This window comes from Salmo trutta, chromosome 15 (genome assembly GCF_901001165.1).
Source record: "Salmo trutta chromosome 15, fSalTru1.1, whole genome shotgun sequence".
In the NCBI taxonomy this organism is placed as follows: domain Eukaryota; kingdom Metazoa; phylum Chordata; class Actinopteri; order Salmoniformes; family Salmonidae; genus Salmo; species Salmo trutta.
In genome coordinates this window covers 38711543-38835679 of record NC_042971.1, presented here as the reverse complement: position 1 = coordinate 38835679, position 124137 = coordinate 38711543, and the positions used below count along the sequence as shown (strand labels likewise).

Below are 124137 nucleotides of genomic sequence, written 5' to 3'. Positions count from 1 at the left end.
AAGTCTGGCATTCTCTGGATTTATGGTGCTTTCAAGACAACTGGGAACTTGGAATAAAGCAAGGTCGAATCATGACGTTAGTGATCTTCAGATCTGAGCTCTAGAAAGAGATTTCCCAGTCCCGAGTTTCCAGTTTTGAAAGTGGCAGAAGTCATGATTGAATGACAGCATGGCCAATGTTGAATGTTTATCCTTTTAAGATTGGAAAAGAGACCCATAAACCCAGACTTGGACCACACATCCACTCTACTGAATAGCATGTTAGTGATTGCTTTGCAATGCTTGCAGTTAGCCAATGATTCCTTCGTAACAACTCATTGTTGAATTTGCGATTTCCAACTTGTGTAATGTTTATGGCCGATGAGCACTGATACGTTTTATCTATAATTTCTCTTCATTTGAAAAGGATTTGCCAGTAGATTGTCGACTTGTTTCAAGATGACTGCTAGCTTGCTAGTTAAGATTTTGAACGTATGATATTGACATGATCAGTCCAATCAAACCTACTGTAGATATGTCAAAAAGCACTGCGGTAGGCTGAAACGCATGCGTTTTGTAGTTGCCTTACTCAACAAAAAAGACCATGTTTATATGCAGCTTTATTAACTCAATATTTTTTGCACTATTTGCAAACTGATATGTGACATGTATTAATGCCAAAATAACATGTGAAACAGGTAACAAGAAAATAAAGTGAATTTTAATTATTATTTATTACTTTAGCTAAACAGGTGGGGCTCTGCCCTGAATGACGGGTCGCCACTGCAGTAGTTAAGCAATACCAGTACATAGGCACAAGGTGACTTTTGTACTTGATTGGCATTGCATTAGGAAGATGGGGCTTCTTTCACTCTGGATCTTCTAATCCAGAAGTGTTATAGTGAGTGTTGGGCCCAATCCCAAATGAACCCCTACACCCTATGCACTTGTGGAGATCTGATACTTTTATTGGTTTTAGAAATGTAGTGGGAAAATTCTTACACCGGGACACTCAAAGTCAGTCGTAAATGAATAATTGTCAGCCGGCTGGAGAGGTTCCAACCAACTCAATGCACCATAGTACATGTCTGTCAGAAGCTCTTCCTGGGTAGACCCAGCAGTTGTCTTATATACGGCTATAAACAGACAAGTTATATTTGCATGTGATGGGTTCGGATTTCTGAACTTTAAATATTATTAATCATTAGTTATGTTAGATACATGAGCGGTGCCATAGTCTAGGGTTTACACCAGAAGTTAATGGTTATCTGTAGGAGGAATGTATATGGTGGGTGCAATTAAGCTTGGAATGTGCTGAGTGCAGGGAAAAGGATCACGTGGCAGCACTGATAAGGGGAGAGAGCTGTGGATTAGTGAGGAAGGGGGTAGAGGTCAGGTCGCCTTAAGGGAGAAGGAACAGTTTATTGCCTGTATAATAATTTCCTGCCTAGTAATAAAGATGTAACGTTTAAAGAGGAGACCACTCAAATTGGGGTATATATATTACCACTGGTGGAGATATGTCTTTGTCTGTTCAGCTGTTCGATCCTTTGGGGTGAATAAACTTGGTTTAAGCTTTCATAGTGTCTGTAGAGTTCTTACTCTGATATTTAGAACCTAACACATGATTTAGCATAATTAATTCATCATTAACGCTTTGTTTCATTCATGCGACCGACCAATACTGTTTCATAACGTGAGTTTGTTCTCAAAACAAGGTCTGGGCGTACTACCAAATTGCAGCTACTGATAAGAGGGGGATTTGTTCAGTCAACCACTTACATGAACACAGAAATTGGTTTATAGAACAGCACTTAAATAGAACACAGAAATTAGTTATAAGAAAAGCACAAACATTGAAATATGGCAAAACTTCCACCTAGAATATCGGAGGGCAAGTTGGCGCTATTACTATATTGCTTACACTAGTCAAATCCTCTGATCTTCACAAGTGGTTAGGGATCCATTTGGGATTGGGCATTAATTTCTATGACAAACCCCTAACAAAGGTATTCAAATAATTTTATCAAGCACATGTATTTTTTTATGTTTAAATGCAGTTTAAACTGCTTAGCAAAAGTAAACAGTGAAACCACTTCAAAACAAATATTAAATTAAAAAAATATACAACTGGACCTGAGAGACCAATGCAGCAATAAAGATAAACATGGATTAAGTAGATAATGGCTAAGACAACGATGCACCCTAGGGAAAAGCCAAGAATTGTGTGAGACATCCTACAAGTGGGACTCAACAGAATGTACAGATGGCGGCATCTCCTAGAAATGTATTGTAAGATGTCCTATTGGTTGGAAAGGATGTATGCATCCGCATATGAAGGCCTACAATAATTCAATACATAGTAGTGCAAGTGCTGATCAAATCTAGTGAGGGTCTAGATGTTTAGCTAGAGCTCTGTGATGGGAACATTGGGATGATATCACCCCATTGCTGATGCTACATCAGCCTACTGTGCCACTGGGAGCTAAAGGCCAGGTGGGTTTTTTTCCACAGTGGAGGAACTCTGGTGTGTGAAGCCTGGGGACAGGAGGGAATGTGATGCTCCAGGTGATGAATTAATGAGCTGCTGCGGAAGCCTCTGGGGAGAGGAAGGTGTTCTGCAAGCTGAGACCTGCGCATAGCAACATAAAGATACAAACAGACTAACACAGCCTGATGAGGGGGCAAGGGGGACGGAGGAAAGATTAATCATCTTTACCAACAGGGAAGAGACTGTCAGAGCTGTATACAGCTCCCTTGACCTTTTCCACATTTTGTTTCGTTCCAGCCTTATTCTAAAATTGATTGAATCATTTTCCCCTCAAACATAACACAATACCTCATAATGACAAAGCAAAAACTGTTTTTTAGAGATGAAAAAAAATAACTGAAATATCACATTTACATAAGTATTCCAACCTTTTACTCGGTACTCAGCACCTTTGGCAGCAATTACAGCCTTGAGTCTTCTTGTATATGACATTACATGCTTGGCACACCTGTATTTGAGGAGTTTCTCCCATTCTTCTCTGCAGGTTGTTAGGGGAGTAGTGCTGCACAGCCATCTCTCCAGAGATGTTTGATCGGGTTCAAGTCCGGGCTCTGGCTGGGACACTCAAGGACATTCAGAGACTTGTCCTGAAGCCACTCCTGTGTTGTGTTGGCTGTGTGCTTAAGGTCGTTGTCCTGTTGGAAGGTGAACCTTTGCCCCAGTCTGAGGTCCTGAGCGCTCTGGAGTAGGTTTTCATCAAGGATCTCTCTGTACTTTGCTCCGTTCATCTTTCCCTCGATCCTGACTTACTTACTTTATTGTCCTCATGGGGAAATTTTGTTGCAGTGTCATGTACACGTTTAAAATGTCGTTTAAATACAAAACAAAATTGACAATACAATTTACTGACTAGTCTTCCAGTCCCTGCCACTGAAAACATCCCCACAGCATGATGCTGCCACTACCATGCTTCACCGTAGGGATGGCGCCAGGTTTTCTCCAGATGTGATGGTTGGCAGTCTGGCCACTCTCCATAAAGGCCTGATTGGTGGAGTGCTGCAGAGATGGTTGTCTTTCTGGAAGGTTCTGCCATCTCCACAGAGGAGCTCTGTCAGAGTGACCATTGGGTTCTTGGTCACCTCCCTGACCAAGACCATTCTCCCCGGATTGCTCAGTTTGGTCGGGCGGCCAGCTCTAGGTAGAGTTGGTGTTTCCAACCTTCCATTTAAGGATGATGGAGGCCATTGTGTTCTTGGGGACATTCAATGCTGCAGACATTTTTTGGTACCCTTCCCCAGATCTGTGCCTCGACACAATCCTGTCTCGGGCACTCTGTGGTTAATTCCTTCGACCTCATGGCTTGGTTTTTGATCTGACATGCACTGTCAACTGTGGGATCTTACATAGACAGGTGTGTGCCTTTCAAAATGATGTCCAATCAATTGAATTTACCACAGGTGGACTCCAATCAAGTTGAAGAAACATCTCAAGGGTGATCAATGGAAACAGGATGCACCTGAGCTCAATTTCGAGTCTCATAGCAAAGGGTCTGAATACTTATGTAAATAAGGTATTTCTGTTTTTATTTATAATACATTTGCAAAAATTTCTAAAACCCTATTATGGTGTGTTGTGTGTAGATAACGTAACAATGTGTTAAAAGTCAAGGGTCTGAAAACTTTCCGAATGCACTGTAACCAGTCTTCCTGAAATAATTTACTTTATATAATGAACACACAAGGACACAATGTATATTTTCGGTATTTTAATATTGATTTGAAAAGTTGTATTTAAAGTGAGATAGCTTTTTGTAATATATACTGAACAAAAATCTAAACGCAACATGCAACTATTTCAAAGATTTTACTGAGTTACAGTTCATATAAGAAAATCAGTCAAATGAAATAAATTCATTAGGCCCTAATCTATGGATTTCACATGACTGGGCTGGGCGCAGCCATAGGTGGGCCTGGAAGGGCATGAGCCCACCCACTTGGGAGCCAGGCCAACCCACTGGGGAGCCAAGCACAGCCAAACAGAATGCGTTTTCCCCCTCAAAAGGGCTTTATTACAGACAGAAATCCTCCTCAGTTTCATCAGTTGTCCGGGTGGCTGGTCTCAGACCATCCCGCAGGTGAAGAAGCCAGATGTGGAGGTCCTGAGCTGGTGTGGTTAAACATGGTCTGCGGTTGTGACGCCGGTTGGACACACTGCCAAATTCTGTAAAACGACGTTGGAGGTGGCTTATGGTAGAGAAATTAACATTCAACACTTTACATGTTGCGTTTATGTTTTTGTTCAGTATACATGCCTTCGAATGGTTTGTACCTCCTTTTACAGCGAAATGTTCCTATGCTACCAACTGCAAGTGTATATTGCTGCGTTGATGTAAAACATCTCCTGTGGTCAACCAATTACTGTACTATGGATTTGACTGAAACAATGCTAACTGGCTGACACCTCTAATCTGGAGATGATGCACTCAGATATGCGGGTCTCATTGGCCCTCCATTGATGGACCCCTCCCCTTCCTGTGAGCCGAAGCCAGTGTCCTGTGAGCTGCTGCTGCCGGTCGGGGAAGGAACCACCTTCTCCCCCAGGATATTCTCCCCAGCCCTGGCAGTATTCTCCACCACCACCATGCCAGCCTTGGCAGCCTTCTTTTCAATCACATTCTCCTCCACTGCCCTCCCCTCCCCCATATTCCACCTCTCTGCCACGTTGATCTTCCCCACCACTCTTTTCTCCTTTAGTTCCATCGCTTTGACCTTCCTCTCTACCTCTTTCACATCTTCCAGTCCCAGGTCTATTTTACCTTCATTCCCACATCCTCCCATTTCATTAACTGTTTTGTCACCTCCTACAACTCCTTTGTCCTTTGTATTATTCACACTGCTATCTACCTTTTTCCCTTTGTCTTTCACTTCCATCCTTACTTCTGCCTTACCTGGACTGGCCTCTCCCTCCACCCTTTTCTCCACCGTCTCATTGGTGCGTGTCTTATTTATCCCCTTCTCCCCCTTCCCGTCACTGTCTCCTCTCCTTTCCATCTTGTGCTCTGTCTCCTTTACCATTTCTTCCACTCTTACCTCTCCCTTTTCTCCATTTTCCATGTTCTGCTCCGACTCCTTCACTACCTCCTCCGCCCTTCTCTCTCCCTTCCTTCCATCAGCTCTCCCCTCCTCCATCTTCACAACATCCATGTCTCCTACCTGCTTCGTCCCCTCTGCTCCATCTAGCCCCACATCCACCTTTACTTCCTGTTTGACCACCATCCCTCCATCCTTAGCCTCCTTTTCCATCTCCACTTTTTTGTCTAGTCCCATTGCTGTCCTTCCATCCTTTCCTATCTCCACCTTTCTGTCGTGTTCCACCTCCATCCCTTCGTCATTTAGCATCACCACTGCTCCAGCCTTCTCTTCCGCCACTTTTCCCTCTTGTCCCATCTCCACAGTCACCCGTAGAGGTGTGTGTTTGTTGTCCAACCTGTTGTCGAACCCCCTGAAGTTGTTCTTGGCTCCCATTATGTATTTCCCCAGGATGGAGGAGCCATCAGTGTTGGGGATGTCTCCTGCAGCCTGGCCAGAGTCCACCAGAACCTGCATGATGGCCTTCATCTCAGCATGCAGCCTGCCCACCACCTTGTTTAGCTCTGTGATCCGATTACCCACATCTGAGGAGGTAAGAACAGACCAAACCAATGACACTGAATGCACCACAATGCTATTTACATACATACAGTGAGGGAAAAAAGTATTTGATCCCCTGCTGATTTTGTACGTTTGCCCACTGACAAAGAAATTATCAGTCTATAATTTTAATGGTAGGTTTATTGAGAGAGTGAGAGACAGAATAATAACAAAATAATCCAAAATTTATAAAATGATTTGTATTTTAATGAGGGAAATAAGTATTTGACCCCTCTGCAAAACATGACTTACTACTTGGTGGCAAAACCCTTGTTGGCAATCACAGAAGTCAGACGTTTCTTGTAGTTGGCCACCAGGTTTGCACACACAGCATGGTGACATCTTTGCAGATCTTCTCCAAGTCATTAAGGTTTCGAGGCTGACGTTTGGCAACTTGAACCTTCATCTCCCTCCACAGATTTTCTATGGGATTAAGGTCTGGAGACTGGCTAGGCCACTCCAGGACCTTAATGTGCTTCTTCTTGAGCCACTCCTTTGTTGCCTTGGCCGTGTGTTTTGGGTCATTGTCATGCTGGAATATCCATCCACGACCCATTTTCAATGCCCTGGCTGAGGGAAGGAGGTTCTCACCCAAGATTTGACGGTACATGGCCCCGTCCATCGTCCCTTTGATGCAGTGAAGTTGTCCTGTCCCCTTAGCAGAAAAACACCCCCAAAGCATAATGTTTTCACCTCCATGTTTGACGGTGGGGATGTTGTTCTTGGGGTCATAGGCAGCATTCCTCCTCCTCCAAACACGGCGAGTTGATGCCAAAGCGCTCCATTTTGGTCTCATCTGACAACAACAATTTCACCCAGTTGTCCTCTGAATCATTCAGATGTTCATTGGCAAACTTCCGACGGGCATGTATATGTGCTTTCTTGAGCAGGGGTACCTTGCGGGCGCTGCAGGATTTCAGTCCTTCATGGCGTAGTGTGTTACCAATTGTTTTCTTGGTGACTATGGTCCCAGCTGCCTTGAGATCATTGACAAGATCCTCCCGTGTAGTTCTGGGCTGATTCCTCACCATTCTCATGATCATTGCAACTCCACGAGGTGAGATCTTGCGTGGAGTCCCAGGCTGAGGGAGACTGACAGTTCTTTTGTGTTTCTTCCATTTGCGAATAATCGCACCAACTGTTGTCACCTTCTCACCAAGCTGCTTGGCGATGGTCTTGTCGCCCATTCCAGCCTTGTGTAGGTCTACAATCTTGTCCCTGACATCCTTGGAGAGCTCTTTGGTCTTGGCCATGGTGGAGAATTTGGAATCTGATTGATTGATTGCTTCTGTGGTCAGGTGTCTTTTATACAGGTAACAAACTGAGATTAGGAGCACTCCCTTTAAGAGTGTGCTCCTAATCTCAGCTCGTCACCTGTATAAAAGACACCTGGGAGCCAGAAATCTTTCTGATTGAGAGGGGGTCAAATACTTATTTCCCTCATTAAAATGCAAACCAATTTATAACATTTTTGACATGCGTTTTTCTGGATTTTTTTGTTGTTATTCTGTCTCTCACTGTTCAAATAAACCTACCATTAAAATTATAGACTGATCATTTCTTTGTCAGTGGGCAAACGTACAAAATCAGCAGGGGATCAAATACTTTTTTTCCCTCACTGTACAGTACTAAACAGAGTATGCGTGTGTGAGGCCAAGTCAGTAGTTCCTCTCTGTTTAACTGACCTTTAACACATAAACATGTCTTAACTGAAGACTTGAAGGCCCTAAGGCTGGGTCGGGAAACATGATGGGTTACCTTTTCTCTTGGTCTCCTCAAACTTCCGACGTTCAGACTCAATGTAGCGCTGCACCAGAGCCCGTATCACCTGCTGGCGATAAGGTATCTGGTTCTCCCCCGACCCTCCACCATCCATCTCCTTCCCGTTCAACTGGACAACGAAGGGAACAGACACATTCTCATTGGTCTGCATTCTGTATGTCAAGGCCATGTCAAATGAGCTGAGGTGGAGTTCTTACCATGGAGGTTATGGGGGGATAGTCTGGTGTCGAGTTCAAAGTACAACAGCAGCAGATCTTACGAAAAATACCCCTGGGATAAACATTAAAAACAGGAAATATGAGACGAAACTGACGTTTGAGATAGAGGTTGTTTTATTGTAGGTAGAGGAAGTTGGCTGTATAACAGTATAACCTACCGTAGGGCTCTCCAACCCTGTTCCTGGAGAGCTACCGTTCTGTAAGTTTTCACTCCAACTCTAATCTAGCACACCTGATTCTAATAATTATCTGGTTGATAAGCTAAACCAGGTTAGTTATAACTGGGGTTGGAGCGAACACTTACAGAAGGGTAGCTCTCTAGGAACTGGGTTGGAGACCCCTGACCTACCGTATGAGGTAGAAAAAGGCCTTAGGTGAGGGGATGATGTTGAAGGGGACAGGCATAGTGAGACCTTCTCGGAAGTAACTCAGATAGAGCTTGGATCGGGCAAATTTCCACTCAACGTCAGCATCATCCTGAGAGAGGACAGGTACAGAAAGCAGCAGTCAGGGCACATTCTAGAATCGCTTCTAAACTTTACTGTGTAATCATAAAGGTCTAGAGTTTGAGCTTTGAAACACTTTAATCTGCTGCAGTGGAATGCAGTTTCTTCCATTCAAAGGCATCTGTCCTGCCCTTGAGGTGGACCAACTGAGAGCCAAGTTTCCTGAGTGCAATCTTTTTCACCTCAATCTTCTGGAAGGAGTTGGTGATCATTGCAATGAGCATGTTGAGCAGCACGATCACAATCACCAGGGTGAAGATGCCGTAAAGGATTCTGCCCACAAACTCTGCAACCACAAACTCAGGCATGTCCACATAGTCCTGGTTGGCCACCCCAAACATGGTCCAGAACAGGAAACGAAAAGTCTCGTTAAACCTAAGGAATGGAGTTAGAGTTGGGAGGTTTATGATTGTCATAATGATTTAATAAGATAAGTATGGAGCTATGTAGTTAAGTATAGTTTACTTTAAAATATTCTTTACCTTCCAAGATATGGTTGGGTGACATAAGGAACATAGATGTTATTGATACCACAGAGGAAAGCAGTTCCAATAATCATCAATATGAACATGAACCTAGGGAGAGAAAAGAGACTCGTATCTATCAACCAACCAATATTGGTTTGTTTTGTGAGGAAAGCAGCACAATCACAAACAGACAGTACCTCACAGTATATATTGCACAACATCTCAGTGGACAGCATAGCCTGAGCATTTCATCCTACCTCATCATGTCATCGATCATCTTCCCTATGGAGATCTGGAGTGTACCCAGGGACTCCTGTGCAGGCAGGATGTAGGCCAAGCGGGTGAAGCTCAGCATACTGGTCACTGCAAACAGTACCTCAGCTATGAGCTGGGGGTCCTCCTGATGCCAGTCCTGGCGCACTACAGGGCAGTGGCAAACAATATTAGCCAGTTTACCCCAGGAAACATGAACATGTATTGCAGGATTGGGGTCAATTCCATTTCAATTCAGTCAATTCTGGAACAGGAAGTAAACTGAAATTCCTCTGTTTACTTCCTGAATTGAAATGGAATGGACCCCCATCCTGGTAAAACATCAACTTCAAATCTAACACCATGATAATGACCCAAATCCATGTCTCTGGTTGAATAAAGCCTCTTTCTCTCACCAGTCTGGGTGAAGTAGGCACACTCCTCAGTCCCGTCAGGGGCCTGGCACAGGAAGTGACCTTTGAGCATGATGAGGACGCGCAGAGTGAAGGAGGCCAGGTACATGCTGAGCACCATCATGTCCATGCAGTTCCACCAGTCCAGGAAGTAGCTCCGCAGACCTTCAATCCACACCTCCTTACATTCATACCAGAAGAACCCTGTAGATGATAGATAGTAATATATGGAGGACTTGTCACTCGACTGATAACTGCTGTATGCCCAATTGTCAATTTCCCCATTCGACCATAAAGGAAAAACTGTATTTATGGTATTTCAATATTCATAGTAATAACAGAGTCTGTGTTATGGGAGAAATAGCTAACCCACCGACCACCCACACCATGTGGAATGAGCTGTGTAGAATATTCTGCTGACGCGAAGCAAACTGATCTCTGTACAACTCCATGGTGATGGACTCTCCCAACAATGTGATGAGGAACCACATGTAGGAGGCAGAGTGAAGAAGGAACTTTATCACCGGAATCTTCAGTATCTTTCCCACCTGAGAGAAACACAGTAGAGTACATACAAAGCCAAAATCAAATACATGAGAAAATGTACCCATACATCTGCAGGGCCAAGACAGACCCACACAGAGTCACACAAGGCCCATACAACATCACTACTTTACAGAACTTGAGGCCATCTGACCTTGGACTTGGGTGCAATCCAGTAGACGAGGCAGAGGAGGGGCATGGTGAAGAAGATCCCCACAGACACCAGCAGCTTCCAGGTCGTCTTGCTGCCTCTCCAGCCAGACAGGTTCCCACACCAAATAGAGGACAGCACCTGCTGGCAGATGGGGTGGGCTACAAACTAGAAAGAGAGAAAGAGCAGCCACAACTCACAAACAGGACATATGGAGAGGAATGCACCTTTCATCTCACTGAACATGTTCAGCAACCCAAATAACACCACTCAAAATCTAGGTCTATGTACTGAAAAAAAAATACCCAGGGATGGTCTTGTCTATTAGCTCCGTATATTACTGTGGCTCTACCTGTTTTTGATTGCAGTTGACGGCAAGCCTCAGGCGGGTCAGGTTGGGGATGCCCTCCTCGAAGGCCTGCTGGTCAAGGGCGTCCTGGCTTTCATCTCCACAGCTGTTCAGGATGGTGGTGACCTCACTCTGGTTACGGCACATCCCCAGCAGCTCCACCGCAAACTCCTGGCACAGCTCCTCCAGACCCAAGTACTGAGGCTGGGGGAGAGAGAGAACACAAACAATCACGCAGATAAACAATCTAATAGCACTTCATATTACAGCACCGAATAAAATGGTAATGGTATGGTAACAAGTTATAGTTACTCACAATGGAAAAATGTATTTCCCAGGATAGTTATATTCCTGTTCCAGGGTAATCTCAGAGAACCCAGAACTACATTTGTGCGTCATTTATGTTTACGTAGTCTGTCCACGTGAGATTTGTTCCAGGGTAATACACCACATACTTTGTGCAGAGGGACTATATGGGCATAAGCACAAACAGGATCTAACCTTGAACTCGGGTTCCTTCTTGGAGAGTTTGCGTAGCTCCCTGCTGAGGCCGAAGGCACTGAGCATGGCGTCCTCTGAGGTGATGGACAGGTAGGCCCGGCTGGCAATGCCACGGTAGGTGTTGATGCGAGACAGGGAGAACTTAAGCAGGTCATACTGCCGCCCATTCCTACACTCTAGACAGGCACAGGAGATCTTGTGTGGCCGTGGAATGATGTGGCCCTTCTGGGTCAGCATGGTGACAATCTCATACAGGTCCTTCTGACAGGCCAGGGTCAGCGGGGTCACACCTGGGGCGAACTGCGAGTCATCGATAGAGTGGTCGAAGATGGCCAGGGAGAAGGATCGCACATCCATCTTGTTGCCCTTCTCCTGGTCCAGGCGGTCGAGGAGCCTCTTCACCACGCGGGGCTGGTTGGTGTCCACGGCAACCAGCAGAGCCTCATGGATCTGGCGAAAGTCAAACTTGATGCCCTGGAGGAGGGCGTCCATGGTATCCTCATTGCCCAGGCGGATGGACAGGTTCAGGGCCTCTCTCCACAGCCGGTCCTCGGAGTCGTCCAGCTGGCGGATGATACCGTCACCAGTATTCAGCAGGCCACACACCATCACTATGTTCCCCTCCTGGATGGCACTGATCAGCTCCAGAGGGAAGCGCATCTTCTTGTTCACTATCTCCCGCCATTGCTCCGGCTAAAACCACAAGGAGACACAGAGACAGCTTATTGCTTTAATGTCTCCAAATCTAAACATTAATCCAAACTAGAATCCTTAGTTGCTCCATCCATGTTTTTGACATATAAATTAATGATATATACCCATTGATTCTGGAAGAAAATTACTTATAAATGCCTCATGAGCTTAGTTCAACTATCGAACCCCATCAGAACCCTAAATATGAGCTTGTTTTACTCCTATGTTTGTAAACAAACGTAAATGTAAACAATCACTGTATATCTTCAAAACATAGTAAAAACTATACATTTGATATCATGGGTGGTCAGTCCTTGCGTGCATAGCTCCGTCTATACATTTGGGGGTGGTTACATTTCTCCATCCAAATCCCTTAACTTTTTTGCAAAACAGGGGTGTGGAAAATGCTTTGTTATTGATTCCAATTAAGGATTCTAGCTTTAATTAATACAAATGTTTATTATACAATAGGACACAAATCACTAATAATTTGTCTGCCCTGGGTAGCCTAAATAAGAACATTGACATTCATAAATGGGATTACCAAGCAGGTACTATACAGTAGGACAATAGCATTATAATGCAATTAATCATTTAGCGCCTTGGGTGTGAAAAAAGCACTTTACAAATTAAATGTATTATTATTATCTGAGCATTTAACAGGAATAATACTATGAGAACACAAGTAGAAAACATATAATAATATTATTATGAGGCCCATCCCGAGATAAAATGGAAATATATCGCCAAGATCATCAGTGATAATGGTTTCTATTCTAGTACGTCTGGTCATATTAATTCCTAATGCCCTTTTCTTTCATTCTTTGCATACGACAAATATTCACATCTTTTTAATCGTTTGTAGATCACTTTGGGTTGCAAAGTACAAATAATGTAAGAAAGGAGCTTTACAATTGAAGTTTATTAGAGTATTATAAACAAACAAATTCTATTACATAATTGTTTTTATTATGTTAGAATACAGACACATATTTCAATCAATTGCTTAACATCTTTCTTTTCTATGAAAAGTTTATTTCAAATACACTCACTGTGAGGTTTTCCATGTTTCTTCAGTAAAATTGACAGATAATGGAGTAATTGTCCCTAGTGTGAAGATGACCTCACATTATCGGTGGAAATCCAAGCTCCCTGGTTATTCTTGAGGCTGAGAAGGGTAGACGAGAACGGCAGTGGGGTCCGCTGACTGCTGTTTTGGGCTCCGTCAGTGTGCAGAAAATGGATCACTGTGGTCATGTGCTCTCGGCTGACTACACAGAGCTTGGTTAGAATGACTCCCCACAAACCAAATAACACATCTCTACTCCCCTGCGACAGGACCAATTAAAAAGCAACCATTTCACTGTGTTTCACGCCTGGCTAGGCCCAAACCAGGCAGTGGCCCTTGCCTTCCTTACCAAGCCTCTATTCAAATGAACACTGCAGTGCTCCCCAGTGGAAACGCTGCAGGTGAGATGGCTGTTAACTAACAGGTAGCAGCAGTCATTAATGTTCCCTGTGGGACAAGTTCAGAGTGGTGAAAAAAAACAAGGAGCAGCCAACAAGACAAGATAAATCAACAATCAATTGAATTGATCATTACGATTATGATTGATTACTTCCGAAATAAATGTACTGAACACAGTCTATTGTTGTTGTTTATACTATACAATATGTAATTGATAATAATCATTAGCAGACATATGTAAACAGTGCAAACAAGAACAAACTGAGCCTTCAATGAGCTCAGGAGAGAACCAAACACTCAGAGCAGAGTGGGGAATAAAGGCAGGCAGAGAGAGTATATAGCTACAGAACTAGTCAGTAAAATACTAATGTACATACAGTATATTAAAAACGATAGCGTATCCACGTTTGCAGCACTGCCCACAAGATAAAAGCAGAAACGTGTAAATATACAATGCAGTCATTCCTAGTCCACCCATATGACATGGGAGTCCACGTGGTCTCCATCTGGATGTGGGACAGAGGGAACCTGAAGGAGCAGAAAGGGCAGTAGTGTTGTCATGATACCAACATTTTTACAAACGATACCGAGTAGTATCGCAAATACCACAGTGGAAGAAAAAAAATTGGCCTAGTATCTTGTTCGCCCCGGCCGCTTGTTCACGTTTTCTAAACGTTCTCTAAACACCTGGTCACTGAAATGTACACTTCTCCTCAATACAACACATTGAATTTAACTTCATACTGTTCAGTAAATATGATACTGCATAGAATGGGTGATTTGCTCATTTCTGCAAAGTCCTACGTGTGATTTGGCTGGAGGAATGGGAGGAAGGAATATACAAGCATAATGATCTGCATGTCACTGTGTCAGTAAGGGGAAAACACTGAATGAAAGCTTTACGCTTCAGTTAACACAGACACTCTCCCTCCTCCCTTCATCACACACTCCCTCTGTCTACCTCACTTTCATAAACACACACACACCTCTCTGTCTCTCGTTAGGCACCAATCAGAATTGAAGGAGCGCAATAAATAAATCAAGTTTTTATATAGTTTAGGCTTATATTAGGCCTATATGAATCCTACCTTTGAATCACATCTCTTGAGTAGCAGATGCTCTGTCTTTCTTCCTGTGCCAATCAAATTTGCCTAAACCTACTGTCAAGTTACCAAGTTGTTAGATAGCTAGGTAACATGACTAAACAACGTTTTGTTATCAAATCAATAATTAGCGACTCAGGATTAGTTTAAAATGGCCCGAAGCATGGTTTAGGCTAGAGAAAAGCCATTCTTTGCTGTAAAGCTGCAAGCGTCCCTGTCGTAAATCGGTGCTCCATTTTCACTCTCTGACACTCAGAGGCTGCTTGACAGTGAACTTACAAAGTCCACTCAGACTGGTCTGTGCTCTTGGTTATACTAGGCGATGAAATGATATAATATATCAACATTGCTCACTTTGCTCGTTTCTCCAATGTAGCACGTACAAATCTAACGACTCATCAGGGCCATTCAAGAAATAGTCTGAACACTCACCTTTCCAAATCCACTAGGCAAGAAATAGTCTGAACACTCACTTTTCCAAATCCACTAGGCAAGAAATAGTCTGAACACTCACTTTTCCAAATCCACTAGGCAAGAAATAGTCTGAACACTCACTTTTCCAAATCCACTAGGCAAAACAAACACACACACTATAGCTTTTCCAACCCCCTGTTGACTCATGAGATTAAAAAAGAAATGCAAAAAAAACCTTGACAAATATTTCTTGAGTCTGCATCGGCACTCGCCATCATGGCTAAATTATATTTATACTGAACAAAAACATAAACGCAACTTGCAACAATTTCAAAGATTTTTCTGAGTTACAGTTCATAAAAGGAGATCAGTCAATTTAAATAAATGCATTAGGCCCTAATCTATGGACTTCACATGACTGGGCAGGGGTGCAGTTCTTCCCTCGGCTGGGGCTCGTAGGAGGAGGAGGACCAGACACTGGTCTATACAATGAAAACTGTTGACATAGCAGATGCTGTCTGCTATGTATTATAGATATCTTTCATACAAATCTTAACCTTGTGACCATTCTATGTATCTGTTGTTCGTCATGTAGGTTGAGAGGGGTGTATCTTGGATATAAAAGATCTTTGTACTTGTGTTGTCACTCTCAACGGTTCATTAGAAATAGGGAATCGTTGAAAGTCATTGCTATTGCAAAGCTCTTACTATTAAAGATGTAGTTTAAGTATAACTCTGACTGGTGTGTGAAGTTTGTCTCTCCTCATTTGGTAATACAGAAATTAACCACCACACGCTCCACCAATGTTCCGTCAAAAATGTATCTAACATAAATAGTGTAGCAGATATAGGATATGGTAGAAAGAGTATGTGGCCTTTTCTGTAGCCTACAGGCTGGAGATAAAATGAATGACAATGCAATGAAACTGAAACTTTTTCCATCATGTTGCTCAATCAAATAAAAAAAATAGCTGTCATGTTAACAAACAACAAATCCTAAAAACTGGACAGGTCAAAGTAAAATGGAAAATCACAACTGTTGTCCAGGAGTTTCACCCCATTGTCATGATCAGTGGTTTTGAGTTTGTATCTGTACATTTTTGACAAGCTGATCATAGCGAAAAACAAAATACTGTGTAAAAGTATTGTTAATAAAATCTAATTTTATTTGTCACATGCGCCAAATATAACCGGTGTAGACATTACAGTGAAATGCTTACTTACAATAATGCAGTTAAGAAAAATAAGTGTTAAGTAAAATAGATAAATAAAAAATAAAAAAGTTACAAATAATTAAAGAGCAGCAGTAAAATAACAATAGCGAGGCTATATACAGGGGGTACTGGTACAACGATAACTCCTAAGAAAGTTGGTTAGCTACTAGCTGATATTCAGAGCTTAAATGGCCAAATTGATTAGTCACAGGAATCAGGACTAATAAAGCCAATGCAATGGCCTGTTTTACAAATGGTGGGCCTACCACATGGATGGGCATTCATGTGGTGGGGGGGTAGATTGTTTTTATCCACAAGAGGGCTTTATTACAGAAAGAAATACTCCTGAGCACCCTCCACCCTCACCTCAAACAATCCCGCAGGTGTAGAAGCCAGATGTGAAGGTCCTGGGCTGGCGTGGTTACACGGTTGTGAGGCCGGTTGGACGTACTGCCAAATTCTCTACAACGGCTTATGGTAGAGAAATGAACATTGAATTCTCTGGCAACAGCTCTGGTAGACATTCCTGCAGTCAGCATGCCAATTGCACCCTCCCCCAAAACTTGAGACATCTGTGGCATTGTGTTGTGTGACGAAACTACACATTTTAATGTGGCCTTTTATAGTCCCCAGCACTAGGCGCACCTGTTTAATGATCATGCTGTTTAATGATCATGCTGTGCACCTGTTTAATGATCAACCTCTTGATATGCCACACCTGTCACGTGGATGGATTATCTTGGCAAAGGAGAAACGCTCACAAACAGGGATCTAAACAAATTTGTGCACAAAATTTGAGAGAAATAAGCTTTTTGTGCATCTCGAAATTTTCTGGGATTTTTTATTTCAGCTCATGAAACACGGGACCAACACTTTACATGTTGCGTTGATATTTTTGTTCAGTGTAAAAAGACTGACGGCGGAATAGACCCGCATGAAGAGCGGACAGAGAGAAGCAGGTGAGTAAAAGCCCATTTATGCTTGATCCGAAAATGTGGTCGGAAGGTGTGAATCGCCATAAGCCTCTCAAATGTTGTAACAATGTGCAGGGCTCCATATAGACCCCTTTCTGTCTTAGCAAACATTGATGCACGAGGGCAATGCACACAAGTTGGTGACAGAATATGGGGAGTTCTTATAGAATGCCAGGAAAAATGCCTCAATTTACTTGTTGCTTATGAGTGCATTTCACATTACTTTTGAATTATAATTGGATTTTAAGGCTTGTATAAATATCCTGTTTAATATAATGTTTGTGTCATCATCACAAATCAACTGCATTATACTTAAACACTTCAACCAGTAAAATGGCTCTTTGGCTAGCTTTTGCTACAGCCTATATTAATGAGTGTTAGCATTCAAGCTAACAACGTCTGCATCCAAAATAGTTATTTTGCAGAGATCACAGCCAAATATAATCTTAGCGACTGTTAAAGTGAGAATCAACACATCATTGTAAGCATATGAGAACCCCAAAAAGTGATTTTGTTTAGAAGTAATAAAAACATAAATCTAGGCTATGTTGAATGGGCACAGATGGCGATAGCTTTCTTACTGCAGCCAAGAGTCGTGCACATCTGTGGGTGATGTCAGTGTGTTGTGTACTGGAAAGGGGTCTCTAACTCCGCATTGACATGATTGGTTGACATTAGGTGGGGGCGGGAGGTCCAGTATAAACACAAACTCACTTCCTTGACAACTTCCTTCACAACAGCTCTGCCCTGCTCTGCTAAGTGCAAGAAGTATGAAAGCCCTGGCATCTGCAGTAAATGCTGTACGGCCACTTCAGACATTGGATTGACCATGCAGCGCCTTTAAAAGCCAGTGTATGCTTGATCCGAAAATGTGGTCAGAGTCTCCGTATGGAGGGTGTGACGTAATTGTGGAACCTCTGGAGGCATGCAGAGACCAAAACAAGCTCCGTACAGCATTGCTGTGCAGAGGGCTCCGTATAACTCCGCATTGACATGATTGATGATGATTGGGTCCGGGTGTCTGGGCCGGAGCTACCTGGGAGGCCTCAGCAGGTGGGTTCGACGGATTCCCGTGCCTCGACCGAGGCAACTGGGGAGGTCTCAGCCGGCTCGTCAGGCTCTCACGCCTCAGCCGGTTCATTAGGTTTCTGCGCCTCAGCAGAGGCGACCGATCCGCTCCTGTTCCCCGGGATCGTCCCTGTGGTTGGCGTCCTGCAGCTGGAGCCGAACGCGCTGGGGAGGGGGTACTGTCACATATGCTCTCTCTCTGGTGCTCTAGGTGTCCTTACTATTTGTCCTATACCTTGATTTTGACGTATTTTTGGAGCTAAAGGCTCCAGGGATACGGCAAATAGGAGGCTGGACGTTGGACAGCCTTGGCGAGTTCATCAGGAATCAAGGTAAGACCCAGATGAAGACACGTCGACTTAACAATGTTTTAATATTCCAACAGGGGCAGGCAATAGACAGGTCAAGGCAGGCAGGGGTCAGTAAACTAGAGGTGGGGCAACGGTACCGGACAGCAGGCGGACTCAGGGTAGGCAGAGGTCAAGAATCCAGAGGTGGGGCAAAGGTACAGGTTGGCAAGCAGGCTCAGGGTCAGGGGCAGGCAGAGTGGTCAGGCAGGCGGCTCAGAGTCAGGACAGGCAAGGGTCAAAACCAGGAGGGTGAGAAAAAGAGACTGGGAAAAGCAGGAGCTGAGAACAAAAATGCTGGTTGACTTGACAAACAAGATGAACTGGCAACGGACAAACAGAGAACAGAGGTATAAATACAAAGGGGAAGATGGGCGACACCTGGAGGTGGGTGGAGACAATCACATGGACAGGTGAAACAGATCAGGGTGTGACAGACTTCCCAGTTTCCACTGCTCCAGAATCCAATGGTGGCGAGCTTTACACCATTTGAGCCGACGCATGGCATTGTGCATGGTGATCTTAGGCTTGTGGCTGCTCAGCCATGGAAACTCATTTCATGAAGCTCCCGACAAACAATTATTGTGCTGACGTTGCTTCCAGAGGCAGTTTGGAACTTGGTAGTGAGTGTTGCAACCGAAGACAGACGATTTTTACGTGCTACGCCTTTCAGCACTCGGCGGTCCCGTTCTGTGAGCTTGTGTGGCCTACCACTTTGCAGCTTAGCCGTTGTTGCTCCTAGACGTTTCAACTTCACAGCACTTACAGTTTTCCGGGGCAGCTCTAGCAGGGCAGAAACTTGATGAACTGATTTGATGGAAAGGTGGCATCCTATGACGGTGCCAAGTCACTGAGCTCTTCATTAAGGCCATTCCACTGCCAATGTTTGTCTATGGAGTTTGCATGGTTGTGTTTTGGATTTTATAAACCTGTCAGCAACTATTTTAGCAGAATCCACTAATTTGAAGGGGTGTCCACATACTTTTGAATATATAATTTAGGGAGGAGACGTCTCAGATTGTCTGACGCCAATCTACAGTATGTTTGACAAAACCTGTTTGATCAGGGTTAACTATTTTGGATAAAAAATGTTCAAGACGTTTGGCTAGAATCTGAGGAAGAGAGGCCTATGACTTGAACAGAGAGTTGGGTCTTTTATTTAACAGAGATAATTGCACTATTAATATCTATTGAAAACCCCCATTTTAATAGATGTTTGTACCATTTCTAATAATATCGGGCAAAGTTCAGACCAAAAGGTTAAATAGAATTCCTGTAGGATGCCATCCCATCCAGTGGATTTACCTTGGTTCTTGTCTTTTAATGCATCGTGCAGTTCATTGAGCATTATAGGTGCATCATTGGAGGAGAGTTGCAGTAGATTCAAGCCCTTGAAAAAGGTATTTTGTACATCAGAACTGTATTATTTTTCATATAAATCTTTTTTTTATTGTAAATTGATTGATGGTGAATCTTGAAAGAGAACACCATCATCAGACTGAATGGAAATAATGTCAGCAAAACTATCATTATTGCGTAATTTACTAGCTAAGAGGAGGCTAGGTTTATCACCGTCCAGATAATCAGTTTGGCTGACTCTATGAATTAGAAATTCATAGAGGAATGTAACATTTATCTGATAATTAATAATTCTGTCTCCTTCTCGGCGGAGAAACATTTATGCTGTTGACAAATTAGTAAGGATAAAGTGGACTCCAGTTTGGTAATATTTTTTTTAGTTAAGACTGTTGAGGAGGATAAATGAATGTAAATCAGACCTGAATTGCTTACAGAAATAAACATTAACTTCTTCAGGATTGGTGGGTCCCCTGCGAGAAGGTTGAGCTAACATAGGCTAATGCGATTAGCATGAGGTTGTAAGTAACAAGAACATTTCCCAGAACATAGACATATCTGATATTGGCAGAAAGCTTAAATTCTTGTTAATCCAACTGCACTGTCCAATTTACAATAGCTATTACAGTGAAAGAATACCATGCTATTGTTTGAGGAGAGTGCACAGTTTTGAACATGAAAAGTTATTAATAAACAAATTAGCCACATTTGGGCAGTCTTGATAAAACATTTTGAACAGAAATGCAATGGTTCATCGGATCAGTCTAAACATTGCACATACACTGCTGCCATCTAGTGGCCAAATCGAAATTGCACCTGGGCTGGAATAATACATTATGGCCTTTCTCTTGCATTTCAAAGATGATGGTACAAAAAAAATACAAAAAAACTGTTGGTTTTTTCTTTGTATTATCTTTTACCAGATCTAGTGTGTTATATTTTCCTACAGTCATTTCACATTTCCACAAACGTCAAAGCGTTTTCTTTCAAATGGTACCAAGAATATGCATATCCTTGCTTCGGGGCCTGAGCTACAGGCAGTTAGATTTGGGTCATTTTAGGCAAAATTGAAAAAAAGGGGCTGATCCTTAAAAGAGTGAGATTAAATCTCCACTTTATGGCATGATTTGGAACATTAGTTATACTTTTATGATTTGGAACATTAGTTATACATTTTGATAATTTGTATAAATTGCATGATGATCAGACATAGACATATACAACTTTCACCTTCTGAATTAAATGCACTAACTGTGATGAAAGTAATATGTAATTTATTTTTGAAAATAATTGGTGCATAGTGGAGTAAAAATTATATTCTTTCAGCTGTGGATTATGCACTCTCCATATATCTGCTAGTGCAAAATCAGAGACCATATTTCACAACGCTAAATGCCTACTGCTTGCAAAATGTAAAAAAAATACTTTAAAAATGATTTTTCTTTGCAGGACAAGGATTGTTCTGACTTTCAAGAATGCCTGAATTGCTTCGCCTTGCTTTTCTGGTTGGCTGGCAAGTTTCACCATCCAATTTTTTCAGATCTACAGGAGTGCAAGTTTCACCATGGCGATATGTTTTCTGGAGAGACCTGAAAATAGCTGTGCAGCGACACTCCCCATCCAACCTGACAGAACTTGAGAGGATCTGCAGAGAAGAATGGGAGAAACTCCCCAAATACAGGTGTGCCAAGCTTGTAGCGTCATACCCAAGAAAACTCGTCTGTAATCGCTGCCAAAGGTGCTTCAACAAAGTACTGAGTAAAGGGTCTGAATACTTATGTAAATGTAATATTGCAGTTTTATATTTTTTATACATTTGCAAAAATTTCAAAAAAACTGTTTTTGCTTACTCGTTATGGGGTATTGTGTGTAGATTGATGAGGAAAGAAATACATGTAATACATTTTTGAATAAGGCTGTAACGTTCCAAAATATGGAAAAAGTCTAGGGGTCTGAATACTTTCCAAGTGCACTGTAGGTGGGAGTGCACACAGGCTGTCGCAATTTGCCTAAATGGGTAATGGAAACACTTCAACCACTACATTTTTATTAGACACTGACGTCATTACGTCCATCTGTTTTTATCGACACAAGATACTTAAATGGAAACGTACTCTAGCAGACAATTGTCACATCTATCTTCTAGGCGAACATTCTAAATATAAAAAATGTTTCATCACTTGGTAAGTTCATGAAAACAACTATGCTGAACAAAAACATAAACACAACGATTTCTAAGATTTTACTGAGTTGCAGTCCATATTAGGAAATCAGTCAATTGAAATAAATTCATTAGGCCCTAATATATGGATTTCACATGACTGGGAATACAGATATGCATCTGTTGGTCACAAGATACCTTAAAAAAAGAAAGTAGGTGCATGGATCAGAAAACCATTCAGTTTCTGGTGTGACCACCATTTGCCTCATGCAGTGCAACATCTCCTTCGCATAGAGTTGATCAGGCTGTTGATTGTGGCCTGTGGAATGTTGTCCCACTCCTCTTCAATGGCTGTGCGAAGTTCCTGGATATTGACAGGAACTGGAACACGCTGTCGTATATGTCAATCCAGAGCATCCCAAACATGCTCAATGGGTGACATGTCTGGTGAGTATGCAGGCCATGGAAGAACTGGGACATTTTCAGCTTCCAGGAACTGTGTTCAGATCCTTGCGACATGGGGCTGCGCATTATCATGCTGAAACATGAGGTGATGGCGGCGGATGAATGACACGACAACGAGCCTCAGGATCTCGTCACTGTATCTCTGTGCATTCAAATTGCTATTGATAAAATGCAATTGTGTTCATTGTGCGTAGCTTATGCCTGCCCATACCATAACCCCATCTCAACCATTGGGCATTCTGTTCACAACGTTGACATCTGCAAACCGCTCGCCCACAGGATGCCATACACGTGGTCTGCGGTTGTGAGGCCGGTTGGAGGTACTGCCAAATTCTGGATAGAGAAATGCTTATGGTAGAGAAATGCACATTAAATTATCTTGCAACAGCTCTGGTGGACATTCCTGCAGTTAGCATGCCAGTGAGCAAATGTACAAAATCAGCAGGGGATCAAATACTTTTTTCCCTCACTGTAATTCATTTGACCTTACTATGGCCCAAGTGAAAATTAAACATCTTGTTTCATTCACTTCACAGGGGATCAGGGGATCAAATACTTTTTTCCCTCACTGTAGCTGTCTGTTTATCTAAAATGTCAGACACCTTTAGCTGAACAGTTTCATACTTGTACAGTTTTCCCTCCACCTGAAAACAAATACATACCACAGAGTCTTCTGGTTGGTTGTTTAGCAACAAAACCGAGGCCTGTACAACTATGGGGCAAAAACAGGGTTGCCATGATCACGGTTTTCCTGAAAATTGGGTTACTTTGAAATTGATGTCGTGGGTGAAAATGTGTTGGTCATGGGTTGTGGGTTTTTGGCCTACTTCTACAGTAAGTTGCACTGTGGCCACCATGGCATTTATCTTAAAAAAATTATATATTTCACTGTGACCTGCTGCTGTTGACTATCAGGCAGTGAGGCAGGCTGTTAATGGCCATGTTTAGTTAATTCAATTGGAAGTTATCAAAGCTCTGTCGCAATTGCCGATCAGTTGTTAGAAAGTATTAGATTGACGCTAACAGTCAGTCAGATTAGGCTTTAGGTAAACAAAAATAAATAAACACTGGCTGTTGTTGACAAGCATATTCAGTATATATACATATTAATATTTAATTCAGTGATTAAAATTACGACCCCATCCTCAGTAGCCTATTCCAGCAGGCTATTGGGAAACATAAGCACTTTTTACCTTGAAATCGCCAAACTATTCATGTTGAGTCTGTTGAGTCTGTTAATTTCCAAATTAGTCTGTTAATTTGAACTAAGCAAGCTGCTAAATCATCTTACATACATTTTGCCTAGGCTACTGTAGACTAACTGAAGATGTACAGTAGGCCTATAAGAGGCTATAAGCTACCTGCATCTATCTAAGCAAACCATGGCAAAGTTGAATTACAATCAGAAACCCAGATAGTCTGTAGTCTGCTTATGCCTATTGAAATGACAAGCCAACCTCGGGAAATGGGCCATTTTATAACTGTTTGTAGTCTTAACATCTGGCACATAATAACGGCACAATTGCCAGAAAATGGCCTAACATTTAAAAAAAAAAAGTTTATCCAAGTGTTTCTTGCTCAGAGATTTTGAGATCCTCTCTCCAACTTTCATGACTCAAAGTCTCCTGTCGGATTTATCTATAGTTATGCACATGCGCAAAAGGGATTTATTTAAGCAATAAGGCATGAGGAGGTGTGGTATATGGCCAATATACCACGGCTAAGGGCTGTTCTTATGCACGACACATCATGGAGTGCCTGGACACAGCCCTTAGCCGTGGTATATTGGCCATATAGCACAAACCCACAAGGTGCCTTACTGCTATTATTATTATTATTATTATTTATTTTTAAATGTTTTATTGAACCTTTATTTAACTAGGCAAATTCTAAACTGGTTACCAATGTAATTAGAGCAGTAAAAGTGGTATACAGTCTGATAGACCACGGCTGTCAGCCAATCAGCATTCAGGGCTCGAACCACCGCAATGCGTCATGCCTAAGAACAGCCCTTAGCCGTAGTATATTTGCCATATACCACACCCCCTCATGCCTTATTGCTTAATTAAAAACCGGGTTCAAGCCATGAATGCTGATTGACTGAAAGCTGTGGTATATCAGACCATTTATCATAGGTATGACAAAAAATTACTTTTACGTTGTTTTTACGTTGTTTATAATAGCAATAAGGCACCCTGGGGGTTTGTGATATATGGCCAATATACCACAGCTAACGGACTCCGCTTTGCTTCATGCTTAAGAACAGCCGTTAGCCGTGGTATATTGGCTATATACAATATCCCCTCATGTCTTAGTCCTTAATCAGCAGTCAAACAAGTTAAATCGACATCCATTGATGGAAAATGATCTGGTGAGTAAGTTATATTTAGTCTCCAATGTTTATTGAAAACATAAATACATTTGCGTAATGAGTACTTGTTGTCTCTCAAATACATCCTTACAGTTGTTGGCTAGCTAGTTAGCCATATTAGCAATTGACATGAAATCGGTCAAACTAGACGGGGATGAAGAACATGATGAAACGAGTTTAAACCAGCCACTTACGATTCCCCACATTCTTGTCATTCTTGCTAGCAATCTGGCTATCCAGAATCACAACAACAGTTTTGCATTCATTTTGGCATTGTAAAGAAATTATGGAAAGATATTCATAGTTTTATCATTGTTAATATTCTTGATGACTTTTTTTTTATGGGAGAATGCGCTGCTTGGTTTCCTTAACTACAGTAAGGATAACAAAAAAAAATTACCTCATAAATCTATTTGTGCTAATGGAAAAATGTCATATTCATAAATGTAAATTCACTAATAAAAAAACACTCTTCCATGTTTTCTATGAGGAATTTGATCAGTACATTAAGACTATTCTACATTCTTCCAATAAGAAAGCCGTTAAAACAATCAATATGCGTGTATCTTTTAAGGTCTTTGAATAATGTGTCATTTGTTGTACCCCCTAGCATATGTTATCATTGTCTGTTTGTATACTTCTTGTGTGGTTTTTCTCCAAAATATAAATAAAAGAACAATGAGACAGATATTTCACCAGATGTATACATGTGAAGCATCCGGTTGGTGTTTCCACTCACTTCCAAATATGGTAATATGGTGATGAGCTGAAGCCCAGTGGCCGGCAGTTGAAGATGAAGCGAGATGGATTTTTGCCGACATTTTGCACATTTTTTCATCAATGAAAGATTTGATCTCCATGCAGTTTTCTGTTTCCAAAACTAGAATCTGTAACAGAATAGACTGCATTTTGTAGACTTTTACAGTTTCTAAAAATTGCAATTTTTACAAGGAGTGCAAGGGCGAATTGAGTTATTCCCAGTGGTGGAAAAAGTACCCAATACACATACTTGAGTAAAAATACTTAAATAGAAAATGACTCAAGTAAAAGTCAACCACTAAAATACTCCTTTAGTAAAAGTCTAAAAGTTTTTGGTTTTAAATATACTTAAGTATCAAAAGTAAAAGTACAAATAATAAATTTAAAAAATCCTTATATTAAGCAAACCAGACAGCACAACTGTCTTGTTTTTTTAAAATGTATGGATAGCCCGGGTCACACTCAGACATTATTTACAAACAAAGCATTTGTGTTTAGTGAGTCCACCAGATCAGTGTCAGTAGGGATGACCAGGGGCCTGTTGCACAAAAGTAGAATTAAGACATCCGGGATAAATGACTCAGCTGAGCTCAATGAAGCCAAAACATGTGCGTCCAGGCTTAATTGGTTGCACAAAGACCAAGCCAGGATGAGCAGACACGGATTCATTAAGCCAGGTGAAACCAATCCTGGATAGGTGCGCGCTCACGGCTCACTCAAATAGACCCCGCCACAGATCACAGATTAACTGATTTACCATGGCAACTAGAGCCGCGTACTTTTCCCCGTCGGAAGCACAAATCCTCATGGAGGCATACGAGGAGGTAAAAGATATAATTAAGAAGAAAGGCAACACCGCCACAGTGATAAAGCAAAGAGAAAAAGCGTGGCAAAGTATTGCAGACCGCCTGAATGCGTAAGTAGTGCACAATTACACAGTCACCGCTCCGCTGAAACATCACAATTACAATTCAAATATTTAATTCACATCTCCAAAAATGCAGTTGTACTGTAATTATGAAACGGTTAAATTTTTAATTGAAATGCACTGCAGATATGAGTGAAATTGTGTAAAGTAACTCCATCACACTGTATAAAGCTATGATAGATTTTTTGATATTTTTACTGAAAACAAGACAAAAATACCAAGTAATTTTTTGCAGTGTGACTCCATTAAATGTGTGTGTATGTGTGTGTGTGTGTGTGTGTGTGTGTGTGTGTGTGTGTGTGTGTGTAGATTAAACATGAACGGGCCAAAACGGACATGGCAGCAGGTCAAAATCAAATACAAGAACATTCTGCAGAATGGTATGGTCCCTGACTAATATTTAACAAAGCACAAGCATATATTGTACCCAGAAGGTGCCTGCTCACACATTGTCTGTACTGTTTTAGCAGTGAAAAAGAATACCCACAGACAAGGCACGGGTGGTGGGTCACCAAAGGCTGACCTTACCCCAGCAGAGGACATGGCCTTGGAGCTAAATAAAGGCAGGCCCGTCTTAGAGGGGATCCCTGGGGGGAAAGAGACGAGCATAGGTTCCTCCCAAGATGCCACCCGCTTCATTCAAGGTATGTCCTTCCATCTCTACATGGGATACAACCACATTCATATTGAATCAATTTGGACTGTCTGACTTTGGTTTACCTATTGCCTTGCAGTGTCTGGCAGCACTGTGTTCCTGTTAGAGCCACCAGCACAAGCACCAGACGATGCTGATCCAGTGAGTACTCCATCAAAGGCATACTGTAGGCCTGGCATGTCTTGTCTACTAGCTTCAATATGAATCCAATTAAATGTGATAGGGTGAAGGCCCCAGTGCAGCAGCAACAGCACATGATGGAGACGATGATGAGGAGGAGACCATCTCTCTGGATTCCAGAAGGCATGAGGTATCATGTTAAGACTGTGAAAGTACTATTTACTCTACAATGGTGAGGAGTCCTCATCAAAATCAAAAAATCTAATTTCTTTTACAGGACCCAGATGCTATACAGTGGGAAAACCAGCCTGGCAACATAGTGCGTATTAATAAAAGGACACCACATCCTGCCAAATTCCAGCTGCGCTAATTGTATTGTGTTCACAGAGCTCACAAGCTATCAGAAAGTTGTATGGCAACCACCTCCGGCGCCAAATAGAACTGGCAGACATAGACATTCAGTACAAGAAGAAAAAGATGGAAAATCTTGCACTGGAGTCCGAAATAAAAAAGAGGACAATTAGGAAACTGGACCTTGAAATAAAAAAACTTGAGAGGGAGGTGAGATATGCCTTCAATGTACACTGTATGCTAACTGTAACACAAATGTATTAATCATTATTTTTCTTTCCTCCCCCAGCTCCAAGAAGATGACACAGCTCAAAATAAAAATTAGGTATATTCTCGTAAAGTCAAGTGAGCCATGACATATGAGCTCTTATTGTGAGCACACAGGACGGTGGCATCTTTCTAAGGTTTTTTTTATTTTCCCAGCAATCAGTACAACCAAGTCATCGTTATAAGGCATCGCCCTCTTTTGCCCACCCCCCCAGCACCAGGTGTGGCCACTAGCCTATATGAAGGCCCAAAATTGTGTGTTCCTTTCTGCTCTGACAATGGCATGCCCATTCGTGCGAGATGTGGTGGATGAAGAAGCACTTGTGCTGAGGAGAGCCTTCAGGCGAGAAAGGGTCTTCAGGGACCGGTTGGACCCACTGGCCTTCCCTGATGACCATCTATATGAAAGATACAGGTTTTCTGCAGATGGCATCAGGTATCTATGCAGACTACTGGGTCCCAGGATTAAGCACCGCACTGCACGGAGCCATGCACTGAGTGTGGAGCAAATGGTTTGTGTGGCCTTGCGCTTTTTTTCTAGTGGAGCCTTCCTGTACTCAGTGGGGGATGCAGAACAGCTGAACAAGGCCACAATTTGCCGCACAATAAGGAGTGTGTGTCTGGCTATCAAAGCATTAGCAGATGTCTTCATCTCCTTCCCTGGCCACAGAAGACTCTGTGACATCAAAGAGGAGTTCTATAGGATTGCAGGTAAGAGGATCTACAAATTACAGGACAACTGTTAACACATAGTAGGATACTCATTACTTTGTGTGACAGGTTTCCCCAATGTCATTGGTGCAGTGGACTGCACACACATAAGGATAAAAGCCCCCTCAGGTGCCCATGAGGCCGATTTTGTGAATAGGAAATCCTTTCACAGCATTAATGTTCAGGTGAACATAACTTTTTGATATTGTCCATTGACGAACACTCTGCATTGCCAGTGATGTGCATTGATTGGTGTAATATTCCTCATCTCATGATTTCAGATGGTCTGCAATGCTGACTGTGTGATCAGCAATGTTGTGGCAAAATGGCCTGGCTCAGTCCATGACTCCAGAATCTTTCGGGCCTCTGAAATCTATCAGTGCCTATCACAAGGTAAGCCACACAACCCCTATTTATAACCATCATGGCTGTGTCAAGAATATCACTGTGTTTATGAGGTAGTAATGATGAGATTTTGTGTTGACAGGTGAATTCTCTGGTGTGTTGCTGGGAGACAGGGGGTATGGCTGCCAGCCTTTTCTCCTGACACCTTTCACAGACCCCCAGGAAGCACAGCAGGCCTACAACCATGCCCATGCCAGGACCAGGGCCAGAGTTGAAATGACCTTTGGCCTCCTGAAGGCACGCTTTCACTGCCTTCACAAATTAAGGGTCAGCCCTGTTAGGGCATGTGATATTACTGTGGCTTGTGCTGTCCTCCACAATGTGGCCTGCCTGAGGAAGGAGAGGGCCCCCAGAGTGCCACCAGCCATGGACTGGGACAATCCGGCAATCTTCCCTGATGACGACAGTGGTCGGCTGCTGAGGGACCAATATGTGTTGAATTATTTTAGTTAGTATGTGTGCTTTCAATTTTGGTTAAATATGTCCTGCGGTGGCAGAGGAATTGGGGTTTTTTTGGGTTCGTTTTTTTACGAATTTGGCCTCTTATGATGTTTGTGCGGTATACTGTGTGTAATACAAGGCTGCAGGGAGGCTACTGCATCCATTCATTTGTATGTTCAGTTGATATGTATGGATTTGTCCTGCATTTATTTTAGTGTGCAGACATGCAGGGTGTGTTATATACAGACCTTTGAATGTGTATGTATCATTTTGTATAATATGCTTGGATTCTGTGCTTTCCATCTTGTAGTCACTGTGACTTCAGTTTCGAAAGGAGCTGATGGTTTACCTGCTTTGTTTTGTCCTTATTCAATAAAGGAACATAATGTTACACATTGTGTTTTTATATTCATATGGAATGTGTATTTGTTTATATGACAGAGTACTAGGGCCACACTGAAGAAAAAGGATAAAGTCATAAATTTATGAGGCTGGTTCTTTCTGCAGAAAAGCTACATATTGTTTTTACAGTTTTGATACTTATGACAATGTGATACTTAATATTCTGGCACATCAGCATGTCTTTGTTTATGAAACCATACTGAAGTACAATTTCACGAAATGCCCCACATCTGTCATTTTAACAACTGTCCTCCTTTAAAACAACCGGTTACAATATTATTACTTGTGTTTTTTTCCCCTCTGTGGCCCTAATATTCTATCATTTTATATATAGCCTTATAGTCTATGGGAAACTGTAAATTATCTAATGATAGCAACATAATCTAAAAATTATTTTTTATCCAAAATCATTGAAATGAATGATCACAAACGTTTAAATAATGACAGTGGGTCTAGTTATATGTGATAACAATGTATAGTGAGCAGTGAAATAACTATTGGTTTCCATTTGTGGTGACTGCTGACTGACATTAGGGATGAGATTAAATAGATCCTGGAATTTAGCCTGGTCTGGAGCAGGCTAGCTCCACAGAATAAATCTCCATGGTAATTTATACCATAACATATCCTCCTGCCCCCTATCCATCTTTAGTGCAACCGGATTACGGATCAATTGAGCCAGGATCACCAAGATATCCTGGCTTAATCCCTTATCCTAGTTTTGTGCAACAGGCCCCAGGGATGTTAAGTACTTTACGCCACTGGTTATTCCACACACGCGCCTCTCAGAGTAGGCGTTCCCTAACGGAAATATGCAAACAAATGCTACAACACGCCAATAGGATCTGACTAGCTCGTGCTTGGCTCTGCCCATCTCCAGTCTCGTTTATTCCCACTATGATTCATTCATCTTGGGTTAGTTTGAAAAATCTTTAGAAAAAGAACTCGCGTGCAGTGTTTTGATTGGCCCTCATGTTTTCCAAACCGGAAATGGCATCCGTTCGGAATTGACAGCACTCCCGAAGATGGCGGGGGTGTTTGAGGTGGAGGTTGATGGTATAGAACACGATCATGGACTCGGACATCACGATGAACGAAATCAGGTTAGGGTACCACATGTGTTACCGTTGTAGAATCTGAAAACAACAAATAGCGTGAATTGTAAAGTGCTCACATTGCGTTGCAGCCAATATGGACAAGACCTGCCTCTTGCACCGGCTAGTAAACGTCACACGATGTTAGCTTTGCTAGTTAACTTCCCAGTTCTCTTCCCTTTTAGCTAGACAGGTAGGAGGATATCATTGAGTGCATTTCTCTATTGAGTGCATTAGGAAACCAAGTATATTATAGTGCAGTCAGGTAAAACACAAACGTACAACTTCAAGGGCCATCATCATCACGCCCTTGTATTGTACGTGGTAGCTGATAGCTAACGTTAGCAAACTATTTAGCTAGGTTGCTATATATATAAGTAGCCACAGATAGCTAACTAAATTGATCATTCTGGTTTAGCTGCCAATTTGCTGCCTTTGCTTGACAATCCGTTTCCTATTTCAATAGCATCAATGATGTAGCAGTAGCTAATACTCATTAGATGTCACGCCATGTAATGGCTGATGTGGCAAACAGAGTCAAAGGTCATCTAGTTGACGCATAATCCATCCTCTGTCCAGGTAGCGCGAGCTCTCTAAAAACTGTTTTGGACCAAAGGCTAGTGTTCTCACCATTTAGCAATAATGGACAGAAACTGTGCCTATGCTCTTTGTTGGCCAGCAGGGTTCAGCCCTTTTAGTATTCACATGTCTGTCCACTACCAACAGCCTCCCAACCCACATGATCAGAATACAGACTGATTTAAAATTAACATTTTTGTTGCAATAATTGTCGTTTGTAGATATATTGTGACTGTTTAATTCAGAGGTTCTATGTAAATGCATTTATATGTAGATTTCTTACTAATTGATTTAGAAGCATTTGGAATAATTGTGAATGTCTGTTTTTTTTTCTTCACTTTAGGTCGACTTGTCCCATCTGTCACCAGAGGAGAAGTGGAGGTCAGTCTCTTCACAATTATTCATTCTGACTGCAAGTTAGTCGGAAGTTTACATACACCTTAGCCAAATACATTTAAACTCTGTTTTTCACAATTCCTGACATTTAATCCTAGTAAAAATTCCCTGTTTTAGGTCAGTTAGGATCACCACTTAATTTTAAGAATGTGAAATGTCAGAATAATAGTAGAGTGATTTATTTCAGCTTTTATTTAATTCATCACATTCCCAGTGGGTCAGAAGTTTACATACACTTAATTAGTATTTGGTAGCATTGCCTTTAAATTGTTTAACTTGGGTCAAACATTTCGGTGTAGCCTTCCACAAGCTTCCCACAATAAGTTGGGTGAATTTTGGCCCATTCCTCCTGACAGAGCTGGTGTAACTGAGTCAGGTTTGTAGGCCTCCTTTTTCACACATGCTTTTTCAGTTCTGCATCACAAATTTTATATAGGATTGAGGTCAGGTGTTTGTGATGGCCACTCCAATACCGTGACTTTGTTGTCCTTAAGCCATTTTGCCACAACTTTGGAAGTATGCTTGGGGTCATTGTCTATTTGGAAGACCCATTTGTGACTAAGCTTTAACTTCCTGACTGATGTCTTGAGATGTTGCTTCAATATATCCACATAATTTTCCTCCCTCATGATACTATCTATTTTGGGAAGTGCACCAGTCCCTCCTGCAGCAAAGCACCCCCACAACATTATGCTGCCACCCCCGTGCTTCGCGGTTGGGATGATGATCTTCGAATTGCAAGCCTCTCCCTTTTTCCTCCAAACATAACAATGGTCATTATGGCCAAACAGTTCTATTTTTGTTTCATCAGACCAGAGGACATTTCTCCAAGAAGTACGATCTTTGTCCCCATGTGCAGTTGTAAACCATAGTCTGGCTTTTTTAAGGCGATTTTGGAGCAGTGGCTTCTTCCTTGCTGAGCGGCCTTTCAGGTTATGTCGATATAGGACTCGTTTTACTGTGGATATAGATACTTTTGTACCTGTTTCCTCCAGCATCTTCACAAGGTCCTTTTGTGTTGTTCTGGGATTGATTTGCACATTTGGCACCAAAGTATGTTCATCTCTAGGAAGGAGACGCGTTCTGTCTCCTGAGCAGTATGACGGCTGCGTGGTCCAATGGTGTTTATACTTGCGTACTATTGTTTGTAAAGATGAACGTGGTACCTTCAGACATTTGGAAATTTCTCGCAAGGATGAACCAGACTTGTGGAGGTCTACAATTTATTTTTCTGAGGTCTTGGGTGATTTCTTTTGATTTTCCCATTATGTCAAGCAAAGAGGCACTGAGTTTGAAGGTAGGCCTTGAAATACATCCACAGGTACACCTCCAATTGACTCAAATGATGTCAATTAGCCTATCAGAAGCTTCTAAAGACATGACATAAATTCCAGAAAATGTCCAAGCTGTTTAAAGGCACAGTCAACTTAATGTATGTAAACTTCTGACCCACTGGAATTGTATACAGTGAGTTATAAGTGAAATAATCTGTCTGTAAACAATTGGAAACATTACTTGTCATGCACAAAGTAGATGTCCTAACCAACTTTCCAAAACTATAGTTTGTTAACAAGAAATGTGTGAAGTGGTTGAAAAACAAGTTTTAATGACTCCAACCTAAGTGTATGTAAACTTCCGACTTCAACTGTTCGTCACAAAAGTTAAGTCAGGTTCAACATGATCTTATTTTGATGTAGTTTGATTATTGATATACTGTAGAGCCCTTAGGTTATCAATGTTTCCTACCATTGGAAACTAGTATGAATGTAACTATTATAAGAATCTATCCAGATACTTAGTGATTGATCATATTGGATACCCAGGCCTGAGCACTAGGTTGTTTGTAGTATATATATATGTGTGTGTGTGTCTTCATAGGTTGGAGCATGCCAAGATGCATGCAAAACACAAGGGCCATGAGGCCATGCACGCTGAGATGGTGCTGATCCTCATTGTCACCCTGGTCATCGCCCAGCTGGTCCTTGTGCAATGGAAACAGAGGCACCCCAAGTCCTACAATGTAAGACACACAGACAATCTCTCCCACACACTGCACAGTCATGCTCACTCAGACACACAAACACACGCTGACCTGCGTGCAGAAGACGAAATAGACAGCATGCCCTGCAAATACCTGTTGGCAAATCATACAAATCACAGTTCACGTACTGTACAGACAAAACGTCCACAGACCAGCTTCTTCAACTGTACACAGTCTGGTTCTCGGGGTTATTCAGCCTCAAATTGAACTGAGTGTCTGTGTGCGTCGGTACTTTAAAATGTGTGTTCTCTTCTAGCTGGTGACTCTGTTCCAGATGTGGGTGGTTCCTCTGTACTTCACCACCAAGCTTCACTGGTGGAGGTTCCTTGTCACGTGGTTCATCTTCTCTGTGGTCACTGCATACGTTACCTACCGGGCCACACGTAAGCCACTGGAGTGCACTACGCCTAGGTAAGGTCCCATACACAAGGCCAGGTAGTGTCTACACACACCCATATGACCTGCCAACATGCACGCATTTTGCGTACCAACTACGCAATTCTCTGTCCATGTACGAGATCCGAGTTAAAAGTATGCAGAAATGAATAGGGCCTTATTTTTTAAAACATTTTAAAATCCACTGAGTAAATCTAACATCCCGATTCCCGAGCTGCAACACACAGACATGTACGGAGTTTGTGTCAACGGACATGGAGATGAATACATTATTGGACGTAGCTACATCGTGTCTGCCCCTCCTCCTGTTTGTTGTGATGCTGAGTTTGCCGACTGTCAACTGTACGTAAACACATGGACAAATCCATTTTCGACTGCGTGTTGTGGAAAGGTGAACACTAATCACATTTGCTAGTGAAAGAAATTAAATACAAATACGAAAAATAACTGGTCGCATTTGTGCCAGTGTGATATACATTTAATTCTGCGTCCCGTTCGTTGTATTTTCCACATAACATTACGAGGATCACGCAACCTGATAGACTAACTGTAATTATGATCCATGTCACAAAAAACATTACAAAAGTATAATCCAAAATAAATATAAGCATCTTGACATTAGATGGAGTCTGGAGTTTAGAAGATGAAGAATGAATGAGTGTCCGGTATCAGCTATAGAGGCAATGATTCTAAAATGCCTTTCCACTAGGTTTGAGATTTTATACATTTCTAAAATCTGAAATGATGTATGCGCTGCAAAGAAATCCAATAGGCACCTTTACATAGGCTGAAACAGCAGACTCTTCTAGCGAACAGCGTTCAGATTCTCTTTGCGCTAGCCTACTTAAGCTTTGTGTAGCCAGTTTGCGGTCTGTGTCGATGCGATCGTTTGTTTTTGTTTTTATGTTTTCAAATGATTTTGCTTTTAGTGTGGATTAGGAGCTGTGTCTAAAAAGCCAGTACTTGTGAGCTGGCCCTGGTGATTGGCCCTGTGGGGGAGGTGACAAGCATTCCTCTACTTTAGAGACTAAACTTGGGGGCATGTGCTAAGAAAAACGTTATAGATAATTATCTCCATTCTACACTGTACATGTGATCTCCAAGAATAAAGCCCCTTTGTGATTAGATCATGTTACTGACTTTTACCATGTGTGTAAATGGAATGCTGTCGAGAAAGAAAGTATTCCAACCTTTTATAGACTTGATTTGGTACAAATCGTGCAGGGGAAAGAAAACCCCAATTCGGCGAGGGCTTTGCGCGCGAGTTGAATCTCCAATTTGCCAATTGCATCTAGTACTCTAAAAAGTTGGACAGGGTTGGAAGGTCTGGATACCTCCATAATATACAGAATGCCTAGGTGATGCATGATGAAATGGTCATGGTAAGAGGTCAAAAGCCTCAAACCCAACCTGTCTTGCAGTAAGTGCTACTTTAGTCAAAGAACGGATCTATGTTTCTTCACATTCACCTCAGTTAGCTGAAATATGTCTGAATGTTCACTTGTTTCTGTGGACAGGCTGGTCTACAAATGGTTCCTTCTCCTCTACAAGATCAGCTATGCCACAGGGATAGTGGGCTACTCTGTTGTCATGTTTACACTGTTTGGCATTAACTTGATATTTAGGTAAGTTCTAGTTATTTCTTGGAACAATTGTGTATTTATGGACAATACCAGTGGTTAACAAGGATCATCCTTGTGTAGTTAGTCATTTTATTTCAGAATCCTTTAAATACCTTTTGATTTATAGAAGTGGCGCCGGAGCTTTCTTTGAGAAGCTGTAACGTTTTAATCATGTTGATATTGATGTTTATTTTCAGAATAAAGCCAGAGGACGCAATGGATTTTGGCGTGTCCTTGCTGTTCTATGGTCTGTACTATGGTGTCCTGGGTAGGGACTTTGCTGAAATGTGTGCAGACGTCATGGCATCGACAGTGGGGGTAAGTATCCAGGGCCTGTCAAGTTGCTAGTTGTACAACATTATTTGTTGTAAAAGCTGTGAATTTGTCCAGCAACATTACATTGTATCTCTGTCTCTGTCTTCTCTAGTACTACAGTGCGTCTGGAATGCCCACCAAGCACCTCTCTGACAGTATCTGCGCTGTGTGTGGCCAGCCCATTCTGGTCGACGTCAGCGAGGAGGGAATCATCGAGAACACCTACAGACTATCCTGCAACCATGTGTATCCTTTATCATCTAAGAAATATTCTCTAGATAAATATGCATGTTGGAGCGTGATGTTGTGGTAGAACTGGTTTGTCTGTTGCATAAAAGCTGTAACTGTCAGTGTGTCATGGAAGACGTGGTGTACGAACACAAAAGAAAAAGGGAAATTGACCGAATAAACATGCGCATGAGATGTGACTGTTGAACATCAGTAACACTGTACCATGTGCCCATCTCACTTCCTGTTTCTATAAATAATGGTGCCCTATGTCGTTTCCTGTAATGACTCCCTGTACTAGTCTTCCATGAGGTGAATTGTCACATGTTTTATGGCATTTGGGGTTTCTATGTTCACATTGAGGACATCATATTTTAATAGCTTACTGGTCTGAGCTTACTGATATGGTTATTACAGTGTGCCACAGGGAAGTAGGAAAAAAACCCATCCAGTATTCTGTATTTTACCAAGCAGTGAGCTATGCCTACAGCATTTGACCAGATTTTACCTAAAGTTTCATATTTGGCCATATTTTGCAGTTATTCTCATGTTTTTTTTTTAGGTTGAATGCACACACATGTAACACCACCCCTCCACCTTCTACCTGGCTCCTTAACTCTCTGCCTCAGATTCCATGAGTTCTGCATACGAGGATGGTGCATCGTGGGAAAGAAGCAGACATGCCCGTACTGTAAAGAGAAGGTGGACCTGAAGAGAATGTTCAGTAACCCGTATCCTTTACTCTTCTGCTCTCATGAGAGTTTGATGTCTAATATGTTCCTCTTTCATATTGTGTATGTCTCTGTCTTTTGCTTTCATATTGCAATTTGTCTCAGTCATTGACTCATTATTTCTGTTGGTTAGCACAACAGTACAGAGGGTTACACAGTACAGAGGTCGTTAGTTTCACTCTGCTTGTCCATGATGGGAATAGGTTGTGTTACCTATAAATGCTGCAGTATAAGTTATAAGCAGTAAGTTTACGCTGATGTTGTTCATGGGAACTTTGACCTACATTTACATGTAAACACAAACTGGAACAGGACATTATGGGAAGGGTGGCTTTATGGGACAGATGTGGCTTTGTCTCCATGGAGACGCATTGAGTTATATAACCTAGTTCCTGTTAGCGACTGTAGAAACTGTCAACGTTAGTAGCTGCTGCCTCTTTTGCTTTAGAGGTGACGCATCGTGTTACCATGGAGAACTAATCAATACACCTCCCAAATCCTTTCTTGACAACATAGCATACATATTTAATTTCACACACTTTTAATTAAAACAACACCCTAGGGCGAAGAGATGTTCCTATGGTTTTAAAAAGGGTAGGATATAGTTATTGGAAGATGTTATTGTCCATTCTCCACTATCAAGCCTGATTCTAGTAAGGTCCTGAAAGATATCACAATATATTATCACAGACTGGATATGTGAATTGGTTTGTAAGGGTTTGGTTTGGGGGTGGGGTCGTCACTTGTTTATATCTCCTTGACCCATAATATGAAGCTGGGAGAAGCCACATGTCATGTATGGACAACTCCTGGACTGGCTCCGCTACCTTGTTGCTTGGCAACCCGTAATCATTGGACTTGTGCAAGGCATCAACTATATCCTGGGCCTGGAGTGATCTGGGAAAGTGGAGGAGAGGGACACACAAGCCGTATGGAGATGGAAGATACTGCACTGGTCTGTCTGAGGGAGACTTGGAGGCCTCACCATGGACTCTATGAACATCTATTATAAACTGTGTCTACACCTGTACTATTTGTATAGATTTATAGGCACATAGTATCTGTATTTAAGATTTATTTGAATTTTACAAGTAATCTGGGTTTAGATGTCGGTTTCATTTTTGTTTAGTCAGTCACAACTAAAACAAATGCAGTGTACATTTCATAGCTTAGTAAAATGGTTCTCTGTTTTTTCATGGAGATGCTTTTTCCCAAAATAATTTGTCTTAACTTGTTGATATTTGTTGGATTCTATGGCAATGAGTAGTTAACACTGCTCAGATGAATGAGTGGAGCATTGCAGAGTGACAGTCGTTTTGTGTGTTAAATCTGCGCCTTTTGTTAGTGAAGGTCCTGGTTGAATGTGGCTGCTGGGGGGAGTTTCTGGTTCCTCAGGAGCACTAGCCTCAGACAGTCTATCCTATCCTACTACAGTCGTATTTTTAAGAAGGGCACTGCTTTCTCCAATATGCCCTCCTTATACCTCCCTCAGATGGCCTCTCCTGTCTGTATTCAGCCCAGATGGCTCTCCAGGAACAGATACTGTAAAAGACAGTGTGTGCAAGAAGGTGAATAACATTAGATCATTTCGGTTGTGTTTACTTTCTTGTCATGTTTTTGTTCTGTTAATAAACGTGACACAGTCAAGATCAGGTATAGACATTTACTTAATTTAAACCCGATTTACTAGAATAGAATAGCTCATGACCTGGGGGATTTTGAATATGCCTTTTTGTATATACCTTCCTGTATGTCTATTTCTGGGAAAGAAACTTACCAGACGGAAACCACCGGATCAGGATTGGGGGTCGCCCACTGAAATATTGTGTTGTCAGTTCTGAGAAAATACAGCATGTTAAAAAAAATATTCATCTGTATTCAACCCCAGTATTTTACATTTGTTAAATGATTCATGTTCATGTGTTAAATGAATCACACTTCATTTTATGCTTTGTAGATATAGGATGCATGATAAACATGACTTCATTGTGTCAAAAGCCACCCTATTGAGTCTCCCATAAATAAGCACATGAACTTGCGCACAGGGAATTCCCTCTGTGTGTGTGCTAGTGTGCATGTTTATTTAGGGTGGGTGGTTGAAGAGGAAGTGATTGTGTATATATAGTAAGTATATGAGGTAGTGTTGTTAGAACCAGCATTTGTTGACCATCTCACAGCAGTCAGACAGAAGTCCAGTATGAAGTTAACAATTTCTCTCACAGGTAAGCGATCGAACATTCTCACACACACCTTCGCTGATGTATGTTGACTATGGGTATATGATTACTTTCTGCTGCATATGTATCTACATTTCTATGTGTCTGTGTGCCTGTTACGCAATGGCTTAGGGTGTGTTCTGTCTCTTCACTACAGCTTTTCTGGGATTTTTCTGGGTCCTGCACTCAGAGGTCTCTACAGGTGTGTGTGTGTGTGTCTGTATCTGCCTGCCTACATGATTTTTCAACATTTCAAAATGTCTCTAACGTCAATTGTTATTGTCTAGATAACACAGAGGTGCCATCTCCCAGAATTATCCAGCCCATAAGGTCCAGAATAGGAGCTGTTCTAGGTAAGGAATTCTGCTATCTCACAGTTTTTATTAAAATGGTAATATCAATCATGGCCATGGATACTCTGAGGTGTTTATCATCACAGAACCCCTAGTCTTCACTGTGATTTAGAACTTGGGTTCTGGGTGTATGGTCTGATAATTCTATTCTGGTGTAGATAAGGACCAGTTTTTGGCAAACAGGATGTGCTTGTCATACACAGGAAAGCGGTTGGTTATTGAATGTAAGGCAGACCCAGGCCTTCCTGATGACTTTGCCCTTGTCTACTGGCTGGTCAATGGCACATTCCCAGAGGTAGCCTACACTGATGGCAGAGTATCAGAAACAGAAGAGTAAGTACTGGGGTTTGCATCACATGTAGACATTATTGGAAGCTTTGAAACCTTTGCCAAACCATGACTCTTACGCGCGTAGAGTAGGCAAAGTGTTCTGTTCAGCTCTTGTACTATATAATATGTGGAAGGAGTGTTGGCTAAGTGTTATAAATGTGTTGGTTTCAGATCAGTTTCAGAGGATGGCAGGGTGATCCAGAGGAGTCTGGTGTTTAAGAGCGTGACTGCAGAGGACTTCAGGTCCACCTTTACCTGTGTGATAAACAGCCCGGCTGGGCTTGACCAAAGGACTGTCACACTGATGGCCAATCACAAGGCTATATTTCCCCCTCTTTCACCCACTCCCAACACCAAACCGAGGAGAGAACAATGAGAAAAGACATAGGAAAAAGGACCAAAGAAAAAAAACACTAGCAAGAAATGAGATGACGGATGGACTTAGTCCACTCATGTATCATCCATAGTTCAGTGAAAAAGACAATGAACACTTACTGACAAAAAGCCCTTCTATTGCTCTATCTAGTGGCAATAGTCAAGTATGGATTCTAATGCAATAATCTTGAAGACTCAAAAGAAACTGATGACTAAGAAAGCATGGATGAAAAAGAATACATTCAAATTGTGACCATACACATGTGTTTAATGAACTGACTTTCACAACTGTAACCTAGGTTAAAGACAATTTAGTTCAAGGGAACTTCTCTTCATCTGCCGTTATTCTTTCACATCTCTTAGAAATGGATTAAGTTGTGTTTTATCATGACAAAGCAACACCATACATGTCCTGGAAGTAGGCAGCCATTGCAAATAAGATTGCATCATGTCATTTGTGTAAACCTTGTAAACACATACCAAGCATTGATAAGAGTACATTAGCTCACTATTTATGTAAAGCATCATAATGACAATGTTATATTTTGTGTATAGTCAATACATGTGTAATGGCCTATAAATATACATTTTCAATGGCTTAATTGGTTTCACACATCCCTTTGACTCTTATTTTGAAAACCCCTCACTTGTAGCCCAGTGACCTCACTGCCTCTCTTAGTAGTACTGCCACCTTGTGGCTACTTTTCACATTACAGATTTGTACTTTTCCACAGATATTACTTTTTTGTTACAAAGCAACCCTGAAGTATCCATATGTTTCTTCCCCAATTCCCTTAACCTAACAACACTCTCTTTGTCTTTATAAATACTGTCGTCAGAGTATTACCAGTCAGTGGTTATTCACAAAGTTAGAGTGGCTGTGGCTGCGAGCTTCAGCACCAACCCCTAGCAATTTTAGACAGCACTGCAGGTTGGCGTTCCTGTCAGGGTGGTGGTTTTCTTTGATCTTCTTCTTGATGATGGAGGCTCTTAGAGACAGACGAGCACTTGCTCTTATTGGGTAGGAAGCGTTGCAACAGCTCCTGATTGGCATTCTGGGCCATGCTCAAGAGGAAGCGCAGGTAGACGTCCAGGTTTCCATCGGGGCTCTGCAGACTGGGGTTCTTGAACATGAGTGAGAACTTGCTTTTCAGCGGCTGCTCCAGGATGTTCTTCCCTGTGCACCTCCAGATGAGGAACACGTAGAGGGCAGCCAGGTATTCCTGGATGGTGGGGTGGATGAAGGTCTGGACCTTCTCCTGGTACATGACAAACTACTCAATCAGGAACTCAATGCACAGGCCACTCTTAGTGACAGCCTCAGCGACCTCCACCCCACAGTCTTTCCAGGTGGCCTTGCCAATGACTATTTGGTTCTTCTCGAGCATTGTAAAGGCCAGCTTGCCCAGCTTCATCAGAAAGTTCCTCTCCTCTTCTGGGGTGTGAGAGGCCTAGCCCCTGGCGCCACGCACACGCAGGTGCACAAAGAGCATGTGGGTGTACATCAGGGTCAGCCCCTTGGGCAGCTCCACATCCGACCCCTTCTCCCTGAACGTGCGCTGGAACAGTCCGCACACCACCCAGCAGAACATGGACAGATGGCACATGATGTGGAGGGTCTTGCAGGAGGTCAGGTGGGCGATCACCTTATCGGCCTGCGCCGGGTCCTCAAATCTACTCCTGAAGTACTCCTTCTGTTCGTCAGTGAAGCCGCGCACCTCCAACACCTGGTACACAGCTTCTGGGGCAGTCGACTGGAGATGAGCAGGTTGCCCCTGATCAGGTTGGTCAGCACCACATGCATCATGGCCAGCTCGGTGCTATCACACCAAGTCTCTGTGCGGTGAAAGTCCAGGGGACATGCATACTCGTCCAGCCCGTCAGACGAACATGACCTTGCCGTCGCCGCACTTGAAGGTGGGCAGCACCTTGGTCTCAGGATAGAGGGCATGGATGATCTCCAGGAGGCAGGTCTTTAGGTCCAGCATGAGGTTGAGCTCTTTGAAGGGCAGTGGGAACAGGAAGTAGACATGCTTGTGCTTCCGCTCCTCAGCCCAGTCTATAATGAACTTCTGTACAGCCACAGACTTCCCCACCCCGGCGATACCGTTGGTGACTATAGATAGACCTGACATGCTTCTCTTGTCAATCTTTCTGACCTCGTGCTGGATATTGGGCCAGCGTTGCCTTCGTCTGTTATGTAGAGATCATTAAAGATACTGTCAAAGGCCTTATGCTCTCCCTGCTGGGCAAAGCACTCGTGCATACTGCTATACTTCCTCAGCAGAGTGCGTCTCAGCTCATAACGCACCTCATCTGCACAGAGAAAATAGGGGAAAAGGAGACATTAAACGCACAATCTAATATATTTCCTCCTTTTCAATGGGCATTTCAAATACAGATATGCATGCATCTGTTGGTCAGATACCTTAAAAAAAGGTAGAGGCGTGGATCAGAAAACCAGTCAGTATCTGGTGTGACCACCATTTTCCTCATGCAGCGCAACACATCTCCTTTGCATAGAGTTGATCAGGCTGTTGATTGTGGCCTGTGGAATGTTGTCCCTCTCCTCTTCGATGGCTGTGCGAAGTTGCTGGATATTAGCGGGAACTGGAACACACTGTCGTACATGTCAATCCAGAGCATCCCAAACATGCTCAATAGGTGACATGTCTGGTGAGTATGCAGGCCATGGAAGAACTGGGACATTTTCTCCATGGGACTTTTTCAGCTTCCAGGAATTGTGTACAGATCCTTATGACATGGGGCCGTGCATTATCATGCTCAAACATGAGGTGATGGCGGCGGATGAATGGCACAACAATGGGCTTCAGGATCTCATCACGGTATCTCTGCGCATTCAAATTGCCATCGATAAAATGTAATTGTGTTCGTTGTCCATAGCTTATGCCTGCCCATACCACAACCCCACTGCCACCATGGGGCATTCTGTTCAGAATGTTGACATCCACAAACCGCTCGCCCACAGGATGCCATACAAGGTGTCTGCGGTTGTGAGGCCGGTTGGACGTACAGCCAAATTCTCTAAAATGACGTTGGAGGCGGTTTATGGTAGATAGATAAACATTAAATTCTCTGGCAACAGCTCTGGTGGATATTTCTGCAGTCAGCATGCCTATTGCCGCTCCCTCAAAACTTGAGACATCTGTGGCATTATGTTGTGCCTTTTATGGTCCACAGCACAAAGTGCACCTGTGTAATGATCATGCTGTTCATTCAGCTTCTTGATATGCCACACCTGTCAGGTGGATGGATTATCTTGGCAAAGGCAAAATGCTCACTGACAGGGATGTAAACCAATTTGTGTACAATATTTGAGAGAAAGAAGCTTTTTCTTTGCGTATGGAACATTTCTGGGATCTTTTACTTCAGCTTATGAAACATGACACCAACACTTTACATGTTGCGTTGATATTTTTGCTCAGTGTATATTACATTCATCAAATGAAATAAAGATGTGCATACCTCTTTTGCAAATGTCCCTGAGGAAGTCAGCCAGGCGCTTGAGGCCCATGTCCTTCGACAGGGCCTTGGTTAGCTGCAGGGCCACCTCTAGGTCATAACACTCCAGCAGCCTGTCCACCAAGTCACCATGTCCATGCCCTGGGGAGGAGCACTGAACGACTCTGGGTAACGCTTCCACAGCATGATCTTAAACTTCCTCAGATCATCCTTCCCCAGCTTCTCCAGTGTCTTCCTGATGGCCTGGGAACCACAGAATGAAATAAAAAGAAGAGCAATTCTCTAACTCATCAACCCAACTCTGGGAACATGTTGACATTTGTGGTAGAACATACAGTACATCAGCCCACCTTGAAGGTGAAGTCTACAGTCAGGGCAGGGTGCCTCTTCTCATCTGGGTTTTTGATCAGCTCTGGTCTTGGAGGAAGTTCCACTGCAGGAAACTTTGAGACCTGGAGAGGTGGTGGGAGATGAAACTACTACACATACTGGTGCATGAGCCTAAACACATATGACCATTTTGTAAACAAATGGACATATATCCACAAACACCCACATTATATTCCCACTAAACCCAGGAACAAATACTCACATAAACATTTGTAATTACACCATAAAAACACACTTGAACATAGTTTGCATCCTGTCTGTGACTGATCAAACATGGAGGACTGTTCTTACTTCCTGGTTCTGGTCTCACAGTCATCACTGTCCACAGAGTAGCAGCTGGAGTAAGACTGTTCTTTGCTGCTGGACTCTGTACATAGAACATCACATGGACAATGATCGAGCCTTTTTCACATCATGCCTACTAAACACACACCAAATATCAATGATTGAGGATGGATGATGAAAGGATCAAGACTTGGACAAACAGGAAACATTATTGTGGGCAATAATATGCGCCGTGTACATGGGTCTCAGGCCATTGTCCAGGGAGGGTCTCATTTCAGGCACATAGAAAGCCTCCTCTCCCTCATCAGACACAGAGATACTACTTCTTCCTCCACCAGACACCCCCTCTCCAAATGGAAAACTGACATCTGATATTGTGTCCCCTCCATCATGAACCATTGTGTCAGCCCCTCACCCTGCCATCCTGGAGAACCTCAGGAGTACAGGTTCAGGGTCACAGTTCAAAGTCTGAAGTCAATGGCTACTTGACCAGTGCCAGACAGCACACACCTATGGATGTAATAAAAAATAAACACACACCTGTGGATGAAGGTTAAATATTGACGATAGATGAAATGCATGTAAATGACAGACTTGTTGCCACTTGCGAGTAGGCCTCTCTTACCATGAAGAAATTCATAAATACCGACATTTTCTGTTTCAGGTGAGCTTGTTTGGAAACCTCTCTGCTACTAAATGCACTTTTTGTCTCACTTCAATTTACTAAAACATCATATTTATTCATTCAAAATACACATAACACAACACTAGGGACAAAAATAATAACTCAAATGTCACAGCTCAAATTCTACATATTTGTCAAGACTAGAGACAAGGCCGTACAAAGATTTAGGTCCGACAAAGACGAAACTGCAATAGGTTACCTTCACTTTCAAAGGTACCTCCTACTCAGGGTTGCCAGGTCTAGTTGAAATTTCTAGCCCAATGATCTATCAAAACCTGCTCACGAGGCCTGAAAACTAGCCCAACATTTTGTTTTTGCAGCAAGAGAGGAGCTGCCACATTTATTTGATGAACCCTTTTCCCATAAGGTTGTCAAGCATTTTAAGAAGGAAATCGAAGTAATTTGTAACGACGTAGGCTAAGAAGCAAAATTCGGTTTTCCATCAAAATAGTAATGATTGCGAGCTTAAAAATATGTTACAAGAGAAAATATAATTTGCCCTTAACTCACCAGATAATTTTCCGTCAATGGATGTCGAGTTAACTTGTTTTGACTGCTATGATTAAGCAACAAGGTCTGAGGAGGTGTGGTATATGGCCAATATACCATGGCTAAGTGTTGTTCTTAGGACACAGCCCTTAGCCGTGGTACAGTGCATTCGGAAAGTATTCAGACTCCTTCCCTTTTCCCACATTTTGCTACGTTACAGAGCAAAAACCAAGCCACGAGGTCGAAGAAATTGAGCCCCGAGACAGGATTGTGTAGAGGCCCAGATCTGGGAAAGGGTACCAAAAATGTCTGCAGCATTGAAGTTCCCCAAGAACACACTGGCCTCCATCATACCTAAATGGAAGAAGGTTGGAACCACCAAGACTCTTCCTAGAGCTGGCCGCCTGGCAAAACTGAGCAATCGGGGGAGAAGGGCCTTGCTCAGGGAGGTGACCAAGAGCCCGATGGTCACTCTCACAGAGCTCCAGAGTTCCTCTGTGGAGATGGGAGAAACTTCCAGAAGGACAACCATCTCTGCAGCACTCCACCAATCAGGCCTTTATGGTAGAATGGCCAGACGGAAGCCACTCCTCAGTAAAAAGCATGACAGCACCTAAAGGATTCAGACCATGAGAAACAAGATTATCTGGTCAGATGAAGCCAAGATTGAACTCTTTGGCCTGAATGCCAAGCGTCACATCTGGAGGAAACCTGGCACCATCCTTACGGTGAAGCATGGTGGTGGCAGCATCATGCTGTGGAGATGTTTTTCAGCGCCAGGGACTGGGAGACTAGTCAGGATCGAGGGAAAGATGAACAGAGCAAAGTACAGAGAGATCCTTGATGAAAACCTGCTCCAGTGTTCAGGACCTCAAACTGGGGCAAAGGTTCACCTTCCAACAGGACAACGACCCCAAGACAAGAGTGGCCCAACCAGAGCCCGGAATTGAACCCGATCGAACATCTCTGGAGAGACCTGATAATAGTTGTGCAGTGACGCTCCCCATCCAACCTGACAGAGCTTGAGAGGACCTGCAGAGAAGAATGGGAGAAACGCCCTAAATACAGGTGTGCCAAGCTTGTAGCGTCATACCCAAGAAGACTCAAGGCTGTAATCGCTGCCAAAGATGCTTCAACAAAGTACTGAGTAAAAGATCTGAATACTTATGTAAATATAATATTTTAGTGAAAAAAAATATATACATTTGCAAACATTTCTAAAAACCTGTTTTTGCTTTGTCATTATGGGGTATTGTGTGTAGATAGATGAGGGATTTTTTAAAAATATTTTTTTGAATAAGGCTGTAACGTAACAAAATGTGGAAAAATACAAGAGGTCTGAATATATTCTGAATGCACTATATATTGACCATATAGGCCTACCACAAACTCCTGAGGTGCCTAATTGATATTATAAATGGGTTACCAAAGTAATTAGAGCAGTAAAAATACATGTTTTGAAAGTTGGACAGAGAATCTCGAAATCTCTGTGCAAGAAACACTTCAAAAAACAAATGTTAAGCTATTTTCTGGCAATTGTGCCATTATGTGCCAGATGTTCATTTTTTACTTCTTCGGGATCAGTGTCCCTTCCACGGGACAGTTGAGCTAACGTAGCCTAATGCGATTTGCATGAGGTTGTAAGTAGCAAGAACATTTCCCAGGACATAGACATTTCTGATATTGGCAGAAAGCTTAAATTCTTGTTAATCTAACTGCACTGTCCAATTTACAGTAGCTATTACGGTGAAAGAATACCATGCTATTGTTTGAGGAAAGTGCACAATTGTGAACAGGAAAAGTTATTAATAAACAAATTAGGCACATTTGGGCAGTCTTGATTCAAAATATTGAACAGAATTACAATGGTTCATTGGATCAGTCTAAAACTTTGCACATACACTGCTGCCACCTAGAGGCCAAAATCTAAATTGCACCTGGGCTGGACTAATACATTCTGGCCTTTCTCTTGCATTTCAAAATGATGGTACAAAAAAATACAAAGAACAGTTGTTTTTTTTCTTTGTATTATCTTTTACCATATCTATTGTGTTATATTGTCCTACATTCCTTATACATTTCCACAAACTTAAAAGTGTTTCCTTTTAAATGGTACCAAGAATATGCATATCCTTGCTTCAGGGCTTGAGCTACAGGCAGTCAGATTTTGGTATGTCATTTTAGGCGAAAATTGAAAAAAAGGGGCGGATCCTTAAGAGTACAAACCGTTATAAATGGCTTATTTGCGAGATTGACTTGTTATGTCAATAGGCAAGTCGACAGACTGCAGTTTACTTTATTAAGCTACCTCTGAGCGAAAGTATTTGAAAGCGCTCTAGTGTGGCGAATGACGTTTTCCAGTGCTTTGTCGCCTTTATATCAGTTCTAGCACGTTAATATGTTATAAAGAAAAAGAGTTGGAAATATGTGTCTCCATAATGAACAATATAAATAGCCTACATACAACTGCCAAAAAATTGTCACGACTTGTGCGCTGGCTGCTCTCTCTCTGTGACTCAGCTGCCTGCTGCAGTGCTCTCTCAACACACACGCACAAACTCCAGGCCCTCCCCCTTCCCACCACTCCCTCGGTAACAGCCTGCTCACTGCCTGATAGTCAGCAGCAGCAGGTCACAGTGAATAACTTATATATTTTTTAAGAGAAATGCCATGCTGGCCGTGGTGCAACGTAAAGGCGCTACATGGTCAATCTGCCGTCTGCATTGGCCGTGCAGCATTTACGGTGATACGGCCTCTGTAGAAGGCAGGGCTTCATACTTCCCGCTCTTAAAGGAGTAGTGCAGAGCTGTTGTGAAGGAAGTTGTTAAGGAAGTCACTTTGTTTTCATACGGGACCTCCCGACCCCTCCTACCGTCAACCAATCATGCCAACGTAGAGCCCTCCACAGTTTTACAAAATTTGGGCTAAGCATGGTGATGCAGTACTGAGCGCAATTTGGCCTCTCGCATGACTCAGGAGGCTCCGAAATTACGTCACACTATCCATACGGCGCCTTCGACCACATTTTCGGATCAAGCATAAGTTGGCTAAGTAGCCCAAAAACCAGCAACCCGCGACAAATGTTTTCTAAGTAGCCCAATTTCGGGAAAATGGCAACCCTGCTTCTACTTCCATGATCTCACTGGTCGTAGCTAAACAGACCGCCGAAGGGTTAGACCACAGCGTTTCTAAACCCAGAGACGCAACATCGCGAGACTTCCGGGAACGCTTGCGAAACAGGCCGGGGTTTGGGGTTTGAGAAGTCAATGAGAAAAGTGAAAAAATATTCATTAGTTGTTAATCTAGATTCGAGTCAATGTCTTAAGCAGTTGAACATGCTATTACGCCAACCTTGTGAAAGTGACAAATTGACACGTTTTCATTTTCGTTAAAAACAACTTTATATCGAAGAAGTGCCTTTGATTTGACGGCATGCACATGCGCAGTTTGGCGCGAGACGACCCGATGACGTGTTTCTACGCATTAGCTTTCTAACCAACGTTGCCATGACGTCGCCGACAAGTATGATCTGGGATCTATTGGAGAAGCAGTTTTAGCCTATCTTCCTACTGTACTGTCTTTGGTTAGACCTTCGACATACAAAATGTAGTCTGAATCAATTTCATAGTTTACCAGCGAAGACTGGACCTATCCGAAGATAAAGGTGACACAATTGGTGTCCTGTCAACTGTAGCCTAGGGCCGTCACTAGTTACCACAGCCACAAAGTCATAAACCTAAACCTAACATAATCCCTTACCTTACCCACACTGCTAACCTAATGCCTAACCCTAACCTTAAATCAAGACCAAAAATAACATGTTTTTTTCATTATTTTTTACGATATAGCCAATGTTGACTTTGTGGCTGTGGTAACTAGTGTAAACCGTAGGCAAGGGGTTAACTTTATCTTGCAGAATGAGGGGTCAACACCTAGGGAGGTCCAGGGGCATGCCCCTGTGAGATTTTTTTATACAAAAAAAATGGGTGTGGAATGGTTGTTTCTGGTGAATTTTGAGGGGAAATACATCCAAAGCTTTCCTGATAATTTGGTTAATATATCCCAACCAACTGAAATACCAATAATTTCTGTATAAGGGCACAGGGCGAGACCCAGATGCAGTCCAGGAGGTACAGAGTGGCAGGCAGGCTCAAGGTCAGGGCAGGCAGAATGGTCAGGCAGGTGGGTTCAGAGTCAAGGCAGGCAAGGGTCAAAACCGGGAGGACTAGCAAAAGAGAGATAAGAAAAAGCAAGTGCACGGAAAAACACGCTGGTTGACTTGACAAGACAAACTGGCAACAGACAAACAGGGAACACCGGAATAAATACCCAGGGACTAATGGGGAAAACGGGTGACACCTGGAGGTGGGTGGAGACAATAACAAAGACAGGCGAAACAGATCGGGGCGTGACATTCTGTATTACTTCAGACTGTTTGTCAACTCTAACAGTTCACCAAAGCCCTGCTTTAACTAAAAATGTAAATGTCATAACCTTGTATGTGCTCGTTTTGTAGACTCTCATAAAGTCTGTTCTGGTGATTTTTCTACTTCCCAAAAATGTATACAAATTAATGAATGAAAATAAAAGAATGCTGACACCAGCTAAAATATTATTTCCCCCTCCAGACATGAGCCTGTAACAATGGTTAATGTAATAACACCAGTTTCTGTAATAACTTTTATTTTTGTATTAACCTTTAGATTTGTTATGTAATAAAACCGGTAGGGCAGCACACAATTGACCCAGCGTCATCCGGGTTAGGGTTTGGCCGGGGTAGGCCGTCGTTGTAAATCAGAATTTGTTCTTAACTGACTTGCCTAGTTAAATAAAGGTTAAATAAATAAAAAATGTAATAGCATGCCGGCTTAACGTAATAAAATGTTGAATGGTTAACGTAATAACGTTTTCTGCTAAATGTAATATTACATTAATGGGTGGTTATTACATGAACTTGTGAGTAACAACTTTTTTGATGAATATTGTTATAACTTCAACCAATCATGTAATAACATACCAAAATCAATATTTTGATGTACTACTTTCCTCAATTTGATGCACATACCACCACCCACTGCCAATTACAACACAAGCAAACTCACGCACATCATACAGGAATACTCACACGAGACACTCACAAGCACACATTGAAATGTACACACATCAGTGGCAACCCGTCATTCAGGGCAGGTGGGGGCTTACCTGTTTTGAATGTTATTTTGACATTAATACGTGTCACATCAGTTTGCAAACAATGTAAAAAAAAATTAAAAATCACTGAGTTAATAAAGCCGCATACAAACATGGCTTCTTTTTTGCTTCCTTGAGTAAGGCAGCTCCAAAATCTAGGTGTTTCAGCCTAGCTCAGTGCTTTCTGTGGTGGTGGGGTAGCCAGTGGAAAATACGAAGTGTAGGTGTTTGTAATGTTCTCTAGTTGCGCCATGATTAGCTCAGTGTTCAGTCACTCGTGGGGACAGTACGTCACGCCAAGTCTAAGGGTAGACCTAGAAAATTCAAGCCCCTTGGGTGCTGCCATAGAGTTACATTAGAAGTACCCATCCAAGAAGGCTCATGGTCATTGGCCACAGATAAAATGACATCAATTCACATTATATCTACAGTAGCTTTGATTGGACTGATCATGTCAACGTCATACTTTCAAAATTTTAGCTAGCAGTCATCATCATGAATCAAGTCGACAATCTACTGGCAAATCCCTTTTAACCCATGTCATATGAATAGAAATAATGAAGAGAAATGATAGATAAAATGTATCGGTGCTCATTGGCCATTGGACATAAACATTACACAACAAGTTGGAAATCGTAAATTCAACAATGAGTGGTTTGGAAGGAATCAGTGACAGTGGCTAACTGCAAGCATTGCAAAGCAATCACTAGCCTGCTATTCGGTGGAGTGGCTGTGTGGTCCCAAATCTGGTATTAAGTGTCTGTTTTCCAAGTTTAAAATGATAAACATTCAACATTAGCCATGCAGTCAATGAAGCATGATTTGTGCCGTGCACAAAACAACTGTTAACTCGGAACTGCGAAAACTTGACTTCAGTGAGTTCAAGACAACTGGGAATTCCGGAAAAAACGAGCTCCGACTGGGAAATACGTTTTGAACGGTCATCCAACTCGGAATTGTAAATCGGGAACTCTGGACTCTTTCTAGAGCTACGACTTGAAGATCAATTACATCATCATGATTCAACCTTGAGTACCCTGTTGTCTTGTTAGCACCATAAATCCAGAGAATGACAGACTTTGATGACAAAATTTGCCCACGAAGGACCACCGTGTCACCTTCCTATTCAAGTGAGCACAGCACAACAAGTGGAGTCCAAAAATGTCTTGTATGCTGCTGCATAAATGATGTAATATGCCAGGGAGATATGTATACTGTAGCTACGAAAGTAATACTAAGTGTATTTTGTGTAGTAAGCTGTTAGTAGCCCACGTGCCTCACCCTAATAATTTGGTCAATTTACCTCTCTTAATTTCGCCTACTGTTCTGACTTAGTGGTGCACATGTAGCCTATAACCTGTTTTAGAGCAATGTATCATAACATTTTGTAAGAGATTTCATTGTCTGCCCCCTTTATGTATCCTACGGTTCTGACTTGGTGTACAGGGAGAACACTGTAAGAACGGCCCATGTTATGTATTCTGTCACTGTACATTTCAAAAGTGCTGAACAAATAGTTATATTGACTACGTCCATCCTAGAAATTACGGATTGCCTCTTATCCACTTGTCGTCCCCTTATGCTACAGTTTGTACATCTCAATTGCCATTAGAAACCACATTTGTTTCAGCAAGTCAGCCATATCAGCTATGTTTTTGAAAACGGCAGTAAATGTGGCTGAATGAACTGTTTCGCTGCCAGACAAGGCTCCGCTGATAGCCAGGTGTAGCACTGGTAAGATGTTTGGACTGCTGTTGGGACAACTTTATGTTGGCCCTAACAATTTGTGGACACCGTTTGTCACCGTTATAGTGCAATTCATTTATTGTTTAGTGTTGTGTTGTGTAGTGGCTTTGATGGCATGCATACCATTTTTTTTTTTTTTCCCCACGAAGATTTAAATGCAAATTCCTGCATCTAGGCCCTCTCCCCTTCTATACACCAAGTCACTTGGCTCTGTCATATCCTCACATGGTCTCTCCATACATTGCTATGCAGATGACACTGAACTAGTTTTTTCCTTCCCGCCTTCTGACACCCAGTGGTGGCATGCATCTCTGCATGCCTGGCAGATATCTCAGCTTGGATGTCGGCCCACTACCTCAAGCTCAACCTCGACAAGACAGAGCTGCTCTGTCCCGGGGAAGCCCTGCCCGCTCCAAAACCTCTCCATTACGGTTGACAACTCCAAGGTGTCCCCTCCCAGAGTGCAACATTTTTGGGGGTGTCAACCTGGGTAACACCCTGTCATTCAAACATCAAAGCAATGACTCACTCCTGCAGGTTCATGCTTTAAAACATCCTTAGAGTACGACCCTACCTCAGACAGGGAGCGGTTCAGGTTCTAATCCAGGCACTTGTCATTGTCATCTCCCATTTGGCCTACTGCAACTCGCTACTGGCTGGGCTCACCGCTTGTTCCATCAAACCCCTGCAACTTATCCAGAATGCTGCAGCCCGCCTGGTATTCAACCATCCCAAGTTCTCCCATGTCACCCCTCTCCTCCGCACACTCCACTGGCTTCCAGTCGAAGCTCACATCTATTCAAAGACCATGGTACTTGCCTACGGAGCAGCAAGAGGAACTGCCCCTCTGTACCTTTAGGCTATGCTCAAACCCTACACCCCAACCCTAGCACTCCGTTCTACCACCTCTGGTCTCTTGGCCAGTCTAAGGACTTCTCTATTCTGGCACCCCAATGGTGGAATCAGTTTCCCCCTGAAGCTAGGTCAGCGGAGTCCCTGCCCATCTCTGAAAAACCTCTTAAACACTCTCACACCCCCCCCCCCAAATAATTAGTAGCTTTGACTTTGCTGATAGCTACTTTATTGAGGAAAAAGTACTTACTATGACTGTGATATGTGGTTGTCCCACCTAGCTATCTTAAGATGTATGCACTAACTGTAATTTGCTCTGGATAAGAGCGTCTGCTAAATTACTGAAATGTCAAATGTAAAAATGTACCAAACCACATTGAAATGTAGACACACACACACGCACACACACGCACGCACACACACACACACACACACACACACACACACACACACACACACACACACACACACACACACACACACACACACACACACACACACACACACACACACACACACACACACACACACTGTTCGCATTGTTCAACTGGAACTTGTTTATTTGCTATCACAATACCTAAACCCTGACATACCATACACACAACAGGATGTGTATGATGATGAGTAACCTTGCTTGAGACTTTGTGGTTGACTGGGTTAGAGACACCTGGGCTAGAATCCAGTCTGTGCCCAGATGGGTCTAGAAGTGTAACAGAGGTAGTTTGGTAGTTTGGTGAACCACACTTGAATGTTGAGTAACCCCAGCCCTAGGATTCAAACCGGTAACCTTCCAGTTACTGGCCTGCTACTTTATCTTCTTTAGGCAGGGCCGGCCCCAGGCAAAGCGACATAAAACATTTAAAAAAATAATAATGTTTAGAATTGCAGGAAAGTATCTGTAAAACAATTTTTTTCTCTCCATCATCAAGAGGGGGGGGGCGATAAAATGTTTTGCCCACAAGGTGGGGGGGTCTCCAACAAAATTTAGTTTAGGGCCCCCAAAAGGCAAGTCTTCAGGTATCAAAAAACCTTTAAACACACAAGCATGGTTTACAGAACTACATTTGTTACACTCCACCACCCATTTCACCTCCTCACAGATACTGTACCTATCCAAGTCACAGAACCAATGGGACAGAATGATGTCTAACCTAGGTCTCCTGCAGGCCACAAAACTGTGTTACCCTGCTAAGCTTAAGTGTAGGCATTAGCTCAGGGAGCTTACACAAATCTTTAGGTCTCAGACAAGTTTAATTACACCTACAATACTTTTCAGGTGCTATAGCTTACTGCCTTGGTGGCCATGAGTAAGGCACTTTGCCCCTAAACTGCTACAAGGGCAAGGCTGACCCTGTTCTGCTCCAATACTATTCTGTATTTAGTGTGTCATAGGGTTTGGTACAGTGACAACAAAAAACAGTTACCATTATACAATATACTTTTATTTTGAAATAAAATGTTGCCTGAGTGTGTGTGTGTGTGTGTGTGTTATTTTGTCACATGCCTATGTGTTCCTGTGAGTGTGTGTACATGCGTGTGTTTTGAATACATGTTAAGTTTGTATGTGTGGGGATATACCAGTATGTGTGTTTTGGCAACTCCAAAGGCGTAATGCATTCATAACACCTTTTTGAAATCATTAATAACACTTTCATGAGTGCTGCAGGATCATTCATAATAACCTTCATACCACATTAATACAACATCAATTATATGTCATCTTCAAAACAAAAGTTTTCATTACAGTATTACAAGTTATTTAAAAAAAAAAAATCTGGTGGGATTGAGCTGGATGGTTGCTGGTGTTACTGACTGCGTTACTTCTGTGCAGCACAAGACTGATCACCGATGCTGAGATTAACCCAAGGAGTTAGCTTGTGGAGCTAATGCAAGTCTTCAGGTTTCAGGCAAGGTTATTCAACATGTTAAAATGACACCAATTGCCCTGATGCCATTCAGATCTGGGTTCAAATAGTATTTGAAATCGTTCAAATACTTTGAGTGTTTGCTTGAGCCTGTCTGGAATGCCAGATTGATGAGTTTTGCACTTTTGGGACTATTCCATGTCCATCAAAACAAGGGAAATAATACATAAATACATTGATGGTATGTTATTACATGATTGGTTGAAGTTATTACGTTATTCATCAAAGAAGTGTCTACTCACCTGATAACGTAATAATCACCGGATAACCATCCGATGTGTGTGTGTGTGTGTGTGTGTGTGTGTGTATATATTTCAATATGTGCTTGTGAGTGTGTCTCTTATGTATGAGTATTCAGTTACTTTGTTGTGTGTGTGTGTGTCTGACTGTGCATGTTTGTACATTTCAATGTGTGCTTGTGAGTATCCATGTATGAGTATTCCTGTATGATGTAATAACCACCGGATAACCACTGGATGTGTGTGTGTGTGTGTGTGTGTGTGTGTGTGTGTGTGTGTGTGTGTGTGTGTGTGTGTGTGTGTGTGTGTGTGTGTGCGTGTCTGTGTGTATATTTCAATGTGTGCTGATTAGTGTGCCTCTATGTATGAGTAGTCAGTTATTTTGGTGTGTGTGTGTGTTTGTCTATTACTGCATGTGTGTGCATTTCAATGTGTGCCTGTATGTGTCTCCATGTATTCCTGTATGATGTGCATGAGTTTGTTTGTGTTGTAATTGGCAGTGGGTGGTGGTATGTGCATCAAATTGAGGGTAGTAGTACATCAACACATTGATGTTGGTATGTTATTACATGACTGGTTGAAGTTATTACATTATTCATAAAAAAAGTTATTGCGTAAACCATTCAACATTTTATTACGTTAACGGACAAGTTATTACATTAACTGGTTTTATTACATACAAAATCTAAAAGTTATTACAAATAGAAAAGTTTTTACATTTACCGGTGTTATTATATTAACCGTAGTTACAGTGCCTAACAACATATTGGTCCATATTATCAGGCTGGTGTGTTATTTAGCAATAACTGTTATAACCTGTAGCCAGGGCTCCAGACTAGCGTTTTCCCAACTTTTCATTTGGTTCGCACCAGCCCATGATTTGGTCGCACCAACATTTTGGTTGCGGCGTAATGCAATAGAATAAATTACTAATCATCTTATAAGGTCATTCAGTGCTTTATTGAGAAATCAAAGCACTTTCCTGAAGACGTAGACTACTGTTTGACCAAATCGTGGTTTTAGCCCACCCCAAAATTTGAATTTACAACACGCAATGACGCAACCAATTAAAAATGTAACTCGCTCAGCTAAGTCAAAGGGTCACAAAATGTGACTAAATGGTCGCAGTCTAGACCCCTGCCTGTAGGGCAACTGATGCAGCATAGTGGCAATAAAATGATAGGCTGAAGCCTGGAGTTGCCATATGTATTTGTGCTAATCATTAGCTAGATCAGTGCTTTTTTTCAGTCATGCCCCCCTTTCATCGTGGGGGACCATCCTATCCACCCCCATGCCCCCTCACCTCCCCCAATTGAATGAACTCTTACACATTTGTTACACAAAAATATAGTATAGGAATAACACAATTATTCAAATATAGTTAATAGATTTGCCTTTTACACATCGGGAAACAGCATTGGGGGCGGCAGGTAGCCTAGTGGTTAGAGCGCTGGGCCAGTAACCCGAAAGGTTGCTGGATCGAATCCCGAGCTGACATGGTAAAAATCTGTCATTCTGCCCACGAGCAAGGCAGTTAACCCACTGTTCCCCGGGCACCAAAGACATGGATGTCGATTAAGGCAGCCCCCCGCAACTCTCTGATTCAGAGGGGTTGGGTTAAATGCGGAAGACACATTTGAGTTGAAGGCATTCTGTTGTACAACTGTCTAGGTATACCCTTTTCCCATTGTCTTATATCAGATAGGGCAACAATTCTGCCTGCACTGACTCAGATGAGGGATGAGCATCGCATAGGAGTGACACCACCAGACATAAGACAATGAAGGAAACAGTATATACAAACACCAGTACCTGGTATCCCTTCCCTATTGAAATCAATAAGTAAAAATGTATAACAGAGATATAAACCAGCTTATTGCTGTGCAATGTCACATGCATCCCTATGAATGAAGACTGGGGTGGGCCAATTTCTATTGTAGATTTTCTCAAATTTAAATAAGAAATAAAGATGGTTCTGGAAGTATTCTAAGGGTGATTATTATAGGTTGCGTAAACATGATTAGTTCTTTGCCCCCACAATTGTGGCCTTCAAATCTGTTTTCTAAACATAAATAAGGAAGATAGGTTGCTGCTGGTGATCAGATTCTGGGAAATATGCATGCATCCTCTGACTAGTGAGAGAAACAGGTTTGCTTGAGCCTACTGCCTGAGGTTCATTGAAACAGCCCTTCTCTAATTCTGTAGCATACTAAAAAACAGATATTTTAAGATTTATAATACTACCAAAGCTGTCTTTGAACTAAAACAATTTAGCCAGTATATACTTGACCAATTATCATTTGTTTTGAGAAATAGTGCTCACACATCAAATAGAAACTTTCTCTATTTGAAAAAATATCATTGTCTATATCATTCTGATTCATGATTATGTACAGTATGTACCATGTTAAATTAGCCTGTACTATTTTATTTGTTCCAAGTTAGCTCACAAATTTGGGGGTTTGTTAGGGAGAGGAGAAAGAGAGAAAGACAGGATATAGTGCGTGAGGAATTGTCACGTCCTGACCATAGTAAGCTGTTATTTTCTATGGTAGAGTAGGTCAGGTCGTGACAGGGGGGTTTTCTAGTTTAGTTTTTTCTATGTTGTTATGTTCTAGTTTTTGTATTTCTATGTTTGGTTGTTCTAGTTTTGTATTTCTATGTTGGGCTTTGTTTGAGATGATCTCCAATTAGAGGCAGCTGGTCATCGTTGTCTCTAATTGGAGGTCATATTTAAGTTGGTGTTTGTCCCACCTGGGTTTGTGGGAGATTAATTTTGAGTAGTGTATGTTTCACCTCTGCGTCACGGTTTGTTGTTGTGTTTATTCAGGTTTATTTTGTATGTATTGCAGAGTTTCACAGTTTAATAAAGAATTATGTGGAACGAGAATCACGCTGCACTTTGGTCCGCTCCTTTCGACACCCGTGACAGGACTTGAGTAGCACTGTGTGGTGTAAGGCTGCCTGGTGCTTTATGCCCCAGTTTTTTCCCCTAGCTGCCACTACTCTTGCTCAAATACTGTATACATTTTATGTCTCATCTTCATTTTTTAAGTCACTCCAACAAAACAATTTTGAGGTAAATGTGTCTTATGTTTTGTCATTTACAAAAAGTTATATGATCTAGTGAAGTTCTAGTGAAGTTCTATCTATAAATGTTTTATATACATACCACGCAGGGAGCCTAAGGATAAATATTCCACTCGTTTAGAGATACATTTTTTAAATCCGTTTTTAATAGAGCAGTAAAATGTTAGGTGAGTCTCCCTAGGCTACGCCTATCGGCTACACAGTATTCCTAGGCAGACGGGTTACCTCCCACTAGGTCTGAGATTTCCGTGATTAGTATACCTACAGTATGTCGCTCACTCAGCTTCACAAACTTTGCAATGGTTAAATACGTCTGTGAAATGTATTCTTACATAGTCCCAAGGTGTAATAACATTTTCCAGTTGACAAAAGGACTGTAAGGCGCACAGCCACAGTGCTATCCTCATCAGAGATCGAGGAGCACCTGACCCCATGGCTGCCCCTCCTAGCCAGACTGAGTCTATGGGCAGCCATGATTGAGATAATTGGTCTCACCTGTCTGTCACACCCTGATCTGTTTCACCTGTCCTTGTGATTGTATCCACCCCCTCCAGGTGTCGTCCATTTTCCCTATTATCCCCTGTGTATTCATACCTGTGTTCTCTGTTTGTCTGTCACCAGTTCATGTTGTTTGTCAAGTCAACCAGCGGTTTTCTCAGCACCTGCTTTTCCCCAGTTGCTCTTTTTCTCGCCCTCCTGGTTTTAACCCTTGCCTGTCCGGACTCTGAGCCCGTCTGCCTGACCACTCTGCCTGCCACTGAGCCTGCCCTTCGTCCTGTACCATTGCCCTTACTCTGGATTACCGACCTCTGTCTGACCTGACCCTGAGCTTGCCTGCCATCCTGTACCTTTGCCCCACCACTCTGGATTATCGACCCCTGCCTGCCTTGACCTGTCGTTTCCCTGCCCCGGTTGCTGTAATAAACATTGTTACTTCAACATAGTCTGCACTTGGGTCTTACCTGAAACGTTATTTAATATATATATATATATATATATTTCACCTTTATTTAACCAGGTAGGCTAGTTGAGAACAAGTTCTCATTTACAACTGTGACCGGGCCAAGATAAAGCACAGCAGTTCGACACATACAACAACACAGAGTTACACATGGAATAAACAAAACATACAGTCAATCATCCAGTAGAAAAATAAATAAAAAAGTCTATGTACAGTGAGTGCAAATGAGGTAAGATTACATTTTTACATTTACATTTAAGTCATTTAGCAGACGCTCTTATCCAGAGCGACTTACAAATTGGTGCATTCACCTTATGATATCCAGTGGAACAACCACTTTACAATAGTGCATCTAAATCTTTTAAGGGGGGGGGTTAGAAGGATTACTTTATCCTATCCCAGGTATTCCTTAAAGAGGTGGGGTTTCAGGTGTCTCCGGAAGGTGGTGATTGACTCCGCTGTCCTGGCGTCGTGGGGGAGCTTGTTCCACCATTGGGGTGCCAGAGCAGCGAACAGTTTGGACTGGGCTGAGCGGGAACCGTGCTTCCTCAGAGGTAGGGGGGCCAGCAGGCCAGAGGTGGATGAACGCAGTGCCCTTGTTTGGGTGTAGGGCCTGATCAGAGCCTGAAGGTATGGAGGTGCCGTTCCCCTCACAGCTCCGTAGGCAAGCACCATGGTCTTGTAGCGGATGCGAGCTTCAACTGGAAGCCAGTGGAGAGAGCGGAGGAGCGGGGTGACGTGAGAGAACTTGGGAAGGTTGAACACCAGACGGGCTGCGGCGTTCTGGATGAGTTGTAGGGGTTTAATGGCACAGGCAGGGAGCCCAGCCAACAGCGAGTTGCAGTAATCCAGACGGGAGATGACAAGTGCCTGGATTAGGACCTGCGTCGCTTCCTGTGTGAGGCAGGGTCGTACTCTGCGAAAGTTGTAGAGCATGAACCTACAGGATCGGGTCACCGCCTTGATGTTAGTGGAGAACGACAGGGTGTTGTCCAGGATCACGCCAAGGTTCTTAGCACTCTGGGAGGAGGACACAAGGGAGTTGTCAACCGTGATGGCGAGATCATGGAACGGGCAGTCCTTCCCCGGGAGGAAGAGCAGTTCCGTCTTGCCGAGGTTCAGCTTGAGGTGGTGATCCGTCATCCACACTGATATGTCTGCCAGACATGCAGAGATGCGATTCGCCGCCTGGTTATCAGAAGGGGGAAAGGAGAAGATTAATTGTGTGTCGTCTGCATAGCAATGATAGGAGAGACCATGTGAGGATATGACAGAGCCAAGTGACTTGGTGTATAGCGAGAATAGGAGAGGGCCTAGAACAGAGCCCTGGGGGACACCAGTGGTGAGAGCGCGTGGTGCGGAGACAGATTCTCGCCACGCCACCTGGTAGGAGCGACCTGTCAGTGAGGACGCAATCCAAGCGTGGGCCGCGCCGGAGATGCCCACCTCGGAGGGGTGGAGAGGAGGATCTGATGGTTCACAGTATCAAAGGCAGCAGATAGGTCTAGAAGGATGAGAGCAGAGGAGAGAGAGTTAGCTTTAGCAGTGCGGAGAGCCTCCGTGACACAGAGAAGAGCAGTCTCAGTTGAATGCCCAGTCTTGAAACCTGACTGATTAGGATCAAGAAGGTCATTCTGAGAGAGATAGCAGGAGAGCTGGCCAAGGACGGCACGTTCAAGAGTTTTGGAGAGAAAAGAAAGAAGGGATACTGGTCTGTAGTTGTTGACATGGGAGGGATCGAGTATAGGTTTAAGATAAGGTTGGTAAGGAAATAAATAGGCCACGGGGGCGAAGTAATTACAATATAGCAATTAAACACTGTAATGGCAAATGTGCAGAAGATGAATGTGCAAATAGAGATACTGGGGTGCAAAGGAGCAAAAATAAATAAATACAGTATGGGGATGAGGTAGTTGGATGGGCTGTTTACAGATGGGCTATGTACAGGTGCAGGGATCTGTGAGCTGCTCTGACAGCTGGTGCTTAAAGCTAGTGAGGGAGATATGAGTCTCCAGTTTCAGTGATTTTTGCAGTCCGTTCCAGTCATTGGTTGCAGAGAACTGGAAGGAAAGGCAGCCAAAGGAGGAATTGGCTTTGGGGGTGACCAGAGAGATAAACCTGCTGGAGCGCGTGCTACGAATGGGTGCTGCTATGGTGACCAGTGAGCTGAGATAAGGCGGGGCTTTACCTAGCAGAGACTTGTAGACGACCTGGAGCCATTGGGTTTGGCAACGAGTATGAAGCGAGGGCCAACCAACAAGAGCCTACAGGTCGCAGTGGTGGGTAGTATATGGGGCTTTGGTGACAAAATGGATGGCACTGTGATAGATTGCATCCAATTTGTTGAGTAGGGTGTTGGAGGCTATTTTATAAATGACATCGCCGAAGTCGAGGATCGGTAGGATGGTCAGTTTTACGAGGGTATGTTTGGCAGCATGAGTGAAGGATGCTTTGTTGCGAAATAGGAAGCCGATTCTAGATTTAATTTTGGATTGGGGATACTTAATGTGAATCTGGAAAGAGAGTTTACAGTCTAACCAGACACCTAGGTATTTGTAGTTGTCTACATATCTAAGTCAGAACCGTCCAGAGTAGTGATGCTGGACGGGCGGGCAGGTGCGGGCAGTGATCGGTTGATGGTCCTGAAGCACCTGACTGTTGATGAACATCTGGATTTGAGTGCTATCATAACTCTGCTTTGCTCCTCCTCATTTTAGAAAATGTGAAATTAACTGCAATGTTTGATTAACTGAAACAAAGATAGACTATAGTCTACTGTGAAAAATGTGATCACTAGAATTTCTCTATGACTCAAAGTCAATTAATGGTCAATTGGCTTACTTTGTTTTAAAAGTGGCTCTATGATAGGCCTATACGTTCTCAAAACAGACCTACTCTATAATATTGTATACAACAGTTTATGGACATAATTCTTAAAATACTGGCAATATTATGAATTGCAACTTAATTCACAATTTCTTCTGAGAAACCAAACAGACTCTTTGGATGTAGACTCTGACCCATTAGCTGCTCACACACACACTCAGAGCACAGGGACAGATACGAGTCTACAAGGGTAGAGTGATAATAGCAGGAGAGAGGAGAGAGCTTCCCCAAAGATATCAATTATTCACAGATAATGGGGAAATGAATAGCGACATAAAAGTTCCATTCATAACTTGGTCCTGTGTGGCTCAGTTGGTAGAGCATGGTGTTTGCAACGCCAGGGTTGTGGGTTTGATTCCCAGGGGGGACCAGTACGGAGAAAAAAATGTATGAAATGTATGCACTCACTACTGTAAGTCGCTCTGAATAAGAGCGTCTGCTAAATGACTAAAATGTTAATGTAATAACTTGCAAGGAGAAAATTAACTGAACAGTTGTAACTTAAGGCTCTTGTATTTCACATGCCCGTCTTGCAAAGCAGATTACACATTCTTCTGTTTAAATTAGTCAGAGATGCTGACAACGATACCTCCACACAGAGCAAATGTATTCACATACCCGTGGGGCTGAGGGGCAAGAGCCATTGCTAATCTTACATAAATGAAACAAAGCACAAGCCAAGATGCTTTGATTTAACAAAGCAAGACTTGGTGGTTAACAGCTATTGTCCTATGAGATAGGCCTATATAATATATTCTTATCTTGTGTATCGCTTCCTGTATATCCTTAGACTTCAAATACAAATTTTTTGATATACATCTTGATTGATATCACTGAGAATTAGTCTTCGAGGCATTTTAGAAAATTAGTGGCTGACTCTTTGTTGTACCATGATTCTGGGAAGAACAACCATCCCTCTTACGTCGATAACATGATGGTGACTAATTTTACACAAAAAATGAACTGTGCAAAGCCTGAACATTATTGTTGCACAGGTCTGGGGTCATGGAAAAAGAGTGGTTCTTTGTTCTGATGACACATCTTTCTACACTCCATAGTCTCTTTTTCTATGCTCTATAGGCTCTCTCATAGAGGTATTGTGCATTCTGGGCTAGTGTGCAACAGCCTAACTGTCAATACTGAGGGGTTTGAAGCGGCTGTGTCCGTGCTTTAGGTTAGATTATTATTTACAGAATATGATTCAGAATAGTTCAGTGTGCAGATACATTACATCACATCTGGTTAAGGCCATGAAAGCCACATATGCACATTATGCCAATCCAGTAAAGCAAAATCACATCAATTCATCTGAGCTTGTTGTTTCCATGAGCCTACTTTATGAGGCAGCATGTCAGCTTATGGTGGGCCTATTCATGTTGCAGTAGTGGGATGCATTCATGCTAGTCTTCTATTGCTTTCACCTGAGTGAGTGGGACGTTTGTTATGTCGAAGAGATTCATTGTAGTCGTGACTGAGTCTTGAGTCTGTTGGTGGATTTATTTAATAGGGGGTGTAATTGATGTACCCAGGCTAGGTTTACAGGCAGCAACATCCCAAGGCCTTCAATTGATATGTGTGATTTAAAGTTAGAATCCTTAATTGCTACATTCATTTTTGGACTTGTAAATTAATGATATATTCTTCTACATCTGCATTGCTTGCTGTCTGGGGTTTTAGGCTGGGTTTCTGTATAGCACTTTGTGACATTGACTGATGTAAAAAGGGCTATATAAATACATTTGATTGATTGATTGATATATACCCATTGATTCTTGAAGAATATAACTTATAAATAAATGCCCCATGAGCTTATTTCATCTGTCATACCCCATCAGAACCCAAAATATAAGCTTGTTCTACTGTAAATGTAAACAACACTGTAATGCCTCAAAACATGGTTAAAACTATAATTTTGATATCATGGAAAGTCCGTTCTTCCATCCATAACTCTTTCTATGAATTTGAGAGTGGTTATATTTTTCCAGGCCTATCGCTCAGCTTTTTACCAAAACAGGCTTTGTAATTGTTTCAATTAAGGGTTTTTATCTTTAAGCAAGGCAAATTATTTTCTGTTAATGGAAAAAAGCGCCCACTCTTTCATAACCAGCTTAGTCCTGTAATGCATGGTGTTTGTGTAACCCTGATACAGTCATCTTTAATATAAATAGGCCTACAGTATCATATGCCTTCAATAGAAACTCATAATGCATAGTGAAACTATTGGGCATAAAACATTAGAAATTCTGAGTTACAAACGCGTAATGGATGATTGATCGGGTTATTTCAAAGAACAAAATATATATTGCAATGCCCTATGCCCATTCATTCTTCTCTTTCATACTCTCAGTTAGACAGATCAATTCATGTTATATGTTGAATCGGGCTACATCTCAACTTGCTTCGTAGAGGATGATAATAAGAGAGGGGGACATTACAGCATCCTCAGCCTCTGTTACGACCGTATTATCCGCTAGACAGCGCTTGTATGATGGAGGCGTGAACAGCGACAAAGAGGCGAGGGAGATACAGTGAACGTGCATCTGATGAGGATTAAAAAAGCCTGCAAGCGCTAGTGTGACTCAGTGGGTTGGTCTGAAGGAAAATACATGGACTGCACAGTGCGACTGGGAAATACACCCACAGATGCCAGTGAATGCGTCCTCTATTGGATGGTTGGGGGCTGGCTGCACTGATCAGTTGATACTAGGCTGGAGATGAATTGGCGAGAGGGTCGCAGACGGTTCCACCAGAATCATGCCGTGTTGGCAGCAGCCGACGTGAATGACAAATAAAGGAGATATTCGCGATATTCGCGCGAACAACGCAAGCACCAAGCGCCGAGGATTGTGTAGAAATCTATCGGACTTGAATCAAGCCACGCATAACGTCGCCTCGGATCCGATGGACCTCCCTCACCGTTGTTAGAAAACACGCAAACGGATTATAGAACAAACATTGGTGAATTTGGTGAATGTAATAGATTGAAGTGTTAAAGCGTTTATTTTGTCAGGCGAGACCTGAAAAACTTCCTCAATGGCTCTGGTCATGGAGCCTGTGAGCAAGTGGAGTTCGAGTCAAGTGGTGGACTGGATGAAAGGTACGCCACGGTTTGAAGATAGATGTACATTAGCTGTTGGCAACCAACCTGCACACAAAATGCAGTGAAATATATATTCTCTGGACTCAAGTATAACGGCACTAAATGCGCCCACTCCGATCAATAAACAGTGCGAGGCTAGAGCCATCACTGGTGATTGGGGGAAACGAAAACACCTGCTGAACCTCCGTATATGTAGGAAATTATATAATGGCAACATATTGATATTTTATCATATTCTATTATTCTATTCTATGTGGTATCTCTTTACCACAAATGGAATTTCATTTTCAGCAGAAATGTGGGGTGTGGAATTGGCAGTGATATAGATTTGGACCTGAGAGAATCTCAAAGCACTGAAGGATGAGTTGGTTCAGTGGTTCAGTTGGTTCAGTTCAGTTGGTTCAGTACAGTTTTTGCCTTTTCAATGGCCGATCAGAAGGGTCTGAATATTTCCATTATGGGATTAATGATCCACTGAAATTAAGGCATTGGGGTGAATTTGACTGAAGTGAAAAAGTATTTATAGTAATGTAGACCTGTAGCTATTTGAAGTGTAGCATGTTAGACACTAATATATGTAAAATTACTTTAATTTCTGTGGAGGTTAGTTATAGGGAATGTAAAAGATGGACTTTGTAGAGAATATATTACTAATAGCTATTACATTCCACTGGAGTGGATCAAGTGCATATGCTAAATATATCGATTATTTATTAACTACATCCCAAAATATTATTTCACATCTGCAATACAGCGTGTGATAATGCAGTAATAATTATATATTGAGTGAAGAAGATAAGACAGATGATTCTTACAGTATGTGGTGTCGGTTCAGGTGATTCCTATGAGAGATGTAGTGTGTGTGAGGTCATGGATCAAGGCTGGAGGTAGGCCCATGTTGTTTTGGAGAGATGCTTAACCAGATGGTGGTAAATCCCCATGTGCTGCTGAGCCACTGTGGATTGATGGAACAGCAGTTGATAAGACTATCTTTAACACACACACACACACACACGCACACACACGCACGCACACACACACACACACACACACACGCACACACTTTCCATTTGAGAGAGAGAACATGTTTTCTGTTCATTCTATGGTTATTGTTTACATAGATTGTGTGTTACTGTCATGTGTTTCGTGTGTATCTCATGCCTGTGTACCTCTGTGTTGATATGTATCATTATTACTGTGTAATGTGTTGGTTGTCTGTGCTGAGCAGGGTACTCATGTGGATGAGTATACCCTCGCAGTGATGCTCAAACTAATGTGTTAATTTACTTATTCATGCCTCCACACTGCCTCAACACACGCTCATTCACAGACGCAGTCACGCTCCAAACATACACAGGAGCTTGGCTGGCTGGCTGAGTCAGACATACTACTGACTGACTACTGGGATTAGACACAAAGCAGTTTACAAGTTCTGTAAAATAGTACATATTAGTGTAGGTGTCTGTGTGTGTGTGCTTATGTGTGTGTGTGTGTGAGAGAGTGTTTGCTTGGAAAGACTAGTGGAATCGGAGGATTATAGGGATGTAATGGAAGAGGAAGTGGGAATGGCAGAGGAGAGAGTAAAATGATAATAATGAGGAGATTCAGAGCTGATGGAGAGAAGAGAAAGAGATTGCATATTGGAAGAGATGGAGAGGAGATGAGGAAGGGAAGACATTTCAGAGGGAGGGCCCTATGGTAGCCGAGCCACATCTGATGACTAGAGCTGAGACAGGTTCTAGGCGCAAAGCCTATAGTAATGTTGATGTAAAGTGAGGGATGGAGGAATGGAGGGAGCCACATTCACAGAGAGAATGAAAGGAAATGGAGTTTGTGTAATCTTGTCTCAGATCCATTCTTATACTCCCAGTCCCAAGGGCCCACGGCATCTCCGTCTCATCATTACCATTCAGAGGTTCCATTATTAGCATACAGCTCAGTGATGTCCTGAGGCCAAATAGGAGCACCCAGTGACCTTCCCATAATGCCACTCTCTGCATCTGGTGTTTCCTGTGTCCAAGCCTCTCTACTCTCTCAGCACCGACAAAGGCCTCTCCACAGAAAAAACCCTCCACTTATGGAAAATATATGGAGCCTTTAAATTAAGGGCGAACTGTGCTTATTTACAGATATATTGCAGTTTAAACAGCTGCAAATACTCGGTTCATGTTCAAGCTAAGTGTTTTATGAAAAGAGAAACAGTTTCATAAATTATAAATTATTTTCACACAAAACACCTGCCATACATTTGTGCTAAAGGCGATTAGTAAGATGATCATGAATCTAGCTAAGCTGTAGTGCACTGTCCAAGTAGAATCATGTTAAAAAAGACCAATCTCCTCACTTGGGTTGCATAGCATGCATATTTGATGTTTGAATATTATGTGCCATATGTTGGGTATGGGAGTGTATGTATAGCCTAGAGTATGTGTGTGCACATTTACACCATGTTTCTCGGGTTGAGTGTGTTTATCGTCTTCATTTATTTGTATATAACTAGGCAAGCCAGTTAAGAACAAATTCTTATTTACAATGACAGCCTACCCCGGCCAAACCCTAACCTGACAACACTGGACCAATTGTGCACCACCCTATACGACTCCCAATCACTGCCGGTTGTGATACAGCCTGGAATCAAACCAGGGTCTGTAGTGACACCTCTAGCCCTGAGATGCAGTGCCTTAGACAACTGTGCCACTCGGGAGCAGGTGAGCAACTAGGGTTAAGTGCCTTGCTCAAGGTCACATCAACATATTTTTCACCGAGTCAGCTCAGGGATTCAAACCGAGCTCGGGGATTCGAACCAGCAACCTTCCGATTACTAGTCCAACGCTCTTAACCGCCCTGTCAAACTTTGTGTGTGTGTGTGTTTTGATCTGAATGACTGGCACCCTGCCCATGTCTCTTGACAGTGATAAAATATGTAGATTAACATAATGCCCCCTCCCCTAGAAAGCCAACTCAATAATGTATCACAACACTAAACAGAATTTACTCACCGCAGCCTCAATTACTAGTGGATTAATAGTCTCTTAATCAGATCTCTCATTTCATCTCTCTCTGTGTCTCTTTGTGTGCTCTTCCCAGTCTGGGTGGCTGTCTGTCTCCTCCATTGATCTCATCACAAAAATAGCTCTGTTTGTTAGCAGGAGGCCAGGTCCGTTGATTAAGGGGGGATTTTGGGGGGAAAGCTACAGGCTAGTTTGTTATGGAGGGGTTGCTCTGCCCATTTAGATGGACAAAGTCCATCTCTGAATTGAGGTGTAATATACATGTTTAAAGGACAAATACGTGTTTGTCCTTTAGAATGGATCATCTGTGTGTTTATATATGGGGATAGCTCTGTTATCTGGAGAGAGCATTCATACTTTAGACAATGTCCCTGCTTGTTTTGGTGGGGAGAAGTTAGAGGGGTCTTTTCTATATCCATAACGTTTCACTTACATGTTTACTTACAGTATTGTCATCTTGCAGCAGACTCTACTCAAACCCCACTGCATGGTTTCTATAGCAACATGGGAATTTTTTCATTGACAAGTGGGTCTCCATTAACTTGGTAAAGAGGCTGATTTGTTAAGCCCTTAAATTGTGTACAAAGCCATGGAACTCTCTTCTCGCAGCTTCTCCATCATTTAGCTGCCAGCTGAACTTGAGCTGAATCCTTCATTAGGTCTAGGCCCAAGAAGACATCGAGATTAAATCAAAAGGAGGGCTCCACAGCCTTCTTTGTGGGAGGCTGACCAAGGGAGGAGAAAGGATAGAAAGAGTGTGGGAGAGTGGATGAGGGAGAGAGGAAGAAACACTGAGACCTAGAGATGAGGGAAATGGAGCTGCTGTGCTCTGGAACAAAACACAGACAACCTGACTGGTTCTGCTTTCTCTCCATTTCCTTCTTGTCTGTTGTATGTAAAGGTGTGTATGAGTGTGTTTACATGGATGTTTGTGTGTTTATATGTTTCTCTGTATCATAGCCAATGTAAGGAATAATGGCTTCCATGACTAGTGCTGTGGGGGTCATGAAATTTTGTCAGCTTGTGATTGTCAAGCAAATAACAGTCGGTCTCATGGTAATTGACCGTTAATTAACATAAACACATTTAGCATCTCCTGGCTTCCACACACAGCCTACAAGCCATTTTATAAAGTCTAATAAATCCATGTGATATAGTCTACACCTTCACAATAAATCCACTATTTATTTTAGACAGGTCTAAAGAAGCATGATATGAAGAAAACATAGTCTATTTCAGAAGAACAGAATAGCATACTCTAAGTTGTCCATGTTAGGTCCTGATGTGGCTATGACAAATAGCTGTGGGCTACACTAGTTCATTTAGCAGACAATATTTGCTTATAATTCTGTGGCATTATTTTATATTATTTTATAGTATGTAGAATATAATCGAACAAAGTGCGCATAAGCGGCTATTCTGTGTAGAGCGGTTAACAAAGAAATAGTTACACCTATATTCTTAATTTAGAGTTATTAATGTAACTTTAGTTGTTCTACAAACGTTGGGCTATATGTTTTGATTTTTAATACATTGTAAGGCTGCATGATGAGATTCTAATGATGATTTGAAAAAAGTCGCTTGAAAGGCATGAGCTCTGCTTTTTTTTTGCGCAGGCTGTACACACTTTAACAGTCTCTCATTCACAATTTGACAAGCACTTGATAATGCCTCGAATTTCACGGCGGCATCCCCTTTGTGGCCGTAATGCACCCTAAACAAATCCATGCCTTTTGCGGCCCGGAGTGCTGTGTTGTGCCGTTCTCCCTGAGAGTGCTGCACAATCCGAAGCGTCTCTCACTCGCATGGCTCTCCGTCACCTGATCGGGTCTTTCTCACAGGCTACAAGTCAGACACATCCGGGACGCAACTGCGCGCGTCCTTATCCAATTCCGAGGTGCATATTGAAGATATTGGAAGAACTGTCCACATTTACTTTTTGTCAGTCAACAAGATGAGTAGGCCTAACGAACAGCAAAAGCAATAGCCTATGTCAATCTACTATCCCCCATTGTACAAAAGTTTACCTATTCTATTCTGTGTGAGAATTAAATATTCTAAACATAGTCTGGGACAGTTGTGGGATGCAATAAATCACAAATTAATATAACCACTAGCATAAAAAAACGTTTTTTGTACAATGTGACTGACGCAACAGATCAGAACGTTTAGCTTAAAATGTTGATAAACTATTCGTCTATTTCTTCGCATTATAAACGCAGCAAATCTCACATGATAGTAGGCTATAACCTGAATGTGCCATTAGGGAAAACACCATTATCAAAAGTGACCGCAAATGCAATTATGCATGTCATGCTTTTATTATAAAGGTGCATGTTTTATGGTGAAAAGTATTTTTCCCAAACTTGAAACTCACGCGCTGCTTATGTATGCCAGTTAGGCTCTACACCCCCTGTAAAGCAGATGAATGTTCTTAATTTTAAGTTATTTGGCCACTTTAGTGGCCTAGCCCATAGGCCTAAAACATGTAGGCATATGGGCTAGGCTACAAGAGGTGTGCGACTATAATTTAAAATAAGTCGCAAAAAAAGGCATTGTTTCTTATGCTGGGCATCATTCACAAATGATCATATATAATTCAAGTGATAGGCTAGAATTATCACCAATCAGACTTCTTGATTTAATCTTGTTTTTACACATGCTAAATAATATATGTGTGACATTTGTTTTGATTTATAATGGACCATTATCATGCACCTGTATCGAAACGGGCAGTGGAAAAAATACATGTAATCTATGCATTTAAATAGCGAATGGAGGAAGCTTTTCCCCGTGGATTATTTTATTATTTATTTTATTTTATTATTTTCATGCCAGCCAGGTAGGCTATAGTCATGTGGTAAATATAAGCAATGTGCTTAATATTAGGAAAGTTGAGAAATAAAAATAGTAGGCCTAGCCAATAGAAAGCTGATGGGATCCCCATCTTTTTATTAGCGGCCATCACTATGTTTCTCCCACAATTGCATAGCCTATAGAAATGTTGCACAACATGAGCTCATGGGCTCTCATGAAGTGTTTGATTAGATTTTCAATAACATTTGCATTGATGTCAGAGTGATTAGAGGGACAATAGAGTGCTGAGTACCAGGCCGTTAGCAAGTTTGGTAGGCTACCAATGACCGGCAACAGTATGATGGTAATATGTTCACCACAACAGCCGTGAACATCAGGCTGTGCCATGTAGGTCTGCCCCTATTTAGTCCTTGAGATGAGATCCATGCTGTGTGTGTGTGTGTGTGTGTGTGTGTGTGTGTGTGTGTGTGTGTGTGTGTGTGTGTGTGTGTGTGTGTGTGTGTGTGTGTGTGTGTGTGTGTGAGTGTGAGTGTGAGTGTGAGTGTGTATAACAACACTGTGTGTCTGTGTGTGCGAAAGTAGTGTGTGTAACGTAAGTAGGTCTGTCCCTATTTGACACAACTGTCCTTGAGATGAAGTACCAGTGACTCTCTCAATACGGAAGTGGTCAGATGACACAGATGCTACGCTACAGGACTGTTTTGCTAGCACAGACTGGAATATGTTCCGGGATTCTCTGATGGCATTGAGGAGTACACCCCATCAGTCACTGGCTTCATCAATAAGTTCATCGATGACGTCATCCCCATAGTGACTGTATGTACATACCCCAACCAGAAGCCATGGATTACAGGCAACATCCGTACTGAGTTAAAGGGTAGAGCTGCCTCTTTCAAGGAGCGGGACTCTAACCCGGACGCTTATAAGAAATCCCTCTATGCCCTCCGACCAACCATCAAACAGGCAAAGCGTCAATACAGTACTAAGATTGAATCGTACTACACCGACTCCGACGTTCGTCGGATGTGGCAGGGCTTGCAAACTATTACGGACTATAAAAGGGACGCACAGCCATGAGCTGTCCAGTGACACGAGCCTACCAGACAAGCTAAATTATTTCTATGCGCGCTTCGAGGCAAGCAACACCAAAGCATGCATGAGAGCACCAGCTCTTCTGGACGACTGTGTGATCACGCTCTCCGTAGCCGATGTGAGTAAGACCTTTAAACAGGTCAACATTCACAAGGCCGCAGGGCCAGACAGATTAACAGGGCATTACATTTACATTTACATTTACGTCATTTAGTAGACGCTCTTATCCAGAGCGACTTACAAATTTGTGCATTCACCTTATGATATCCAGTGGAACAACCACTTTACAATAGTACATCTCTATCTTTTTTTTGGGGGGGGGGGGGGGGGTTAGAAGGATTACTTAATCCTATTCCAGGTATTCCTTTGAAGAGGTGGGGTTTCAGGTGTCTCCGGAAGGTGGTGAGTGACATGTACTCCGAGCATGCTCTAACCAACTGGAAAGTGTCTTCACTGACATTTTCAATGTGTCCCTGACCGAGTCTGTAATACCAACATGTTTCCAGCATGTTGGTATTACAGTCCCTGTGCCCAATAACACCAAGGTATCCTGCCTAAATGACTACCGACCCGTAGTACTCACGTCTGTATTCATGAAGTGCTTTGAAAGGCTGATCATGGCTCACATCAACACCATTATCCCAGAAACCCTAGACCCACTCCAATTTACATACCGCCCCAACAGATCCACAGATAACGCAATCTCTATTGCATTCCACACTGCCCTTTCCCACCTGGACAAAAGGAACACCTACGTGAGAATGCTATTCATTGACTACAGCTCAGCATTCAACACCATAGTACCCTCAAAGCTCATCACTAAGCCAAGGACCCTGGGACTAAACACCTCCCTCTACAACTGGATCCTGGACTTCCTGACGGGCCGCCCCCAGGTGCTAAGGGTAGGTAACAACACATCTGCCCTGCTGATTCTCAACACAGGGGCCCCTCAGGGGTGCGTGCTCATTCCCCTCCTGAACTCCCTGTTCACCCATGACTGCATGGCCAGGCACGACTCCAACACCATCATTAAGTTTGCCGACGACACAACAATGGTAGGCCTGATCACCAACAACGATGAGACAGCCTATAGGGAGGCGGTCAGAGACCTGGCCGTGTGGTGCCAGAATAACAACCTATCCCTCAACGTGACCAAGACAAAGGAGATGATCGTTGACTACAGGAAAAGGAGGGCCGAGCACACCCCCATTCTCATCGATGGGGCTGTAGTGGAGCAGATTGAGAGCTTCAAGTTCCTTGGTATCCACATCACCAACAAACTATCATGGTCCAAACACACCAAGACAGTCGTGAAGAGGGCATGAGAACACCTATTCCCCCTCAGGAGACTGAAAAGATTTGGCATGGGTCCTCAGATCCTCAAAAAGTTCTACAGCTGCACCATCAAGAGCATTCTGACTGGTTGCATCACCGCCCGGTGTCAGAGGAAGGCCCAAAAAATTGCCAAAGACTCCACCCACCCTAGTCATAGACTGTTCTCTCTGCTACTTCAGACAAATGGTACCAGAGCCCCAAGTCTAGATCCAAAAGGTTTCTTAACAGCTTCTACCCCCAAGCCATACGACTCCTGAACAGCTAACCAAATGGCTACCCGGATAATTTGCATTAACCCCCCACCTTTTTACGCTGCTACTACTCTCTGTTTATTATCTCTGCATAGTCACTTTGCCTCTACCTACACTACCGATCAAAAGTTTTAGAACACCTACTCATTCAAGGGTTTTTCTTTATTTTTGCTATTTTCTACATTGTAGAATAATAGTGAAGACATCAAAACTATGAAATAACATATATGGAATCATGTAGTGACCAAAAAAGTGTTAAACAAATCAAAATATATTTTATATTTGAGATTATTCAAATAGCCACCTTTTGCCTTGATGACACACTTGGCATTCTCTCAACCAGCTTCATGAGGTAGTCACCTGGAATGCATTTCAATTAACAGATGTGCCTTTTTAAAAGTTCATTTGTGAAATATCTTTCCTTCTTAATGCGATTGAGCCAATCAGTTGTGTTGTGACAAGGTAGGGGGGCTATACAGAAGATAGCCCTATTTGGTAAAAGATCAAGTCCATATTATGGCAAGAACAGCTCAAATAAGCAAAGAGAAACGACAGTCCATCATTACTTTAAGACATGACGTTCAGTCAATACGGCTCATTTCAAGAACTTTGAAAGTTTAAGTGCAGTTGCAAAAACCATCAAGCTCTATGATGAAACTGGCTCTCATGAGGAACAACACAGGAATGGAAGACACAGAGTTACTTCTGCTGCAGAGGATAAGTTCATTAGAGTTACCAGCCTCAGAAATTGCAGCCCAAATAAATGCTTCACAAAGTTCAAGTAACATACACATCTCAACATCAACTGTTCAGAGGAGACTTTGTGAATCAGGCCTTCATGGCCGAATTGCTGCAAAGAAACCACTACTGAAGGACACCAATAAGAAGAATAGACTTGCTTGTGCCAAGAAACACGAGAAATGGACATTAGACCGGTGGAAATTGGTCCTTTGGTCTGGAGTCCAAATTGTAGATTTTTGGTTCCAACGGCCGTGCCTTTGTGAGATGCGGTGTTGGTGAACGGATGATCTCTGTATGTGTATTTTCCACCGTTAAGCATGGAAGAGGAGGTGTTATGGTGTGGGGGTGCTTTGCTGGTGACACTGTCTGTGATTTATTTTGAATTCAAGGCACACTTAACCAGCATGATGTGTGTGTGCGTGTAACAGTACTGTGTGTCTGTAAGCAGTTTGTGTCAGTGCTGGAGAAATTGTGTGTGAGTGTTGAGTCCACACTTAGACAGACAGTGACTGATGGTGTTTGTACAGCTGTGAATTAAAGCTTTCAGAGAGGATCACTGAGATGGTGCCATCTCTGTTTTTGTATGCCAGTAGGATGGGAGGATCAATTTGAAAACCTCCTCTGGAAGAATGGAAGGATGATGCTGTGTGTCAATTGGGTTTAATGTGGGACTAAATGTTTACTCATGACAGGCCTCTGTCAACTGTTGGTTATGAGTGGGCTGTATGTATGTAGTAAATGCTGTGAGTGTTTGAATGTCATGGTCTTAATAAATATATGACGTGTGTCGGTTCTGTTAATAATAGGAGGAAGGTTGTATGTAATGGTATGCGTAGGGGGAAAGGGTTGATTGTGTGTGGGTTGTATGTACCATTGTAATTTGTTGGACATCCGTGGAGGTCTGTGTAACGTGGGGGATTAAAGCTTGCCTATGGTTGGCTAAGGCTGTGAATGTATGTCTGTTCAGCTGTGCCCAGAACAGCACTATGTTCAGCTCTGCCACGTGTGTTCATCTTTGAGATCTCTGTGTGTCAGTTTGTATTAAACCAAGCACTGGCACACACTCAAAGGCTACAGTTTCAAAGCCCAGAAATGAGAGACGCAGAGACACACACACACACACACACACACACACACACACACACACACACACACACACACACACACACACACACACACACACACACACACACACACACACACACACACACACACACTTAGAGAGATAGAGAGTGAAAGAGGGGAGAGTGAGAAAGAGAGAGAGAAAGAGAGAGAGAGCGAGAGAGAGACAAGATGAAGCGATTGAGTCACTGTAAACCCCTCAGGACTGCAGAGCTGAACTGATAAGAGGGAGTTTCTTCACACAGCCCTGACTAGATAACATAACATCTTCACACACAATATTTAGACTGATGTCTGGAAGGGACTGAGGTTGTTGGGGCTACATCTGAAACACACTGCCTGCATTGGCCTTAGTTGGTCATAATAAGCTGCATGGATGGAGTTGATACAAAGACTATTGTAACTTGAATAATATTATATTGTCTCTCAAAGTTATATGCTATTACAGTTCCTTACCAGAAATATTTTTCAATGAAACGTCAATAGATGTATATGAGGTAGTAGCAGACAGGAGCAGAGAGGAGTGAGCCAGAACAAATCCATTTATCGAATGAATATTTCCCTTTGTAATTAGTTTTCACCGCGTCATCTCGTCTCCTCTCTCTCCAGGGCTGGATGACTGTCTGCAGCAGTACATTAAGACGTTTGAGAGGGAGAAGGTGGGAGGAGACCAGCTGCTTCGTATCACCCACCAGGAGCTGGAGGACCTGGGAGTGTCCCGTATCGGACACCAGGAGCTCATCCTGGAGGCTGTGGATCTACTCTGTGCTCTGGTGAGTAGCCATGATGGAGTCAGGGGGTGCTGGTTAGGGATTAGGGCTAGCTAGAGTTAGAGCTCATCCTGGAGGCTGTGGATCTACTCTGTGCTGTGGTGAGTAGCCATGATGGAGTCAGGGGGTGCTGGTCAGGGATTAGGGCTGTGTCCTGGTGAGTCCTCCATCCCCTTCATTCAGTCATGTATTCCTTTCTAGAGTCACCACCAGGCTGTGTGGAGTCATGAATCATACAGAGAATCTATGATTTATACAGAGATTCAATGACTCATCCAGAGGATCCATGAACCCCCCAAAGAGTGTGAATCAAGTCCGAAAGTCAGAGAACCATCCAGAGACTCACCAACTGAAGTAGCTTTTTAGTCCAAGCCTAGGCTTAATCTGTCTAGGAAGTCAGGCTTTGGTGTTTAATCTGTTTTTCTTAAAAAAAATTGGACATAGTGAAGACCCCTTTTATAGAGGTCAGACAGGCAGCTGGTGGGGATAGTGCTTAACTGTAAGAGTCTTTACAGCTTACGAGTGCAGTGCTAGGATATGTTGAAGCATTTTGCTCTGACAGCATTTCAGACTCTTGTTCAATCTTATATGTTTTGTTTTGCCTGACGTCTGTGTCAATCTTAGGACATATCATTTTATAATCCCCTTAGGTAGCATTTTCTTTCTGATTATTGATAATTAGTAGTTGCCACCTTCACAGCTGGGTAAACTTCTGATTTAGGCTGATAGTGTTGTGTTAGACCAGGTAATTTCCCTGTTTGTCAGTTAACTTCCACTGGTCCTTCTGTATGATGGAGGGATAGTCACTCACTGTAATTGATTCCAGAGAAAATAAACATGCACACATACTGTACAATCACACCACCCCACACACAGACACAAAACAATACACATCAGCTTCTAGGGTGGTTTCGGTGGGTGTGACACGTGGATGATAGAGAGTGATGACCAAGAGCATAGAACAGATAGAGAGAAAGAGGGGGAGAGAGAGGAAGAAAGAGAAGATAGAGAGTGCGAGCAGAGATTGAGTGGGTGAGATTAATGGGACTAAAGGGAAATGAGTGATGCGTAAAGAGGAGGTGGGATGGAGAGTGGGAAGGAGTGATGTAGAGAGAGAGGAGATAGAGAGGAGGGGACGGAGAGTTAGGAGACAGAGGTCACAGATGTTATCTGAAGCCCACTCATCCTCCATAGCCATATGGGTAAGCCTTGCCTTCACTCCCAAAGCCCCTTATGTAACTGGGATTTGGTTAAATCAGTCCGTCAGGCATGCTGTATTAAATATGATTACTCATCGGCCAGCCCCCATCCAAGAAACCCTGGTGTTGTGACTTTACTTTCATTAATCTGATGACTGTTATTTATCTAATCAACTAACTATGTAACAATTAACTAATTAGGATTTGGGGCACCACGAGAGCGGTTCTTTAAAGAGTAACCATCTCCCAAATTAAACTCTAAAGGTCTTTACCTATCACATCCATAAATAATCAACTTATTAATCATAACCTCGTATCATATCATCATTCTGAACAGTCATAACCTCCTTGCATCTGCAAAAACCTGGGCCTTACTTATGATTCAGTACCACACAAATTGGTTGAATTATTTATTTACTAGCTAACTAAATGGTAACACAGGATAAACATACACAATACATTAGAAACAGGTCCCTAGCGACTGACAACAATATGGCTGCATGCTACAAAAGACATGGAGAGGGCGAGAAGATAGGCTAGCCAGCCGTGTTGATGGTTCCCAGTGGAGTAATGGGAGTAGCGTACTACGATGGCTTGAAAAGAGTAGTAGAGTGGTCCCAATTAAGTTCACTTTTCTAGATACTTTACTTAGGACAGCTAGCAGTGATTGTCCGGGAGGTAACTTCATCGTCTCTACCTCGTGTTGAGATTCAGAGTTCAAATCACTTTAAACGTGAGCTGCAGCGCTATGTCTTTCAGGTCTAATATGTTAATTCTTAACTAATAATGTTATACAGTTCATTCAAAAGGGGCGGTTCCGTCAGGTTGACACGCTCTCTGACTTCACTCAAGGAGGTGGTGACTACTTACTGTGCACAGTTACAGAAACAATTTTCTCTTACAGTTTCTAAAATCACATCCCGCTCTTTGCAAAAATACTTTTTTTTTTATATATAGCATACACAAGGCAGAGGATGGAAACTTCATTCATGTAGTGTGTATACTTTTCAAGTTACATTATTTCCTTTACAACATTTTTAATGACATCACAAATGACATTAGTGTTCTTTTAGGTCGCCTCTGACCACTCCCCACATTCAATGTTAGAAATATTGTTCCAGTAGTTACTTTTGAACGTGTTAGAGTTTCGGCTGGAAAAGTCTTCGTTAAAAAAAGCACATTCCTTGGGTGAATTTGGAGAGGGATGTCTGAGTGTTCTGTCCTTGATTTACAACAGGACGTGAGGTGTCAACCCCCACTTACAGGTGAGAGGGGGTCTGCTTTAAGTTATTTATTGCAAAGCTGATCTGACCTATTTGGATCATCACAGGACAGTCATGACACTGGCATGACAGAAGCCCACAGACCTCCACGTGCATAGGGGGCATTGTGGGTAGTGCATAATGAGTGTTCTGGTTTCCCCACACATGCGAGGTGACAGCTGGAGGGAGTATATTTACAACTCTTGGGGAAGGTAGTAGCCTTTCATTTTCTCTTTTAGTTGCCTTCACATGTACAGGATGTGACTCACTGGTTAATGTGCACTCGTTCTTCACACACTATATTGAAGATCTCCTTTGGTGAAATGCACCTGTGGCAGTCGACTTCCTGTAATTGTGTATAATATTGGCTGTGACATTGCTGTTGTTTGTTTGGAATTTATATCTACAAGGTAAAACCCCTTGAGACCCTTTGAGACACAACCTCACCTCTTTCTGAGGGTTCTGTAGAAACATAAAACAACAGAAAGCATCAACAATCCCATGTACAATAACAATAGCATCCCGGTAGTAAATTATAACGACAACAAGAATCGACCAAAACAAAACAAATCATGTTCCCTCTCCTCTCTCTCTTTCTCACTCAGAACTACGGTTTGGAGACAGAGAATCTGAAGACTCTATCCCATAAGCTTAATGCCTCAGCCAAGAACCTGCAGAACTTCATCACAGGGCGACGTCGCAGTGGTCACTATGACGGCCGTGCCGCCCGCAAGCTGCCCAATGACTTCCTCACCTCTGTGGTGGACCTCATCGCTGCAGCCAAGAGCCTGCTGGCATGGCTGGATAGGTGAGATTTGCAATGAGCTACAGTACACACACAATCACACACATACATGCTCAGGCACACTCTATTCTACCCAGACTATTTTCATAGGTTGCTTTTCAAATCACACACTTCTCTATGTAGTGCATTACTTTTGCCTCAACCCATAGGGTGTGTCGTGTCTCTGACTTCTTTAATATGACATGCTATTTTATCAAATCGATTACCTAACATGTAATTGATTACGTGATTGAATTAAATCATGCAACAATTAACTCATTAATAACCTGGGGCACCACGGAAGTATTAGTTTATATAGAGCGGCTATCTCCCGAATCCACTCTTAAAGATCTTTTATATCAATAGCAGTCAATCAGTCATTAATTATTCTTTACCTAATATCAGTCTCATTTACATTTACATTTAAGTCATTTAGCAGACGCTCTTATCCAGAGCGACTTACAAATCTGAACGTCGTAAAATTCTTGGTTATCTGCACGAACCCAGCCTTTACTTATGAATCATCCATACACAAATTGGCTCAATTATTTACTTACTAACTAATTGAACAATTACAGAATATACAATACATAATAACATTAAACAGTAAATTCCGTCCCTAGTGGACTAAACAAAAACAGTTTGGTTATACCATGATAGATTCAGAGAGAAGAGAAGGGAGTTTTGGAAGGAAGACCAAGGAACATGAGTCTCTATCGGACCTGGAAAGCTATTCTCACATAAATACATATGCCACTAACGATTGCTTATTCGGAAAAGCAATGCATTGTATTTACGTGAAGCTGGCTTCGATAGTTGATCTGGTGAGGCTCTGGTTTGCCCAGTCGATGTCGCCATTGTCCTTTGTAGATTCTTGTGTGAGAGGTTCACATGATCTGAAAGGTTCATCTCACTGTTGAGATTCTTCCGCGTCGGTCAGTGTTCTCGTATTAGATTTGCTACCTTTCCAGCTATAGTCTGTTAGGCTGTAATCTAGGACTCACTTCTTCTTGAGTGATCAATAGTTCAGAGTTCATACCATTTCACGTGTGGAGCAAGCTCTCTCTTTTCCTGGCCTGTATACTGTAGTTGAAATTAGCCCTTTCAACGTGGAGGACAAGACCTCCCATTATTTGGAACTAAGGTGACTTTTCGTCATAGGGGCTTTTATAGAAATGTAGAGAAGGGGTTGGTTCAACATTTCCAACCAACTTGGGCGTGGCCGCTGAGTGAGCATCAGTTTACTTATGAAAACGATTCTCTCATTTAGAAGACAGAATATCACATTACATCATTTCACAAATAGTTTCATCTTTACTCATTCATTTTCTACAATAATTAGATGCAAGCCTCATAACTGAGGAACCTGTATAAACAGAGTTAAGATAATGTGGCTGTATTGTCTTTCATGAGGTCACCAACATGAAACAAAACGGACCGGGTCGTAGCTGGCTTCTCCGCCGACCGTTTACACATTCTCCAGAATAGGAATATTGTTCAATTCTCAAACTCTGGGATGTAATAGAATTTGGCGGGAGAGTTCCTTTGTTCTGCTGTGACCCTCTCTCTTCCATATTGCATGGTCAGGGAGACAAGAGCCTCTGCAAGGAATTTACGACGTGGTTGTAAAGTTGTTAAACTGCCCCCCCACCTAACAGGAGAGGGGGGTTGTTCACGTCTCTGCTAGCCAATTACCTGAAAGGGCTAGCGTCGTGACAGGTGTCATATGAGAGTTTACCCATAGATAATTCAGAGGTTAAGGATCAGAAACGGTTCACTGGGTAGCAGACAGACATTTTTTATTTTTTATTTCACCTTTATTTAACGAGGTAGGCTAGTAGAGAACACGTTCTGCGACCGGGCCAAGATAAAGCAAAGCAGTGCGACACAAACAACAACACAGTGTTACACATGGAATAAACAAACATACAGTCAATAATACAATAGAAAAAGTCTATATACAGTATGTGCAAATGAGGTAGGATAAGGGAGGTAAGACAATAAGTAGGCCATAGTGGCGAAATAATTACAATATAGCAATTAAACACTGGAGTGATAGATGTGCAGAAGATGAATGTGCAAGTAGAGGTACTGGGGTGCAAAGGAGCAAAATAAATAAATAACAGTATGGGGATGAGGTAGTTGGATGGGTTATTTACAGATGGGCTATGTACAGGTGCAGTGATCTGTGAGTTGCTCTGACAGCTGGTGCTTGAAGTTAGTGAGGGAGATATGAGTCTCCAGCTTCAGTGATTTTTGCAGTTCGTTCCAGTCATTGGCTGCAGAGAACTGGAAGGAAAGGCGGCCAATGGAGGAATTGACTTTGGGGGTGACCAGTGAAATATACCTGCTGGAGCGTGTGCTACGGGTGGCTGCTGCTATGGTGACCAGTGAGCTGAGATAAGGTGGGGCTTTACCAAGAAAAGACTTATAGATGACCTGGAGCCAGTGGGTTTGGTGACAAGTATGAAGCGAGGGCCAGCCAACGAGAGCATACAGGTCGCAGTGGTGGGTAGTATATGGGGCTTTGGTGACAAAATGGATGGCACTGTGATAGACTGCATCCAATTTTCCCAGTAGAGTGTTGGAGGCTATTTTGTAAATGACATCGCCGAAGTCAAGGATCGGTAGGATAGTCAGTTTTACGAGGGCATGTTTGGCAGCTTTGTTGCGAAATAGGAAGCCGATTCTAGATTTAAATTTGGATTGGAGATGCTTAATGTGAGTCTGGAAGGAGAGTTTACAGTCTAACCAGACACCTAGGTATTTGTAGTTGTCCACATATTCTAAGTCAGAACCGTTCAGAGTAGTGATGCTGGACGGGCAGGCAGGTGCGGGCAGCGATCGGTTGAAGAGCATGCATTTAGTTTTACTTGCATTTAAGAGCAGTTGGAGGCCACGGAAGGAGAGTTGTATGGCATTGAAGCTCGTCTGGAGGTTAGTTAACACAGTGTCCAAAGAAGGGCCAGAAATATACAGAAGGGTGTCGTCTGCGTAGAGGTGGATCAGAGAATCACCAGCAGCAAGAGCGACATCATTGATGTATACAGAGAAGAGAGTCGGCCCGAGAATTGAATCCTGTGGCACCCCCATAGAGACTGCCAGAGGTCCGGACAACAGGCCCTCCGATTTGACACACTGAACTCTATCTGAGAAGTAGTTGGTGAACCAGGCAAGGCAGTCATTTGAGAAACCAAGGCTGTTTAGTCTGTCGATAAGAATGTGGTGATTGACAGAGTCGAAAGCCTTGGCCAGGTCGATGAATACAGCTACACGGTATTGTCTCTTATCAATGGCGGTTATGATATCGTTTAGGACCTTGAGCGTGGCTGAGGTGCACCCATGACCAGCTCGGAAACCAGATTGCATAGCGGAGAAGGTATGGTGGGATTCGAAATGGTCGGTGATCTGTTTGTTAACTTGGCTTTCGAAGACCTTAGAAAGGCTGGGTAGGATAGATATTGGTCTGTAGCAGTTTGGGTCTAGAGTGTCTCCCCCTTTGAAGGGGGGGGAGGAACGCGGCAGCTTTCCAATCTTTGGGGATCTCAGATGATACGGCAGATAATTTTAGAATGAGAGGGTCCAGATTGTCTGGAGTGAACCAGGTCTGGAGTGAACCAAGGGCTATATCTGTTCCTGGTTCTACATTTTTTGAATGGAGCATTCTTATTTAAGATGGTGAGGAAGGCACTTTTAAAGAATAACCAGGCATCCTCTACTGACGACATGAGGTCAATATCCTTCCTGGAAACCCGGGCCAGGTCAATTAGAAAGGCCTGCTCGCTGAAGTGTTTTAGGGAGGGTTTGACAGTGATGAAGGGTGGTTGTTTGACCGCTGACCCATTACGGATGCAGGCAATGAGGCAGTGATCGCTGAGATCTTGGTTGAAGACAGCAGAAATTTATTTGGAGGGCAAGTTGGTTAGGATGATATCTATGAGGGTGCCCGTGTTTACGGATTTGGGGTTGTATCTGGTAGGTTCATTGATAATTTGTGTGAGATTGAGGGCATCAAGCTTAGATTGTAGGATGGCCGGGGTGTTAAGCATGTCCTAGTTTAGGTCACCTAGTAGCACGAGCTCTGAAGATAGATGGGGGCAATCAATTCACATATGGTGTCCAGGGCACATCTGTGGGCAGAGGGTGGTCTATAGCAAGCAGCAACGGTGAGAGACTTGTTTCTGGGAAGGTGGATTTTTAAAAGTAGAAGCTCGAATTGTTTGTGTACTGACCTGGATGGTAAGACAAAACTCTGCAGGCTATCTCTGCAGTAGATTGCAACTCCACCCCCTTTGGCAGTTCTATCTTGTCGGAAAATGTTATAGTTAGGGATGTTTTTGGTGGTCTTCCTAAGCCAGGACACGGCTAGGACATCCGGGTTGACAGAGTGTGTTAATGCAGTGAATAAAACAAACTTATGGAGGAGGCTTCTAATGTTAACATGCATGAAACCAAGGCTTTTACGGATACAGAAGTCAACAAATGAGAGCACCTGGGGAATAGGAGTGGAGCTAGGCACTGCAGGGCCTGGATTAACCTCTACATCACCAGAGGAACAGAGGAGGAGTAGGGGAGTAGGATAAGGGTACGGCTAAAGGCTATAAGAACTGGTCGTCTAGTACGTTTGGAACAGAGAGTAAAAGGAGCAGGTTTCTGGGCACGGTAGAATAGATTCAAGTCATAATGTACAGACAAAGGTATGGTAGGATGTGAATACAGGGGAAGTAAACCTAGGCATTGAGTGACGAAGAGAGTGCTATTGTCCCTAGAAACATCATTTAAACCAGGTGAGGTCACCGCATGTGTGGGAGGTGGAACTAAAGAGTGGGCAATCTGCCTCTACCATCAGTCATATTTACCGACGTACAATCATTGGATAACAAAATAGACGAGCTACAATCACCAATATCCTACCAACAGGACATTAAAAACTGTAATATCTTATGTTTCACCGAGTCATGGCTGAATGACGACATAGATAACATACAGTTTACACTGCATCGGCAAGATAGAACAGCTGCCTCCAGTAAGACAAGGGGTGGCGGTCAGAGTATATTTGTAAACAACAGCTTGTGCACGAAATCTAATATTAAGGAAGTCTCAAGGTTTTGCTCGCTTGAGGTAGAGTATCTCATGATAAGCTGTAGACCACACTATTTACCAAGAGAGTTTTCATATATATTTTTCGTAGCTGTCTATTTACCACCACAAACCGATGCTGGCACTAAGACAAGCACTCAATGAGCTGTATAAGGCCATAAGCTAACAGGAAAACGCTCATCCAGAGGCGGCACTCCTAGTGGCCGGGAACTTTAATGCAGGGAAACTTACATCCGTTTGGCCTAATTTCTACCAGCATGTTAAAAATGTGCAACCAGAGGAAAACATTTTTTGGACCACCTTTACTCCACACACAGAGATGCGTACAAAGCTCTCCCTCGCCCTCCATTTGGCAAATCTGACCATAATTCCATCCTCCTGATTCCTGCTTACAAACAAAAACTAAAGCAGGAAGCACCAGTGACTCTCTCAATAAAAAAGTGTTCAGATGACGCAGATGCTAAGCTTCAGAACTGTTTTGCTAACACAGACTGGAATATTTTCCGGGATTCTTCCGATGGCATTGAGGAGTACACCACATCAGTCACTAGCTTCATCAATAAGTGGATCGATGACATCATCCCCACAGTGACCGTACGTACATACCCCAACCAGAAGCCATGGATTACAGGCAACATCCACACTGAGCTAAAGGGTAGAGCTGCCGCTTTCAAGGAGTGGGACGCTTATAAGAAATACCGCTATGCCCGCAGACGAACCATCAAACAGGCAAAGCGTCAATACAGGACTAAGATTGAATCGTACTACACCGGCTCCGACGCTCGTCGGATGAGGCAGGGCTTGCAAACTATAACAGACTACAAAGGGAAGCACAGTCGCAAGCTGCCCAGTGACACGAGCCTACCAGACGAGCTAAATTACTATGCTCGCTTCGAGGCAAGCAACACTGAAGCATGCATGAGAGCATCACCTTTTCCGGACGACTGTGTGATCACGCTCTCCGTAGCCGATGTGAGTAAGACCTTTAAACAGGTCAACATTCACAAGGCCGCAGGGACGTGTACTCTGAGCATGCACTGACCAAATGGCAAGTGTCTTCACTGACATTTTCAACTTGTCCCTGACTGAGTCTGTAGTACCAACATGTTTTATGCAGACCACCATAGTCCCTGTGCCCAATAACATTAAGGTAACCTGCCTAAATGACTACCGACCCATAGCACTCACGTCTGTAGCCATGAAGTGCTTTGAAAGGCTGTTCATGGCTCACATCAACACCATTGTCCCAGAAACCCTAGACCCACTCCAATTTTCATACCGCCCCAACAGATCCACAGATGATACAATCTTTATTGTACTCCACACTGCCCTTTCCCAGCTGCACAAAAGGAACACTTACGTGAGAGTGCTATTCATTGACTACAGCTCAGCATTCAACACCATAGTGCCCTCAATGCTCATCACTAAGCTAAGGACCTTGGAACTTAACACCTCCCTCTGCAACTGGATCCTGGACTTCCTGACGGGCCGCCCCCAGGTGCTAAGGGTACGTAACAACACATCTGCCTTGCGGATCTTCAACACGGGGGCCCCTCAGGGGTGCGTGCTCATTCCCCTCCTGTACTCCCTGTTCACCCATGACTGCATGGCCAGGCATGATTCCAACACCATCATTAAGTTTGCCGACGACACAAAAGTGGAAAACCTGATCATCGACAACGATGAGACAGCCTATAGGAAGGAGGTCAGAGACCTGGCTGTGTGGTGCCAGGATAACAACCTCTCCCTCAATGTGATCAAGACAAAGAAGATGATTGTGGACTACAGGAAAAGGAGGACTGAGCACGCCCCCATTCTCATCGACAGGGCTGTAGTGGAGCAGGTTGAGAGCTTCAAGTTGCATCAACAAACTATCATGATCCACACACCAAGACAGTCGTGAAGAGGGCACGACAAAGCCTATTCCCCCTCAGGAGACTGAAAAGATTTGGCATGGGTCCTCAGATCCTCAACAAGTTCTACAGCTGAGCCATCGAGAGCATCCTGACTGGTTGCATCATTGCCTGGTATGGCAACTGCTTGGCCTCCGACCGCAAGGCACTACAGAGGGTAGTGCGTACGGCCCAGTACATCACCGGGGCCAAGCTTCCTGCCACCCAGGACCTATATACCAGGCGGTGTCAGAGGAAGGCCCTAATAATTGTCAGACTCCAGCCACCCTAGTCATAGACTGTTCTCTCTGCTACCACACAGCAAGCGGTACCGGAGTGCTAATTCTAGGTCCAAAAGGCTTCTTTACAGCTTCTACCCCCAAGCCATAAGACTCCTTAACAGCTAATCAAAAGACTACCCAGACTATTTGCATTACCCCCCCCCCTTACGCTGCTGCTACTCTATGTTTATTATCTCTGCATAGTCACTTTAACTCTACCTACATGTACATATTACCTCAATTACCTCGACTAACCTGTGCCCCGCACATTGACTCTGTACCGATACCCCCTGTATATAGCCTCGCCACTGTTATTTTACTACTGCTCTTTAATTATTTGTTATTTTTTACTTATCTATTTTTTACTTAACTCTTATTTTTCTTAACACTGCATTGTTGGTTAAGGGCTTGTAAGTAAGCAATTCATTGTAAAGTCTACACCTGTTGTATTCAGAGCATGTGACAAATAACATTTGATTTGTTTTTGACCACTCAAACATGACTAAGTTGATGTCCTTACATAATTTCCATTAGCAATCAGCTGACAAACAAAAGATGAGTAAGCTTTTATGTAAGTGTTGTTTTTGAGAGGTTGGCCATGAGAGAGAACTGAGCGTGTCTGTTAGGTGCTGCTGTTTATCCTCCTCAGGTCCTCTGTGAAATGCTGCCAGACAGTGTGTGTGTGTGTGTGTGTATGGGTGGATGCATTAAGATATGCAGTAAACAAACATGTTTTTTTTCTGCAGCTAGTTTGATTCCCTCGACTTGCACTGCAATTTAAGAACTGAACAATTCCAGCGTCATATACTACACTGAACAAAAACATAAACGCAACATGTAGTGTTGGTCCTATGTTTTATGAGCTGAAATAAAAGATCCCAGAAATGTTCCGTACGCACAAAAAGCTTATTTCTCTCAAATTTTGTGCACAAATTTGTTTACATCCCTGTTAGTGTGCATTTCTCCATTTCCAAGATAATCCATCCACCTGACAGCTGTAGCATATCAAGAAGCTGATTAAACAGCATGATCATTACACAGGTGCACCTTGTGATGTGGACAATAAAAGGCCACTCTAAAATGTGCAGTTTTGTCACACAATAATGCCACAGATGTCTCAAGTTTTGAGGGAGCGTGCAATTGGTATGATGACTGAAGGAATGTCCACCAGAGTTGTTGACAGAGAATTTAATGTTCATTTCTCTACCATAAGCTACCTCCAACGTCGTTTTAGAGAGTGGCAGTACGTTCAACCGGCCTCACAACCGCAGAACATGTGTATGCGAGTGGTTTGCTGATGTCAATGTTGTGAATAGAGTCCCCCATGGTGGTGGCGGGGTTATGGTATGGGCAGGCATAAGCTACGGACAACGAACACAATTGCATTTTATCGATGGTAATTTGAATACACAGAGATACCGTGATACCTCATCTTTCAGCATGATAATGCACAGCACCATGTCGCAAAGATCTGTACAGAATTTTTGAAAGCTGAAAATGTCCCAGTTCTGCATACTCACCAGACATGTCACTCATTGAGCATGTTTGGGATGCTCTGGATCGACGTGTACGACAGTGTATTCCAGTTCCCGCCAATATCCAGCAACTTCACACAGCCATTGAAGAGGAGTGGGACAACATTCCACAGGCCAGAATAAACAGCCTGATCAACTCCATGCGAAGGAGATGTGTCGCGTAGCATGATGCAAATGATGGTCACACCAAATACTGATTGTTTTTCTGATTCATGCCCCTTCCTATTTTTTTAAGGTATCTGTGACCAACAGATACATATCTGTATTCCCAGTCATGTGAAATCCATAGATTAGGGCCTAATGAATTTCTTTCAATTGACTGATTTCCTTATATGAACTGTAACTCAGTAAAATCTTTGAAATTTTTGCATGTTGTGTTTATATTTTTGTTCAGTATATATTGGGACAGTGCATTTTTTCTTCTTTTGGCTCTATACTCCAAAGGTTTGGATTTAAACTCAAACAATGACTATACGGTTAAAGTGCAAACTGTCAGCTTTAATTTGAGTGTATTTTCATCCATATCGGGTGAACCGTTTCGAAATTACAGCACTTTTTGTACATAGTCCCCACATTTTAGGACATCAAAGGTTTTGGGACAAATTTAATTACAGTATATGTGTATTAAAGTAATAAAAAGTTACATTTTTGGTCCCATATTCATACCATGCAATGACTACATGACTACAAATTTGTTGGATGCATTTGCTGTTTGTTTTGTTTGTGCTTCAGATTATTTTGTGCCCAATAGAAATACATGGTAAATAATGTATTGTGTCATTTTGGAGTCACTTTTATTGTAAATAAGAATAGAATGTTTCTGAACACGTCTACACAATGTGGGTGCTACCATGATTACGGATAATCCTGAATTAATCCTGAATAATGATGAGTGAGAAAGTTACAGATGCACAAATATCATACCCTCAAGACATGCTAACCTCTCACCATTTTTTGGGGGCATGATATTTGTGCATCTGTAACTTTCTCACTCATCATTATCCATAATTATGGTAGCATCCACATTAATGTAGAAATGTTTAGAAACATATTCTATTCTTATTTACATTACATTTTAGTCATTTAGCAGACGCTCTTATCCAGAGCGACTTACAGTAGTGAATGCATACATTTCATCAATTCCTTCTCCGTACTGGTCCCCCGTGGGAATCAAACCCACAACCCTGGCGTTGCAAACACCATGCTCTACCAACTGAGCCACATGGGACTCCAAAAATTAAAAGTGACTCCAAAATGAAACAATACATTATTTAACATTAATTTCTATTTGGCACAAAATAATCTGAAACATAACCAAAACAAAAGGCAAATGCATCCAACAAATTCATTAAGTCATAAGGTTGATGTAGTTATTGTCTGCTATGGATATTGGACCAAATACTTAACTTTTGACTACTTTAATACACATAAGGGGCTCCCGAGTGGCACAGCGGTCTAAGGCGCTGCATCACGACAGACACCCTGGTTCAATTCCAGGCTGTATCACAATCGACCATGATTGGGAGTCCCGTAGGGCGGCGCACAATTGGCCCAGTGTCATCCGGTGTAGGCCGTCATTGTAAATAAGAATTTGTTCTTAACTGACTTGCCTAGTTACATTTTTCAAAAAGTGTGAATTTGTCCCAAAACTTTTGGTCCCCTAAAATGGGTGAACTATGCACTGAAAGTGCTGAAATTTATAAACGGTTCACACGATATGGATGAAAATGCCCTCATATTAAAGCTGACAGTATGCACTTTTACATTGTTTAATTTAAAATCTAAACTATTGGAGTATAGAGCCAAAAGAAGAAAATAATTAGGGAGGGCACTGTAGATAACTGTCATTGTCATATATAATATGGCACACGATACACACTTCATACTCACCCACATGTATTGTCCAGTCAAAGGGATTAGAATTAAGAATGATCTAATGGTTAATTCCAGGTGCTACTTCTTTTTCAGGTCTCCGTTCGCAGCAGTGGCAGACTACTCCATGACAAGAAACAATGTGATTCAGCTGTGTCTAGAGCTCACCACGATTGTACAGCAGGTAAGCCATCAAACACAGTCCCATATACAGCTGTACCACGAGCTAGCATTACCACTGTTAAAGTTTCGCAAAACTGGGTTATAACAAACATTTCTCAAAGGCCTTTTTTCAATTAAGTTAGTCAACACAGGAGCTGTGTGCTCTACTCTGCTATTGGAAATGACTATATGTGTCATCATGCCCATGGAGAGAAGACAGCCTCTGGCTACTCAAATGTAGCCTTGCCTTTTGTAAAGAGCATGATGGTCTGCATGCCTACCATACAGTATGAGTGCATGCTGGGAGGATGTGTTTCTCTGTGTTGCTCTAATTCATACTGCGGGAGCAGTGCTGAGCTGTTCCAATAGATATAAATAGGGGAAGGCTGTGACTGTGTAGAGGCATCCGTCTTCACTAGAGCAGGACAAGATACTGTAGGGGAAGGGCTGCAGGGAGGGAGTGTTAGTTCAGCCCTGGGTCCTGCAGGGATTGGCACAAGGACAGGCAGGCACATACGAGAGGCAGTGGCGTAGGACGCACCCCCGCAGTCCACCCAAAAGCTCAGGGCCCCCCAGATAGCATATGAACACATCATAAGCCATAGCAAAAGGTTTAGAATTACAGGAAGATAGCTTTAAAAATGCACATTTTTCTCTCAGCCTCATGGCAAAATGTATAGAATTGCGTGAGATTAGTTGGGGGGGGGCTTGCTTCGACCTTGCGGGTGGCTCGTGAAACTGTGCTATGCCATTTAGGAGAGGGTCTGGTCTAAGGCTGAGGAGGTGCTCCAAAAGAGCAGCAGGTATTGCAGAGGAGATTTCAGCCGTGTGTGGCTGTCCTTAGAGTCTGTCTGATGGCAGTGAGATATCGCCTGTAGGGAGAGAGAAGGAGTGGAGAGAGGTAGCGAGGGATGCAGGCCCTGAAAGGGCAGAGTGACTCATGCGTGTGTGTGTGTGTGTGTGTGTGTGTGTGTGTGTGTGTGTGTGGGGGGGGGGACATTGGTGCTGAACCTCTCTGTTCTTTGCAAATAGCCACTTTGTTATAACTGGAATAATAATGACTTCTCTGACACGTTGTCCTGTGGTAACCTCTGCCTCTCCATCTCCCTCTGTTTGGCAGGACTGTTCTGTGTATGAGACCGAAAATAAGATTCTGCATGTGGTGAGTGGGCCCACTTATTTCCATTCCCTTCAACACATCCAAACAGAATTAGAATCCCCATAACTTAGTTACTGGCTGGCGACTCATCCCTAATCGATCTAAAATCACTGTTCACTCTTTTCCCCTTCGCACCATCCTTCCCTTTTCCAGTGTAAGACTCTATCTGGAGTGTGTGATCACATCATCTCTCTGTCCTCTGACCCGATGGTGTCTCAGTCAGCCCATTTGGAGGTAGTTCAGCTGGCCAACATCAAGTCTACTGAGGGACTGGTAAGACTCCCCAGTTACTCAGGCATACATACTAGAAGGTATTGTGCCTTGTACTTACTTTCTCTCTCTCACACAAATACAAAACAGGCACTCTTTCTGGGTAATAGATAAATATTATGGGTAACTATAACCAGTGCATTCGGATAGTATTCAGACCCCTTGACTTTTTCCACATTTTGTTACGTTACAGCCTTATTGTAAAATGTATTAAATTACTTTTTTTCCCTCATCAATCTACACACAATAACCCATAACAAAGCTAAAACAGGTTTTTAGAAATGTTTGCAAATAAAATAAAAAAAACAGAAATACCTTATTTACATAAGTATTCAGACCCTTTGCTATGAGACTCGAAATTGAGCTCAGGTGCATCCTGTTTGCATTGATCATCCTTGAGATGTTTCTACAACTTAATTGGAGTCGACCTGTGGTAAATTCAATTGATTGGACATGATTTGGAAAGTCACATACCGGTCTATATAAGGTTGCTCTGAAATACACTGACACTGCATGTCAGAGCAAAAACCAAGCCATGTTGAAGGAATTGTCCATAGAGCTCCGAGACAGGATTGTGTCAAGGCACATATCTGGGGAAGGGTACCAACACATTTTTGCAGCATTGAAGGTCCCCAAGAACACAGTGGCCTTCATCATTCTTAAATGGAAGAAGTTTGGAACCACCAAGACTCTTCCTAGAGCTGGCCGCCCGGCCAAACTGAGCAATCGGGGGAGAAGGGCCTTGGTCAGGGAGGTGACCAAGAACCCAATGGTCACTCTGACAGAACTCCAGAGTTCCTCTGTGGAGATGGGAGAACCTTCCAGAAGGACAACCATCTCTGCAGCACACCACCAATCAGGCCTTTATTCCAGACGGAAGCCACTCCTCAGTAAAAGGCACATGACAGCCCACTTGGAGTTTGCTTGAGAGGATCTGCAGAGAAGAATGTGAGAAACTCCCCAAAAACAGGTGTGCCAAGCTTTTGGCGTCATACCCAAGAAGACTTGAGGCTGTAATCGCTGCCAAAGGTGCTTCAACATAGTACTGAGTAAAGGGTTTGAATATTTATGTAAATGTGATATTTCTGTTGTTTTTTTCAATTCTTAAAAGCTGTTTTTGTTTTGTTATTATGGGGTATTGTGTATAGATTGATGGGGGGAGCAATTTAATAAATTTTAGAATAAGGCTGTAAGGTAACAAAATGTGGAAAAAGTGAAGGTGTCTGAATACTTTCCGAATACACTGTATTTACTTTATTTCTCCTATACAATATGTGAACATAAACTGTTATCTAAAACCTCCATGTTTGCTCTGACTTGCACTTAGATATGACTGTCCTGCTTGGGGCTGTAAGCTCCCACCCCCACACACAAACATATGCACAGACCACACAGAGGGCCACAGGGCTTTTCACATACCATACAGTCAATATAACCTGAACAGAGGAGTGGGCCGAATGGGACAAAAATAAACCTCTTACTCTCTTCTCACTCAGACTGAAATGCACTGAGTGTGTGTGTTTGTGTGTGTGTCTGTCTGTGTGTGTGTCTGTGTGTGTGTCTGTGTGTCTATTTGTTTTGCACTTACAGCCCATCGAAGGGCAGGCTTGAACATTTTAGTACGATTGTCTGTTTGCCTCTATGATTGACAGGGACCGATTGAATATTTACGATATGGATTTATGGAGGTGTTTTTTGTATCTTTGTACTGAATGCATTTATGTGTTTGTGTTTGTTATGTACTGTATATGGATGTGTGAACTTGTCAGGATATGGCTGTAAGCTACCTCTCTCTGTCTCTCTATAGGGCATGTACATCAAATCGACATATGACGGCCTGCATGTCATCACTGGAACTACAGAGGGAGTGAGTATATCTTCAACATGCTCAGTCAGGGCTATGAAGCCATTTGGCATGTAGATCATTCTCCTATGATACAGACGGAGAAGTGTCATTCATGGCTGTGTCACAGTGAATCCCATTAATGACTGAACAGCATCAGGCCAATCCGTTTTTATAGCTGTGTGATGTGTCTTCCTGTCCATAAGTCTCTGGCTGACCGCTGTAAGAAAATCCACGCAGGCGATGAAGTCATCCAGGTCAATCATCAGACAGTGGTGCGTCTCTCTCTTCTTAACTTATATTATCTCTCTGCCCATCCCCTTTATCTTATTCTCATCTTACGTTTACATACTGGTATATGACTACCCTATGATTACTACTACGCTTGTGTGAAATGTCACCCTATGTGTTTTTCATTATGTGTGTGTGTTTGTGTGTCTGTGTTTGTTGGCGTGTGGCGCTAGGTGGGCTGGCAGTTGAAGAACTTGGTGAATTCTTTGCGCGGGGACCCCGGGGGTGTTATGCTGACTCTGAAGAAGCGCCCACAGAGCACGCTGACATCCACCCCAGCACTACTGAAGAACATGAGATGGAAACCCTTAGCCCTGCAAGTATGACAACACTTTCAACCTCCACACAACTGATGAATGTGTGTTTTTTATGTTTTTTTTGTTTTTTTTTAAATTCACCTTTATTTAACCAGGTAGGCAAGTTGAAAACAAGTTCTCAATTACAACTGTGACTGGGCCAAGATAAAGCAAAGCAGTTCGACACATACAACAACACAGAGTTACACATGGAATAAACAAACATACAGTCAATAATACAGTAGGGGAAAAAAAGTATATATACAGTGTGTGCAAATGAGGTAAGATAAGGGAGGTAATAAAATAGGCCATGGTGGCGAAGTAAATACAATATAGCAATTAAACACTGGAGTGATAGATATGCAGAAGATGAATGTGCAAGTAGATATACTGGTGTGCAAAGGAGCAAAATAAATAAATAAATACAGTATGGGGATGAGGTAGTTGGATGGGCTTTTACAGATGGGCTATGTACAGGTGCAGTGATCTGTGAGCTGCTCTGATAGCTGGTGCTTGAAGTTAGTGAGGGAGATAAGAGTCTCCAGCTTCAGCGATTTTTGCAGTTCGTTCCAGTCATTGGCAGCAGAGAACAGGAAGGAAAGGCGGCCAACGGAGGAATTGGCTTTGGGGGTGTCCAGTGAAATATATCTGCTGGAGCGAATGCTGCGGGTGGGTGCTGCTATGGTGACCAGTGAGCTGTGATAAGGCGGGGCTTTATAGTGGTTACTTTATAGTATATATGGAATAGGGTGGCATTTCAGACACAGCCTCTGTGTTAGTGAGAAGTGATTTATGTACTGTATACATCTATCTTATCAGTAGGTTCATGGCTGAGATGGTGTGTGAACTTTTGCATGTGCATAGTATGTGACTATCTGTGCATGGTGTCGGTGAGTATGCAATGAGGAGAGTGCATTTGTATGTTGGTGGGTCTCGGTAAAGCAGTGAGTTTTTGTGACTGTGTGGGTCTGTGTGTCATATTCTGCCCCAAAACGTTGTGTAATATAGGTGTCGTATCTGAACTGGTGCGTGGAGGAAGCGTGTGTGTGAGGGGCATATGTGACTTCATCCCTGCCCCCCCTCTGAGTCCCATGCTGGGCTAAGTGCTGTTTTCCTCCCTCCATCCTGGGGCCCTGACCAACTGGAGCGCATCAGAGCTCTGCCGCCTCCCCCTCACCTTTACCTCTTCTCTGCTACCTCTCTTCTCCTCTCCCTACCTTCCTCTCCCTCTTGTTTCATCATGCATCCAGATTCAGTTATTGTCTTATGCTTTGAATTTATAGTCACATCAAATGAAAAGGATGAAATATATGTTCCATGGCCTGACCCTACCTCTAGCCATTCTCCAACTGAGAAACAAGCAATTCACACATATTGAAGCTCTAATGGTTTGATTAAGCGTAGTCTTAAACTGTTTACGAAACTACACATCACTGCAGTATGTCAGAAAACGAACCCCCTCTCTCTCCCTCCCCCTTCTCCCCTCTTTATCTCTCTCCTCACAGCCCATCATCCCTCAGAGCCCCAGCAGCAGTGTGGCCACGCCCACCAGTACCCTGAGCACCCCGTCCAGGAGAGACAGCTGTGCCCTGCAGGACCTCTTCATCCCCCCGCCCCCTGATGAACCATACACCCCCAGGTACACACACAAGCTGCCTCACTATGACATACTGTATGCCTTACCTTAGGGATTACAGTGTAGTCACTGTTCATATGTTGTGAGTAAGCTAACTGCAGTGAAATATTGTACAATGGTTTACCTGTATAATTACGATAGTCTGTTTATTTAGTCAGTTTGTTCCCTTTTGAGGGGTGATGTATATGCCTTGTAGTATATGAGTTTTTTTAGGTTTACCTACGCAGTCGATGCTCCGTAGGCAAACAGACTCTCTCCATGATCTGTGCTGCAGAGATGACAAGGGGAATCTACCAGGTAACGATGACCTCCAAGCTGAAGTCCCGGTAGCCAAGGGCTCTGAGTCCCCCAACTCCTTCCTGGACCAGGAGTGTCGCCGACGTTTTCCTCTGGTCGAGGAGGATGCCATTCTCTACTGCTACGAGTACGACCAGAACCATGGACCTCCACCTGCCCGCAGGGACAGCACCCCCACTTATGGTATGACCCAGTCCAAGCCTGCATATTTGTATGAGGGATGTCAGCCCCCTACATACTGTATGGTAAGATCAAGTCCAAGCCTGTGTGTTTGTATGAGGGATGTCAATCCCCCACATATGGTATGACCCAGTCCAAGACTGTGTGTGTGGATGTGGGATGTCAATCCCCCAGATATGGCATTAACCCAGTCCAAGGCCATGTGTTTGTATGTGGGATGTCAATCCCCCAGATATGGCATTAACCCAGTCCAAGAATGTCTGTTTGGATGTGGGATGTCAATCTCCCACATATGGCATGACCCAGTCCAAGGCTGTGTGTTTGGGTGTGGGATGTCAATCTCCCACATATGGCATGACCCAGTCCAAGGCTGTGTGTTTGGGTGTGGGATGTCAATCTCCCACATATGGCATGACCCAGTCCAAGGCTATGTGTTTGGATGTGGGATGCCTGTGGTGCACTTGTTCCTATGCAATCCCTTCTGTGTTTGTAATGTTAGTGTTTGTGTCACTGTGGTGTTAATATAGAATGTTTGTAGCTCTTTCATGTTCCTGGGTAGGTCTGATATGTTGTATGTTATCTGTGCTGTGTGCTCCAGGCAGGCTTAGACCCATCTCCATGCCAGTGGAATATAACTGGGTGGGAGACTATGAAGACTCGGCCAAGCTGAAAAGAGAGAGCAGGAGAGGTGAGTGGGAGGCTGGGATGGAGAGAGAGGGAGAGATAAAGAGAGAGGGGAGACAGAAAGAGAGAGATAAAGCAGCAGAGGTGAGTGGGTGGATATCTCTCATAATTGGGCCAGGGACGGGTTTTCTACCTCCCCATCTCAGATGTCTTAGCCAAGGGACCGAGAGGCTGAGCAGCCATGTGAGGCAGGGCTCAGTGCATGACAGATATGATACTGAATTAGCTATCCTCTTTATCTGTCCCTTTTTTCCTGTATCTTCTTTCTGTGTATCTTAATTAGTCCTTCCTGCTCTCTCTCTTCCTCTCTCACCTCTTTCTCTCAGTCTCTTTCTCTGCTTTTGGGTCTTGAAGGTACTGTATGTCGTTGCCTTGGCAACTGTAGCCAGGATCTTCCCAAGATTCGTGCATTTCATTGGTTGCTGCCAAGTCCAGTGGCAAACAGAGTAGGAAGAGAGCGAATGGCCTTGTTTCAGTCTGAGAGGCAGACATTGTGATGTTATGTTTATGATTCCTGAAGGGGGTGTTGGCAGTCAGTCTATTGTTCCAGTGGGCTTTTCAGCATCAGTAAGGGTGCTATATTTATCTGCCTTTTTGTCAAGAGGCAGTATCTTTGATATATTGAATTTCTGCCTGAATGCAACATTTATTTCTATTTTTGAGGGAAATGCCCTGCAAATATCAACATAATGACAGTCCTTTAGGAATGGCTATGTTGTTTCAGTGCGGTAATGGAGTTTGAGTGAAGTCTAGATATTTGTCTGAATGACAAGGCAGAGTAAAGCCTTAGAGCCCTAAAGTCGAATGCCTGGACACACCACAGGATTACACAAAACATCAATTACACTTCCCAATGACATGACTCACAAAACTAGCCCATAAGTCAGATGGAGGACATTCGTCAGTGGGCCTTACTCCAGCCATAAGGCCCTAATGCTCACAAGTCACACAACTGTCCACTTTCATCCAAACAATCATTACACAATCTCTAGAATTGGATTTTGGCTTGGCTTGTTTTTCCGCTATTGTTTAAGTTGGCATTACAATCTCTTAAGGATCGGACCCTACAGCTCAATTTCCGCCCAAAATGACATACCCAAATCTAACTGCCTGTAGCTCAGGACCTGAAGCAGGGATATGCATATTTTTGATACTATTTGACAGGAAACACTTTGAAGTTTGTGGAAATGTGAAATTAATGTAGGAGAATATAACACATTAGATCTGGTAAAAGATAAAACAACAAAAAAACATGCATTCTCTATTTATATTTTTGTTGTGTCATCTTTGAAATGCAAAAGAAAGGCCATACATTGACATAGGAAGCTGGGTGTAATTTAGATGTTTCCCACAAGAAGGCAGCAGTGTGTGTGCAAAGTTTCAGACTGATGCATTCAAGAATGAGAGATCTACATAATATTTTGTATCAAGTCTCCCAGGTGTCCCGAGTTTGCCCAAATGTACCCAAGTGGCCAAATTGGGAACATACAAAAATGCTATGGTAATAAAATATGTAAGTTTACACACTCCCAGGAATGTCATACATGATGGGTCATTAGCTTACATACATAAAAGGTACAACCTTCACACCTCTAGATTGCCGGGCGGGGGTAGGGTGTGTAGCGAGACACAGCAGGAGGGTCAGACTGGAGGATTCAGGTCCTACGTTTGAATGAGTGGGGGATGCAGGAGTCTCTAACACTATTGAGGGTTTAAAAAAATCAGTTAGAACTCAAGTTTACCATTACTTATTTAATTTAACCTTTATTTTAGTAGGGGGTTAGCACTGCATCAATACATCAAATACACAACACATACACTACCGGTCAAAAGCTTTGCCTTGATAACAGCTTTGCACACTCTTGGCATTCTCTCAACCAGCTTCATGAGGTAGTCACCTGGAATACATTTCAATTAACAGGTGTGCTTTCTTAAAAGTTCATTTGTGGAATTTCTTTCCTTCTTAATGCGTTTGAGCCAATCAGTTGTGTTGTGACAAGGTGGGGGGGTATACAGAAGATAGCCCTATTTGGTAAAACACCATATTATGGCAAGAACAGCTCAAATAAGCTAAGATAAATGACAGTCTATCATTACTTTAAGACATGAAGGTCAGTCAATACGGAACATTTCAAGAACTTTGAAAGTTTCTTCAAGTGCAGTTGCAAAAACCATCAAGCGCTATGACGAAACTGGCTCTCATGAGGACCACCACAGGAATGGAAGACCCAGAGTTACCTCTGCTGCAGAGGATACGTTCATTAGAGTTACCAGCCTCAGAAATTGCAGCCCAAATAAATGCTTCACAGAGTTCAAGTAACAGACACATCTCAAGATCAACTGTTCAGAGGAGACTGTGTGAATCAGGCCTTCATGGTCGAATTGCTGCAAAGAAACCACAACTACACCACTACACCAATAAGAAGAGACTTGCTTGGGCTAAGGAACACGAGCAATGGACATTAGACCGGTGGAAATGTGTAATTTGGTCTGGAGTCCAAATTGGAGATTTTTGGTCCCAACCGTCATGTCTTTGTGAGACACGGTGTGGGTGAACGGATGATCTCCTCATGTGTATTTCCCACCGTAAAGCATTGATGAGGAGGTGTTATGGTGTGGGGGTGCATTGCTGGTGACACTGTCTGTGATTTATTTCGAATTCAAGGCACACTTAACCAGCATGGCTACCACAGCATTCTGCATCGATGCGCCATCCCATCTGGTTTGGGCTTAGTGGGACTATCATTTGTTTTTCAACAGGACAATGAGCCAACACACCTCCAAGCTGTGTAAGGGATATTTTACCAAGGAGAGCGATGGATTGCTACATCAGATGACCTGGCCTCCACAATCCCCCTGACCTCAACAAAATTGAGATGGTTTGGGATGTGTTATGTGTTATTTCATAGTTGTGATGTCTTCACTGTTATTCTACAATGTAGAAAATAGTACAAAAATAAAGAAAAACCCTTGAATGAGTTGGTGTTCTAAATTTTTTGCCCGGTTGTGTATCTATATAGATATTATATAGAGTATTGGGAACACAATCACTATAATGAAATACGAGGACCAATAGCCTATAAGACCCTCAAAAACCACAGCCACAGCATGTCATAGCCAACATAACATACACAGACTATACTAATATATTGTATGCCTTAGGTCTATAAATTATATATACTGTACATATATAGAAATCAAAGACAAATATCTTAAATGAATATGCATCTATTTAAACAACTGGATTAGCACGGGAAGAAAAAATGTATTTTACTTACAGATATAAAAGTAACGTTACCTTCTCCTTCCAATCTTTCTTGCTCGCAGGACTCCTCGTTTCACTCTCACGGTCAATTTCTGTAATAATATCATCCAAATGTGTATACTTGAAGTTCAATTTAGCGTTTATACTCTTAGCAGCCATGTTGTACTTTTTCAGTTTTGAGAAAACTTTGTGGATTTTCAACGGGGAATGAATCGTGTTGCGCGGAGCCATAAGACAATGGCCATTAGTCCTACAAAGGACCATCACATTCTCATGTAAAGCCCAGCTCATTGGCTATCTAGCTAGCTATGTTTCAAAATGATAGGTGGTCATTGGAGCAAGAGACGGTCAATCAAGTGAACACCGTCAGTCTCATTGGTGCATAATGATGGCTTTCCTTCATGGGCTAATTGACATGTTATGTAGCCAATACGTAATGTAAAATGATTAACAATTTTTGGGTTGCCTTCTAGATTGTCTGAGGATTGCACAGAAACCAAACTTGACCGGGTGAAACAAGGTTTAGCCGGTTAGATTTCATAGATTGTTTTGTTGCAAGTTGAAAGATTTGGAATTCACGCGAAATGCTGTATAAAACATGGATCGTGTTAGGATATAACAATTTATTTTATCAAACAAAACTATGCTGCATTCTGTCTCTGGTACCCTCAGGATGACAAATCAGAGCAAGATTACTGAATGTAAGTACATTATATACCGTCAGAGGTGAATGTATCAAACCAGTTGCCTTGATAAAAGGGTTTTGTTGTTGTGCACTATCCTCTAACAATAGCATGGTATTTTTTAGCTGTAATATCTACTGTAAATTGTACACTGTGGTTAGATTAACAACATTTAAGCTTTCTGACCATATAAGACATGTCTATGCCCCGGAAAGTTGGCTTTTGTTTACAACGCCATTCAAGTAAAATATTGAGCAGCAACTGTCCCGATTTCGGGACACTGATCCAGTAGAGGTTTTAACTAAGTTACAGCACAATTAATATTCAGTAGGTAGAAATGATGTACACATTGTAGGTTTATAGAATCAAATGGCATTAGACAAAGTGATAGAATTGCTGGCCTTTCCTGCTCCCATAGAAAACTCCCTGCTGCGCTATGTGAGTCAGAGTGAGGACAAGGCCATGCCAGAGGAGTACCTGACAGGACGCAGCAGGAAGAAGAGTGACAAAAGCAGCCCTGCCCACTACGCCCTCCACCCAGCCCTCCAGATGGAGGTCTCCATGTCCACGTCCAGCTCTGACTCTGCCTCCCTCTACCATGTAAGTCCCACTGGTCCCATACCCCTGAGACAACACTGACTTATACAGTTTGTTTGTTGTGATTATGGTAAGTTATTTTGAGGACTGGTAACAGTGGAGACAGATCAATGTGTATTGCTATCTCTCAATTTCATGTGTGGTATTTTGTAGATGTTTGAACGATCCTCGCTGCTCTCAAGGTCTAGAAAGAAAAGTAAAGGTGAGTTATTCAAAACCTACAGTTCATACCCCATGTACAGTCTCAAATATGGAGTACATACACCTACTGTAGATACATAAATGTATGCTGACAGCAGATCACCCAATACAGTCCCTTCATTGCTACCCCTCTCCTCCTCTCTCCTCACTTCAGTAGGTGGCTCTCTGTCCTCCATCAGTAAGAGGCGTATCTCCTGTAAGGACCTGGGGCGTGGGGACTGTGAGGGCTGGCTGTGGAAGAAGAAGGATGCTAAAAGTTATTTCTCCCAGAAGTGGAAAAAGTACTGGTTCATCCTGAAAGATACCTGCCTGTACTGGTACATGAATGAGGAGGTGAGTGTGTGAGTGACACTGACAGACTTGCTGATTTGTAGTACCATGGCTTCCTGTCCTGATTATCTGATCTAAAATGTAAACCATCCCTTTATATTTTTTGTATGTGTCAGAAAATGAATGGGTGTCAGAACAATATATGATATTGTGTTTTTTCCTCCCTCAGGATGAAAAGGCAGAGGGCTTTGTAAGTCTCCCTGAATTCAAGATTGATCGTGCATCTGAGTGCCGTAGGAAGTAGTGAGTACATGTATTTGTGTTTGTATACTAATTCATTCATATTTGAGTCTTGTGGTCCGTTTGTCTCTGTGAACCTCGACATGTGAACCTCGACATGTGTCGAGAACATGTGTGTGTGTGTGTGTCTTTAAATGCAATATATGTTTATGGGTGTCTTGTATCTCTATGTACAATACAGAATATGTAGTCTGTGTATGTGCCCCAGGATATTTACAGTATGGTGGAATCTGTCCTTATCATCATGTTTCCGTGTTCCAGTGCTTTCAAGGCCTGCCATCCAAAGATCAAGAGTTTCTACTTTGCAGCAGACAATGTGGATGACATGAATAGGTGAGAGTCACTGTCAGTGATGATTACTGTAGCTGACACAGAGCTGAGATATGAGAGGGGGAGACAGGAAGAGACAAGGAGGTGAGACAGACTGACAGAAGCCTGAAAAGTGTAGGAAAATAGGGCTAGGCAGATGACCAGGTGAGCTGATGTGAGATGCATAAACAACAGGGGATAACAGAATGGTGTGTGGTGTGTGAGATCTGGAATGGTGTGTAGCTGTCACGTTTCATTAGTGTTGTTCCCTCACAGGTGGCTGAGTCGTCTGACCATGGCAGTGGCAGGTTACTCGGAGCAGGAGAGGATCCGACAGGACCAGGGTGAGAATACATGAATACACATTAATAAAGCTGGCAATAATAAAGGACAATAGCCGCTTTGTTTTCCCTACTTTAGAAAATCCCCCCACATTGTCTCTTTCTGATGGTGACGTGTCCTCTTTTCTGCTTCTTCCTTGTCATCATCACCAGAATACTGGAGTGAAAGTGACCATGAGGAAATGGAGATGCCGTCAACAATACCCAAACAGGACAGCCCTCCACCCCCCTACGACAGCTACCCCAGGCCCCCCTCGGCAAGTTAATCTCTCTTTAAAAACTTAGACAACAACTCTGTGCATACTTTTAATATGTTATTTACATTATTGTTACAATGCCATTATATACCTCTCTAGCTGCGTCTCTTCCTTCTTTGTTTTATCATTCTGGTATTTATATTAATAACCGTTACAATCCCATTACACCTCTCTGTCTGGTTCTCTTTAGGTGTCCCAGATGAGTCCATACCTGGAGCCCAAACATGGCCGTCTCTCCTCTGAAACCTTCCAGTCACACTCCTCTCATGAGGAGTTCCACCCCGAGCCACAGGAGGGCAGCGGGGGCGGCTCCCCTGGTCAGAAGTCTTCCAGCCAACGGCGTTCGTGGCAGGACTTGATTGAGACTCCCCTGGGCAGCACGGGGCTCCACTACCTGCAGACCCTGCCCCTGGAGGAGGCCCTGCTGCGTTCCCCTGGAGGAGGTGGCCTGTCTGTGGAGTACCGCCGCCAGTCAACCCTCCCTGCTCAGCGCAGCCTGCTGCAGGAGCACTATGGCCCACTGCCCCTGCAACTCAGCCCCAGTGTCCCTGTAGAGGCTGGGGGGAAACCCCGTAGCTTCACCCTTCCCCGAGACAGTGGGCTCCATGCCATCCTCTCCGCCTCAGCCAGCGCCTCTGACCACAGGGACCACCACCGCTACCAGCTGGCCAGAGACACAGGTGAGACATTACTGAGACATGACTGAGACACAGGACAAAGAGATGTGACAGCCACGATGACGCCATGAAATGGAGAGACATGACACTGTGAGGCAGAGAAGAAAGAGATTTGACAACAACCTCACTCTCACTCTCTCTGCCACATTCTAGGATATAACTTGATGGGTATAAATAGTTGAATATACTTAAATGGAAATGAGTACTTATAGGGTTATAACCTGGTAACCAGTAGTGAGTGACGTTGCTAATTAAAGGCATTGTTCAGACACAGTCTGTGTCACAGACTTTGCTGATTGTCTGAGATTTGGACCAGCCCCATCCCCCATCCCTACAGACCTCCAGGACACTATTCTAAAGTGAAGTGAAATCTTAGTGTCCTAATTGACACTAATTCATTTTGGCAGCCCAACCCCCTCCTCGATGTCTTACAGGCACACACACACGCACAATGAAAAACACATAGGGTGACCTTTCACACAAGCGTAGTAGTAATCATAGGGTAGTCATATACCAGTATGTAAACGTAAGATGAGAATAAGATAAAGGGGATGGGCAGAGAGATAATATAAGTTAAGAAGAGAGAGAGAGACGCACCACTGTCTGATGATTGACCTGGATGACTTCATCGCCTGCGTGGATTTTCTTACAGCGGTCAGCCAGAGACTTATGGACAGGAAGACACATCACACAGCTATAAAAACGGATTGGCCTGATGCTGTTCAGTCATTAATGGGATTCACTGTGACACAGCCATGAGTGACACTTCTCCGTCTGTATCATAGGAGAATGATCTACATGCCAAATGGCTTCATAGCCCTGACTGAGCATGTTGAAGATATACTCACTCCCTCTGTAGTTCCAGTGATGACATGCAGGCCGTCATATGTCGATTTGATGTACATGCCCTATAGAGAGACAGAGAGAGGTAGCTTACAGCCATATCCTGACAAGTTCACATATCCATATACAGTACATAACAAACACAAACACATAAATGCATTCAGTACAAAGATACAAATAACACCTCCATAAATCCATATATGTCACTCGTAGAGGCAAGCAAACATATGTACTTAAATGTTCAAGCCTGCCCTTAGATAACAAATAGACACATACACACACACAAACGCATGTGTGTTTGTGTGTTTTGGGGGGAGGGGGGTGAAGAAGAATCCTTTCAGCCCATGTTAATGTTCAATTTTGAAGAGGACAAAGAAACATGCCTAAGGGGACTTTTTTTCTGTCCTAATTTCTCTATAGCTCTCTCTGTAGACTATATCTAACACAAAACATGCAGCAAACACTGCATGATACACTTCAAGAGGCACAGATTTACAACTGACCCCCGAAACACACAGCATGTCTCACAAATGCACAACATAGTATGACAACCACCAGACACAAAACCTTTCTGTTTGAGTCCACAAAGCTTGCCAGATAACTTAACAAGATAAGAGCTATGTGACAATAGCACCATAAGAGGGCAGTATACAGTGCATTCGGGAAAGTATTCAGACCCCTTCACTTTTTCCATATTGTTACGTTACAGCCTTATTCTAAAATCGATTCACTAGTTTTTTTTTCTCATCAATCTACACACAATACCCCATAATTACGAAGCAAAAACTGAAATACTGCATTTACATAAGTATTCAGACACTTTACTCAGTACTTTGTTGAAGTACCTTTGGCAGCGATTACAGCCTCGAGTCTCCTTGGGTATGACGCTACAAGCTTGGCACACCTGTCTTTTGGGAGTTTCTCCAATTCTTCTCTGCAGATCCTCTCAAGCTCTGTCAGGTTGGATGGGGAGCGTCACTGCACAGCTATTTTCAGGTTTCCACAGCAGCAGCCTACTGTGTGTGTGTTGCCTGCCCTTGAGGAAGTGCAATGCTGTGCTGAGATCTAGATTGACATGCACGTTGTTGTTGTTGTTGTTATGTGGTGCAAAATAGAACAGCAGATGAATGACACGTATGGTGAATCTGCTTGTCATCAGGCTGTGAGCGGGAGGGACGTCCTCAGGCTGACTCTTTGGGGGACCTGTACCGGGCCCTGGAGAGGGCCAACCTGTCCTCCATAGGCGATCACCGGCCCTCCTCCCGTCTGGAGTATAAACGCTCATTTGTCCGCCGCGTCAACGACCCACTGCTCAGTGAAAAGCTGCACCGTCTCCGCATCCTACAGAGTGCTCTCAAGGTATGACAGGACCTATAGAATATAGTGTATGTACAGTGTGTGTGTACTGTGTTTGTAGTGTATACAGTGTATTACCTCTTAAATCGTCCTCTTCTCTCCTCCTGACAGAATGTCCCTCTTCAGGACTCTGACCCGTCGTTGGGTTTTTTAGGATAGCCTATGTGGAACAGACCATGGACACAGCAGCACCATTACAGTCACCCCATACATCCTGCCAAGGGACGTGCCCTTACTGCCCTACCCCAGACATCCCCTCATCCCTGGAAGACAACCATAACAACCAGTGTTACACCCACCCCTCTCTTTCTCTCTCGCTTTCTCTCTCACACAGTCACTCACTCTCTCTGCATGACCACATCTGCTTCTAAGGACCTTTCCTCATGCAAAATAGTTTGTTCAGTGAGCAAAATAACCATAACATATTAAATAGATGGGATGACTAATTATCCAAGTTTGCATCATAAAATGCGTGCAATGCATGTTCACACTATTTACTTAAACTCTGGTTCAATAATATTCTTCTTCTTATAAGACATTGTTAATCCTTTGATGCGTACAATCATGTATTTATGTAATCATTGTTGAGTGGTCCCTGCAGCGTGCGGTCTCAAATACGTGATTGGAACAGTTGTAACAGAACGTATGATGCAACAAACGCGTCTAAACACCATTGTTGTCTGAACAGCATCTAAATATTTTTGTTGTACTGATGGAAAATAAAGGTCTTAAACTTTATTCCTCAATTTTATATTTTATTGTAAAAGATAAATGCGAACTTCATCATCTAAGCATCACACGGAACACATCCACAGCCAAACTCATTCCATAAACCAGTCTAAATAACAGGTTGCACTGACAAAAAATAAAACTTAAGTTAGTGACCTAACAGCTAGACTAGTTTACAATGTACCACATCTCTGGTGAGCACGAGACTAACGTAATGTTGTTTAGAAAATAAATGCGTGTCAGCTATGCTAACAGCAGCTCAATTCTTTATGATGGCAGCCATGTTGGTTTACGTTTGACAAGCAAAAACTGCCTAATCCCAGAATGCTATTCACTATAAAACGCAAATAAACAAAATCAACGATTGCTGCGCTTATTGCCTGAAAAATATTAACTTAGTTTAGCCACTTTTCAGCATATTACAAATTGTTGATGTACTTGTTACAGTGTATACAAGAACTGGAACACATGACTTGACAAGTCGTTAACCATTTTTGACAAATCACAAAGCAAATAAAATGTTTTTACCTCACAGATCATCACATCAAATACAAGCCTACTGCCTAGCCTAACCATAGCGCAAAACCTAAACAGGGATGAAACCATTTTAGGGGGGTTTGTGGGGGTGTTCCTTTCATTTGTGGGGGGGTTTCAAATCCATTGGGGGTAGAAATGGGGGAAGGTATCTTGTGGGGATATGATGCAGGAAATCTACTTTGATGGGGGATTTATCAATAAATGGAGGGCAAACACAAGAAGGTTATAAGCTAAATAAAAATAAACCCCCTGGAAAGAGGGATCGGAGCTGGTAACCCCGAGGTACCAAAGTTACAATCTGATGCCGCGTTCAAGACAACTGGGAACTCAGGAAGAACGTTTTGAACGGTCATCCAATTCAGAATTCCAACTCGGGAACTCGGGCCTCTTTCTAGAGCTCCAACTTTCTGACCCGAAGATCATTGACGTCATGATTTTACCTAGTATTTTTCAGAGTTCACAGTTGTCTTGAAAGCACCATAAGTCATTCGAGTTGTTATAACATCTTTGGTCTGACAAACGCTAACGTGACAAACAGAATGTTCACAAACATGGCACCACACATAGCCGGCAAATAGCTTAGCATTAGCTCATCATAATCAGTACAACATTCAAGTATTTTACACGCATCATTTGTGTCCATTACAATCTATGCAAGAATCGGAATGCATTATTTGTCACCAGTACTTGAAAACATGTTAATAAAAGAGTAAATACATTATGATCCATACAAACATCTGGATTGTGATGTGTGTTTTGTCCTATATTTTTATTACATTTTAATTTATTTTTAATCCCAGCCCCTGTCCCCACAGGAGGCCTTTTGCCTTTTGGTAAATAAGAATTTGTTCTTAACTGACTTGCCTTGTTAAATAAAGGTTAAATAAAAAGGAAATAACACGATATACAGAAAATAAGCCACTTACTTTGATAGGAACGCACACATGTCCAAAGTCCAATTTGTAAGACAAAGAACCATGAAGGCAATGCGGGCCCCAGCCAGAAAATGTGCTGGGGGAAAATGTTTGTGCAAGCCCTGTTCTGATGAGAAATGCGCAATGTCTTGGGCTCAAATTGAAGAGAGATGTTTGTCTGCTCAGTAAAGCCTCAAACATAAATTGTCAGCAAGAGTGAAATGGGCTACTTCTTATGCAAATTAACGAGGAGGCGGAACACACCTCAATCCAAACTTTTGTTCGAAAATAAAACTTGTTAGAAAATAATTTGAAATTGACAAGTTGAAACATAGCCTATTGATAATTAGCAGGCAGTGTGCCTTGGTTTGAGGGCAGTGCAGGTTAACTGTCCTGTTGTGTAACAATCACATTTTGGAACAGTGAGAGCATTCTGACATCACGCTCATGAAAAAACTCACGCAGGGGCGACAGTTAGAGATATTTGGAACTCAAGTGTGAAAAGGTTAAAGGAAAGTTACAACATAAATTGCACTGGAGAATATAGTGAGGCCAGGATTCAATCAGATCAGCGCTAACCCGTGGTAACCGACAAATGCATAGCTTAATATTGCTTTCGTTTAGGGGTGGAAGGTGTAACTGCGTTGCAGCTGTCAAAAGCAATATTTAGCAATGCGTTTATCACTACCGGGGTTAGCGCTGATCTGATTGAATCCTGGCCTGAATTTGATGGTCTTTTTTGCACAGTTCATTGCTTTGTGTGAGGAAAATGTCACGTTATGTCTTTTTATCTCTTCAACACACATACAACTCACTCTGGGTTTCTGTCCACTCCATCTCATTGACTCATTCACTCACTCTCCCACTCGCTCTCAGAACATTGTCTGTGGAGGAATGTATTGTTTGATTTATTTTTCTAGAAGGCAACCATGACATCCACAGCCTATTTTGGTTTGATGATATTGGATTTTTCCACCCATCTGAAAGACTGCATTAGTGGGGCACCCTTTAACTCACTGCTCACCTGCATGACCATGTTAGAACCTTCTGCTTCTGTACAGTACTGTCTGTTCTGAAGACTATGCCAGGGTTGTGCACAGTATCACTACAATTAATCTTGATCCTAAATTAACTATAATAAGCAATTGTATTTTTGATGTCTACAATGTTTATGTTATGCATGTGTGAATGGTAAATGAGTATGTACTGTATGTCTGTGTGTTATGAGAGTGTACAGTATGTTAAGCGTATATGGATATCACACAACTGGTATGTCAGCACAAAATGTAAGGAGGTTCTTTCAACTTCAGTGTTGTGCCTCAGAGATTCTGAAAGTATTAACACTCCAGGACTGGGTGAACATAGATTATGGCTGCAGGGTGGAATTTCTCTCTTATAATAAACAGAAACTGGTGCACAGAGACGAGGACTGGCAATAATAAACCAGTATTGTAAATTGTGAAGCATTGATCAGAAACACGTGTCTATTTTTGTATGCATGCTATCTATCCAAATGTTTGTAAATGGTTTTGTATTCCGAGGTGTGTGTGTGTGTGATCTGGAAACTGCTGGTGTGAACCCATCGTCCACATTGTGTTTCAAAGAAATATTTTACATTTTAAGTAAAAGCGACAGGAGAAAGTGTTTGTTTTTGAAGTTATCTCTGCTAAAAGGTAAATAACTGTATTTATAAACTGTTCAATGTTTGAGCATGCTTTGTATAACTTAAACAGAATACCATGCTATTTGAAATATATGGAAGTTGCACATGTTTGCCGTATTGTGGCTAATTTACTTTTTTATTCAATAATAATAAACAAAGGCTTGTCCATCTCCAGAACTCTCCCTGAATGATGATTCCTCCATTTCAAGTATTTTCTTTGGTGCTCTATTCCTGAGAGGACAAGGGCAGATTGACCATTAGGCAATACTTGCAAAAAAAATATGTTGGTGTAAAACATTTTTTTAAATGGTGACGTGGCCAGCGGCCCACGGGCCTGTTAATTTGTACTTTTTTTACTTTCTTTTTTTTGCAATTTCTCTGTTATACTGAGATAGCCTGGTTCCTCTCTAGGTTTCTTCCTAGGTTCTGGCCTTTCTAGGGAGTTTTTCCTAGCCATTGTGCTTCTACACCTGCATTGCTTGCTGTTTGGGGTTTTAGGCTGGGTTTCTGTACAGCACTTTGAGATATCAGCTGATGTAAGAAGGGCTTTATAAATAAATTTGATTTGATTTAATGAGCCTTTGGCTGATCAGTTGGCAACGGCTGGCCCGGTTTTCTGAACTGAGGTCATGCAAACTCACATTCTAAGTCAAACGTGGCATCAGCAAAGAGACCTGCTCTGACTCTATCATCAGTTAGACAGCCAAGATCATGGATCGTAAAAAACGGAAAGGGTGCCTATAAAAGTAGAAAGACCACATTCTAAATTGTCACCTCACCTCATGGGTGGATAAAACCATGATTTGGTCCAACAGTGCATTAACCTCATGATTCTTGTAATGAAAGTGTGTGCCCTGTCACAGTGCCTGTTTTGCTGGGGCCTGCTGCTGTAATGAGCGAGCCATGCGCTTGTGAGAAAAACGTGTTCTTATCGTATAACATTTCAAATGAAGCTTCATCCCCTTGTCCATGTTGAATAGAGGAGGGCCTCAGCTTTCTGTAGGTATAATTTATATTTCTCAAGTCTCAATATTCAGATCAATAGCAACTATTTTACAACCAAGATATTTTTTAAGGCTTTGAGATATGAAGTGGCGTGCATGAAATGCACATCCACCATTGCGAGGGCCTATAGACCTATAGGTCTCATGGGTAGAAGCCAACAAATGCAAAGTTTTTTTTAGGACATTAAATTGACTGTTGGATGAATACATGGCTACTGGCAGTGGGTAGTATATTTATAGTTAGCAATCTAGTTAATGTGTTTAAAGTTTCCATTTACTCAGGTGTTGAACCTAAATTAATTCGTCTATGATATTAGTTAGTGCAAATAAAGGTAAGTAATTAATTGCTATTCAACAACAAAAAAAATCTGTTTATTCTGGAGTCCTATTTTGAAAGTAAAATAAAGCAACTGTAGTCTAACTGTCAACCCAAATGTCATGACAATCATGTGATTAAATTGCACAAAATATCTTCAGTTGTGCATTCCTGCTTTGATGTGTTAGATGAAACAGCGTATTTCTTGAATACCTCAGTAGTCTATGTATTACACTTAATAAAGCACTATGAATGACTTAAGATTAATGTTCATGATGATTACTCATGATTTGGGTCAGACCAAATCACGGGCTGGTGCCACTAACTGTAAAAGCTAGTCGCATCAGTGACACCAGGGGAAAATGTTAGTCTGGAGCCCTGTAATAGTAATTAACACTTAGGGCTAATCCATATTGTGAAAGTTCAGCTTTACAGTGTCATTGAAATTGAAAGGCAATGTTCCTACTTTAGCGGAGACTACATTCACGGTTAACTCTGCATATGTCGGCTCAATCGGAAATTACCTTCAAATTTCTATTGCGGAATCTGTAATGTTTCAGCTAGAGCCCTTAGGGTAGGTGTTGAATAGAGCCCTTAGGGTAGGTGTTGATTCTGTGGAACACATATGACACGTACTAATGTGCATAGTGAGTTTGTGGCGCGTGCAGGGATGTGTGCTGGTGTCGATAAAATGCCAGGGTGAATTCTTGTCCCAGATTGTAGAAGATAAATAAAACGTTTCCTCTAAAAGTTTCTCCCTCAATGTTGGATGTTTCTTTATATCAGCAGTGAGCATTAATAAGTACCTCTTGCCTGCAAACTCTTATGTAGATACGCTTTTGAAAAACACCGAACATTCACTATAATATCCATCTAAAGACAAGAGAAGGGAGAAGCTTCAACATGGCTGTCAGCCTATAAGGAGGTTGATGAATGAGGCAGTAGCAGCAGCAGCCTGACGGGACATCACAGATCAAATCTAACGAACATCAACAGGAGATCTCATGTTCATGATCTCATGTTCTAGGATGAAGGTCAACAACAACTCATTATACACTCCTACCTACACAATACGAAAGTATGTGGACACCCCTTCAAATTAGTGGATTCGGCTATTTCAGCCACACCCGTTGCTGACAGGTGTATAAAGTCGAGAATGCATACATGCAATCGCCATAGACAAACATTGGCAGTAGAATGGCCTTACTGAAGAGCTCAGTGACTTTCAAAGTGGCAACGTCATAGGATGCCACTTTTCCAACACGTCAGTTCGTCAAATTTTTGCCCTAGACGATTCTGTGCTTCCAAATTTGTGGCAACAGTTTGGGGAAGGTCTTTTCCTGTTTCAGCATGGTAATGTCCCCGTGCACAAAGCGAGATCCATACAGAAACGGTTTGTCGAGATTGATGTAGAAGAACTTGACTTGCCTGCACAGAGCCCTGACCTCAACCCCATCGAACACCTTTGGGATGAATTGGAGCACTGACTGCGTGCCAGAGTTAATTGTCAGTGCCCAACCTCACTAATGCTGTTGTGGCTAAATGGAAGCAAATCCCTGCAGCAAAGCAACATCTAGTGGAACGCCCTCCCAAAAAAGTGGAGGCTGTTACAGCAGTAAAGGGGTGACCAACTCCATATTAATGCCCATGATTTTGGAACGAGATGTTCGTGAGCAGGTATCCACATACTTTTGGTAATATAGTGTACCTAGCTCAATGCAGAACCATATTCTTAACCTGCTGGTCTTGAATCCAGTTTGGATTCCAATACACTTTAACATGAATTTCTAAGTCTGCTCCACAATGCATAGTTATTACACTTGTCATTACATACATCAACTTACACAGATTACATGAATAACACACTGAACACACAAATCAACTTACTTACCGGGATGTTAAACAAAAGGGGATGTCTAACCATGTCACATCCAATCAGTAGCGGTGCGTGGGTAAAATCACTGGGGAAGCCAATCCAGAATAAAATCCATATTACAATCTATGTGTTGCGTTGTTTGATCTACATCCTGTTCGCTCATATGTCTTGACACCGTGATACAGTATATAGGCCTAAACCCGAGACAATAATAAGACACAGTGGCAGAATAAATTCAACCACACATTTGTTTCATTACAAAACCGGAGAGAGACATCTGTCCGGGGAAGTCTACAAAACATATTGCATGTAACAAACAGTTACATGACCTACAGAATGGTCAAGCAAGGTAATGTTTACGATATTTTCGGACTGCTAAACAACTATTGATTTAGAACCACAGAGAGTTACCGCAAGTCGCAAAGAAAACAAGAGCTGCCTCCACTTTTCCAGCACCATTTGAATTTCAACATTTCAACATCATCTAATCACCTATACTTAGTCTAATACAGTTACAACTACAAGATACCAAAAACACTTTTTTTGTCCAATCCACATAAGCTAAATATGATGTGGCTGTCCATGGTACTGATTTGTCTTCGTGCAACTAGAAACAACATGTTGACTCACCCACTTGTAGAAAAACACCAATGCCATCCTCCGCTCTTTCATGTTGCTGAAGCGGTCTATGACTGTCTCTCATACCTATTGTTCACCTAATACCTTTTTTGCACTATTTGTTAGAGCCTGTAACTAAGCATTTCACTGTAAGGTCTACACCTGTTGTATTCAGCGCACGTGACAAATAAACTTTGATTTGACATTACACGCTTTTAGTTTTTGTTGTCCTAGGCTACCTGGCTAAAATGCTTGCTCGCTAGCCTAACTACCTTTCATGGGCAACGATGCGCCAGGCCAGCTAGTTAACATTAGCATACCACATGTTGAACTTCCATCCTCTCAGGCCTCGGGTACAATGTATGAATTTATGGTTGGATCAGAATCGCCATTATAGTCATTGGCCAGTACGGAGAATTAAGTAAAACCAGTGGTGGAAAAAGTACGCAATTGTCATACTTGAGTAAAAGTAAAGATACCTTTAATAGAAAATGACTTAAGTAAAAGTGAAAGTCACCAAGTAAAATACTGCTTGAGTAAAAGTCTAAAAGAATTTGGTTTTAAATATACTTAAGTATCAAAAGTAAATGTAATTGCTAAAATATACTTAAGTATCAAAAGTAAAAGTATAAATCCTTTCAAATTCCTTATATAAAGCAAACCAGGAGGCACCATTTTCTTGTTATTTTTATTTACTGATAGCTAGGGGCATGTCCAAAACTCATTTTCAAACGAAGCATGTGTTTAGTGAGTCCACTTAGGTAGTACTTTCAAGTATTTTTACATAAGTTCTTTACACCACTGAGTAAAACCATGTCCAAATCCCTATCTCCATTCATGGCTAATTTAGGAAAGGGGTGATGTTAGTTAGCTAGCTAGCTAGCCACCAAAAGACAACAACACAACGAGATGCAACATTTCAATGTATTTTCTGTCAATAATGACATTTGGCATGTGGTGTGATTGGCTTCCCTTAACACTTTCTTTGGGTGCGCCAGGGCCATTCACAGCCGAGCTTACTCAGTTTAGCTCAACGCTGATGGGTGATAAAAAAAAAAAGAATTCATTAAGGGAGACTAAATGCTTGCTGGCTTCCCTTGCATTCAATGCTACAGACGGTAACAATGTCATACTCTTTCTGACCAGACAGCATCAGATAGATACGCTACCCATACTGAGACAGAGGGGCGCTGTTTCGTTTGCTCAGATGCTTTCTCCGGTGAGATACATTCAGCCTCTTGTGAATTGAAGGACATTTATGGAACACAGATATGAAAGAGAAATGATTTTGTATGGTTATTTTATTTTATTTTAGTACATTTTGGGGGGAAGCCTGGCTTCCCTTGGCATCCATGAATACACACCACTGCGTCCAAAGCTTTGGACCACATTAAAGAGAAGAGACAAAAATGATCTATAAATGGTAATGCTTATACGCCTTCCCATGGCGGAGAAAGGACTTATAACTTTTGAAGACTAAGACTACATTCATAAGGATAAAGGTGTCTGCTAATTTCTATTGACAAGTTATCACCTGTTTTAGTCAATTATGAAGTATTGGTTAACTACTTTAATCTTTTCCCCACAATAATGTTCTCCCACAGATAATCATACAGTTAACTACATTAATGTCAAGGGGAATAATGACATCTCCAGTCATTTTCCAGATATACTCAAATATTATTATTTTATACATGATAGAAAAATCTTCTTTTTTTATGAGGGTTAGGGCAAATACGTTCTTCAGTTAATATCTAAGATGACTTGTTTTGAAGTTAGACGGGTCAAGTTCTGAACATTTTTAATTGGATATTTGTACCTTTAGTGGCCAATTTAATTTGGCCTCACTTGGTTTGAGTGTAACATGCTAATCAGCTTAGGACAGAACAAGAAGCTGGTGTTCCCTATTTATTTAGATCTATGGGGACAGAAATCCCTGATCATGGTGAACTTACAAACAGTTCGGAGAACACACAGACAGTCCCGTTGGAGACGGCCAACACTGTTTAATGTCCTTGTTATTGTTATCAAACTAAGATAATGTGTTTTCTGTTCATTAAAGCTAGAATCCTTAGTCGAAAAATTAACAAAGAGTAACCCTACCTCTATTTTAGTCAAAAGCTGAGGGATGGGCCCATGAGAAATCACTCCTAACCACTACTAAATTCATAGAAAGAACTGTGGATGCAAAAAATGACTATCCATCATATCAAAATGATAGTGTTAAGCATGTTTTGAGGCTATACAGTGTTTGTTTACATTTATGTTGTTTACAAACATTTGAGTAGAAAAAGCTTATATTTTGGGTTCTGATGGGGTACGACAGTTGAACTAAGCTCATGAGGCTTATATAAGTTATCCTCTTCAAGAATGGCTATATATCATTAATTTATAAGTCCAAAAATGTATGTAAGGATTCTAGCTTTAAGGTATAGAAAGCCACCCGACCACTATGATATGAATATCCTTGTCACATAGGCAGCCCTTCCCTGTATGCACTAGCTAGGTCTACTATAGCTGCAGCAACTGAATCATACATACAGTACATGAACACAAGAATTTTCCCACTCATGTTACAATGAAAGTGTTCAATCCACCCTGGTTTGATGAGCCAAGGTAAATTATGTTGAACAGTACTGTGTATTGGATCACTTGACATCTTTTCTTGATTTACCACTTTTTGTTTTGTGCAACCAAAACTGTCATATTAATATGACAATATAAACATATTTAACTGAAGGACGATTTTGGATCCTTCCTGTAATGTGAAAATTCTCACTAGTCTACTTTCAGTCTTTGTTCTAATGGAAGTTAATGCACTAGGCTGGCGCTAAACCTAAGGTATTTCCAAAAGAATGAACATTTGCACAAGCACCAGCAAACATCCTCCAGTGACCCCCACAGCTTAACTAGGTTTATAGAGTACTTTTTGGAGTTTACAAGCTAATGTCATGTTCGAGTGATGCGTGCGCATGCTTGCAGCTAAAAAGCCTTGAAGCATGACAAACTTCACAGTGAGTGAATGATGACCATGAAAACACACAAGACTGCAGACTATGGTTATGCTCAACAAGTATATTATTCTTCTGGGTCTATCTAGCTCTGTTTGTGATTATTTTACCATGCCTCAATGGCTCACTAGCTTGCTAGATAATCAGTCCTCCAATTACAGTACATCTGCAATGTTGAAGACGATAATCATATGATTACGTGTTTTCTAACTTGCATGAGCTGCTTCTGAAGTCGGACATGATCGTATCTACTTCCATGTAAACAAACTGCTTACTGATTCGAAAATGCGCGGGCAACTTTTCATGAAGCGGTCGGGAAATGGGTCTATACTCCAAAATCAAGTTGATTGGAAAAATAGTGTGACAAGCTAGAAAAACAAAGATTCTATTGATTGGGGGTGAACATCTTAATATATTTGAAATTGTTTGAGCTTGTTCTTTTTAAAATTACTAAAGTATGTGTCCTGGAAGCCATATCATAACCTTTGGCAGCGGCATGTTAAAATCACATTTGGCAGCGATTACAGCTGTGAGTGTTTAAGGGGTAAATCTCTAAGAGCTGTGCATACCTGTATTGTACAATACTTTCCAATTACTCTTTTTTTTTAATTCATCAACCTCTGTGAAGTTGGTTGTTCGTCATTGCTAGACAGGCATTTTCAAGTCTCGCCATAGATTTTCAAGCCGGTTTAAGTCAAAACTGTAACTAGGCCATTTAGAAACATTCAATGTCATCTTGGTAAGCAACTGCAACGTATATTTGTCATTTTAGGTTATTATTAAGGTGAATTTGACTCCCAGTGTCTGTTGGAAACCAAACTGAACCAGTTTGTCCTTTAGGATTTTGCCTGTGCTTAGCTCTATTACGTTTCTTTTCATCCTAAATAACTCCGTAGTACTTGACAATGACAAGCATACCCATAACATGATGCAGCCACCACCATACTTGAAAATATGAAGAGTGGTACTCAGTGATGTGCTGTGTTGTGTTGGATTTGCCATGAGCATAACACTTTGTATTCAGGACAAAAAGTTAATTTCTTTGCCACATTTCTTGCAGCGTTACTTTAGTGCCTTATTGCAAACAGGATGCATGTTTCAGAATATTTTTAATTCTGTACAGGCTTCCTTCTTTTCACTCTGTCAATTGCACCAGTATTTTGGAGTAACTACAATGTTATTGATCCATCCTCAGTTTTCTCCTATCACAGCCATTAAACTCTGTAACTGTTTTAAAATCACTGAGCGGTTTCCTTCCTCTCCGGCAACTGCTTTAGGAAGGACACCTGTATCTTTGTAGTGACTGGGTGTATTGATACACCATCCAATGTGTATTTAACCCTCTAAGGTTGATGTCCCCCACTGAAATATAATTAGTATAATACAAAAATCCCCATAAAAATCTGTCAGTTATTAAGGTTAGTATTGTGGAGCATTGATACACCACCCAAAGTGTAATGAATAACTTCACCATGCTCAAAGGGATATTCAGTGTCTGCTTTTTTTTACTTTCACCCCGTCTACCAATAGGTGCCTTTCTTTGCGAGGCATTGGACAACCTCCCTGGTCTTTGTGGTTAAATCTGTGTTTGAAATTCCCTTCTTGACTGAGGGACCTTACAGATAATGTTATGTGTGTGGTACAAAGATGGAGTAGTCATTACAAAAATCATGTTAACTACTATTATTGCACACTGAGTGAGTCCATGACACTTATTATGTGACTTGTTAAGCAAGTCTTGTTAGTCCTGTACTTATTTAGGCTTGCCATAACAAAATGTTTGAATACTAATTCCACGATAACAGAATGATACTGAGATTCAGATTTTCACTTTAAAATGTTTACCAAACAAAAAACATTGATTGCAAAGTTAAATAAACGATACAGATCTATGCAAAACTCTTTGACTACATGTAACATTTTCCTCCGAAAATTTTACAAAAACCCATTTACTTGAAGAATGATTAGGGATCTGCACGTGGAGGGATCTGCCTGTGCTAGATGCGGTTTCCAACGTTCTAATTGAAGTTTGTCTTTTGAAGAAATTAAGATAAGACAAAATAATTGGCATTATAGCTGTCACGTCCTGGCAAGGTTAATTGTTTTGTAGTTTGGTCAGGGCGTGGCAGGGGGTATTTGTTTTATGTGGTTCAGGGTGGTGTGTTTGGTTAAAGGGTGTTTGATTTAGTATTTCCGGGGTTTTGGTTTATAGTCTATGTTTATCTATTTCTATGTCTAGTCTGGTGAGTGTGTTTCTATGTTGTGTTGATTGGGGTTGGGACTCTCAGTTGAAGGCAGGTGTTGTCTATCTGCCTTTGATTGAGAGTCCCATATATTAGGGTGTGTTTGTGGTTGTTATTTGTGGGTGATTGTTCTGTGTGTAAGCCGTATGCTTTACCAGACTGTTTGTAGTTGTTCGTTCGTTTCGTTTTGTTATTTTGTATGTTCATTTTTGTAGTTAATAAAAATCAAGATGAGCATATACGTACCTGCTGCGTATTGGTCTACCTTTTCAGATGACGATTTCGCATTATCGTCAGAAGACGAAGATATTTGTGACAATAGCGGAGTAATTAAGCCATGCCTGTGGTTTTTCCTCTACTTTCATTTAACAGTTTCCGGTCACAACTTGCAGACTTGTTTACGTGCTGCTGTGCGTTTTGTTGCCGATCTTACTTTGCTACCTGACTACCTCACGGTTTTTACTTTTTCATTACCGTATATTTTTAGTTTTTCCCTCACTTAACTTTTTTCATTCAACTTTTTCACCCGGAGGTTTTATCTGGACATGGTTCGTCAGGACTTCAAACAGCCGAAGCTAAGTAACATTAACATGATGCCTTCTAATTGCAGTCGTTGTACTTATAATATACAGGAGAACGATCACCTTACGGCAAGGATAGCTGTGCTGCAAGCCCAGCTTCAGACGCAATCGTTAGGCAAGGGTAATTTCAGTGTAGGAAAGGATGAAACAGCGTCTGTGCCACCAGTAAGTACAGATAGTAACGTTAGTATAAACCCCGCTCGCACGGTCCCCGCAGCCGGACAACTTTCTCATGGCTTCTGGAGGGAAACGCTGTAGGAATGCTCAACCGGTGTCGCTTATTCAGCCGACAGAAACTTTCAACCGGTTCTCCCCATTAAGCCAGTCAAAGTCGGAGGCCGAAACTTCTCTGGTCTCTACTCCTCCCGTTGTGGGGTCTGAGACGCCGAAGGCTCCCACCATTAGCTCTGACAAATTGAAAACCCTAGTCATTGGCGACTCCATTACCCGCAGTATTAGACTTCAAACGAATCATCCAGCGATCATACACTGTTTACCAGGGGGCAGGGCTACCGACGTTAAGGCTAATCTAAAGACGGTGCTGGCTAAAGCTAAAACTGGCGAGTGTAGAGAGTATAGAGATATTGTTATCCACGTCGGCACCAACGATGTTAGGATGAAACAGTCAGAGGTCACCAAGCGCAACATAGCTTCAGCGTGTAAATCAGCTAGAAAGATGTGTCGGCATCGATTAATTGTCTCTGGCCCCCTCCCAGTTAGGGGGAGTGATGAGCTCTACAGCAGAGTCTCACAACTCAATCGCTGGTTGAAAACTGTGTTCTGCCCCTCCCAAAAGATAGAATTTGTAGATAATTGGCCCTCTTTCTGGGACTCACCCACAAACAGGACCAAGCCTGTCCCTGTTGAGGAGTGATGGACTCCATCCTAGCTGGAGGGGTGCTCTCATCTTATCTACGAACATAGACAGGGCTCTAACTCCTCTAGCTCCACAATGAAATAGGGTGCAGGCCAGGCAGCAGGCTGTTAGCCAGCCTGCCAGCTTAGTGGAGTCTGCCACTAGCACAGTCAGTGTAGTCAGCTCATTTTTCCCCATTGAGAACGTGTCTGTGCCTTGATCTAGGTTGGGCAAAATTAAAGATGGCGGTGTTCGCTTTAGCAACCTCACTAGTATAAAGACCTCCTCCATTCCTGCCATTATTGAAAGAGATTGTGATACCTCACATCTCAAAATTGGGTTACTTAATGTTAGATCCCTCACTTCCAAGGCAGTTATAGTCAATGAACTAATCACTGATCATAACCTTGATGTGATTGGCCTGACTGAAACATGGCTTAAGCCTGATGAATTTACTGTGTTAAATGAGGCCTCACCCCCTGGTTACACTAGTGACCATACCCCCCGTGCATCCGGCAAAGGCGGAGGTGTTGCTAACATTTATGATAGCAAATTTCAATAAAAAAAAAAACAATGACGTTTTCGTCTTTTGAGCTTCTAGTCATGAAATCTATGCAGCCTACTCAATCACTTTTTATAGCTACTGTTACAGGCCTCCTGGGCCATATGCAGTGTTCCTCACTGAGTTCCCTGAATTCCTATCGGATCTTGTAGTCATAGCAGATAATATTCTAATTTTTGGTGACTTTAACATTCACATGGAAAAGTCCACAGACCCACTCCAAAAGGCTTTCGGAGCCATCATCGACTCAGTGGGTTTTGTCCAACATGTCTCTGGACCTACTCACTGCCACAGTCATACTCTGGACCTAGTTTTGTCCCATGGAATAAATGTTGTGGATCTTAATGTTTTTCCTCATAATCATGGATTATCGGACCACCATTTTATTGCGTTTGCAATTGCAACAAATAATCTGATCAGACCCCAACCAAGGAGCATTAAAAGTCGTGCTATAAATTCTCAGACAACCCAAAGATTCCTTGATGCCCTTCCAGACTCCCTCTGCCTACCCAAGGACGTCAGAGGACAAAAATCAGTTAACCACCTAACCGAGGAACTCAATTTAACCTTGCGCAATACCCTAGATGCAGTTGCACCCCTAAAAACTAAAAACATCTGTCATAAGAAACTAGCTCCCTGGTATACAGAAAATACACGAGCTCTGAAGCAAGCTTCCAGAAAATTGGAACGGAAATGGCGCCACACCAAACTGGAAGTCTTCCGACTAGCTTGGAAAGACAGTACCGTGCAGTATCGAAGAGCCCTCACTGCTGCTCGATCATCCTATTTTTCCAACTTAATTAAGGAAAATAAGAACAATCCGAAATTTCTTTTTGATACTGTCGCAAAGCTAACTAAAAAGCAGCATTCGCAAATGGAGGATGGCTTTCACTTCAGCAGTAATACATTTATGAACTTCTTTGAGGAAAAGATCATGATCATTAGAAAGCAAATTAGACTCCTCTTTAAATCTGCGTATTCCTCCAAAGCTCCATTGTCCTGAGTCTGCACAACTCTGCCAGGACCTAGGGAGATACTAAAGTGTTTTAGTACTATATCTCTTGATACAATGATGAAAATAATCATGGCCTCCAAACCCTCAAGCTGCATACTGGACCCTATTCCAACTAAACTACTGAAAGAGCTGCTTCCTGTGCTCGGCCCTCCTATGTTGAACATAATAAACGGCTCTCTATCCACCGGATATGTACCAAGCTCACTAAAAGTGGCAGTAATAAAGCCTCTCTTGAAAAAGCCGAATCTTGACCCAGAAATTATAAAAAACTATCGGCCTATATCGAATCTTCCATTCCTCTCAAAAATGTTAGAAAAAGCTGTTGCGCAGCAACTCACTGCCTTCCTGAAGACAAACAATGTATACGAAATGCTTCAGTCTGATTTTAGACCCCATCATAGCACTGAGACTGCACTTGTGAAGGTGGTAAATTACCTTTTAATGACGTCAGACCGAGGCTCTGCATCTGTCCTCGTGCTCCTAGATCTTAGTGCTGCTTTTGATACCATCGACCACCACATTCTTTTGGAGAGATTGGAAACCCAAATTAGTCAACATGGACAAGTTCTGGCCTGGTTTAGATCTTATCTGTCGGAAAGATATCAGTTTGTCTCTGTGAATGGTTTGTCCTCTGACAAATCAATTGTAAATTTCGGTGTTCCTCAAGGTTCCGTTTTAGGACCACTATTGTTTTCACTATATATTTTACCTCTTGGGGATGTCATTCGAAAACATAATGTTAAATTTCACTGCTATGCGGACGACACACAGCTGTACATTTCAATGAAACATGGTGAAGCCCCAAAACTGCCCTCGCTAGAAGCCTGTGTCTCAGACATAAAGAAGTGGATGGCTGCAAACTTTCTACTTTTAAACTCGGACAAAACAGAGATGCTTGTTCTAGGTCCCAAGAAACAAAGAGATCTTCTGTTGAATCTGACAATTAATCTGGATGGTTGTACAGTCGTCTCAAATAAAACTGTGAAGGACCTCGGCGTTACTCTGGACCCTGATCTCTCTTTTGAAGAACATATCAAGACTGTTTCAAGGACAGCTTTTTTCCATCTACGTAACATTGCAAAAATCAGAAACTTTCTGTCCAAAAATGATGCAGAAAAATTAATCCATGCTTTTGTTACTTCTAGGCTGGACTACTGCAATGCTCTACTTTCCGGCTACCCGGATAAAGCACTAAACAAACTTCAGTTAGTGCTAAATAC

General features: G+C 42.4%; 4 protein-coding genes and 1 pseudogene across 13 annotated transcripts; 3 read left to right on the top strand and 2 right to left on the bottom strand.

Moving 5' to 3' along the window:
• Positions 1–4728: 4728 nt before the first annotated feature.
• On the bottom strand, positions 4729–19970 carry LOC115148298 (short transient receptor potential channel 2-like). The gene is made up of 14 exons (XM_029690232.1): positions 19928–19970; positions 18244–18425; positions 11342–12034; positions 10844–11044; positions 10495–10659; positions 10171–10345; positions 9801–10001; positions 9390–9552; positions 9148–9240; positions 8848–9040; positions 8509–8636; positions 8139–8211; positions 7918–8050; positions 4729–6143 (listed from the first exon to the last, which is right to left on the bottom strand). The coding sequence occupies exons 1-14, from the start codon at positions 19968–19970 to the stop codon at positions 4933–4935; spliced, it is 3654 nt and encodes a 1217-aa protein (XP_029546092.1). The 3' UTR covers positions 4729–4932.
• An 11025-nt stretch (positions 19971–30995) lies between these two features.
• Positions 30996–39063, top strand: LOC115148977 (RING finger protein 121). The gene is made up of 9 exons (XM_029691358.1): positions 30996–31117; positions 32031–32068; positions 33962–34103; positions 34381–34535; positions 36038–36145; positions 36340–36460; positions 36570–36703; positions 37315–37416; positions 38192–39063. Exons 1-9 carry the CDS (start codon positions 31040–31042, stop codon positions 38310–38312), a joined length of 999 nt encoding a protein of 332 aa, XP_029547218.1. The 5' UTR covers positions 30996–31039; the 3' UTR covers positions 38313–39063.
• Positions 39064–39402: 339 nt separating this feature from the next.
• LOC115148978 (interleukin-18-binding protein) lies at positions 39403–40946 on the top strand. 2 transcript variants are annotated; one of them, XM_029691359.1, is made up of 5 exons: positions 39403–39638; positions 39790–39834; positions 39920–39985; positions 40189–40318; positions 40487–40946. In XM_029691359.1, exons 1-5 carry the CDS (start codon positions 39614–39616, stop codon positions 40689–40691), a joined length of 471 nt encoding a protein of 156 aa, XP_029547219.1. In that variant the 5' UTR covers positions 39403–39613; the 3' UTR covers positions 40692–40946. The 2 variants fall into 2 exon arrangements, with proteins under 2 accessions (XP_029547219.1, XP_029547220.1); XM_029691360.1 differs by lacking the exon at positions 39790–39834.
• LOC115148296 (NACHT, LRR and PYD domains-containing protein 6-like) lies at positions 40941–44879 on the bottom strand (annotated as a pseudogene).
• Positions 44880–65489: 20610 nt separating this feature from the next.
• Positions 65490–107863, top strand: LOC115148976 (connector enhancer of kinase suppressor of ras 2-like). 9 transcript variants are annotated; one of them, XM_029691354.1, is made up of 22 exons: positions 65490–66008; positions 76990–77153; positions 80217–80419; positions 91172–91259; positions 92358–92399; positions 92550–92669; positions 94474–94533; positions 94716–94784; positions 94974–95120; positions 96602–96735; positions 97007–97212; positions 97808–97897; positions 102260–102441; positions 102592–102640; positions 102797–102972; positions 103139–103212; positions 103471–103542; positions 103795–103862; positions 104013–104116; positions 104307–104796; positions 106796–106995; positions 107104–107863. In XM_029691354.1, the coding sequence occupies exons 1-22, from the start codon at positions 65945–65947 to the stop codon at positions 107149–107151; spliced, it is 2850 nt and encodes a 949-aa protein (XP_029547214.1). In that variant the 5' UTR covers positions 65490–65944; the 3' UTR covers positions 107152–107863. The 9 variants fall into 9 exon arrangements, with proteins under 9 accessions (XP_029547214.1, XP_029547211.1, XP_029547213.1 ...); XM_029691351.1 differs by having other exon boundaries at positions 96974–97212; positions 102794–102972; XM_029691353.1 differs by having other exon boundaries at positions 91154–91259.
• The last annotated feature ends 16274 nt before the right edge of the window (positions 107864–124137 follow it).

What these genes read in the sequence shown, in the direction of transcription:
- LOC115148977 (XM_029691358.1), top strand. Translation starts at nt 31,040, where the DNA reads ATGGCGGGGGTGTTTGAGGTGGAGGTTGATGGTATAGAACACGATCAT. An exon ending in AGACTATCCTGCAACCATGT is followed by an intron (nt 36,704 to 37,314) that starts GTATCCTTTATC and finishes TCTCTGCCTCAG; the next exon opens with ATTCCATGAGTTCTGCATAC. An exon ending in AAGAGAATGTTCAGTAACCC is followed by an intron (nt 37,417 to 38,191) that starts GTATCCTTTACT and finishes CATAATATGAAG; the next exon opens with CTGGGAGAAGCCACATGTCA.
- LOC115148976 (XM_029691348.1), top strand. Translation starts at nt 65,945, where the DNA reads ATGGCTCTGGTCATGGAGCCTGTGAGCAAGTGGAGTTCGAGTCAAGTG. An exon ending in TGGATCTACTCTGTGCTCTG is followed by an intron (nt 77,154 to 80,216) that starts GTGAGTAGCCAT and finishes TTTCTCACTCAG; the next exon opens with AACTACGGTTTGGAGACAGA. An exon ending in TCCTACAGAGTGCTCTCAAG is followed by an intron (nt 106,996 to 107,103) that starts GTATGACAGGAC and finishes TCCTCCTGACAG; the next exon opens with AATGTCCCTCTTCAGGACTC.
- LOC115148298 (XM_029690232.1), bottom strand. Translation starts at nt 19,970, where the DNA reads ATGCTCAATGAACTGCACGATGCATTAAAAGACAAGAACCAAG. An exon ending in GCCTTTTTCTACCTCATACG is followed by an intron (nt 8,212 to 8,508) that starts GTAGGTCAGGGG and finishes TGTTTATCCCAG; the next exon opens with GGGTATTTTTCGTAAGATCT. An exon ending in ATCCCCCCATAACCTCCATG is followed by an intron (nt 8,051 to 8,138) that starts GTAAGAACTCCA and finishes TTCGTTGTCCAG; the next exon opens with TTGAACGGGAAGGAGATGGA.
- LOC115148978 (XM_029691359.1), top strand. Translation starts at nt 39,614, where the DNA reads ATGAAGTTAACAATTTCTCTCACAG. An exon ending in GCACTCAGAGGTCTCTACAG is followed by an intron (nt 39,835 to 39,919) that starts GTGTGTGTGTGT and finishes GTTATTGTCTAG; the next exon opens with ATAACACAGAGGTGCCATCT. An exon ending in AGAGTATCAGAAACAGAAGA is followed by an intron (nt 40,319 to 40,486) that starts GTAAGTACTGGG and finishes TGTTGGTTTCAG; the next exon opens with ATCAGTTTCAGAGGATGGCA.